The sequence below is a fragment of the Alosa pseudoharengus genome, unplaced genomic scaffold (genome assembly GCF_046254945.1).
Source record: "Alosa pseudoharengus isolate Yale_2024_CS ecotype anadromous, Long Island Sound unplaced genomic scaffold, YU_APseudo_1.1 YU_APseudo_1.1_scf_9, whole genome shotgun sequence".
NCBI lineage: Eukaryota > Metazoa > Chordata > Actinopteri > Clupeiformes > Clupeidae > Alosa > Alosa pseudoharengus.
Window position 1 is genome coordinate 24,320,663 of NW_027468881.1, and position 144,179 is coordinate 24,464,841.

Genomic DNA, 144,179 nt, shown 5'->3' on the forward strand with positions numbered 1-144,179 from the left:
GAACTTTGACCCTAACTTGTAAAAGCTTAACGTGTTCCTGTATATTAATGAAATGTTACACGGCTGAAATCTGCCTCTGGGCCCTGAGCTTTAACTGACAGGTCACAACATTTGCCTTCCCAAGGGCCGGGGTGAGTTTGTCCTGGTAGACCCCCTCGTCGTGACAAACCGTGTGAAATGGGAAGTCTTCACAGTGATAAAATGTACTGTGCTGTTTTGTACAAATAGAGTTTGGCTGTAGAATGATGACTTGCAAATCTGCAGATGTTGACAGAAGTCTGTTTAGTATGAAAAATCACATATAGTTTTGTGGTGGACAGCATTTTCACTCCTTTGACTCAAACCCTTTAGCTTTTAATAAATCACAGCTCAGAAATCCAACACCACGTCAGTTCATTATCAGCATGTCACATGTGATACAGTAATATCAAAGACTTTGCCACAGATACAACTTTGTATAACCCAGTGGATGTGTGGTCTTTCTTGCCCAAAACAATACTGTTACATTAATCTGAAGTCTCTGACATAATGAGAACAAAAGCTGAGGTAGCCATGTTCTTTTTCTGCTCTGTCTCACACACCATGTCCAAAATGCCATGTCCTCAGCTGACAAAGAAAGGTAAACTGCGTTGACAGTGTTTTATGTAAATTAAGAGCTTTAAAATCCCTTAACTCTGCAGACCCAACAAACACCCCTGATCTGTCACCAGTCACATTTTAAGCAAACCACAACATTACAGTGTCAGTAACTATGATATCAATTACACTTTGTTGGCTTTAAACATTCACAGGTTCTGTCGGTTGATACGCATCACCTGTTCAAGCGACGACATACATATCACCCCAACTCAAAGCCTCTGATTACTACCCCCTCCAGGCTGAGTATGACTAAAAGGGTCTTTGGTGCATGAATTCATTTTGAATCTGATTCCTGGGACGAGGAAGGCTGGGTTATGTAAGAGGGGAGTAGTGTGGGGATCCGGGAACAGGTGTTGGGATGTCCAATAGAGCGCACGCTTAGACCCGTATTAAAAGAAGAGGGCTGGTGAAAACGCCTCACTGGAGTGTGTGAGCCATGCGTACGTGGCACACATTCCAGCAGCTCCTGCCTCATATAGGTGGGAAGAGGGTGTGCTCTCAGTGTGAGTGTGTGTGTGTGTGTGAGTGTGTGTGTGTGTGTGAATGGGGCATGTGCACATGTCTCTGCGTGTGTGTATGTGTGCGTGTATGTGTGTATGTGTGTGTGTGTGTGTGTGTGTGTGTGAATGGGACATGTGCATATGTCTGTGTATGTGTGTGTGTGAATGGGTCATGCGCATATGTGTGTGTGTGTGTGTGAATGTGAGGGGTGTGCGTGTATGTGTCTGTGTGTGTGCGTGTGTGTGTGAAGGGGGTATGTGTGTTTTTGTGAGTGTGTAAGGGAGGTATGAATGGGTATGATGTGAGTGACTAGGTGTCTGTGTATGCCAATTTGTGTGGTAAGTGTAGGGTGCAGGATAAGAATAATAGGGTCTGTGTATATGCATATTGAGGTGATGACTGTGTGTGTGTGTGACAGTATGTGGGAGTGTATGAACATCTGAAATGAGAGGGTCTGTGTGTGTGTGTCTGTGTCAGATTGTGTGGCTGTATGTTGTGTGAGTGAGGGTCTCTCTGTGTGAGTGTGTGTGGGGTATATGGAGGGTTATGGGTGAGTCAAAGGCTGTGTGAGTGTAGACACACGTGTTTTTAGTATGCGCATGTGTGTGGGTTGTGAGTGTGTGCTGTGTGTGTGTTTATGTCAGTTGTGTGTGCATAGCTGTCTGTGTGTAGCTATATGTGTGTGCATGTGTGTATGTGTGTGTGTTTGTATGTATGTGTGCATGTGTGTGTGTCATGCATGTGTGTGAGTATGTGTGCATATGTGCGTGCGTGCGTGCATGTGCATCTAAGGCTATGAATGTGAGGCTATTTACAAGAAAAACATCCCCCCTCTCCCTGTGACGCCATCCGTGCTCTGTCACCTTTGACAGGCCGCCGACAATGAGTCGGCAAGTTTGCTTTGCTTTTTCCTCCCATAGAGGTGCAACAGCTGTTTAAGCACAACCCTTTTCTGTTCTCCAAACAAGAGCAGAGAAGAAAGGCCTGACATAGAGAGAGAGAGAGAGAGAGAGAGGAGGAATATGAAAGGACTGTGTGGAGGAGGAGGGAGAGCGTGGTACATCTGTCTTCTGAGGGAAATCTGTCGACACTTTAGCGTTAGCCTCAAGGAGCCCCAGAATAGACGGCCGTGCTAATGCCGCGGCTCATTAAAGATGGATGCCGCGCCGCGTGATTTTAGGAGCCGATAAAGAGGGCCACGTTTTTTTCTTTTTTTTTTCCCAAAAACTCCCTCTCTCTCTTTCTCTCTCTCTCTCTCCTTCTCTGTCTCTCTCTCCTTCTCTGTCTCTCTCTCTTGCATGCACTGAACACTTCATTTCATCTCCATCTTGATTGTCTATCATCTGTTGCTTTGTTTGCTTTGCTCAAAGGGAGGCTCAGCAGGCTGCGGTGAGTTTCGAGGTGAAGACAACACTCCCATCATTTAGGAATCCACACACACACACACTGTACATGTCCCACCTCACTCATACACACACACACACATACACACACACAAATGCATGTACACTGACACGCGCATCAACTGCGTGTTGCACACAAGCATATTTACAGTACACACACACACAAGCAGACACTCACAACTACATTAACAGTGAGGAGAGGAACAGAGCATATTTGATTATTTAAGGATGAAAGGCATTTTCTTAAAGAGTTTTGTTCTGTGTGTGTCTCTCTCTCCCCCTTAGCACCCTCCATGTGCATGAAAAATGTGCTATATAAATAAACACTTACTTATTTACCCTGTTTCTCTCGCTCTCTCACTCTGTGTGTGTGTGCATGTATGACTGCACTCCATTTAAAGTATGTCCAGTGCATCTTGCAACCATCCTAAGCACTGCGAGTGGTCATTTTCAGGAAACCGTATTCCAGCTGTCTGATCAACCTACCACCTCACCACACACACACACACAACTTTGTGATCAATCTACTGTATCATCTCACCACACACACACACACACACACACACACACACACACACACGCACGCACGTGCGCACGCACGCACCCACACACACACTCATTCATTCACCTTTTATTTTCATTCTCGGGTGTACAATTGAGGGCAGCCCTCATTTTCAATGTAGCCGAGATACAACATAAAATAATAACATAATTCATATAATTACAGCAACCACTAAGATCACAACCATAATACAAAAATAAATAAAATAAAATAAATGATAAACAATCAGATAAAACAGTTACAGACTGGTACAGGGAGGTTTGTTACTAATGATTTGAATTGCCCATACAAAACTAAAGAGTTTAGCTTAAAGGTGTGTTGAATTGAGTTCCAAGTGGTGGGGGCATCCAAACAAAAAGCTCAGAGCGAACATAGGAAACTTTGAGACACACACACACACACACACACACACACACACACACACACACACACACACACACACACACACACACACACACACACAAGCTTTGATGACACTACACAATAAATAAACATAGTGCAAACAAGTAAATGCATCAATAGATAAATAGAGAGGTACTCTAAGTGATGTATTAGCTAACTGGAGGCTCCCAGGCAAGATCACTGTGGTGGCGCCAGAGCTGAGGATATATTAAAAGCCACCCAATAAATAAATAAAGAAGTAAATAAACACATTTGAAGATGAATTCATTAATACATAAATAAAATATAGATATATAGATATTACTGTTATTCTATTCTATCTGAGTAGTACTTCTTGCTGCACGAACAATATGTGGCACTGTACCTTTATTGTACCTTCATTGTTTTGGATAAAAGCATCAGTTAAATGAGATGAGATACATACATTGCTCAAGCCTCTCTCTGAGCTGCTAAATGAGATGAGATGCATAGATTGCTCAAACCTCTCTCTGAGCTGCTGAATGAGATGAGATACATACATTGCTCAAGCTTCTCTCTGAGCTGCTAAATGAGATGAGATACATACATTGCTCAAGCTTCTCTCTGAGCTGCTAAATGAGATATATACGGTCCCTCTCTCTGAGCTGCTAAATGAGATGAGATACATACTGTACATTGCTCAAGCTTCTTTCTGAGCTGCTAAATGAGATGAGATATATACATTGCTCAAGCTTCTCTCTGAGCTGCCAAATGAGATTAGATACATATTGCTCAAGGCTCTCTCTGAGCTGCTAAATGAGATGAGATACATACATTACTCAAGGCTCTCTGAGCTGCTAAATGAGATGGAATGCAAACATTGCTCAAGCCTTACTCTGAGCTGCTAAATGAGATGAGATACTGTACACATTGCTCAAGGCTCTCTCTGAGCTGCTAAATGAGATGAGATACATACATTGCTCTAGCTTCTCTCTGAGCTGCTAAATGAGATGAGATATACATTGCTCAAGGCTCTCTCTGAGCTGCTAAATGAGATGAAATGCAAACATTGCTCAAGCCTCACTCTGAGCTGCTAAATGAGATGAGATACATACATTGCTCTAGCCTCTTTCTAAGCTGCTGAATGAGATGAGATACATACATTGCTCAAGCTTCTCTCTGAGCTGCTAAATGAGATGAGATACATACATTGCTCAAGCCTCTCTCTGAGCTGCTAAATGAGATACATACATTGCTCTAGCCTCTCTCTGAGCTGCTAAATGAGATGAGATACATACATTGCTCTAGCCTTTCTCTGAGCTGCTAAATGAGATGAGATACTGTACACATTGCTCAAGGCTCTCTCTGAACTGCTAAATGAGATGAGATACATACATTGCTCTAGCCTCTTTCTGAGCTGCTGAATGAGATGAGATACATACATTGCTCAAGCTTCTCTCTGAGCTGCTATGAGATGAGATACATACATTGCTCAAGCCTCTCTCTGAGCTGCTAAATGATATACATACATTGCTCTAGCCTCTCTCTGAGCTGCTAAATGAGATGAGATACATACATTGCTCTAGCCTTTCTCTGAGCTGCTAAATGAGATGAGATACTGTACACATTGCTCAAGCCTCTCTCTGAGCTGCTAAATGAGATGAGATACATACATTGCTCTAGCCTCTCTCTGAGCTGCTAAATGAGATATATACATTGCTCTAGCCTCTCTCTGAGCTGCTAAATGAGATGAGATACATACATTGCTCTAGCCTTTCTCTGAGCTGCTAAATGAGATGAGATACATACGGTCCCTCTCTCTGAGCTTCTGGCTCCCACAGGCTTGTGCCATCTCAATCTTAGGCTCAGTGGTGCTCTAACAGGCTGGAGGCACTTGGCTGGGCTCTCACCTGTCTGCTGCTGAGTTCCCCTCTCTTGTCCCTGCTGTGTGTGTGTGTGTGTGTGTATGTGCATGTAGTTGCGTGTGTGTGTACGTGTGTGTGATCCCCCTCTCCTGTGCCAGGTAGGCTGGCTGATGAGGAGGAAAACCTGGAGGTCTGTGGGGGGTGTAGCTGAGGCTCTGCCCGGCGCTGGTGGGGTGTGATCCCTCTGATAGCAGCCATCCATCTGCCCGCCAGGGCTGTCAAGACCACTGGGGCCCGACTAATTACCCGCACACATCTATCTCTCTGATCCCTCGCTTCTCTCTCTCTCCCTCTTTCACTTATTCTATCCATCTACAGTACACACGTAAAGTCACTTGTTCTCTCATTCTCACTCACCCACTCTCTTTTCTCCTCTCTCTCCATCAATCACTATCAGAGTCTCTATCACTTTCTCCGTCTCTGCTCACTCTTTCATCCACGCAAACATCCATGATCATACACTGACTCTGTATCTCCTTCTCTCTCTCTCTCTCTCTCTATTTCACTTTGCCCATTTTATTTTTTAATGTATTTTTATTTCACCTTAATTTTACAAGGAACACCTTGCAGAGATATATATACAAAAAAATAAAACTGTTTCTCTACAAAAGGGGCCTGGTCAAGATAGCAGCTGTACAGACTCACATCATATACTCAATCTTTGTCACTTTCTCTCTCTTTGTCTCTCTCTATTTCTTTCTGCTCTCTTACTCTCTCACTTGCTCTTTCCATCCATGCACACACACTATCTCTCCTTTCTCAATCACTTTCTCTTTCCCCACTCATCCGTCTCTGTCTCTCATACTCACCCTCTTTTTCTCTCTTATATTATCTTCTCTCATGTTTTGACCTTCTCTGTCTGTGTTTATATCACAGAACTAAATATATTATGCTTATGGTATGCACTACATTTATTATGAATGTTATGTTTTTGAAATGCCCAATGTGTAATACACGTAATTCACGCAAATGTGATTATGTTGGAATTTCAATTGAATGTGCAGAATGCTTTTAAGAGCCTAAGGAACTTTAATAGCGCAAGGTCTTTATTCACTGTCATAGCCTACATGCTACATGCCATCTATCACTGGTTGCGCAACAACTGTTAACTGTTGCATACATAATCCATCATTTGATTAATGAACATGTACAGAGGGTGTAATAGTTGGATGGCGCTATGGACGGTTTACAAAAGAAATCTGCTGTGTGGTTTTTTGAGGTACTGTAACATGGAGGGAGAGAGAGAGTTAGAGAGACAGTAAGAAAAAACACAGACTGACATACAGTGAGGGAGAGCTCCACAAAGTAAGTTGCATGCTCGGGTGATGAGCTCATGGGCGTTATTGTTGTTGAGGAGCCAGCCTGGTCGGTATGCCACACCATATGTTGGGCTGTCAAACCGCACACTGGGGTGGCCTGAAGGTGTGCCCCTCCGCCCGGGGGTTAAGCCATATAAAATTACCTGACAGCAACACAGCGCCAAGCAACCTTCCTCTCTGCTTATGAAAATGTATGGAATTTTTGTCACGTTATCTCATTAAATGAGTCAAGGACACGTGTGTGTGAGTGTGTCTGTCTGATGTTAATCATCTTGAGTTATCCTCTTGTGGTCGGCACATTATCAGATGTGTGACACAATCTCTGTCACATTAGCAAATACATAACAGTGTTTGTAGAGTCGCTGTGGCGCTTGGACAACGCAGTGAGTCACACATGTGCAAATGGCAGTGGCATGAAGAAGTGCTGTGGGCAATAATCAGCACCTTGTTTGATGTGTGGAGTGAGCTAGTGCATGCTGGTGATGATGAGTATACTCGATCTTAGGTTTGCATTTTCCACATGAAGAGAACATTCCTATGTGCAGAGGACACCAGAACGTCTGTTTCTCTCAAAACATCCATGGGCTTCCTGATGACAGCCAGGATCCCACCCACACTCTTATGGTGTGTACATAACCCACACGTACACACATATCCATATACAGTGCATGCTCAAACACACACACACGTGTGCACACACACACACACACAAAGGTATTCACCGTCAAACACAGACTTCAGATACGCACACACTCACTTACACCCACACCTTATAGCTTAGTGTACTTTGCTATTACACAACACTTTCAGGAGCCTCCGGTGGCGCAGAAGCATGAAGGCATCGGATCACCACGGCAACGCAGCTGGGCCTTGAAGATTCCCATCTCCTGCACGCATTCCGCTGTATGGGGTTCGTGTCCCTATCTCTGCGCAGCTTATATGTTGATATAGGATGCCTCTAGCCTGGCTAGCGCCACCACTTCTCAATGAGACGTGGTCTGGGAACCAAGCGTTAATTTTCTCGTATTTTAAAAAAATGCCCAGATCCGTTTATTGGGTGCCACGGATGTCTATCAAATTCGTCTGTGCATAGCTCATCATCGTCTTGCTTTCCCCCTTGTTCTGTGATTGGTCCCCTATCTCAGGCGAAAATTTGCTCCATGGTCTCCAGGCTGCCTTAGCAGCGTGAATCAAATCGCGCGCAAGGCAGCATGGGAACACCCAGGCTAGGTTGCCTCTTCCCTGCCCTCAAGCTCTCTCTGCTGCCACAACAGCCGTCACTCAGTCAGCGCTCTTTAGGAGGATCACACCACACTGAACGTAGCTGCCAACTCTTGCTGCTACTGTGCATTGCTGTTGCTGTTCAAGTATGATTGCCTAGCTAGACGGATTGGGTGTTGCAATCACCTCCATTGAAGTTCATGCTTATAGTGACTGCGGACACTTTTATCCAAAGTGAGGTTGAGTCATGGAATCAATCCCGGGTTGACCGACTGTCAGGCCCCATAGACTGTATATATATACTGCTGAACCGCTGTCAGAAATTCTGGGCCTTTGAGCTGGGCCGAGGAGCAGTTGCTCAGCTGGTTGCTAAGCTAAATCCACTCCACTAATAGCATTTCTGTTATCTCCAAGCATGGCAACGCATCATTTCTCTAGTCGACGTTTCTGGAAAAAAAATCATCTTCAGCAAGCACATGCAAACTTTGTTGTGTAGTGGTACTTCCATTCTCATCCCTTAATTTGGCAGACATTTTAGTACAACACAATAGCCTACACAAGATTTCTTGGTTTGGCCTGAACACTTGTAAGCAGCTCTAAGTCTCAGACATTGAAGGAGTAAATGATTGTTGGGAACAGTGTCTACTCTACCAGGGTTGTGCAAAATTCAAATTGCAATTCTGCTTCCTGTTTGCTACTTCAATTGAAATGCAAGTTAAATTCAAGAATTGAATTGAAATTTAACAGCCAGTTTCAATTCAATTTTGGAATTTTGCACAACCCTGTACTCTACAGGACTGCAGGGGGAACCTCACAACATAGTACATCCTGTGATAGAGGGGAGAGAGAAAGCTGTTAAGTAGTTACCCTGTAGGGCAAGGGTCTCAAGGGCTAAAATACATTAATATTTTGACATCAGGTTGCGGGCCGGGAGTTTGAGACCTCTGCTGTGAGGAATGGTATGTTACTTTCTGGTTTGTCATGAGGATCAATAACATGGAAACGCTGCTTCATGATTAATTTATACCAGTAAAAGCTTCTGGTATTTATAACCAGTGATTCACACACAAGCATTAATACCCCGGTGATTTCAGCTGAGAAAACATGGGGTCTGGTGACAACTATAGAGGTAGGAGGTTAGGCCCTTTGATGTGTTTCTCTGATCTTGTTAATGCAGCTGGTTGACACTGGCTGTTGACATTTACGGCCTAAATGATGAGATGTGAAACACTGAAGGTCTTCTTTGTTGTTGGAAATATTCTTTTCTACACTATCTAGGCTATGGTGTGCTTCATCTATTATTTGCCGTACAGGTAAGCAGTGATTATGGGCTACTGTGCAGCACCTACCAGTTTAGCTAAGCATCACCTTGTATTTCAAATCAGATGACAGTGCGGTGACAGAAATCTGGCATTCAATTTGCCCGTTGTCTAAGGATTAGGCCGGAGTAAGTCGGCATGGACGTTAGCCATTCGTCACAGTTCACACCACATGATGCCTATCTGCGCAGCCCCGGTGCAGTAGGCTTAGGCTATGCGGCGTTTCCAGTGCTTGTATTAATAGCGCCCGACGTCCCTCGTCCCTGCTGCATGCCTTACTGTGCCATATTTAAAAACAGGACAGGTCTTTGCTGGTGGAATATTTATAGCAATGCATTAAGCAGTGCGGAATCAAGGGTTTTAAGTGTACCGCCGCCTCTGTCGCTCCCCTGTCCAGGCCTGTCCAAATATGCCCGGCCTCGGGCTGTTTGCAAAGCTGCCGCGTCGCGGGGGCTACGCTATGCCAGAGAGAGAGAGAGAGGCTGAGATCAAACAGGTGAACATACTCTATACAGGGCTCTACATCAAGCTAGCACTAAAGAGACATGACATATCATAACGATACTACATGAACAAAGAGGGGAGTGTGGCAGACATGTGCACCTCACGTGTCTGAAGACTGGATTGTCACTGTAGAGTTGTGTGCGTGTTTCTACTTCAGGAACCTAATGAGGGTCGTTCTTGTAGTAATCAGAGTTCTCATATGTCAACAGGGATGTCACTAGAGAGCTACTGTTGGTATGAACAAGACACTTTGCTTTTTAGTATTTGCCTTACATAACTATAGCATAAAACCTCATAGTAAACTAGAGCTGGAGGGAAAAAAGGCACGCTTAAGTTGAACATTTTATCCATTATCGACTGACAGGTACATAGGTGGTACAGGTGACAAGGGCATAGTACCAGTTAGCAAGAGGCTATAATTTGAGAGTTAATACATCACACTTCCATCAGTCTGACTCTAAAACTGCATATTACACATAGAACCAAGAGTGCTTAGAACTCTCTCAGTGGTTTTGGTTATGAAGTCCGCCTGTGTAATGAAGCAGCAGATAAGCTCTGGGGTCTGTCTTTGTGTTAACAGGCTGCTCCTGCCCGTACCCACCCCTCTCTAAAAGCCCCTGGGGCAGCTGGAGGACAGATAGGGGCACTTCAAACATGTCCGCAGACTAAACAGCACAAGACGGAGGCTCACCACAGGCTCGTCTTCCATTGTACACACTGCTTGGGGGGAATTGTCACAGACAACATATCGTGCCATGGGAGGACAGTTTGGATGATGTATTAGCCGAGCAAGATTTGTCGTCTGATCATGTATTAGCGTGTGTGCCATATTTGATTTTCCTTTAGGTGACTTTCACCATGACTGTTAAGATTCTGGAAATAAAAAGATCAACATGTAACCAACCCGGCCCTTCTTAAGATGCTTCTTCAGACAGATTTGACAATGAGCTGAGCACATTCCTTTAACTATAGCACCTCCTGCTGGAGACACCAGGTCTAACCAGCAACAGCAACATGACCTTGGACTGGACCGCATGTACTTACATTGAAGTCTGTACTTAGACGCTTTTTTGAAGTATAAAGAAAACGTAGCCATATACTTTTAGCATAAGGCGTGTATAACCCGTTTTCTCTAATTATGCAGTCTGAATGTATTTTGGGCACATGCTGAGCGGAATGCAACAAGACCAAACATAGACCCAATAATCATCTTGTCCAGTGGCTTATGCACCTTGCATGAGCTGAAGTGATCAAATGAGTCATTGGCTCGAAATATGAACCAAGAGAATAGAACAAAGTCATTGGTTCTAAATATGAAGTGGTTTCAAAAGCAGGACATTAACTTTATTTTTTTTCTTAAAAAAACTTAAACACATTTTCCAAAAACAGCAAATTCCTATAAAATACAGGACAGAAAATAGAGCTTTCTGTTACTATTTCCAATTTAAGATTTTAAGTAACTTGAAATGCGAAATGCAAACATTAACAAATCATATCTCCTTGTGAAAATGTTTTACATATTTACAAGCCAGATCTTTATCCTTTGATATTCAAATGACATCTAGTATCATTACAATTTCAGTACATTGCTATATCATCACAATTACTGCTTTCATAAGAAATATTATTTCTTTGAAACAAAAGGTGTGATTTTACTCTTGACACGCAAGCCATGAGGTAAGAGAAACACAACATCAAGAGGAGAGAGATGAATCTGGGACAGAAACAGCCTTAAAAAGGCAAAACACACACAGGGGTTCAAAACCATCCAAAACAAAACTGAGAAAAAAAGCCAAAAACTAAACAAACCAACTGGTACACATTGTTACAAAACAAACAAACAAAAAAAAAATCACTAAAATACACTGGATAAACCTATGTGCTTAATTACATATTAGAGGTAAAAAAAAAAGAAAATGTAGTTTTAGGTGATACAGAAGATGCATAACAAAAAGAAGCTCAAGCTTCCTGGCTGTTAGCCAAGCAGGTTTGACACCATAACCTACACACTTCTAAATAACAGTGCCTTCACGATCTTATGCCCACTCGTTCGACAGGTCAGACCTGTCCGACAGCACTACACAAAATGACTGTTTTAAGAGATGAATAAACACCTAATAGCAGTGCATGTACAGCAAATGTATAGCATGGTATTCTTATGGAAGGTGTGGAGTTAACATTACGCTGAATGAGAGACCGCCTTCCCGTGGTGCATGTCAGATGGAGTCTATGAAGTATTTCAACATGCACGGACACCTATACTTTACATTGTGTATAATTATTAGGTGTGTGCTTTTGTGTAGGGGATGCCTGGGTGTGTCCCTGTGTGTTCAGATATATAAAAAAAGGAGACAGGGTAGAAAAAAACACAGCAAACCAATAAAGCAGATAATTAAGGATGATGGGGTAAACACTAAGAGATCAATGTGAAGAAAGGATTTTAGAACATCCCTGAGAATTCCAGATTTGATTTGGAACTACTAGGTACATCGGAACATTTTTAACATTGTTCCCTCCACTACAGAAATAGCTGTCAAACATATCGACTTTAATAAGCTTAAAGGTTATACTTTTCCCTCTGATGAAACCTTCAAATGGATGGGAACTGACCAAAGGATATCAAGGGTTGCATGAGCACTCGGATAATTTGTTTAGGACACCGTCCAACATCTTATGACTATATACACACAAGACGTGCTAGGTATTTATGGATTAAAAAATAACAAAGGTTTTTAGTACAAGGAAGCTAGTGGGTCTAATGCTGGTATTAATTAGATCTTTAAATTATATTCTAGCATTACTTACAAACATTTTACAGTACCAACGAGATTCAATTGAACAGTCTTAGTTTTTATGCAGATCCTATTTGTCTTCATTGGTTTTTATTATGTGTGGTTGAACATTTAATTGAGCGCGAGGTGGAATGACTATCAAAATTACACCACAAATTAAAAATTCTCCTAAGCAAAAGCTGCTAAAGTCTTGATTAATACTGGAAAGGAAAGCAACCAGCAGAGAAGACCATCAGTGGAAGAAATAGGCTAATATTATGGGTTGTGTTGTTACTGAGGTCATGGGAGTCTGGAAATCCAGTTATCAAGACAACCAATACCAGGACAATATCAGGGCGACCATGCCCATATTCTGAAAACGTAAATGGCCATTATGTTTATGTTTAGGTCAGTAAAAATGTTTGCTACAGTGAGCCGAATCTATAATACACTGCTAACAGTATGCGAGTTCAACTTTGAAAAAAGGACCGTTCCTGCATTACTTTCTGTTATGGTATATATTGTACGTGGCATTGAGCCATTGTAAGAACATGATCGTAATGTGAGGTGTGATTCTACATGGGACACGGATATGCACATGCTACACAAAGCAAAATAATAAAAAAAAAAAAAAGCTAAAAATCTGACAATATTGTAGGTCCAAGCACTTTTACACAGCCCTTATTGTCCCAATAATAAATGAAACATTAGGGTTGGAATGGGAAAAATGAATGAAACATTAGGAACAATATTGCTTTCCAAAGCAGGGGACCAATTCAGTATTACTTATTTTCTGTGTGAGTTCATATTGGCTTTCTGGTCATGGTTGAAAATAAACCTTTGAGTTTGGGAATTCAACGATGCTTACTCAAAAAAAAGGGGGGGCATTCCTGAGCCTTTCTTCTACTAACAACTGGTGAATAGATCCAAACGCCTCTCTGCAATGCCAGGTCATTTGTTGTTTTACAACAATCTTGTGTGGTGAGACTTTCATAAACAACTGTAATAGTGAAGTATTTTATGTACCTTTTTTGTGGCATAGTCGTCACAAGCATTGCATCTTATGCCTCTCATTTTGTGCTAACTTACGTCACCTGATGGTGAAATGAAACCCTGACTGACATAAAATCCCTGCTATTCATCAGTTCTCCTCTCCCTCCCCTCCCTCATCAACATCAACATTCTCCTCACCCTCTTCCTCTCGGTCTCGGACCTCATCAGCCCCAGAGTCATGTGACTCGTCCATTTCCTCTACGTCTACTTCCTCTTCCTCCTTCTCCTCATAGGAGGACTCTCCGACATCAGCATTGCTGTCTTCCGACCCTGTAGAGCAAAAGAAATCACAACAAACAAACAAACAAACAAACAAACAAACAAACACAACCACACCGTCAGGATCAGAACATATTTACCCTCAACCCATTTAGCATGTTTCTATTACAGGCTAATTGGCAGCATTACAGCATTGCCTCTCCTCACTGAGTAATCTGTTATTAGCACTACATGAAGCTTTCACCTGAGACCACAATCTTGGCTTTCAAAGAATACGAACATTTTGGTCACACGTATCTCTGCAGGGGCACGATGCGGCTACCAACCTGCAACTCGACCACCCTCATCCTCATCTTCGTCGTCGTCGTCCTCGTCCTCGTCCTCCTCAGTCTGTCTTTCCTCCCGGCGAGACTCTTGGCTACTCTCGTCGGGCTCGTCGTCATCTTCCGAGTCAGAGATCACAACACACTCGTCTCCGTTGTTGCTGGCCGGCGGCTTCGGGGCACTGGAGGGGAACAGCGACAGGGACTTGGCTGCATGGATATGACCAGTTCGAACCAAAGTTCGGAGTTCGAACCAAAGATTCACGACGAGATGAGCTGCGATGTGCTAAAACCTTGCAACTGCGACTAGACATGGTGAATGCTTTGCGGCGGCTTGCAACAGCTGGCAACAACGTGCAACATTTAATTCACACCACTGCAACTCTTTCTGCAATGGTTTTGTCTCATTGCGAATCTTTGGTGCGAATTGGGCCTAAGGAGCTGGGCTAGCATGCAGTAGCCAGAAGGTTACATTAAGGTTACACTGTAGGTTAATTTCTCGACTGCCACCTTTGTGCCCTTGAGCAAAGCACTTAACCCCCGAGTTGCTCTGGAGATACTGGCCCTTGTAATAATAGACATATGTGTGACTAATTGTGTATTTTCTTGATGTCAAAGATACTGTAGATACTGTAGAATATTCGCCCAAAGTATGCTATGTGCAACCTATGTGGGAAGTCTCTGACGCAGAAAGTGACCTAAACGCCACCCTGTGGTGATCCTTATCTACATGGGGCATTACCATTAACCCCACGATTCCAATATGAGTGACGGATGCTTTAATCTGTCCGTTACCAAACATTTCTCCAGTTCTCGCTAAGACGGTGGCAGAAAAGGACCACTTCAACTTTTCCTAACTCTCAATATTTGGGGCAAACACACTCTTATAGACATGTTCTCACCTGCCGTTCTCCCTGGGTTCCCACAGCGGAGTTAGGTAGTACCGGAGAGGATTTCTGTACAGGTCATCCTTCAAGATCTAGACGGAAAAGGAGGACAAAAGAAACAAAATAAAAATGCTGACATATGGGGAAAATTGACGATTGACCGTGATTGATTTATTTTGATAGCACACTCATAAGAGCACTACGATATCATCTGACAAAATGGCAGCATGTACCTGTGACACTAGGGTGACACTTTTGTCAGATGATATCGTAGGGCTCTTATGAGTGTGCACTCTCTCAAAATAAATAAGTTGTGTGCAGTTCAGATACAGAGAGACCATACATGAGCTACTCTCAGGAAGGACTCGCATGCAGAGGGCCAAAAAAACAAACACATACACATATATAGAGTATAATTGATCTTAGTCCACTCTCTTGCATTCATACAGTAGCCTAAGTGCTTACTGAAAAATAGGTGCATGAGAACACGCAGGCGGACAGGAGTGTGCTCGAAAGTATCGTCACTTATTCTAAAACATAGGCTACAAAACGCATAGGCCTACATAGACAACGTCGGTTGGCTACATTATTTCTAACCACTAAAGATAGTAGGTCTAATATAGTATTTCAATGCATGACCAGTATGAATCAAGGCAGATAAACCAGTCATCCTATGTAGGCTATCAAAACTTGTGTTGTTGTCAATTCATCCAGTTCATTCATCTCTTTCTGAACGTCTTTCCAATTAACGCTAACACCAGATGAGGATATAATTTTACAATAGTAGGCCTATCATTGTTATCAGATATTAACTCCTAAGGTCATTTTTTGGCATCAACACAGAGTTGACTATAGCCTATCCCATCCTTTGGAGATTAAACACGTTCAGCGCGACTCATAAGTGAATATGTAATGTCATATGTTTTGCTCAAAATCGTATTGCTATGGATTAACAAAATAACAGCCTGATCGGATGTGATATGGTATTTAAAACAGGTCTGAAAAGCTACAACCATACTTTGAAATTGAATTGCTTGGAAGAGCAGAAGAAATGCTACATATTATTCTTTGTAAAAATATTCAGATCAGATGTGCAACAATAGGCCTATTGTATTGTAAATGCTACTGTAAATAAGATCAGACCTTATCTGACACAAGATTCCACACAACTTCTTGTACAGGCCATGGTTATCTCCAAGCTGGAATATTGTAATTCACTGTTAGCTGGCCTACCTCCTTGTGTAGTAAGATCGTTACAACTGATTCTGAATGCTACAGCACGCCTGGTCTTCAATAAGCCAAAGAGGACTCTCCACTGGCTCCCTATAATGGCCAGAATTAAATTTACATCTCTCACTTTGGCCTATAGGACACTGACTGGATCTGCTCCCTGCTATCTTAATACAATGATCAAGATGTATATCCCCAACCGCCCATTGCAGTCTTCTGATGAGCGTCTGTTGTGTTGACCAGCCACAAACGCTAGGTCAAATTCAAGACTCTTTTCTTCAGTGGTTCCTTGTTGGTGGCATAAGTTGCCCAGTGCTCTCCTTTCCTGTGATAGTTTTGGGTCTTTCAAGAGTGGTCTAAAGGCATATCTGTTTAACATGCACTTAGTTTATTAAGTTTTTCTTATGAGTTATGGTTTGTATATTATAGTATTTATTTATTTTCATTAGGCTATTGATTGAATTGACATTGTTGTTTATTATTGCTGTTCTCCTTAGTGTAGTCTTACCAACTTTTTAAATTGTTTACTGTTAAATGTAACTATTCCATTTTTTTCCATTTAAATGTAACTATTCCATTTAAATTCCATTTATTGCTCAACACTGCTATTGGTCGGCTTTAACCAAATATTTTATTAATTAACCTAGCCTAGGCTTGCTCTGGCCACAGTGTGCATGCACTGGCGGCAGAATACGCTGCCAGACTTGCAGCCTTAGTGATTTAGATGATGCTTTTATCCAAAGTGACTTACAAAAAAGGGAAACAATCAAGGTACAATGCGACAAGGAAATGTTAGTGCAGTAATAAGTACTACTTGCATAGTGTCTGTTCTAGTCAAGTGGTAAGTGTTAGAATTAGCATGTCTAGTTGTTGGTAGTGCTATGAGAGAGAGGTATTCTCTGAAAAGCTGGGTCTTCAGGAGTTTTTTTGAGACTTTTTAATATCGCTTTTTTCGACTCCTCCGAGCACCCAAATGGCTTTACAATGTCATGGCTCACATTCACCCATTCACACACACACACACCCATGGCGGAGGCTGCCATGCAAGGCGCCAACCTGCTCATTAGGAACACTGGGGTTCAATGTCTGGAAGGACAACCTTCCAGTTGCTGGATGACTCCTCTACCTCCTAAGCCACTGCAGCCCACATTTGCCTCTGCTTGCCAAATTTGAAATTTGAACGAACCTCTGGCTTCAGGCTCAACATACCACATCTCACTCTGTAGTATACCCCTCAGGTGTGTTGAAGTCCTACCTGAGCGATGTCGTCCCTGCCAGGACAGCTGTGGTCACTGAACCAGCTGAAGAAGCTCTGGTAGCCGCCCCGTGTGGAGCGCCTCTGCTCTGCGGAGCCTGTAAGGTTCTGCCCACGGTGCCACAGGATGGGGTTGGACATGGACACCGGCGAACCTGACAGATTAGACCACAGCTCAGGGTCATGGGTTCGAATCTCACAAAGCACAGGAAGTAGTTTGTATTCATTATTTGATTAGATAGTAGTGTAGAAAGCCTGATATTTCTACACTCTCTATATCTGCTTAGTTACGTAAACAAAGGCATGAAATATTATGGGCAAAATCCAAACAGTTCCTTCAGTTATTGTATACAATAAGCATCAAGGGACCCATGACAATTACAGAGGACATGAAATAGACACAGATTAAACTTGCCTCCCATTCCAAGGTGGAGTTCCTTCATGATGACGGTGTTCTGAAAGTAAGGGTTGCGTCGAAAGTGGAAGCGGATCCTGTACCCAAGCTTATTATGTTTGAATGACTCAATCTAAGAAAATAAGCACACACAGAGACAACAAACTGAAATAAATACTCTATGTTTGTTACTACTAGTACTACTACTATGTTTGAAAACAGATGGTGAACTGGTGGTGGTCAATTGGAAATGGTCTCTGCATGGTTGTCTGAAAGTGATCCAATCAAGGGTGGATATGGGTGTATATACCTACTTCCAGATTGGTCATGTAGCTGAGTGCATCCTCATCATTTTCGTCTATGTGTGGAGACAGGTATGGATGATTCAGAAGCTACAGTCTGAGTCAAGGAGAGACACTTTTGTACAATACAATCAACACACTACACAATTATGGAATTGTTGACACTTGATATCCATTCATGTGAATTTACAAATGATGCCGAAATTAACTGAGAAAAATGGTGAAGAACTTATTGTTTGTATCCACTGAAATAATTTGTTAGACTTGATTGTATCCACTACTGATGCAAAGGATACGGCGGTAACCCAGAAGCCAGGGATGGTGTGGGTGATCGCGCTGCGCTGGTCCAGGTGAGGGCGTCGCTGCCGTTCCAGTTTGAGTTCGAGGCGCTGGTAGAGACGCGCGCCTTTCTTCTCCAGCGTGTTCAGCTGTGTCTGCACCTGGGCAAGATGTGCGATGGACTGCCGAATCTCCGGTGCCATTTTCACAGACACTATGGCACATTCGTCTTCGTCATTATCCGACGCGAGCGAAGAGCTTGGGGTGGACGATGACCCTGGTAAAGAGTCGTCTTCATCGCCATCCCCTGCGTCCTCTTCGTCATCCCGAGTGAGAAGCGACGAGGAGCTGTCTGCAGGAGCCGCCTCCGGTTGTTGGCCCAGCTTGGATATGTCCTTAGAACTGGTGGCTTGCTTAGACGAGCACGGCATTTCCTCGCCACGTTTATCCTTATTTCCACCGGTTAGACTGGCCAGTGCCTCTGCTGCGGCGATCGCCGCTGAATCTGACCGCTTCTCCGACGTTGAGGGCCGACATTCTTTATCGCCGTAATACGATGCTGCTTCAGCAGCCTCTCCACCTGGTTCACACTTGTCACTGTTGCTTCCCGCTTGTTCCGCGCTACTGGAATCAACGTCGCCTTTCCTGCTCAAGTCCTGAGTGTCAGCAGCAGTCTCAACCTGCCCTCTCGTCCCTGACCCACAACGGGGAGAGTCGTCCTCTCTTGACTTGCTATCCCCACCATTATCTTGTGCGTCTGCCTTTTGGGCTGTAGATTCAATTTTCTCTGAAACGTCAACTTTATCCCCAGAACAGTCATCCACTTTGCACCGCTTAGAGTGGGGGGAGCTACCCTGATCAGTGCTAGAGCTTCGTTTCTTGGTGGATTCAGACAGCTTACCGCTGTCTACTTGCTTGCTCATTTTATCGTTCCAAGCAATAGAACCACAATTCGTATATTTCTGCAATGTAGCTGTGCTACTTGGGTATCGTGCGTTTTCAAGAAATTACAGTGAAATTGCTGGCTAAGTTGGTAGTAGTCAACATTGTTCCATGTTCAGTTATCCGTATTTGCGTAGCTAAATTTTAGCGGCCTAGCAGTGTAGCTGCTAGCCTATCTGTACAGTACTTTGCGAGCTGCATGGTACTTCAATGGTATTTTACGCAAAACCTCTGGTAATGTAGCCTATATAAAATTGTACACACAATTACACTAGTACCTCGACTACATCCGTGACAACGTAGGATTGCTGTTATCCACTCCCTTGAAATTGTTTATAATTTGTCCTTCCGCTCGCCATTACTGGACTCGAGGTTGCTTTTACGAACCAGAAAAACAATTTTTCTCATTGGCTGCAACCCACCGCGCGGAAATTTCTTGTCCAATCACATGCAGGGGTAGTGGCTATGTACAAGGCTCTTGACTTCCACGTTGCGTTCAAAATACGCATTAATGGATTTCTCATTCATACCACCCCATATTTATGTAGACCTGACCTACCTAATAGGAATACGATGTGTGCAAGATTTAAAGATCCTGAGGTCACTGTAACAAACCCTTTTTTCCTAGAACGATACAGGGTGTTAATTTTCCACTAGCCTATAGTGTTGAACTGCAAATAATAGCAAGACACACATTTTAAGTCTTTATTAATGAATAATTTCACTTTTATTATGCATAAAATATATGAGCACACAATATGGTGTTACAATTCCATGTGGAGAAGTCAATAACAGATTAGGAAATTAGTTTTTTTTTTCATGATGCTTTTTTTTATCAGCCTACTGATAATCAGTGCACATTCAGGATATGAGAAAAGCACAAATAAAGTAGTTAAGAAATCCACACTGCGTTAATATAATTTCAGCAATATTATTAACATAAACTGAGGTATCTGTGTTTTCAAACAGCTGAAAGGCTGTCTCTCTCTCTCTCTCTCTCTCTCTCTCTCTTTCTGTGTGTGTGTGTGTGTGTCTGCGACCCACATGATTTCATCACTGAGCGTAAAAGAAATAGGGTGTCACCAAGTTGAAATCCTGGTTCCTAAACAAGAATAAAGAATGACATCACAACACATTAAAACAAACAATGTGAAACCTTTTAAGAAAATCTATAAAAGGAGTAACAATAAATTCTGAAACTGTGTGGCATTTTTTTGAAAATGATAAATAAGTCCTCAAGATACTTCCTACTACAACCAATCAACACTTGTAAATGTAGGCACTCCCATCCTCTAGTAATGGTATTGACAGATGCCGTAATAATTCCTAGCTAAGGTCTCCTCTGCACTGTAGCTTGAATGTGATTCTCTTGCTGTAAGTCACTTTGGATAAAAGTGTCTGATAAATGAATAAATGTAAAGTGCGGCCAGTGGTGTTTGGGACATCCACTTGTTCACTACAGCAACCACAGTATAGTATACAAGTATATTAACTACAGTGTTTCCAAAACCTTTTTTCTCTTGCGGCACACTATTTATTATGAGATAATCTCGAAGCACACTACCATGATATTAAACATACACAAGTCACAACATACTTTTACACAGCGCTCCGTTTGGGAAGCACTGATAGTATACACTATCAGTATACATAGTCCATCATAGTATACATCAGGCATGTATATATGTGTTTATTTAACCCCTGAATATGTGCCTAGACACTATACAGGGGCTCTAATCTATACCCTACCCTATCCTCTACCATGTGTGAGGATGTGTGGTTATACCTGATCTATATGAGTAGTCCCCTACCGCACGTGAGGATATGTGCGGTTATACCTGATCTATATGAGTAGTCCCCTACCACACGTGAGGACATGTGTGGTTATACCTGATCTATATGAGTAGTCCCCTACCACACGTGAGGACATGTGTGGTTATACCTAATCTATACGAGTCCCCTATCATGTGTAAAGTAATGTGTGGTGATACTTGATCTATACGAGTCCCCTATGATGTGTGAAGAAGTGAGGTCATTTTACCTGTGAATCTTCTGTCCCTTTCTCCTCATGAACTCCGCATCATCCACAGTCCACACAGAGCCCTTCACTCCCTCCACACGCACAAAGCACTTGTGCAGGCTGAGGTTGTGCCGCACGGCATTCTGGGAAAGACACGCATACACAGAGAGGGACATTACACTCAGACCATATTTATATAGTATGAAGAAAGACCATCCACTTCTTACATTTAGTATTCTCTTATTCAAAGTGGTTTATTTGTGTATGTGTGTGTGTGTGTGTGTGCGTGTGTGTACAGTATGTGTGTGTGTGTGTGTGTGTGTGTGTGTGTGTGTGTGTTTAACATCATCTCTCCTGCTGTACCTTCCATGTGGCGGTGTTATATCTGAAGTAATGAAACATATTTGTGAACCACTGGTAGATCTCATTAAGGGCCAGTTGCTTCTCTGGAGAGTCCAGTATGGCCTTAGAACACGGGGAAGCATCAGAGAGCATTTTTTACTTTAGATCCATGGAGAACGGACAGAAGAATTAACTTATCTAAAATTCGCAAACATTACAGCATTTGAAAAAACTTAGAGCAACGTTTGGAACTGCCCAATTTATGTGACATTTATTACACGATGAGCCCAAAAAACAAGTGTTCTGTCTGTTCAACACCTGTGTAATCATAACTTGTTCAGATAGCCTATTAGAAATTATTAATTGAATTTATTAATTTATTTTATTTGTATTAATTATTTTTAATATTATAATATGAATGTATAAGTATAAGTAATAATGTATGTGTGTTGAGAAAAAATGTCAGCCCTAAATGCATTATTCTTTGAATTTCAAAAACAATAAATAAATAAGTTTTGCAAAAAATAAAAATTGTGCTCAATAAAATGTAATGATGTAACTCACACATCTGATCATGGCGGCATACGTGTAAGGAGGTCTGATGTTGTTGTTCTTGTAGCAGTCAATGGTGGACATAACCCCTGCAGTGGTTAATGGGGAAATTAGTATAATTATTTGTGGAAGCATCGTGGGTGATCACAAATATGGGAATGTTGGAAATTGAATGTTCTAAAGAATATCTGGGTCAAAGAGTATAGAAGTTAGGCCCAGAGCCCAGGCCTACTTCTATACTTTTTGTCTGGGTTCACTCAGAGCCTTATAGATAGACAAAAGTGTGAGAGAAATAGAATGAGAGACAGACACAGGGAGCTGTGTATATGTGTGTGTGTGTGTGTGTGTGTGTGTGTGTGTGTGTGTGTGTGTGTGTCTCAAGTTTTTCTCTCTAGGGCTCTGGGTTCACTGAATTCAACATGGAATTTTAGAACCTTACATTGTTTGCGGAACAGAATCTTCTGTTATAATGTTCAAAACTCCCTGGAGTGGATCTGAATCAAGGGGCAGATGAATTATTAACTTTTGTTCACTGTGAGAGGGGGCATTGGGCCTCGGTGGAGGTTTGTTCTTTTTCTACTAGGTTTTTTTAGGGCTCATATGGGACACTGATTGAAATGTAGCTCAGCTGTGATGTCGTTTAGCATTTGGCACCTCACCCGGCATGAACTGTGAGGCAGGGATGTGCAGGTAGCTGGTGGACAGCAGATCACTGGGCGTCACCATGGCACCCTGAATGCCCCCGTTTGGGAGCATGAACTGGGGAACCCTCAGAGGGTCCCCAAGGTTCCTCTCCACCCCCTCATTCTGCACAGCAAATGGGAAACAGGGCAAAAGCAGGTCAAACAGCAGCATATTGAATCTCTGACATTATTTATTATCTCTTATTTGTTACATTATCTCCAAAAATGAAGCAGATAGAAGGTTGTGTGAAATCTGTAGCAGTAGCAGTGGACGATAAAAAATAAATGAAAAAAGGGTCATGAAGGTCGCATGTTGAGTGTAGCACTATTTAGAAAATTGATTTATGGTTATGCTTAATGGAATTCAATGTGGGACATTTTGTCGGCCATTTTCAGATGTTTGTTTGAATGTTTTTTTGGCTTGATTGGTTTGTCTCATTCTGCGGGTATTGTGAGTGGCTGTGCACAGATTGTTGTATTGTACAAGCTGATGTATTACTTTAATTGCACAAAGCAATTGGACAAAGTCAGAAAATGAATTTGTGTAAAACATGTGTCCACATGCATGTGCTGTAGCTGCAGTACCTCAGCAGTGTCTCCATGGTCAGACAGATGCAGATGGAACTGCATTTCCTGCAGTTTCTTTCTCTCTAAAGCCAGCTGTCAAACACCAACATAATTTTGAGTCAATAATTATCATCTTCACTGCAGTGCACCTTGCAAAATGCTTCATAAGCACAGAAAGGAGGGGTATCTGATTGGCTGAAACCAACCCCAGATTGCATCTTACACATAATGGGTAATGCATTATTCAGAAAGCATAGACCAGAAATATATGACATTTTTGTAGGGACATACAGGCAGGATTTTCACTTTTCCACTAAGTCCTTTATGGAAACCCCATACCATACACATTTTTTTCCCTTAAGGACATATAGAGTACCGAAGTGTGACGTTTCGATTCCATGACGCCAGTGTCACTGTTTGTTTAGATCCAGTGAAATTGCTGCATTGACAACGCTACCTCATGGCTTCGGTACTCTGTTGCCCTTGCCTAGATTTGGTCAGGTCATGTTAGTGCACAATGTATTTGGGGTTAATTTTGGAATTAGATTTTGGATATGGATTAGATATGGATTTTGGTTAAGGCCTTTTTGGATAATATATATAATTTAGTAATTAAATGTTTTTAAATTTTACTTAGGAAGACATCATATTTATTTTATTACACTGTAACAAAGGTGTTTTTTTGATAGATTGGCACTATTAAAATTTAACCCACTTGGTGTGTCACTCACTTGCTTGTCCATGTACTGAACCCGCTCTCTCTGGTCCCTCCACTCTGCCAAGCTCTTGTCCCCGGTACCATGCTCAGGGCAGAGATGTCTGTGACAAACGAAACACAAAATAACCTCCAGAACACAGACAGGATCCATACGTATTTTCTTACATTTGTATTCCTTATTTTTTATTGTATTATTGACTCATGTCTGCAGACTGACATACAAGTTCTGAACGATGATTTTTTTCTATATGTGTTATTACTGATTTCTGATGCCATACCTTGAGAAATAGGAAGGTTCCTCAAGTTTCTGATTGCAACCTGGCCATCTACAGGACTTTACAAACAGAGAGTTCTCAGAGGCTGCCTCAGAACCACTGCTGAGGGGAGAGGGAGAGAGAGAGAAACAGAGAGAGAGATAGAGAGAGAAAGAAAAACAGAGGGAGTGAGGTTTGCTGAATTTTACTTAGGTGACTCAAACTTAAGTAGGCTAATCTTATTTTCACTCAGCTCTATATATATTGTTCCACTGGAATTCACTTTGCATTACAATTTACCTTTACAGTTAGATACAACAACAGCAACAACACAAGTATGAGATACAGATCAGATCATAACAGATTCAAATTGCACCATTGATTTGTTTCCAAAGATATATGTCGAGAGAATGTGCTTCTGAAGCTGTTTGTGATGTTCACAGGATATTTTTCTCTGTGATATCTGCCAGGAAATGTCAGACTAACAGAAAACATGAATGGATCCGTGATTTTAAAATGAAGTTTGATGGTCATGCAAATTCCGGGAGTTGTCTGGGAGAAATAACAAAACGGAAGGGCGTCTGGAGACCTTGAAATATGGGGGAAACATGGGAAAAACGGGAGTGTTGGCAGTTGTCGTGGGGAACTATAATGTAGCTTTATCAAAATGTGCTTGTGCACTATATGTTTCTTGTATTGTTTGCATGTGTGTTCAAACAGCACTAATTTATTGCAAGACCTATTTACTGCAGTCTATTAATCACTGTAACCTATGCAGGTTATTGTCTGTCCTGGTGCCACAGTCTGTTATTTATTTAATGTGTCTGGTTGTTGTGTAATAAAATTGTATTTTTGAGTACATCAGCCCCAATACAGTTCCTTTATTGGACAGCCTGCACAGAGATTGGGAAAGGGTAGCATAGGGTTTATTGAGCATAAATTGTGTGCTATTGCGCACCCTGTAGGTCACACATATGTTATCATTCTATTCACCTGGTGAGGCTTCGCTCAGGACTTCCTTGTGTGCTGCCTGCTGCCTTTATGTCAGAGGGAGGACCTTTATTTTGACAAGATGGGTCTGGCCAGTGAGGTGAGCTCTGGTTTGATCTGGCTTGACAATTAACATCTGGACGTTCCGTGGACAGAGACAGATCTGAATGAGGGAAAAGAATAACAGATTTGCATTGAGAATGTGTATATTTTCTATTTGACATTTACAGTATCCATTCAGTTAGCAGCCATATTTATAGACTGTACTATGGCCTACTGTACACTGAACTGTATACAACTAGCAAACAATAGGGCAAATCAGATTTTGTGGTCTCCTGTGTATTGATGGGATTTTAGCATCAGTTGAGATAGCAGAAAACTGTAGAAAGCACGAAAGCAACATTTGAAATGAGATCTCATCTGTTTCTCCTAAGGGACCCTAATCTGAGATATAGTCCTCATCTCGTCTCAGCTCAAGTTCAATTAAATTTTAACTTAAGAACTTAAAATACTCTTTTCTTGTCTTGCCTTATTTATCCTTAGGGAGAAACAGGTGAGATCTCTAAGAGATTTACTTCTCACAAGACAAAAATAATAGTTTTTCTGAGACAAGAAATTTTCCTTTGGGAACTAAAGATATGTGACCTAGGACATGTGTTAATATGATTGATGGATACTGAGATTTTGTTTCAGTAGGTACTGCGTGTTATAGAAAGCCCTTCCTTTGTTCTTAGTTAAAACAATAAATGGTTTTGACTGTCTCATTTTGTTGTGTTTGAAAGGAACAGTATGAATGTAAAATACTGACATTACATTACAATACACATAGTCGTAGTACCAATAGCATCATCCGAAATAGTAGTAGTAAAGTTGTTCATTTCTCAGTCAACCTTTGCCCTAATTTACCTGCTTAGATTGGAACAGGATTCTACATTGATATTAACAGGACCAATAACATATAGGATGTGGTGTAGGATGGCAGAGGTGGTATTAGAGTGTAGCAGACCTTGGGGCAGCAGCTGGTGTCCTTTCCGCAGAACTGTAGGTCTGAGTGGCCTCAGCTGAAGGGGCTGCTTATGGACTTTGATGCTGACACTCTTACAATGTCAAGGGAAACAGCACATAATCAGGCCAGAGCCATCAACAAAGGAAACAGATGTTTAAGCAACAGCCAGCACCACAGAGTCAGTCAGATGTGCAGATAACAGCCATTATAACAGAATTACTGAAATGTTTAGGGAACAACTACAGAACCAGTCAAATGTTCAGACAGCAGTCAGTCATAGTCTGGGTTTGAATGACTTGCAAAGTAGGCTACCTGTGATACATGAGCAGACTGAGCATGTGCGGGCGTGAACATGGATCCTCTTGACCTGGCCCCACCTGAGAACTGTACATATGAAGATGTGAAACACACAAAAACTATTAATCAAGAAGTCGTTCTATTGTCAACAATTAAATCAATCACCAACTATTTTGGTTATTGATTCGAGTAATTATTTAAAGGGACACCAGGCAACGTTTTCGTGTTAATTACTCATCTTCGTAAGTCGGTATATGGTTAAATGACTCGTTACAGGGCGAATGAAGACTCTCTCGCCCGCCCCTACTGCCTTTAGGAAGAATATCCCGCTTGCAAGTTCAGTGTGTCCTACGCGCCGACCAAAGCAGGCAGGCTAACGAAACGCTAGAGATTGTTGCAAACGTGTGTATAATGGCAGAGCCGGCGAAGAAGCAACGAAAACCCTTGACAGAAGACGCAAAGAAAAGGAAAAGAGCTTTAGACCGAGCGAGGGGGATTTCTTTAAGGTAAAAAATCTGAAATATCTGATTGCAGCTTATTAAAAAAGAACTCCTGTATACGTATTCCTCTATGATAGTAAAACTGAATATTTTTGGCATTCAGACAAATTAAGGAATTTGAGGACCACTTTTTGACATTCTTTAGATCAAACAACTAATTGATTAATCGAGAAAATCAACAAAAATCGTTCGTTATTGATCTGTAAAATATCATATTGTATCCGGCACCCTGTTGTTTTACAATATTGATTGGGCGCAGACAGCGCATGTTGAGCCAGGTCTGTAGCATTTGTATGTAAGTTGCGTGAATAGTATGCTTATCCTGTATGAACTCATGTTTCTCTCTACCCTGCCTCCCCTTGTGAGTCGTTATTCTACAGGGTTTTTTCCTTCTGTTCAAAGGGAGTGTTTCTTTGCTTTCCACTTCAAGTTCAACCTGGGCTGTGAAAATCGCCTTGACTATATAGGCATATATATGGCACAATTGCATATGTGATTTCTCAACGATACACTGTAAACAACTGCAAAAACTTTCCCCAATTGGTGACGGATAAGGTCAATCTCCCTCTGATCTCTCAGAGGTGTCCTGGGTTGAACTGAGGCCTGTTACCTTCTCTAGTTGTGTTTTCTGGCTGTCACCTTCGTGGCCTTTACTGCCCTCTGCGTTGTCATTGCGTGGCATTCCTGTGGAGAAAAATCTGACATCATTTTTAGACCTCCGAATTGATGTTAGTTCCACATTATTCTTGTGGGTTGTGTTAGATTTGGTCAGGTCATGTTAGTGCACAATGTATTTGGGGTTAATTTTGGAATTAGATTTTGGATATGGATTAGATATGGATTTTGGTTAAGGCCTTTTTGGATAATATATATAATTTAGTAATTAAATGTTTTTAAATTTTACTTAGGAAGACATGATATTTATTTTATTACACTGTAACAAAGGTGCTTATGATAGATTGGCACTATTAAAATTGATCCCCAGATATTCCAATACCAATATGAAAATTCCTCACAGTGACAATCATGCTTATTTAGATGGCACAGTGGCAAGTGTTCAGATGGTTATCTTAAAAAAAAAAACACTGTAAAATAACAACAGACGTGTGCTTCAGGCACGCTCACTGGAAAACAAAGACATGTACTATACGTCAAAGAGTATTCAGTGACACCAATTCCCCCTGCGAGGGAGTTTCTGAAAGTGCTCCTTATCTCCTTATCCAGAGGTTATGGGTGAACAGAGCCTTGAAGAGCTATGGAGATTTAGGGGGTGGCTGCCTGCAGCTTGAGTGCACAGGTGCAACTCACAGCTGTGGTTTAGACATGAAGCATGTCTGGGAGCAAGGCGCTTTGTTTGTGTGCCACATTACATGTACTGCTGTGTGGATACAACTCAACTTAAGAGCAGAACCCCCAAACACCGAAGCCACACTGTGGGAGGTAACAAAACTACACACTCTGTCTCACACACACACACACACACACACACACACACACACACACACACACACACAGCAGGGCTGTAGAGGTCATACAATGGAAACTTAAAATATCAAAAAGCAAAGACTGTGCAAAGTTCCACAGTTCCAATGACACCCCCCACCCCCCACACACACACATATACAAAAAAATCTATCTATTCTGTGTATTACCTGCAAAAAAAGGGCATGCTTAACATGAGGCGTGAGGAGTTTTTGACATTTAGAGATAAACCACATCCCCATGTGATGTCACCTTCCATCAAAGTCAAAAGACTGGCATTAGCAGTTTCCGGCAAACAGAGCTGTGCAAATTTTCTTTTGGTTTTTGCGGCTGTTCAAAGGTGACTGAGGCCAAATGCTGTAAATATTGACTCTTGTTTGTTTTATATCTCCTTGGTTTGAACTTCAAGGGTTAACTAATAGCTATGAGACCTCAAATGAAACTGGTTTAATTTATGTTTAAATTATTAGAATGGTCTCCCTAGACTTTTATTGAGCTGCTTAGTACATTGTTTTCATATTTGTACTATTAATTGTACAATTAATTGTAATTAAAAAACAATTTCCCTACCGGAAACAGAAAACATTTAAGCTACTGATAATATTTGTAAAGAAATGGAAGGAGTAGAGGTGCATGGTGTTCCAATATGAGTGTTGCTATCTTTTGCTACCTGAATTGATTTGGTCTGATAGGTGCACAATGAATCCCAGATAACTCTTTCCTTTATGATTTGCATGTGGTTTGTGGCCATGACACAGTTCTGTATTGAATAATAACAGCTGTGATTGCATTTGTCGGTGACATTCTTTGTTTTACTAGAAACTGTGTACTTCCCTGGAGCCTGATGTGAAAAAAAACACATGTTGGTACACTGATTAGTGTAAAGTGTGCAGTGCATCTAAAAGAGATGAAAAGCACCATGCCTGCATGCTTCACCAAAAACACACAGTGTAATGTGATGTAATGTGGCATTCCAGGCATACAGTCGCAGTGACAGAGATGTCATCCCCCCTAGTAGTGTTAAAATACAAAATAACACCAACAGGGTGAATATCAGCACTTACACTCAAGTGTAATTCACTTGAAAGATGCAGAAGCCTAACACATTATACACATATGCACAAATGTCTATATTATTGCTGTTGTAATGTAGACGATCAAGGCATAATAACCGATCAAAATCAGGAAATGCACAAAAACACTTTACAGAGCACCAAAGACTAAAGTTGTTTTGGGGTGGATGCTTGATCGTGTATTGAGTCAGATATGATAATAAGGAAATATTTGACTCATTACACACATTACTATTTCTTATGCTCAGGGAATGTTTGGTTTCCTGGCCCTAGTCAGGGCAAATAATTCCTCTGAACCGAAAAACGAAGATTCATTTTTCAGTTTCAGTAACCTCACAATCTTACGCATGTTCACGGTTCAACTATAACCCAGACATGAGCACAATCATCCACCATCACCTTAACCAGAGCTGCCACTGACCTAGTAATGATACTTTTGATCATGAACAATAGGCAATTGTAGGCCTACTGGTGGCCCAGCTTTGTAGAAACATTTGCCTCTACCCCAGAAATATCCATCCCCTCCAAGCCCTTACCCCTCTTATGCCACTCATGTAGTTTACTAATGAGACAATTAGAAGCAAAAGTGTGCATGCTTTTTCACAGTAAGTAAAAGTAGTAAGTAAAAAAATGCCTGTACACACGACACACACACACTAACACATGCATGCACGCACACACACGTTCCATGCTTTGTATTCCACTACACTTTCACATCAAATCTTCACACACAGTTTGCTCTCAACACCTTCTAGAAAGACAGCAATGCAGGCAGTGCAGCATACTGCGTTTCAGAAACAATGCATGTCTGATTCTGCAGAGGTGGGTTAGAAAACAGAATCCAATTGATTCTGCATGGCACTAGCAAGCCAGTGACGTTCAGCCAAATCTGACTCACAGCTTCCATAAATTGTAGCAAAGTTACGCTTCACTAATGCAAGCTGGTAGTTTGCTTGATAAAAGCCAAGCCTCAGCAAGGTAATGCAAACCAACCTGCTTTATGCCTGTTGCTCGAACATTCATCACGACTTCTTCAGGACATTTACCTCTGTGTTAGACCTGGTGGTATCTCTGTTCTGTCATGCATACACAGGTAATTTTCAAATGTTTTTTAAGGACTTGTAAAGACTCTGAATATGCTATGAGTATGCTGCATGTGAAGTTATTGTACTATTTGCAAGCAGACAACCTCTTGAGGGAAAGTAAACATGCATAGTCAAACAACCAGACAACATTATGCTGTTAAAATGTTTCTAAGAACAGTATCTAGCTCAGTATCTGTATACCTCTACCATAATTTTATGAAATCAGATAAACAATAAAATGTTCAAATGAACTTGCGATTTTACATCAATTAATGAACAAGTAATAGCATTACAGATGAAATTGACCTGTTCAGTACGACTGTCAAAAGCGAAATCTAGATGTTTTTTCATCTGCCCATTCAGTGAGGCTGAGAAAGACCGAGAAATACTAAGGAATATCTGGTTGTCTAATTTCTAATCTAATATCTACTACGCTTTACCAAAAGAGCAACTTAGGCTACTTCATAACTTGTTCTGAAACAGCACATATATTCCATTTCGCTATCTTAGTCTTCCTTTCACACCCCCACGTGTGATATTTGTAATAGTATTGTCATGACTATTCCAAACCTACTTACCCAGACCAGAGCAGTCTCTCAAAAATATTGCAGTCTGTCATTAAATCACACTTTGTATTTCTATATGATGGAGGAGCGGGAGTGAAACTAAAAAACATAAGATCAGAAAGCATTCCTCACCCACTCTGTCTCTTCCTCTGTTCCTTCGGCAAGCAAAAACAAAAACAAAACAAAAAATTGGTGGTTCCACACGGTAGGTAGAGCAAAGCCAGTGACAGACTTAAAAGCAGTGTTTCACTTATTTTGAGGAAGAAGAAGGAGAAGAAACAGAAGAAGAAGAAGAAGAAGAAGAAGAAAAGAAGAGATGCACTGATAGCCTTCCTCTGAGTTACCTTCTTGTGCTCACCCCGATCAGAAGCTAACCACAGAAACATCTCCACATCATCTCTGTTAGTGTTTAATGTTTTCATCACAGTTATGTCCCATTTTACACATGATTATAAACTGGACTACATTCTCTGTGTTAAAATCACATTGCAATCTTATTATTTTCTTATTTCTGTTGGTCTGTTTGACTATAATATCATTTGAATGAGAAAAAAACATCTATTCACCAATTATCTTCTATAAACACGTGAATAACTTACAGCCTAGTATTGGTTACTACCAATACTAGGCTGTACTACCAATGTTTTTGCTTGAAGGATCTCACAAATCTTTCAAGATATTCACAAAGACTCACACATCATTATTCTAAAATTGTCATATACTTGTCTTTTTATTATGGCAGTAAGATAAATCAGCGGTATATCGATACTTCCCCAGCCTCGGAACTAACTTGATAGGACTTTATTTTACTTTATTTGAACCAGTGGGGGTTAGTGGGTCAAATGTCAACTATTTCTGTGCTTTTCATGACTGACACACACAGGATTTATTCGCTCAGGGTTACAGGGAGCGAAATAAGAGGGAATTCGATTCTATCAGTCTCAGACAATCTCAATATCAACATCAAACAAAACAGTTTCAATGAGTGTCATCTAATGCCACACGTCTGTTTATTCAGTCATGGTAATAACATAATTGACACATCCTTGAATAACAAAACTGTTTTTCAGAATGGAACTGTAGTGTAGTGTATTTTCCTTTATGCTGCCACGTGAAAGTTGTAGCCTATCCTAGATACAAGCAGTAAACTCTAGCCTGCCTCAAATGTGCCACAGATAAGAATCAGAATCAGCTTTATTGGCCAGGTTTACGTAAACAAACACGGAATTTGACTCTGGTTAATCTTTGCTCTCAAAGTACAACACTCACTTAATACTCACATATAAGAATAAAGAATAAAAAAAACATAAAAGAATACAAAGCAGAACAAGATTAAGGCCATGTCCTGCTTAGACTCCACTGCTGCATTGCATCAGTGGAGCTGTATGCTATGTACAATCACGCACAAAACCTATTGAAAATTAAAGCACCAATAAAAACAACAGTGAATGTTTAGGAGAATGTGGAGAAGGTTGTTCCTTGTAACACTAGACCTGTTTAAGTGTTGTTTTTTATTATTATTATTTTTTATCTTAACCAGAAAGTGTGGTAAGGGAAACCAGACCAAAAGTAGGCCCCCTGTCTGTGGCTTTGGCTCTTAAAAGGAATGTGTTGTCCCTATCTGGACACAGAGATGTGTTAAAAAGACAACTAAAGTTGTGTTGATTCAACGCAAGTTGTGCTATTTTCAACAGATTTTGTGCAACAAATGTATAAAGGTTGCAAGTTGCGTTGTTTTCGACACATTCATTTTAAAAATGGTTGAATAGGCTTCTGTCTCCTCGGGATAATAAATAATACATAATAATAATAATGCATTTTATTTATAAAGCACCTTTCAAGACACAAGGTCACTTCACAGGATAATGTCTGAGGATCTTTTTACCATGCGGCCTTATGTGTTGGAGAAGACTTAACAGGAGAGTCGGGTGAATGCAAGCGCACAATGGCTGATGGACAAATGTTCAAGGATTCAGAAGCTGTATCCAAATAGGTGTAACCACTTATGCTAGCATCTCAAATAATAATAATAACTGTATACATCTTTGCACTGTCCAGTCCTTTAAAAACGACCCAATGTTGAAAAACAAGAGAGTGAACTGAACGAAACTGATAATAACATGATAGTAACATAATTCATCCACAACTGTTACAACCTCCACATTTTTCTATGATGAATTGAAGGAAAAGGGAAAATAGGTTGATCAAAACTAATAGTGAAGGATTATCAGAAGAATTTGATCTCTAGAAGGCTTATACCCAAATATAGAGTCTACTCCGTAAGCCCTCACAGTGCATGCTCTCTCTAACATATCACCCCAATTGTTTGACGTTCTCGTTTGTTCTGAGATTTATTATTATAAATAAATGTGGCGGTTTTGGCTTTAGTTTTAAATTAGTTGGCCTTTTGCAATTAAGTTTATGTAGCCTATATGGCATCAAAGCTGCTAATGGAGACCATTACAATAGGATGCATTTCACGAATAATTACCTTTCGCTTCATATGTCGTTAGATACATTTTAACGACAACTTGCTTGTGTAAGAACTAGTCATATATTATCATTGTTATTGTTATTATTATTATTCATAATCATAATAATAATTATAATAATAATAAATAGTAATTTATAATAATATAGTAATGATGGTTACATAGGCCTATATTATATGTTTTATATATATCCATATTCTTGGATATCTTCAGCTAAAAGGTAAACTTACCTGAATGTGTGGTCTCTCTGAGGTGCTGTACAGTGTAATTCACATCAGAGGGCCTTTATATGCAGAAAAAAGCCACTCCCTCTTTACTTTACAACTTTGCACACATACAACCAATTAAATTTATGAATGCTTTATGTAGTAACTTAACAGAGCTGTGCTCTGACCTTTGCCAATGGATGCCCTTGGACAAAATTAAGTGTATTTAAGAATTAAAGAGTTTTCTTTACTGTTTATCCTTTCAGTATGGGATACTACCTAGAGGTGGCAACTTGCAGCTTACAAAGATTCTGCAGCAAAAAATCATAATTTGTCAGCTAAATGTGCTGTGTCTTGTCACGCTATATCATTTCAATTTTTTTTGTGGAATGTGAAACTTGCGGACAATCCTGCATGACTAACAGTACTAAACTCATGTAGAGAAACAGAAGTCAGAGCATGTTGATTAATCATAGCTTCCTGTGGTTCCAAACATGTAAAACCCAGTGGGAAAATGTGGGAGAGAAGATGCTGAGCAGGTACTCAAAAGAGACCGCAAAGGAAACAAAGCGAGAGTGTTTCTCCTGAGCTGTCAGAAGCTGAGAAGAGAAATTAAATACTGTAACATTCTCACACGGAACCATACCTCTGTGTGGTGTTTTACCGAGAGATGCAGCATCAGATTTTCAGGCAAGGCATATGCGGTATGTGTCTTGAAGGATAGTGGTTTCCAGGAAGCAGGCCACAATAAGACAGACTCTGCAGTTTATCTCCTGAACAACTCTGATGGGAAAGGAGGGGTTGTGGGGGAACCCTCTATTGTCTTAATTTAATATGGAGTAAGATTACACAGAGGTATAACCCTGGCAGCATCCAAATAGACCAGACGTTCAACTGTTCAACAGAGCTTAGGCTTGGAGACAGTTTTTGATAATGGTGGAGGACCTTGTGATGCTTTTTGTCATAAGCAAACTTGGTATGTCTCTCTGTTGTCCCTGGATCCCTACATACATTTACTTCATATTACTTCATGAATTGATGAATTGATCTTTTTAATAGTGAATTTTGCAGTGTATTGTGATGATGAAAGTGATAAAAGCGAACACACTACCAACAACCATAATACTGAAAATACATTAGTAAGCATTACAACAGCAACGATTGGGTCAAAAATCCTGATAATGTTTATTTTTCTTTCATATATAACTTTGGACATATGGATATCCCCCGATAATCCGTGGAAAGAAATTCTGGAGAAAAGCTTGAGATGCTTAGAGGAAAACCCTGTTACGTCTTTGGAAAGTCCGTTGCGGGGGGTATGTGACGCGGGGCCCTGACCTCACACAAAAACACAGCGTCTTACGGCATCTCAGAGACCTGCCATGTTTCTCAAGATAGCTCCTCTCTACTCTTTAAGAAGAAAAACAACAGAACTGTAAAAAGGTCACTTGGTTTTTTTTCTGGTTTTATTTGGTACAAACTGTACAGTGCTTGTTTAAAACCATGAGACACACAGGGCCTTGTTTCCTCTTTGAGTTTCACCTCAATAATAGTTTTGTGGCTTTTGGCTTCCGTGATAAGGATACATGTTAAACGTGATATTGGTCGGTTTTTGGGCTTTTTTTTGCTGTGCACGTTTCTGTGCATGCGAATGTGTGTGTATGTATGTGTGTGTGTGTGTGTGTGTGAGAGAGAGATAGAGAGAGAGAGTGTATGCAAGAAATGCAGGTGTATGTGTGTGGGAGGGAGTGCAGGTGTGTATGTGTGGTTGTGTGTGTGTGTGTGTGTTAATATTCTGTGGGTTTTCAGATGATTATCAGTACATCAGCTGTGAAAGGATAAAGGTGTAATGTGCTGGAGCTTTCTGCACAGTTCTGCTTCTAAACAACAATAACAAAAAAATACACATTTCATATAAATGATATTGACAAAAAGGTCAATAAAATGCTTTGATTATGCATTTTAAATAATAAAGAATTGACAAAACAAAAAGTACAACCAAATATCCTCTCCGGTAGGGTCTAAATAAAAACATGAACAGAAGATGCATGGGTAGGAACATGGACATACCTATAAAGAATTCAAGGTAAATAACATCTAAAAGAGTATAGTGCACTCAAAGCTCTTAGTCATCTATTTAGAACTGAAAAAAAAAACGATATAACTAAACTATGGTAAATAACTGTCTTACAACATCTAGTTGGAGCCATTGTTTTGTTTCCACATGCTAACGGAAATACTTTTGATAAAGTTCAAAATGCAAAGTGTGTGTTAATCAGCAGGTTTATCAAATGTCTGAGGTGCTCGTTTTCCATTCCTTATCCTTTTCCTCCTTTTGTATTTTTCCACGAGGCCAAAGCCTATACAAAGGGCCCGCTTTCTAGGATATCTCAGTAATTTGGAAATAACCTCAGCCCAGCAGATGTCAATCGCACAGACAAGCAGCTGCTGCGTGTAGGCTATGCCTTCTTGTTACACCACTGTCTACGAGTTACACACTGATACTACCACCTAGTGGTTTAAAGCCGTGCGTGGCGCGGCAGGCTATCACTAGGAGAGTTAACTGCACCATGAAAGTGAGTCACCAAGACGACTGTAACACGAACATCCTAAGCAACGGAGCTTTAAAAGACTATTTTAGTGCCATTTCATAATGATCGTGATGGCAGTCAACCCATAGCCTAGGCTAGCCTACTGTTTTCACATTATGTTCACACAGATGTAATTTTGTGACGCAACAAATGAACCATGCTGTGCCGTCAATTTAATGACAAACAAATGTCAGTCAGTCTCCAAGTCCGGGGCGAGTCTGAAGTATCGAAGACCCGGTAGGCTACAGGGCCTACCTACCACCCACATCAGTGACAGATTTTCTACTCGGACTGGTGCTACTGTCACGTTGCCATCTTTTTTGTCGGGGGAACTAAAATCACTTCTGGCTTTTAAAAGGGGGCGTGTGCTGTTTAGAGACAGAAAGGGGGGGTGTACCAACACCAACACAGCGATTCCTCTTTTTAACCGCGGTCAAATCATGGACACATAATTCAGTCTATAAATAGAAACGTATTCTTGTCGATCCAAGCCGAACATCTGCTATGCACGCAATGCACAGTAAAGTATCGGAATCATTGGGAAATACCGAAGGAGAATTCGCCTTCAGCGCTGCTGTTAGTTCTCCACTGGCGCCGTGCAAGAAGACACGTCCTACTCAGGTCTACAGTGGGCCGAAAAGGGTGGATGGTTTAAGTTGAAGCCTACAGTAGGTAAAAGAGTTGCATTAGAGTGGTTGCAACAAGGGACATGGCTTATATCAGCTGTTAGTCGAAACATGACAAGATGTCACAAAACAATAATTTCTTAGCCATCCCGGATCAAAGAGATCTCTTCGTCCCGGTGGGGAATGGAGGATCTGAGAAGCGCAGCAATTCTCCCGTGGATGACGAGGACGAGGAACCCGAGGATGACATTCGACTCATACCCAGGTCCTCTCCCGTGCCCAGGAAGCGCGGCCCGTCCATTGCTGACGAGACGGCGGAGTATATGCGAATTCGACTGGCTTTAAAACGCCGAGTGTCATTCGCCGATGCCACAGGTGGAGATCTCGTGGATGTGAAAGAATTTGCTGCTTTTGATTCAGACGACGAAGACACCGCCGAAAGATGGGAGGCAGAGGAAGCTCGTTATCGCGCCGCTGTACGCGAACCGACCTACCACCTGCATCCAGAGTTTCAGGGGTTATCTGGCGATGAATTGATGGCAGCTGTGCGCGCCCATAAAGTAGAAGTGGAACCTGTGTCTTTTGATCCTGACGAGCCACTGGCATTCTCCGGAAAAATTCGTGTTCTCAATATTTCGTTCCAGAAGTCAGTGTATGTGCGCTCTACCATGGACGGTTGGGGCACCTTCTTTGATTATCCGGCAGATTATTTGGAAAGCTCTAACGATGGAGAATCCGATCTGTTCTCATTTAAATTGTCATTTGCTCCACCTTACCTTTTCCACGGCGCGCGAATTGATTTTGTAGTGCGTTATGAAACGTCAAATGGAGAGTTCTGGGCTAACAACTCCGGCAAGAATTACTCGGTTACACTTCTCGTTACATTTGAAGACCGTGCAGCTCACGCCTCTGGCATGGATTTGCATAGCATACGGGGTATATTAAAGCCGCCAAGACCTGGGTAAGTATATTGAGTAGCCGGCACCAGTTAACCTAGTGTAGTTATAGCGGAACATGTTATGTTGTGTTGTTATGCTCTCGCTCTCTGTCACACACACACATACTCTGTTGAGTGGAGAATTGAATAAAGACAACCGCCTCTTCCTTAATTAGCCTTAATATATCCCCAGTGACATTATTATAAGTGCCTTTGCTGCTCTTTTAAAGGAGCATGAGCCTGGCCTGGCACTAACTGTAGTCCACTGCTTCGTGTTTTCAGACATCAAACGAAACAACCGAACAGCAAACGAAAGGTAAAGCAAGTCATAGCACATAGTCAGAGATGGCAAACGTCACTAGTTTCACGTCAGTCAGTCATTCCACATGCAGAACATCCAGGGTCTGGCCTTTAGTCGACAGTGCACACACCCCTCAGTATGGCAACTATCCAGGAGTGTGAGAGGAGCTTGAAAATAGGACAAGGCAGGTGTCACTTTTAGCCTGATTTACCCCTGACCTTTCTGCTGCAAGTGGTGGGAGAGAGAGGAGTGGGAGACTGGGCTGGCTGACTTCCTGCCCTGACTGCTAGAGTAGGCTAGTGTCTTTGACGAGGGCTGAGTGATGATCATTTTCCTCCGCTGTACAGCGACAAACCCCCCACCCCATCCCCAACACACACACACTACCCTTTCAAACCACATCATCATTCAGTGCTTTTAATGTGAAAGGGCAATACAGAGTGTTGGGGGCCCAAACTGATCCATACATGACAAGCCATAAAGGTTAGCAGTGTTTTAAAGCGTATCTTACATAGTCTGAACACTCGAAGGTAGATTCCAGTGTTGTAGTTCAAAGGATGAGGGTGTAGCACCTCCACATGTCATGCCTTTATGAGCGAACTTGCTCTGGGTATGTTTAAGACTGCTAAGTGTTACATTGTCAGATGTACAATTGGCAGCTATAATTTTATTTCTCTCTGCATTTGATCTTACTTGTGCATTGATCATATGTCAGGTTAACATTTCATACGACAAGCATAGACAAGATGTGCTTAGTGTCCTATCTTACTCATGCAGTTTTATTTATTTTATCATTGTCATGCATCTGCTGCAATACCACAAGCAGATGCTGTGCAATACGACAGCATTTCTTTGGAGTGATGACAAAAGAGGACCAACTAAGATGCTCTGCATTGTGGAAGTGTGGCCCTGCAGATTTACAGTGTGCTAATACGATAGCACCTCGCAAACCACATAGGTGACCACGAGCAAGAGTGTGAGGCCAACAGAGAAGCCAAGTGTCCTAGCAAAGGGTCCTAATTAGGGCAGGTTGTGTCTGGTCAGGTAGATCTACGTGATTTGTCATCTGCATGAGGTCACGTGTCAGAGGAAAAGGGTGAAGGTCTTGAGGGGGTGTGGCAGGTGGAGGGCGGGGTAAGGTGGGGCTGGGACGGCTAGAGGGCTCGGAAGGGGGTTGGGGGACGTTTAGGACAGTCCCCAGAATCTCTGAGGTCCTACACTGGATCAGCTGAGATGGTATCACTGGAGGCAAATGCCACTAGGGTCATCGTGACTTTCCACTCTTAAAAGGAACGGCAACGGCAACAGGCATGTCTCTCATAGGACTTGGCCTTCTGAGGAAAAAGGTCACGTAAACATACACCGTAAATTAACACAACTTACTACCGAGTTGTGTAAGAGACCTGTTTCATCCTTGTGGCCATTATTTAGGAGGTGCATGTGAAAATAACAACTCCGAGCCAGTATTTCATCAGTGACTTTCCACCAGTTTATATCATGCAAATGTCCTTCCCCTCAATAACGATAAAATAGACAACACGTTACTACACTCCACTCCAAAGGCTAAAAGTATTTTTAGCTTCCAGTGAGAAGAGTTTCTCATCCTCACAGCCAGATTACAGCACAGCCTGTCTGGGAGCTTCACTACACATTAATCTCACCATCTTTCAGTAAAGAATCCCTGTAGAGTACATCCCACATGGACTCCCATAGGCCCCATCTGTGGCTAAATGTGCCTGCTGTTGACCAAATTAGGCCTGTACATTCTGATGTTTACATATCACAAATCATACATCATACATTCATCTAATTGTTTGAGTCGGTTGTGTGGCATCGAATGCGATCTTTTAAAATGACCCTCTCTTCCTCCTCCAGAATGGACTATGACTACTCTCAGGACTACGATGACGAAGGTACACGTGGAAAGGCCCGATTTAGCTATTTCGACATAGTGCTGAGAGCTGCTGTCAGCAAAGTATATGGACACTTAAAGGTTAAAAGCTTGAAACTGTAGCGTAAGAAACACCTAGGATTCATACTTGCCATGTATATTACTCTATAAATTAGATTAAATTACATTGGATTCAACTTTATTGTTATTGTGCAGATACAAGTACAACTACAAGTACAAAGACAACAAAATGCAATTTGCGTCTAACCAGAAGTGCAAAAAAGCAGAAAAGTGCAATGTGATATACAAAGTATAGACATGTGGTGCATAGACAGTACAATATATTTACTGCAGTATAGACAGTAGTGTACAGTTGGTTTGAAGATGGTTCACAGTAATACAAATTAAATATAAATATATGTGCAGTGTACAGTATTAGCAGTTACCTTATACAAACAGAATAAATATGGCTATGTAGTATGAACAATGTATGAACAACATGTACAGATATGTGCAGTGTAGTAGCAGTAACATTATAATAAGAGTAGTAAGAATAATATAGATATATGCAGTGTATTAGAATATATTATAAGAAAAACAGAATAAATATGGATATTCAGTATTAACCGTATAGACAGATATATGCAGTATGTACAGCTATGTGCGATGTGGTAACAGTACAATTGCTGTGCAGAGACAGTAATATTATAAGAGAAGTAAGAATAAGTGAATGTGCAGGATGAATAGTATGAAGAGCAATCTGTGGTAAAGAGCTTGCCTGTACATTTTGTACTAAAATGGCATGATGTCTTTCAACATGCAAGGTAGCTCTTAGAAAGTATATTTTTATTTTGCTGTGTATGAGAACCCTTACAGTAATTATGTGTTGACAAACGGTGCTTGTATAAACTATAAATAAACATGAATGCATTTTTACAGACCTATTTTAATCGGTAACAGCTAGTTAGATTAACTGGCATGGCATTGCATGCTGTTGAAGCAACGTGTTAATTGGCTGGAATTATGTGGCCAGAGCGAAGACAATAACATTTTTATGAGTACACACATGGAACAAACAGTTACAGGACAGGGCCATGAGGAGCAATTAGGCTAACAGTTTTATTAGACATGTGGATTTCACCTTTCATACTGGACATGATTGGACAGCAGTTGAATCAAATAGATGTTCTAAGAACTTAGAACTATGTGTCTGGAACTCTCTTGGGCATGGTAATCAACACCTAGGGGCCTAATTTGAATGATAGGCAAAGTGCAAAGTCTTAAGTCTAAAATAACCAAGGAAAGTGTGTCAATTTGCGAATTTCCACATGTCACATGATAACTACAGTATTCATGGGTTTCATCAGGTCCCTTGCCACAGGTGTATTAATCAAGCACCATGCAGTCTGCATTCATAAACTAGGTGCTTGATTTTATACACCTGTGGGAAGGGACCTGATGAGACGCATGAGTACTGTAGTACAATAGTTCATGCACGAGAACTCTGCTTGTTGATGATTTGATGATTTGTTTGTTGTTTTGAAAGTAGCTGTGGTAAACGGCAGTAGCAACACCTGCAAACATGAAACATTTGCAGTTGGAGGAATGTGTAAATTTATACAGCAAAGGTAAATACATTGTTTCCTGACTGCCAATGCGGTTTATTATCAGTTTGTAAAGGTTAGACGAAGTAGGAAGTAACGTTACGAATCCCTGATCAATGTAATTGGTTAGGCCGGGTCAATGATTTCAAAGTTAACGCAAAGTCTACACCCATTACATTTTCCACATTTTGAAAACATTTCCCAATGGAGAGAACCCAGACAGTCTTCATGAAGTGAAATGAAGTAGTGAGTCTGGTGAAACCAACCAGTGAAATGGCACATCAGCAGGAGGGTGTGGGCTCATGTGTTTTGGTATTAGGAACTGAAATGCTAACCTGACCCTCGCCAGATGAATTTCGCTCCGCCTAGCTCCATTCATCCATCTGGAACCGATCCATTGGAATGGTGTTTCAGAAGACTGGGCCTAATCAAAAAATGCTTGCATATGATTGAAAAAGCCACTTGTCCGTCATCTATTGACGTGCTACTTCAACCACTCACATCGAAGCCAACCCGTGACGCTGATAACAGTCTCACGGTCGCTTCTCCACTACGTCACATCTATGAAACTCCCGCCCTGCGTCCTGATTGATAAAGTCGGTTGCAGAAATCACTCTCAATGGAAGAGGTCCCAGATGGATGTGAGTGAAGCTAGGCGGAGTTAAGCGGAACGAAATTCATCTGGCAAAGGGTCAGGTTACTGAAATGCGACAATTTTTTCATCAAAAATGCAGTGCTGAATCAAGTGCTCATTTAAAGTCTTTACCACAGTGCACAGTCTTGTTTGAGACGCATACAGTGTACTTGAAGCTGCATAGTATGATGAAATCATGTTCAGATGTTCAGGTAGTTCAGATTAGAAACACTTTTATATTTTCAGAATAGGTCTTGGAAGTACTTTGCTTTTAGTTTAGAAGAGGTATTAAGCTGAAGCATAATTACTGTGCTAGTGGAGTGACTTGGGGATTGAGTGAGAAATGGGTATTTTGTTTCATGGTGGCTTCATCAGAGTCGACTTCCTCTTGAGTCATACGATGGTTTCCTGTTCTCCTGTTTTAACATAGGGGCTAGTAGGGAGCCAGAGGACCAGCCACGTCCGGTGCACCCTGTGATCGTTCATCCTGAGATGGACATAGATGTGAGTAGGCCTGCCACAGTACTACTTAGGCACTTCATCCATAAAGAGAACACTCTAGAATGCATTCTTAAATATTATTCTATTCATTACATTTTAATCAAACTATTTCTAATAAATATTCTAAAGTGGAATACTGTTGATGTCCTAGAACACAATTAGAATTATATTGATCTAGGTAGGCCTAGAAGATCACAATATTTACTTCACATTAGGTAGATATTTAGTAATATAGTGAATAATAGTGAAATTGAAAGGCTTTACTAAATTTGTATTTCAGCACTTATTCCTAAAGAGACAATGATTGGTTGTCCAATTTTTTGATGGACACTTTAGCACACAGACTGTTTCTACAGTTGTCTGCAATTGTGTAACTCTTATTTAAATATATAGATTTTTAAATATATAAAACTGCTCTTGGGCTTAACTAAAGACATCTTAAGATGTCAAACAGTGTTTTATGTCAAAAGTGCTGACAAATTCTGCAATACTCAATGTTGATTAAGCAACATCGTTAATTTCACATGACTTGCAACAGAAACAAACAACAGCATTGACAACACTTGTACAAAAAATTACAAACAAATACAAAATACATGCAAGGACACAGATGCAGAAATATGCATAATAATAAATATAAGTACAGAAATTAAACACATTCATTGTTATTCTAATTATAATTCAGAAACATGATGTTGTCAAATTTACCTAATGAAAAATACTATTTGCTTATTGCTGGCAGAATTAACCCTTATGATGTGTATGTATGTATACATGTTTGTGCATCTATTAGTTCATGTACATGCGACTCTATGTATGTGTTTCTATTAATTAAATGTTAATATGTTTGTGCTGTACATATAAGCTGTGTGTCTGTTAAAGTTAAAGATGTTATAAACACAAATATCCACTGTTTTTGGGTCATTATGTTGGCTTCATTTATAAAGAAAATGAAAACATCATTAAAATCATTCAAAATGATTAATTCAAATCAGCTTTGCTGCTAATCTCTCATGTCATTTAGTTAAAATGTAATGCCAAGATTAAAGGTTTTAGTCCACTTCTACAAACTGCAATTTAAACAACAATTCCAGATGCTGCAGATATAAATTTGAAACTTGTTATATTTAATATGCCATATTATATAATTCATGAAATAGTTCTAATGAAATTCTTTTTACATTGCTAATAATGTTCCTCCTAATGGTTATGTTGTTTATTTCCTGTTTCACCTCAATGGCTGTTTTTCTGTTGAACACAGCTTATTGAAGCTTCCGCAAGACATTAGGTAATGTGCACAGAGCTTGCTAATTGTCTGTCATTAGTTCGTCAACTGTCTGTCACCTGCATGCACTGAATATGCCATCCCCCTATTTACCTCATGCATCTCCCAGATGTATTAATAACGTGACAGAAAAAACAGAGGATAGCCTTTTACAGCCTGATTCATCTAAAAATCATCCTTCTTAATCCTGACCCTGTGAAGCCACATTACTGCATGATTTGGTCTTCCTGCTTGAACACACTGGATTAGCTGATAATGTTTTATTGGCTAAGTGGAGTGTGTTCAGATTCTTCTGTTTCTATCCTACCCGAAAGGTAAAAAAAATAATAAATAAAAACAACAGTGACGACAGGAACAGGATTGAAGAATGTTCATGAAAAAGATCTAAATAATGTAAATGAATACTTTCATACGCTTTCAGTGATCTTCTGGAACTAGGGCACTGGACTGTGCTTACATTCATGGAAACCATATCTGTTCTTAAAACACATTACAATCATACATATTAATATTAATCATTAAACTTTAAGCGTCTCATAATATGCCATTGTAGTTAATGATAGTAGTTTAGTGTCCAATTAAAGGTGCAGTCAGCGATCGTGCATGGCGTTGCATTTTTCTTATGTTTATGTTTATATTTACATTTCTTAGCAGATGCTTTTGTCCAAAACAACTTACATAATATTTTAATCAAGGACCAAACAAAACACACCAGAGAGGTAGATCACCCCTCCCTTCAGCATTCCCAGAGAAACTTCACACAGTGTTTTGATTTTGTTTGGAGAACAGGCTGCCCCTAATTTGTTTGTTTCCAGTTTTCGGAGCCTGGGCTGCCTACAGAGACCTTGTTTTACAGTGCAGGGGATGGGCAGCTAATGGATCATGAGGAGATGTTAGCTGAATGTGACAATCGCGTACGATTGCTGACTGTCTAACCAAATAAACGTTAATAGAATAAAACATAAACATGATGCATTCATTTCCATCTGTGTCATTATACAGGTACATGTTTTTATGGTGTATGGTGTATCTAGAACAAAAACTCTTAATTTCTCACATATCCAGAAGAGTTCTTCTAATTTATGTTTCTATTAGAGTACAAATACAGTCATGTACATGTAGATATTGTAACTGTAGATTACAAACTGCCTTTAAGGATGATTTGCAGAATAACATGTATAATCAGTTTCTGTTATGCTTGGCTACTTGATTTTTGTCAAGTGTGTTTGTGTTTTATGACACTACACAATGTATCAACAGGAAACATTGCTGCCTTGTATCCTGTATTCATTTTATTTCAAACATTTCAGTGTGTATGTCTGTGTATTGTTTTAATTTGACTTTGAATGTACATTAGATGTCAAAATGTAGATGTAAATGTATTGTATGTCTGTAGCAGCTTAATTGCCACACTAAATGACGCATGGTAGTGCACTTTCAGTTATTTGATGCATTGTGTTTAATCGATTTGAATGTAAAAAGCATGGGGATATATGTACATAGTGAAGAAACCCAGTACGCCAAGAATGCTCACTATATGTTGAGACTGGATAGAAGCTCCTTTATTTGGTCCTCATGGGAGACAGCCAATGGGAACTGGAGTAAATGGGAGAATACAAAACACTTCCTGGCGAATTTCCTTAACCACAGAAGCTGCAAATGTCCATGCACTTTAAGGGGAAGTCAACTAAGATGGTGGATCACCAAAACCTCTTATGTGGTCTTTTTGACATAAAGTATAAAAACAATCACCCCATACCACACAAATTCTATAGGGTGTTTGTTTTTTTATATAGACCTATATAATCTTTAAAAATCCTCATACATGTGTAGATGTCTTTAAAAAAAATGGTTTACTGAGCACCCCTGATGAGTCAGTTTACTGCATCAGCATGGTGTCTGAAGGCTCAGTACTAATTATTCGTTTCTTGTTTTCAAACGTAAGGGTTCCCACTGTTTTCGTGTCAGTGGCATGGTATTATTATTGATTTCATGTTTTTTTTTATTTTTTAAAAATAAAACTAAATATAAAGTCTGGTGTTATTTTGTACATTTCAAAATGGTTCTTGATTCTTATATCTACCAGATTTCATAGGAGCCATTTTTTCTGCTCTGCATGATTAAACTTAAATGATTGAATAAATGGTTATGAATAGCCACAAAACCCTTTTATTTAGATTTAGGAACCCTGATTATTGTCCTTAGCTGTGTTTGCTGTTGTTTGTATTGCCTGTCACTCTCTGCCTCTGTATTACAGGTGGGAGGTCAGGAGCAGGGATCTCTCTCCAGCACAGACCCTTCGCAAACAGCAACAACAACAACAACAACAACAATAACAGAAGGCACACCCTATTCTAGCACTACCACTGACCTGACTGCTCCAGCCATTGAGAGGAGCCTGTGCGATCAGCAGGACACCACATCCCAAGCCAGCACTTCCCTGCCACTGTCAGAACCAGAACTTGGATCAGACCTGAACCACCCACCGCAACCACAGCAAGAGAACCAAGAGAGTGAACCAGCGGTCCAGAAAGAAGTCAAAGATGTAACTTCAATCTCAGCATGCCACAGTGCTGTATCAGCCTTGGCAGAACACACTATTGCTGAAGACAACTTTGGATTGATGCCACCCTCAGAGACCAGACACACAGACCCTAAGCCTGAAGTAGCAACAGATATACCTCATCACTCAGACCCTCCTGACCAGGCTGCCCCGTGTCTGTTATTAGGTGATGAAATGGATGGGAATAAGCACAAAGACACAAGGCTTACATCTGCTGAAGAAATGGATGTGAACAAGGACAAAGAAACAAGGCTCACGTCTGCCGAAGAGATGGGGGATGATTTTGAGGAGCTCACAGCGTTAGCAGAGGAGGAGCCTGGAGAGATCGAGGAGAAGATTGACACCAGTGAGAGGTTTGAAGGGGCAGAGGAGGAGCCTGGAAAGATCGAGGAGAAGATTGACACCAGTGAGAGGTTTGAAGGGGCAGAGAGAAGCACCGTCACAGAGTTGGAGTCACCAACAAGCTCGGACATCCTTGATGAACATGCGCGGAATGGGAGCACAGAAGTCGTTGGAGTAGAAATTGCTCTGGAGGAAAACGCTGACCTTGAGGAGGTCCCTCGGGTGAGCCCGGGCCCACTGACGTCAACAGTCGAGTCCGGCAGTCAGTCGGAGATCTCTAGGGGCCGAGAGCTCAGACTGAAAGAAGAGTCTGCTCAAGCTGCAGGAGCGGACGTGTCTTCCTCAGCAGCGAGCCGTTTGCTGCCAACCCACCAAAGCCCTGTCCACCCAGGGCCAACAGGCGAAGACAGTATGACACTCTCTCTCTCTGATACCATCTCTGATGCTGACAAGTCACCAAAACCACCGCAGCACCCGAAGCCACGCGAGCCACCTGCATTAGAGGAATCAACTGCTTCCTTGGATTCCGAATTTACTAATCATGAAGATTTGGCAGTTACCTCCGATCTCAGACCAGTTGAACAGAAAAACTTTGCTGAAGAAATGGCCTTGCCGCAGTATTTCACCATTGACTCCCACACTACACCATCGACCAGAGATGCATCCCACGTCCCAGAGAAAGACAGTCTCGACGTCTCTGCTGGTACTGAGGAAAAGGAGTCCCCCGTTGAAGCCTCCTGTCCAGCCTGTCCAACCATCCTGACCCTGGAGGCCCCTGAAGATGCACTGGAGATGCCTGGAAACTCAGTGGGCACCCTGGACGGTCCTGTCAGCATCTGGAGCACTCTGAGACCTGCCATGTTTGGCATGAGTGTGGTCACCTGTTTCATCGCAGCCGTGCAAGAACCCAGTATCCTCCTCGTGCTGGGAGTCTATTTAGTTGTTCACTGTTTCTGATCCATCTTCCTTCCTTTCTTTTTTTTTGCTATTCTTGCTTTACTTTTATCTTCTTGAGTGCCTTATTGGTCAGTCCAAACCTATCACCAACATACATTGCAAAGTTTAAATTGACAAAATTCAGTTTCTTTCATTCATTTCAACCCCATAAGCATTGAGTAAAAAAATATTTTTGTTTTAAGTTTGTTTTTGCATTAATATTTCAGGTCCACATGACAAAGTAGCTAAATGTAGCAACCACCAGTCACTCATATCCAAAGTCACATCCTCAAATCTTAAATGGTGCACTCAATACTGTAACAACATTCATAACAACGGCAATCTAGTCTACTTGTAGGGTGAAGTAAATTATATTTACACTTTAACATTGATTTTCCTGGGATGTGTGTTTTCTGAGGGTTTTAAGCATGCTATATGATACGCAGTGGGTGCCATATTAAATTAATTATGATATTCATCCTCCAACTTCTGAAAAAAAGAACGGTGGCTAACATCTCTTTCTCAAGATACCTTTATGTAAAAGATCTACAATTATGGCTGGCTTTTATGTAAAAGAATTACAAATATGGCAGGCTTCCCACTGGCGATGAGTGGTAGGGCATCCTGTAGAAGGTTATTTGTGTCTGAAGTGAATAGTCTGTGACGTGCTGGAAACGTTGAAGAGGACGTTGAGACAACAATGATGGAAGTTTGGAAGTAACGTCTAAGATAAGACTTATTATCCCCATGTATGTTTATTTTCCCATAAGTAGTTCTATTATTGTGCATAGAAGAATGATTTAAGTCAAAGGCCAGCAATAAATGTCCTTTATAAAGATAATTTAAAGAGGATCGGCACAGGGTTGACATAATATGTGATTTGATAGATGGTTTGCCGAGATTAATGGTAAATTTCCTTTTGCGTGTGTGTGTGTGAGTGTGTGTGCTGTGTGGATTGTGTGATGAGTATTTCCTGTGTGTGTGTGTGTGTGTGTATGTTTTTTTGAATATGTGTTCCTGTATAAAATACTCTTCAGATATCATGTATTACATTTAGATATCACAGCATGGATAACATGTTTCTCGTCTTATAAGAAGTGTTTCATTTACACTAAAACTGTTGTATTCAGCCATTAACCAACAAAAAAAAGCACCGTTTTAACCATGTCTGAAACTGATGTGATCTGTCATATTCTTTGAGTGTCCCATTGAGTGTTGGGAGTGTATATGCAACAAAGCTAACACAAATCTCACTGTGGTATACATGTTGAATGTGGGACTACAAATTCACAATTAAACATGTTCAACAGCACCAAAGTGTGATTATGCATGCAATTGACCCCTGCACCCATCACACGTTTTTGGCTGTAGGAGTAGGCAGTAAGGAGTATCCTTTACATGTTTACATTTGCTTCAGACTTGCAGGCTAAGGCAGGAGTTTTTATGTGTGTGTGTGTGTGTGTGTTAGAGGAGACAGTTCTTGTGCTTGCACACATACTGGGCAGGAGTCATTTAAATGACCTATGGCACTGATATCGCTGGAAAGGTCACACATTGCATAGAAGTCAAGGCTTCATGTTACTGGGGAGCCAGGCCACCATTGTAAACTGAGACAGGTGTGAGGGGGCGACAATCCCTGGAGCACAGACCGTCTACCTCAGGCCCTGTGTGACTGATCCCTGTCAGTTTACTTTTCAGTATAGAAAGTTTTTTTTCACTGTTCTGAAGGTTATTTATTAGATTATGTAGAATAAAGACATAGATTTTTCATTGTTAACTGAGAGCATTTATACAATGTCACAGCAAATTATATACTGCTTTCTTTAGGACACTAGGAAAGGGTAGTAGGAAGACTGTCTTTAAGATGCTTTTGTGAAGACTATACAGATTATATAAACATTGTTGAAATCTTTGAATAGCACATTGTAAAACACACTAAAGATGACATACAATGGATGAAGAGTACTTCACCTTGTTCTATGATGTGAACACAGAAGGCATGCAATGTTGGTATATCATCAACATGCCCAGATACTATTTATAAGCTAATTCACAACCCTAGAATTTGTCCGGGGAATAATATGACCCATTTCAGCAGATATCTAGAGCCCCCTCATGCTTATCTGGCACCCACTTCAATAATTAGGTGAGCTTTACTGCTGATGGCCTTTCTATTCTGGTCTTTCCATTCTATGCTATCCTTAATTCAACAATCTGAGATGCAGTGTCTTCAAAACATAATGTACTACAAACACGTTTTTAAAACTACATACTACAGTTTTATAATTTATCGATTATATATAAATCCATAAGTGTTCCCCTAACAGTATGAGTCGATCTTGGGAGTAGGTCTACCTTCTCAACATCCGTGCTAATGTTATTTTGGACACTGGGTGTGGATGTAACCCTAAGATGTTGTGCAGTGTATCTAATCCTTAAATAAAAGCAGATTTATTTTAATCTAGCAGGGTAAAGTGGTCCCCTGTGACATGGTCCAGAAAAAGACATCTCTCTGTCCAGTTGTTTAGGCTATGGGATCCAAATTATATAATTTAGGAAACTGCTGTCATATTGTGACAGATTTACTACTGTGAGGGGAGAAGTAACTTATTGGTACCTTGTGTACATGTACAAGCATGAAACCTACATAACTGTATGGAGGAAAGCATAGACTCATTGGTTTCTGTATATAATTTTTTTTATTCTGTATAATATTTTTTCAGATGCTAAAACTGTATAAACCATTGAAATATAAACAAGTTGAAACAGTCCTGAGGGTGTATAGGAATAATAACTCCAGATTAGGGAAGTTTGAAGCGTATCTCCAGAAAGCATATTATGGCATTAAATGGAGAAACTGAGTGACCTTCATGACCACAGCTGATCCAGTGATGATTCTCTCCCTGTGTTAACTGCACCATGTGCTTTTGGTATTTAAACTGATCATGACCGTTTATCAGGGTTCCTACACATTTTCCATTTCAAAATTCCATACTTTTTCCATACTTAAATTTCCAAACTTCTCGGTAGATTTTTCTGACCATATTCTCGACATTGCGGCCACTTCTGGTTTGGGATAACTCAGTGAAAACAAAGGTATGGACAACTGAAGTGAATTAAAAAATGACACTTAATATTCGACCATTTAGCTTGGTCATTTTTAGTTGTATCTTAGTTGTATCTTGACGATGGGGACTGACAGTTAAGCTACACAACAGTAGGAATGGTTCATTATGACCTGAGTGAAGTGATAAGTACTGCAAATGCAATAGTCTGGAAACACAAATATTTCTCCATACCCTTGTTTCTTTTTTCCATACTTATCCAGACCTGGAAATTACTAAAATCAAATTCCATACTTTTCCAGGTTTTCCATACTGCGTAGGAACCCTGGTTTATCCATTAATTCTGCTCCAATTGACCGTGGTCCATGAAACATTTACAGATTTGCCCTCAGTCCACTGTCAAAGAAATGACTTTCTAAGAAAGTCTAAGAAAATGAAATGGCAAACTACAGAGATGACATAACATTCACATATAACGTTTTCTCACTGTTTGCGGATAACAGATTCCCTCTTTAAACATTCTATATAGTTTCTGTCTCCTTGCCAAATGGGAAGATTTAAATGAAGTGGGCTATTGCTCTATTTGGGGCTTTTTGGCAACTCTGTTGCTCCCTGAATAAACTGTTGAATGCCTCTCTAAACAAAGGCTTCTTTCTTTATCTCAGCAATGCAGTTGCTTCATGTCTGAGAGGCCTCTTATGTCTACTATGTGCAAATGTGATCTTTGAAGAGTCTACAAATCAGATGTTGCATACGTGGAAAATTAGTAAGTGTGGACATAAAAAAAAAAAAAAAACACCACCACAAACAAAAATCACTTAATTTGGATTTGCACAGAAAACTGTAATGGAAAATGAAAACGCTGGCATAGAAAAGGCTGAACATTCTCTCATTGCATTTTGTTACAACCATTCAGCCACATACTAAATATATCAGCTGCCTCTCAGCTGTGAAGCTCCTAACACAAAAACATGGTGACAGACATGAATTGCATATTGAGCACAGAGCCTACTATGTATACATCAGACACACAAAGGCAAATGATGATGCAAATGATTACAAGGGAAAAACGAACGGTCAGAACACTGACCGGACTGTATTGAGTCTTACAGAAATGTTGCAGATAATCCTAAGATAAACGCAACCCAGTGACTCTCACGTGACCACACTCTTAAAATGAATGTGTTGAAAATAACACAACTTGTGTTGTTTTTAACACATCACTATGTCCAGATAGGGACAGCACAGTTTGTGTTGTTTATAACACATTAGTTGCAGGGTTTAGCTTTCCCTCAAAATGAGAAATGACTAAACAAGCAAAACTGTCAAAACAAACCAACAAAAAAAAATCTCTCTAACCCTTAAAGGTGTAGGTTTTTGAACATTCTAAGTTCCGCAACAATTGAAGGTTCTAAAATTCTATGTTGAATTCAATGAACCCAGATATTCTTTAGAACGTTCATTTCCCAACATTCCCGTCACACCGGTGTGACGGTACTCCTTTAAGGGCTAAGCAATGCTGACAGTGATTTGCACAGTAACAGAAAATGAAAGCCATAGAAAATAACTCCCAGAACTCCCAACATGGACATGACAAATTGAGCAATGGTCCAGAATGAACCTCAGATAAAGTCATCACAGCAACTCTCTCAAGGCTACTGTTGAGCTTTAACACACGGATGACCAAATAAAGAAAGGGACTCTCACAGAGAAGCTTCTCCTTTAGGCCCCCTGGCTTAGTCGGTCCTCTAAATAAATTCGAGTCTCCGCTGAACCACAGTTCACTTCAGTATCTCAGACACACTGGTTAGGTGCACTGTGTGTGTGTGGGAGGATGTGAAAGGGTTATTGAGGCTGCTACGCAAGGTAGTCTGAAGATTGATTTGGGTTCAGATATTAACCCTTGCAGACTACTGCAAGTCATGGTTTGAGCAAGAAATCGCACATAAGTCTGATGTTTGCACAAAAAGGTCAACGTGACAATTTCAGGTTTCAGGAATCAGTAATGAATAATTGACCCAAATCACCTACACCACCAGGACAGAGGCGTCTGGGTCATACCACTTTCATTACACAGTAAAGGCTCTCAACCCACATGTAAACTTATCACACATAAGAAGCAAGACCGATCTGATGAGACTAACTGCTGCGTGACTTTGCTTCTAACACCAAAAAACACCGTCTGAAACTACAGAATATTTTTTTTGTTTCAGTAATGAAAAATGGGTGGACAGTTTGCAGCTGACCTACTTTCATAATTTACTTTATTTAAGGCTATCTGAAACACAACCGTGACGGGGGTTTTTTCGTGCTATTCACAGAGAGAAATTTTGCAAAGTCACATAGGGTTCCCATACATTTTTCACTGACAAAATTTCAAAACTTTTCCATGACTGTTTAAAGTACCCTTAACAGCAAATTTCCATGATCGGTCACAAACCTGCAAGTAAAAAAAATGTGTTCTTTATCCAGCAGTTAGGCCTAATTATTGAACAAAAAATAAACAACCACCTTAATTTATTTACTAAAAGGTTAGAAATCGTTAGACCATGTCAATAATAGGGGAAACACCATACCACTAGCATTTGTTCAATAAAACAGTACAGCAACACAAATTTCATTAGACCTACATACAACAAATGTGTTATATGACTTTTCCAAAACCATTCATTAATTTATCAAATTGATATATGACATTTCTAGGGCTGGAAAAATAAATCTTAAAATTCCATGACTTTTCCAGAATTTTCACAATCATGGGAACCGCGGCGATAATGTGAACTTGTAGACAATCTACTAAATCAGTTCATCTAAATGATCTATAAACAGCTTTGAAATAGAGAAACATTTTGCTCAATGATCAGATAAAAAAGTTATTAATTTAGAGAACATCTGCCAAAAAACCCTTTATAAAACTCTACTCTATAAAATAATGTTTCTGGGGTAACCTTTTATTTCACAGTACATTTTTTACAGAAAGGCTTTCCCATTCATCATCAAAATACATGATTTTTAAACAGGACAAAACAGCTAATTAGCTAAATTTAACTTTCAGTTGTAACAATATCAGACTACAACTGCCTCTGACCACACGTGCTCATCTCACTCACACAAAAACAAGAGAGTACTTCGATCGAGCCAGTTGTGTTTTCCTTTTTTTAGGCTTAAGGCAGTACATCTATCATTTACCGAAAATATTTCATCACATTTCTTTTTTTAAAGTACAGAATAAAAAAAGTATTAAACATTAAAAAGATCTTTAAAGAGTCAAATAAAAAAGAATAGAAAATAGCAAAAAAGAAAATGCATCTCAGTGATAAACAATCCCTACCAATCCCCCCCTAAATCACCACAAATAGCTCCCTATACACTGACCCTCCTGATTGCTGATAAAAATGAATTTACAGAAAATATTTTATAAACATTTAAATCACATTAGGTGTTAATGATGTCCCTTTAAAAAAAGAGGGGAAAACAGTACTGAAATAATATAATTGATGTCAAGTGTCATGCCAAAAAGCAAAAGGGGGAGGTGGGGGTTGAGAATGACATAAATAACAGCAAATCTATTTGTACCTAAAAAAGTGCTTTACATATTTACACAACGGTTTCCATGGGGGGTAAAAAATGTATATAAAATATGAACTACAGAGATCTTTTGTTCGAACAGAAGCATTATGGATGTAGTCCTTTGACATACTTGAGAAGACAACTTTTTCTCCAAAAAAAAGAAAAGAAAAGAAAGAAAGAAGGCACATACATACATGTCAGTTTAAGCTAATATGTCGTAAAGATCGTTGAATAAAAACATTCTTCATGCAATCATGTTCTCCACACAAATGGAATTGATGATGGTTTTGGTATCCAGTTCCGAGTTTTTTTTTTTTTTGGCATCACCAAACTAGAAGAGGTATTTCCGACAGGACTCCACTCCACACTTGCATTCCACGCGCATGCGTTTCTTAGGGGAGCCGGGGAGCCCGGTCACGTTGAAATTAGAGTCCATCTTTGTGCTCTCGGCATCCATTGGATCAACTGAAGGAGAGAACAGAGAGAGACCAATTAATTTCACACACTTCATCAGGGACTACATCTCAACAAAGCATATTTATTCTATCCATTCTGAGGTTGCTTTTATTTCAAAGGAACACACAACACATGTAAGCATACATGTTATGAGGCTACTTGCCGATTTAACTTATGATTGGAGGTGCGTATGTTTTTGTTTATTTAGGATGCCCACTAGCTGCTCATCAGTAAGCATGCTAGTCTTCCTGGCAAGTTACTGTACAGCAACATTCAAGTAATGGCATTTACCACAGACATATTGAACTCAGAAACAAAACTTACAACATTAAATTCATATACATGTTCTCACGTCATTAGAAAAGTTCCATTACAAAAGAATGAGTGCCTGATCAAACAGAATGTTACAGAACACTTACTCTGCATTTTGTAGTCGAAGGTGAGCTCCTCTCCGGCTTTGATGCTGCGCGTGGCGAAAAAGGCTATCCTAGGTAGCCTCTCGTCCAAGTTGTCAATGAAAACGTTGTAGACTTGAAGATTTGGATCGCACTGGAGAGGAGCATCCATAAATAAAAAAACATTTTCAAAAACAAAAACAAAATCACTTTAACTGATTCATTTCAAGTACCTACTAATAATACAGTTTATTTGAACTGCCGATTTACTGATATCAAAGGTGTATATTGGGCAGCCGTGGCCTACTGGTTAGCGCTTTGGACTTATAACCGGAGGGTTGCCGGTTCGAACCCTGACCAGTAGGCACGGCTGAAGTGCCCTTGAGCAAGGCACATAACCCCTCACTGCTCCCTGAGTAGCCTGCCTGCCTGCCTGCTGTTGTTGCAGGCAGCTCACTGCGCCAGGATTAGTGTGTGCTTCACCTCACTGTGTGCTCAATGAATAAATTTCACTGAGTAAATCACCTGTGACTGGCCCATCCAGATCAAAGCAGAAGTCCTATTGACAAAGGTCACAAGAATGATTTTGCTTTCATCTTCTAATTTGATATTAATGATGGCCAATTATACGCTGAACTTCAAAATTCAAAACTGAGAAAATTATTTTCCAGTGTATGCAGCTGTGTGTAATGTTACTATCTGACCAACAGATCACAGTTAGGGATGTAACGGTATGAAAATTTAACCTCACGGTTATAGTGACCAAAATGATCACGGTTTTCGGTATTATCACGGTATTTCTAAAAGTGTGTTCAATATGTTCAGAAAGCACTGATAGGCCTACACAAGCTGAAATAGTTTCAAAAAGTGTCCCGTTCACTTTTTTCTTCATGTTTAATGATTGCTATGTGTTTATAGCTTAACTTACCCTACCATAACTTGGAGTTTGCTATTTCTGTCTATTTGGATGCAATGAGTGAGACCAAAGTAAGCGTTCAAGATAAAACTTGAGTAGAATAGATTTAATGTGGACACGAACATAAAAAGACACAGTCTACATCATACAGTGCACATTTTGCGGTGAAAAAGCCTTTTAAAATCAGGTGTAGCCTAATCCGAATCGTAGTTAAAACCATCAATTAGACAACAGAATCAGTAGGGTACCAGTTTTGTTCCATTGTACCAGGCCTACTGTATGTCAAAAGCAGGCTCGGATGAAGCTGTGATTGTAAGTCATGAAAAGTAAAGTATAGTAAATGTTACTTAGCAGACACTTATATCATAAGTAACACAGACTCTCAGTGGTGCGTCTGTGACTCGAACCTGAACCGACCAATTGTCAGGTGGAAAGGTTTACCTCATGTACATCTTCACAGACGGGCATATGTCACTTACACTGTGGTTGACAAAGTGGGAGATGTTGCCATAGTGGGCTGCGTCTACAGTGTACTCATCGTCCACGTAGTCCAAGTCGAACAGGTATGTGGCTCCTTCTTTGTCATAGATTTGACCTCGCCTCTCCGCTTCCTCTGTTGTGATGATCTGGAATAGACCATAACACAATCAAAACTCAGTTATATGACAATAACAACAGGTCAGACGCCAAGGACATTTATCCTGTCACAACTAAGAAAATGAACAGAGTATTACAAGATTACATACCCCGGCGCTTTAAAGGAACACGGCAACATTTTAGTTTATTCGCCGTGTCCCATACCAATGTAAAATTAAACAGCGATTTTCTAAGCGTATACATACTTGGAACTATGTTCTTATTCAGGTGAAGCACTTGATTTGCATGCAGTACCTGAAAAGCTACAATTTTACTTCTGCAAATCCCAAGTTGCAGTGGTTCGCCCTGCATGCACTGGGAGACATATTATGAAAATTTAGCTTTTTGAGTGCTACCAAACATAACATTTTAGTCCTCTGAAAATGACTGAAAATTAAACCCTTCCTTTGTTTTATCCTTAATATATCTTCATGCTCATTGTAGGTGGAACATTTAAATATGGACACATTAGTAATGTATTTAAAAGGAAAAAACAATGATTGATACCAAATGGATACAACAAAACAAGATTGCAACACCCTCAATGTTCTTTTTGCACTTTTTTCCAAATCTATGGCCTTGTAGAAAATCAATGAGCATGCCATACACTCTTTTAAAGGTTCAATCATACTAAAACATGCTTGTCTTCCATCTTACAAAGTTTGGGCTGGCTATGAAAAATACTTTTCAAAGTATTTATGCCAAAACATTACTTCCCAGATAATCTCTAAAAGTAATTTTACAGGCCATGGTTTTGGGACCCATTCAAGATACAGTCACAGTTTGAACAAAATCTGAAATGGTGCAGCAACAACCTAACTAATGTGACCTGGAATGACCCACATGTATTGTGTCCACACAAAGAACCCTCTGTTAGGGGAAAAATGTCTATGGGCCCTATCATGACATTCTAAAGTGCATCGTCACTCGTCAAAAGTCTATTCAAATTTAGTAGGATGTCCAGTTCACATTGGGAGGGGTTTCGTTCTCAAAAGTGGAGCGCATGGTGTAACAAGGTGTTCCTAGGTCTTTTAATCAGTCATATGGGTGTGTTTGGGGCATAACATAATTTTAAACCAATGAGAATGACATCTGTCATTCCCTTTAACGGCGCAACGCGCGATATGTCAAATAAATGCATCGGTATTTTGGCATTCAACGGCGCATTTGAAGGAGGCTGCTTGCGAGACCGTATGGAATAGTCATTCTTAAACTATGCTTTACTAAAACCTAGCATAGTCTTCACGCATTTGCACTCGTCTATTATTTGAACTCATTGGCAAAGTGAAACTAACTTCACCAAGGAGTCAGTCAACGAGAAGACAGTTATATGCAGTTACTTTCACTATTGACTGACAATGGGTTACCATCGAAAACATAGGCTGGAAAAAGCAACACTTACCCTAATGTTGCTCAAATGACTGAATAAAACAACATTTATCCTGCAGAGGAGTTGCTTATATCTCGTGACAGTGCGTCTTCAGCTGTGCTTCATACCTGTCTCTCGCCTCTCCCCTAATCACTTTTAACCGTCATTACCAATTTGCAAATGATGGTGAATAACTACTCATCATGAGATGTACAGTATTTCGTAATATCTTTATTCTAATTATGTTTACCATTGTAATCGTGCAATTTGTAATGCTTTGCATGGACGTGCGCTGGTGTGCGTTCATGAATGATAGAAGGATGGTGCGTGCACCTGCCAATATGACTGTTGACATGCGCTCTTAAAATAGCATATGAACAACTCGCCATTGACTTCTGACCAGGTTTAGGTGGTGTATGATAGCGATTTTTAGACAATGCGCCAGGTCCCTCCCTAGGTTGTTAATTGCCACACCCCTGGGCGCAATGCTTAAAAAATAAAGGTGCAAAATAACGAATTCAACTTCGCGCCAGTGAATAACGAACTTTACGCCATGCGCTGGTGACCGAAAATACAGCCCTATGTCTAAATTGTTCTTCAGAGATCTTCTTTAGAAATAGGCCTACTACACAGAGAGAACCAGAGGCAGGTCCTTAAGAATTTCACATGGGGGACAACAAGGAACATTTTAAAGCTATCCCTACCCTTTACGTCCAAGATTTAATATAACTGTGTAACTGCCCAAACTAAACTATCTATTGCTCATCAAAAAGTGAAGAAACCATCGGACACAGAACAGACCCTCCCACCAGGACAGGGAAAACCCTCCTAATAAACAGACAGTTCTGGTCCTTGCTTATGATCATACTAACTCTTCTGTGATCACACAGCTGGGATTGCATTACATCTGTATTACTGTGTGCCAAAATAAATTGTGTTGCCCTACTTTGCTTAGCGGAAGAATGATGATTGTTATCAATAATTTGTTGCGTTCTCGGTTGCATTTATTTTATGAAACCTTGACAGGTATTGCTGTAAGTCCCTTTGTTTGAAAGCCTCTGTGAAATATATCAAGGTAAATGTTAATGTATTGAGCTTAACAACACTGTTGGCTGTTCTGAAATCACTGCGGGGGCTTTATGAACCATCCCATCCCCTGACCTACCTCTCCCACATACTCCATGACGAAGCTGTTCTTCCGTATGCGCTCCATGGTGCGAACGCCCCAGCCGCGACCGTTGTCCGTGCGAAAGATGCAGAGTGAGTAGCGAATGCCGCGCTGCACCACGCGGTTGGAGCACTCGGGCCCGCAGCGACAGCGCTTGTTACACTCGTAGATGGGCATGCCGGGCCGCAAGCGCACCTGGCCCAGCTCGTTGTACGCAAAGCGGTGCTGCGAGGCGCCGGCACAGCAGCCGTTCACCGGCTCCTCCAGACAGTTTGTGCACTCGCAGCCGAGCGCCACCTCGGTCAGCGAGATGCCCTCGCCCACCTTGTAGTCGTTGATGTAGGTGAAGTGGCGAGGCGGGCCCTCCAGGTCCACGTGGTTGCGCACAAAGATGCGCCCTCCACCGCGCTGCAGGTTGAGCGCCGTCAGCTTGCGCTCCCAGTGCCCCAGCGTAACGTGCAGCTTGGCGCGCTGCACCATGTAGGAGGCTGTGGCGGGGTCCAAGCGCCGGGGCACAGCACGCCGCTTCTGCCGCCGCATCTCTAGCATCAGGTCCTCCCAGAACCGGCTCAGGAGCTCCACGCACTTCAGGTTTTTGCGCGGCTCCCACGTGTTCATGGACTCTGGGAAGCCACGCCACTTCACGAGAAATAGCTCCTGCGAAACAAAAAAACTTGATGATGAAACATGGGGTGTATAGGTACACATATTCATACTTTACCATTTACCTGTAGGTACAGGATGTTAGGTTCAATATGTATACCAGATGGAGTCTTTAACAGTAATCAACAGTAGGCTTTTTCACTTGCATCAGCAATATTGTTGGTGAATTTTAGGCTAGCTGTACCTACAGGCAATGTTGGAGGCTAACGAGTTACAGTAATTTAATAATAATAATAATAATAATAATAATAATAATAATAATAATATAATAAGCTTTTGTATAGCACCTTTCATACACAGAATGCAGCTCAAAGTGCTTTACAGTTGGAGCATGCAACACAATAGAAAAGATTACCTTTTCAAGTTACCAAGTTACCTTTTGAACTATTCTTTGACTATATTGCCCTTCTATGCTTTTATTTGTTATTATTATTTTGTTTTGTTTATGTAAAGCACATTGAATGACCTCTGTGTATGAAATGCGCTATATAAATAAACCTGACTTGACTTGACAATAGAGAAGAATCAGTCATTCCTCTTCGTTGCTGTAGCCGTTTATGATCCAATCAGCAACATATCAGAAATACTAGTAGAATATAGTAGTAGTAGAATATACATAGGCTTTGCTAACAAATAACAAGGCCACGTTGATGCGGACTCTAAGCGGTTAGCCTTAGTATGATCTTAGTATGCGTTTTGATTGTATGCCTTTACATATACATAGACGTTTAAGAAACACAACGAACGGCAGCCTTAACCCCCTACAAGCATGCCATATGGCAACTGTGGCAAGGGAAAAACTCCCATATTCCAAGAAGAAACCTTGAGCAGAAACTAACTCAAAGCGATGGTTCGAAGTAATTTCACCCTAGGGTCCTTTGCACCATGACCCCGAGCGAAACACCCTCCCAGAACCTGTTTTCCCTTGGTTGAACCCTGGTCGGGTAGCACTGTCAGAAACTAATGACTGTCTGCAGGCGCTTATGGAACCTATAGAGTATCTCGTAAATTACCCCACTAATAATGCCCTGAATGGTACGAAACTTCTACAGTAGTACAACTATGTTCTTTACTCATAAAACGAGGCATTGAAAAGTTTGTAAGTACACCAGGAGTTTATTTAAATAACACTTGCCTGATGGATTCTACTCTCTGCTACTATCTACCGCTGCGTCGACGTTACTTCCGTGATTTGGGAAAAGCCCATAAAAGTCCTGGCAGGTAGCATGCATAAGGATGTAGATCCAGGAACAGGGCTCTACACTAACATTTTTTTTCCAGGAGCACTTGTGCGCCCAAGTTAAAAAATTTAGGAGCACAGACAAAAATTTGGGCGCAGAGTCAGTTCTGTACTTAACTTACACATAATATAACATTACACTGCATCTAACAGTTAAACATGCCAGTGCACCAATTGCGAATATTAAGAATGACTGACAACATTTAGGCTACAGGACACAGGATTTTAAAGATCAGTGCCTATTTTATTTTCAGTCTGTTCCATTTTCCTACATTTTGTTAATGTAAAATAATATAATACATTGCCATATTTGCATTTAGCCTGTATATCAAGTATCCTGCCAAATGTAGGCTAATTTATTTATTTGTGAATCCATCTGTAGCTAATCCAAGTATGCCCATGGTGACCTATCTGACTGCATACTGCCTAGTACTACTACTAGAACAGTCCATTTTCTCTTCCACAAAACCCAACATATATATATATTATACTTTTATTTTTTATTTGAAATATCTGCATTGATGGGGGCAGTAGGCAAACGTTAGACCTACTTTCGTTTTGCACTTCAGCTTGTATTCGGTGTAAACAAACAAGCATGTGTGGAAGCCTGGAGTTGTCAGTAGCGTTCTACCTTTGAATAAAATGGGAGTATTACGGGAGACTACTTTTGTGCCTGTTCGCTACAGCTATATTTTGCATATTGCAGCCAATACGTCAACTGGGCTAAAAGGCATGTTAGGTTACATTTCCTTCTCTCACTGCATTCTCAGAATCTCATCCTGTTCCTCCTATATCCGATGACTTCGGTGGATAGAAGAACTAATTTCTTCAATCTTTGCATCTTGGCTGGCTAGTCTAACTTTCCGCTTTTTCTGCGCGCTCTTGGATTTGATAGAAGCGACTACTAGCGAGTCACAACGTGAAACTGCTAACGTTGATGGGAGGTGTAGTTTTTATGCTGCATTTGCGACGTGATTCTATGGTTTGTACCAGTAATGTTTCTCGATGTTGCGGTGTATTTTGTAGACAAACATTGACATGGTTAGAAGTCATTCGCACCAGTGCGCCTAAATATTTTTTTGCACTCGCACGTGCGAATGAAATGGGCGCACTGTAGAGCCCTGAGGAATGCACTAATATTTTGTTCGTAGTACCAGTTTGCAACAATTATTAGTTAACACTAAGTTGTAATCACTTCGGAAAAAAAATATTAAAAACTGGATATACCAAAACTTTGATGTAATCGCTTCCTGCCAGGACTTTTACGGGCTTTTCCCAAATCACTGAAGTAACGTCGACGCAGCGGTAGATAGCAGCAGAGTAGAAGCTATCAGGCAAGTGTTATTTAAATAAACTCCTCAGTGTTTCCCATACATTGACTAATCTGTGGCGGGGCGCCACGGAATCAAAATCGGCCGCCACAGATTAATATTCTATGTTTAATTTAATTTAAATTAAATATAAGATCAAATCCTTGCATTGCCATTGAGCTGCGGATTTGAAGGATTGTTGTTGCCACATAGAAGCATTGCATAGAAGACGTCTGGCTAAATTGCTATTAAATCCGCTTAGCATTGTGACCATGCTGCGCAAATTTGTTCAAAACTGCTGCATTGAAGTTAACTGCTAAGGTGTTATCACAACATAGTAGGCTACATTGAAGAGACTAAACTAAGTTAAGTTATGCAATCAAGCAGTATCTCAAAGGTAACGTTAGAATACTGTTTGGATGTCGAATTTAGCATGCTTAGCCTACTTACAGCTGCTTGTCAATTTCGCTGAAGGCTCATTTTATTGACTCTGACTGACCCCCCCCCCCCCCCCCTTGTCCAAGTCAGCTACCGCCACAAATTGAATCCAATTCTGTGGGAAACACTGCTCCTGGTGTACTTACAAACTTTCCAATGCCTCGTTTTATGAGTAAAGAACATAGGTGTACTACTGTAGAAGTTTCGTACCATTCTGGGAATTATTAGTGGGGTAATTTACGAGATACTAAGTTGGTTCCATTAGCGCCTGCAGAAAGTCATTCGTTTCTGACAGCGCTACTCGACCAGGGTTCGACAAAGGGAAAACAGGTTCTGGGAGGGTGTTTGGCTCGGGGTCATGGTGCAAAGGACCCTAGAGTAAATTTCCGAACCATCGCTTTAATAGGGGGGCCCTTCTGCTTCTGGCTGGCTGCAGCTCTAACGGCAGCAGTCAAATGTAGAATAACTTAACAAGTAGTCTACAAGATAAGATGAGTTAACTAAAGGCTCTCTTATGTTTTCAGATCTTTTTTTAAAGATATTCACTGAACTCGCCTGCTTGATGTACAGAGGCAGGGTGTTCCATAGCTTTGGGGCATAATGGATAAAAGCAGCTTCTCCACTTTGTTTGTGGAGCACTTTGGGTACAATTAAAAGATTAGCATTAGAAGATCTAAGTTTCCTTTGTGGTTGATAAGTTATTAAAAGGTGGTATGCCATTCAGAGCTTTGTAAGTAATTAGCGTAACCTTAAAATCAATTCTATAGGAAACAGGGAGACAGTGCAGTTCAGCTTACAAAGGGGTGATGTGTTCTCTCTTCTTGGTCTTAGTTAAGTTTAGCAGCGAGTTCTGTATGAGTTCCAATTTCTTTATATGTTTTTTGTAGCCTGGTAAACCAGACCCTGGAATCTTTCAGATTAAGGGTCTGGCCACGAGTAATGAAAATGGCCCAATTCGAGGGGCGGCACCAAGCATGCATTTGAAACTCTCACTGCACGCAGTTGGATAACGCTACGACCAATCACAACAATTCACGGTGTGACGTATCCAGTTCTTGCAAAGGAACGATTTGAGGGCGATTTTCTGCTCCTCTTTTAGTTGAAAAGCCAAATCTAAATCCTTTATTGTAGCGGCCAAAGCCGTTTCAAACAACTGGTGTTCATCGGTAGCTATCTTGCAATGTTTTCTAGATGATTCCGGACGTCGCAGCACCGTCGTCATCAGTGCAGCTCGCCTTTGTCCCGCCTACACCGATTTGATTGGTCCCTCTCGCTCGAGAGGTAGAAGAAATTTGGATCATTGCTCGTGGCCAGAGTATCTTGCGGGCACAATTCAAATTGTGCTCTCGCGAGAACTCTGGATTTCCAGTAGTAGAGCGGCTACAGGAAAAATCGTGCAAATTATGATACAAGCGTGAAATTCGGCAGGTATGTGCTCAAGACCAATACAATCAAATCTACCTGATTGGCCACTTGAAATGGTGGCCATTTTCCAAGATGGCCGCCAAAAAAGACCCTAGAAATTGATTTATTGCTCAGAATTCACCAAAGATATTATGATACAAGCATGAAATTAGGCATGTATGTGCTCAAGACCAATACAATAAAATCTGCCTGATTTGCCATTTTTAATGGCGGCCATTTTCCAAAATGGCCCCCATGAAAAACTCTAAAAATTGGTTTGTTGTACAGAATTGACAAAGGAAATTATGATACAGCCATGAAATTTGGCCGGTATGTGCTTAAGACCAACACAATACATTCTAACTGATTTTCCAGTTTAAATGACGGCCATTTTCCAAGATGGCCGCCAAAAAATACCATAGAAATGGATTTGTTGCACAGAATTGATCAAGCAAGTTATTATACAAGCATGAATTTTGGCATGAATGTGCTAAAAAAACAATACAATCAAATCTACCTGACTCGCCACTTGAAATGGAAGCCATTTTACAATATGGCCGCCAAAAGACTGAATTTAGCCCAGAAGTGAGCAAGAAAATGATTATTTTCAAGTTTGTAATTTTGTGTGTTTGTGCTAAAGAGCAATATAATGAAATCCACCTCATTTGCAACTTGAAAATGTAATATGGCAGCCATTTTTAAAGATGGCCACCAAATAAGACACTAGAACTTCATTAATTGCAATTAATTTAGAAGATGTGGCCCAAATCAATGTTAACATTCACTACATTTCTGTTTCCTTCTATGATGAAGTCATTGGAAATTCAATTCATTCCTGTGTCAAGTCTTGCACAATCAAGTTTGATAGGCAATGCATTAAGAGAGTGGGAGTGGGATATCTTTTGCTAATAATGTATAGCCATCTTTATCTGTCTTTGCAGGATTCGTATCAGGAGACTTGTTCTTTTGTGTCCTGCTGACACAGACAGCACTTTGACCAGTCAGTCGTTGTCCATTGTTAATCTAAAAAATCAGATTGAGGTATGATCTTTTGATCACCTTTTGAATCCATGCATGGAACAGTTATTTAAATTTCAATTCGTTTTGGGCTGATTGGCAAAATGTGATTCAGAATTTAGTGTAGGTATTTTAACAGAAAGACGCACGTGTATAAAAATGCTATTTGTTTTTCAACAATGTAAGCCTGTTTTAACAAAGCTGTGCAAACACATACAGCAGGTGGAGAAGAAGAAAATGCCTTTGATGAGTGGTGTGGCAGTATATCAATATCAATGGCTGATTATTCTGACCATGTCACAAGTAAGATGTTATATTTCTTTACCCACCCTCACCTTGAGGATGGAAAAGGGCAATGTTGCTACAGTTAGTTGCTACAACTTTTTTTTTTTGACGTTGCGGTCAGTCAGGCCTTCAGAGTGGTTACACAGAACACTTATATGCTAGTATGCCTCATATATAATATTCCTGCCTGTTCTTACTGCCCTACTTTGTAGCCTACTCTCCTACCACAAATTACACTGTATATGCCGTTTTACATTTGAGTATAATCACTGTATCACTATCCATATCCTTACAATATTAAGACCAAAACTATCTGAATTAAACCAGCCACTGAGGTTATTCGGAATTAATTTTAGTCACTTACAGCGACATTGGACCACTGCTGATTGATTCACTCTGGTCGCCTTGTTCTCTAACTCTGGGGTAATTGTGGGGACAGTCGCAGAGAGCACAAATTATAGTGAGCGGCACATTATTACCATATTATTACCGTTAGTACCATTAGCACGTTATTAGTGTTTTTAAACGCCCATATCGAGAAAATCATAAATTACCGTTATTAGCATATTATTACCACAATGGTATCGCATCACGCACCACCCTCCATTGACATCAAGAATTGTCATTATTAGCATGTTATCACCATGTTATCAGTGTGTTATAAGGGGCTTATTTGTCGTTAATAACTGTTACCGCTGTTATTTGCATGTAAAACCAAAAGCGACCTATGCGACCGGAAAGACGGAAGTCATTATTTGTCTATGGAGGGTCGGCGAATAAAGCGACCAAAGTGAATTCGCCTGGAGCGAACCAATCTGGACGACCAGAGCGATTAAGCGATTTAGCAATTAAAAGTCAGCTAATATGATGGTAATGAGCGGTTCGGCAAAAAACAATTGGAATGCTCTTATCTTCGAATGTCCCAGGCTGACAAGCCAGAGCCGTTATGTGATTAGCTAAATCAAACATCCAGAGCGAAAAAAGCGAATTCATGACAAAGGTTCTTCAACGACCTTGGCTACTTTGTAGCTGAGGTTGTTTCTGGTGTACACGCATCTTTTATTTAACAGCAACATCGAGAAAACCATGAATTGCCGTTATTAGCATATTAGTGTCATTATATTATTAGCATGTCATAACCATTTTATTTGTTTGGGGGGGTGGCATCACGCAACACCCTCCATTGACATTAAGAACTGACATTATTAGCATGTTATCACCATGCTATTTGTGTGTCATAAGTGGCTTATTTGTCATTGTGGAACATTTTTAATATCTGTATCACTTCATCATCTATGGAAACATATTTAAGGAGAGTGAACAATTATTTACACCACATTTGCAATTTGCACATTTGAACTTTGCAAATTTCTCGGGTCTTTTTGGACGCCATCTTGGAAAATGGCCAGCATTTCAAGTAGCAAATCAAGTGGATTTGATTGTATTGGTCTTGATCACATCCATGCCAAATTTCATGCGTCCATCATAATTTGCTTTGACAATTCTGTGCAATAAATCAATTTCTAGGGTCTTTTTTGGCAGCCATCTTGGAAAATGGCCACCATTTCAAGTGGCCAATCAGGTAGATTTCATTGTATTGCTCTTGAGCACATACATGTTGAGTTTCGTGCTTGTATCATAATTTGCTAGGTCAATTCTATGCAATAAATCAATTTCTGGGGTCTGTTTTGGCGGCCATCTTGGAAAATGGCCGCCATTTCAAGTGGCCAGTCAGGTAGATTTGATTGTATTGGTCTTAAGCACATACATGTCGAATTTCATGCTTGTATCATAATTTGCTAGGTCAATTCTATGCAATAAATCAATTTCTGGAGTCTTTTTTGGCGGCCATCTTGGAAAATGGCCACTATTTCAAGTAATTTGCATGATTCTTGCCAAATTGGCCTTGTAGCCGCTCTACTACAGGGTATGTTTTTTGGGGAGACCCGTAAAAAGTCCATTGCAGTAGTCTAACCTGCAATGCATGGATTAGGTTATCTAACCGGCTAGTGATAAAGGCATGGATTAGTATTTCTGCATAATTACTTTTTTGGATAACGCAAAAGTAAGATAACGCATTACAATTGAATAGGGGTGTCACGATTCTCCAAATCCTCGATTCAATGTAATTTTCGATTTTAAAGTCACGATTCGATTTTTGATCTTCTTGAAATATTACTATTAATGCATTCCTTATATTTTATTTACTCTTTTTGGCCTTTTCCTTTTCTTTTTCGGGGGGGGGGGCTTTTATTTTGAAACCGCTTTGAAACCGTTCCAACCGCGAGGTTGTAATGTAAACAGAACTAACTTTAGGCTAAAACAGAGACATGAACATAGTAAAATGAAACAACACAGAATGTTAATTTGATTGTTTCAGCACACTCCGAAGAGACCCAAGGTTAGTGTTCATGGAATATGTACTTATAAATGTGCATTTTAAGCCTTAAAGTAACTTTGGAATCTTTTGGACTTTTGTAATCTTTTCACTTGCTAAGTTGAGTAGGCTAAGTTAGTTTTAATTGACGTGAATGAACGAATACTTCCACACCGGTGTTTTCAAAGTAGCAAGAGGGGCTTTGATTTCGGTAGGTTGATGTGTAGGCCTATATTTTAACTGGCTGCAGCCTAAAATTAGAGGAGTGTTGACGCTGCAGTTCAGCACGTGCATGTGTGTTTGTGCGTCTTGGCATACATGCTGGACGTGACATTGAGGGTGTGGCTGCATCGTCGATTCTATTTTTAAGTTCGAAGTTCGAGATTGAGATGTAATTTCGATCGATTTCGAAATAAAATCGAAATCGTGACACCCTTAAAGTCCAGAGTGCTAACCAGTGGCCCCGGCTGCCACAACAACAATATTGCCGGCAACACATGGCAACTAATGAGAACAGACAACTAGCAACTTTGTTATCAAAATCACTGCTAGATAGCTAAATCCCATTCAATCTCAATGGAGCAATGGTAGCTAACAGTTTACTGGAAAAAAACTGTCTTCTTAACAACCTCAGCACATAAAAATAGATAGAGTAAAATATAGAGTTTTTTTAAGCATTTGATGGTTAATCTTGAGAAAACACTCCTGAACTTCCATTTTCACAATGAAATAGAAATGCTAACCATACTTTTAAAAAGCCTAACAAAGGCCAAGACCAAGTAGGTGTGTTCTGTGACCTTAAACACAGAATGATAATAAATACTCTGTTGCAACTACCTTTGCTTTCTGTTTGATTTACAACTACATATGGCAGTAAAGCATAAAGTGCAGTAAGAGAAAGATATGTTCGCTGGCTATGCTTGTGATAGTCTCACAACTTGGAAATACATTTTTAAGCAAGTCGAGCAGATAATTTAAACTAATCAATGGCAATAAGTTAACTGTTCATCACAAAAACAGTTCACCTGTGGCGGTGGAGTCATTCCATTCTTTAGCTTTTCTGTTGGGACTACCCTTTTGTAGCTGCATAGATATTCCACTTCATATTCAGTCAGGTTGTTCTTGCTAATTCCCAGATCTTTGCACGTCACTCCCTCCACACGGCAGAGGGACTCCAGCTCGTCTGTGGTGGCCTTGCAGGGGACTCTGCACTCTGCGGTCACAAGAAAAGTCAGGACGTTTTAGTAAGGTTAACATATTGAGTAAATGTAAGAAAAGACAAATGACGCTGACAACCTGTTGTAAGAACAAAATACGGTGTGTATGAAACCATGCTGCTGTGAACTTTGAGCACGCAGTCTTTGTAAGGGGCCAGAGTAAATGCACAAGCATACATCCAGAGTGAGTCGGACTACGTTTCCTGCAGCAGATTTTTTAGCAAGACACTGGAGCAAGCACAAACATTAAAGCAAGTGGTCCACCCCAGTGAATCCAAACTTTTACAAAGTTCTTCTTTGTAAAACTATTTCCGATGGCGCTACCGAAACGTTACTTGAGCTAACGTTATTTGTGTTTTACGACCCTGAAACTTATAAAGCGCTTTAACTAAGTTTCAGACCAGGTCTGTTAGAATCAATCGACGTGGCGGGTGTTAACATAATGCTCTTAATATTTATCGTTTTCACAATATAAGGAGAGCACATTAGAGCTAACGTTAGGCTGAATCTGAGGTGATTTAACAGACACAGACATTACGTTACCGTTAGCTAAATTATTCATGATCACGTTAAGTTAATCCACAACCACTGTTACAGAAGAACGCTTTCAAACAAGAAGCACTGCATTCAATTAATTGTTAGCTTTGCTGAATAACGTTTCTCAACTCCAAGTAATGTTAACGTTAACGTTTTTGCATGTCTTATCTATATCTGCACCAGTAAAATAACAATGGATGCCAGCTTACGTTGAGCTAAGAACACGGCTTGCTATGTAGCTAGCTAAAGTTTGGATATCTTTCCTGCTATCCACATCAACAGAGCTAATCACCAAGCTAACATCAAATGGAAACATTATTCCTTGTGTGATCGGTCCTATGTAATGTGAAACTAACAACGTTTCTGACAACAGCACAATCAGTAGGCCTATCATGTCATTTCGGTGGATTCTCCTCGAAGACATAGTTAGCGGTTCTGCCGGCTAACTTGCTAGGTAGCTAGCTACATAAGTTAAAACTTGGCGCTAATCGAGAGCTGTAATAAGGAATGACAACAATCAAAGGAGGTTCTTGTTGCAGTTACATCGTATACGTTTCACTACACACTCCCATACAGGCACAATTACTCCTTGTGTTGTCTTGGCTTTGATGACTAGCTATGTAATGCTGTGGTACTTTTTATTTCGTTCTTTTTTTAAAACTTGAAAGAGTAGTCTTACCTTTCAAATTTTCCGCCATGGTTCCTACCACCGCCAAAAACGACGAAGTAGTCGCCGTCAATCATTGGATAGGAAGTCGTTCGAGGGATAGTCTGAACAACCAATAGGAATTGACTTTGGAATGCTACGTACAAGGATTTGCACTACTTTATAACTCCAATAGGGGCGCCGTTTTGGTTCCACTTGAAGCACATTTTGGTGCTACAAAATGCCTTTGAGCTTCAATAGTAAATTCAGATTCAATCAGCAAAGAATGAAGAAACCGCCAAAGACCTGATATATGTCATTTATTAACGTTATTTCGCAACAATGCATATCATAAATACAACAGAGAGTGGTTTTGTAGTGTAAGCCGGCATGACTTTTACAGTAAACACACAAAAGAGATAACATCATCTAAGAGGTCCCATTTTGATATGTTTCTATCTCATTTATATTAGTTTTTATTTTTTTTAACTTTACATTAGGCACTGCAATGCAGTGCCACATAGTGTCGTGCAAACATTTTCAGACCAACATTGACAGCAGACAAAAATGCCCACTGAAATAAGGACATGTATGGGACTTCCCTGCCAGTATAAGTCAGTCAGTCAGTATTTTCTAAGCAACTGTGATAATAACGCACTTACAAACAAACAGGTAGCAATACACCTCTTATTATTTTCCAACCCCCCCAACCCTTTTTGTCAGACAAAGGCGATTTTCTCTTCGATGGCTTGTGAGCCTGGAAGAGACGAGCGAGTCTTTTACCCAGTGAGGTAAAGGTCTAATTGCACATGATGGGAATGGACAGAGGGACAAACGGACGGACAGACCTGTGCGCAAGCTGTAGTGGCTAGCGCGTGGAAGCATGGCGTTGGTTGCTGTGGTTACTTCTGCTCCCGCCTCCAGATGATGACCATGCCGGTGGCGTCCGAGGAAGCGAGGAGGGACTCGTCGCAGTTGAAGCTGACGTCCAGCACGGGGCCACTGTGGCCCTGAAGCTTGTTGACGATGGCCTTGGTGTTGCGCTCCACGTCAAAGAAGTACACGCACGCGTCCTCGCTGCCCGTGACTGGGGGAAAAGAGAGAGAGAGAGACACGGTCGAGGTGAAGATCAAGGTGAGAACATCAAAGAGCTTGCTATCATTTCCTAATAAATTGCTCTCACCCTCAAAACAATAAACAACATACACAAGATCCTTTCAAAATGTTTTAAAGGGACACCAGGCAACGTTTTCATGTTAATTACTCATCTTCGTAAGTCGGTATATGGTTAAATGACTCATTACAGGGCGAATGAAGACTCTCTCGCCCGCCCCTACTGCCTGTAGGAAGAATATCCCGCTTGCAAGTTCAGTGTATCGTACCCGCCGACCGAAGCAGGATCAGTTTACATCCTGCATCCACAGCACAGAGGCAGGCTAACGAAACGCTAGCAATTGTTGCAAACGTGTGTATAATGGCAGAGCCGACGAAGAAGCAGCGAAAACCATTGACGGAAGATGCAAAGAAAAGGAAAAGAGCTTCAGACCGAGCGAGGGGGAGTTTCGTAGAGAAAAAGCATCAGGCTTGCCTGGTGTCCCTTTAAATATAGAACAGGCTCGAAAAGAGAATAATATTCTGCCTTGGGCTGAAAATTCGGCAAGGTCACACAAATGATGCTGCGAAGTGGTGACACATGGATGGATGCTTTCAACAAGCCTAATATATGTTCCGTCATGGCGTGGCATGTCATCCAGCTCGACTGCAAGCATCTGGTTATGTGATATTTTGGGGACTCAGTCACACAAATCCTCTGCAGTAAACTGGGGTATGTGGTTTTTAGATTAAAATAATACTATGACAGAAGACTATGACAGCACAGTTCAGTCATATAAATGCATCAAGTTTTCTTTTCAGATTCAGTCCAAACCCGCATCTATCCCATGTGTCTCTACAACTGTTCAATGCTTCACTTAAGGGAAGAGGAGGAATAGACTTCTCCGCATAGTCTGTCTGCCTCTTCACCACCTCCATGTCTTGAACTGTCTGTCCACTAGCCACTTTTTACCACTGTCTTCTGCCTCACTGTTTGCGTGCTATATTAGCACATATGCACAACCCCTCCCTCCATGCCAAAGCCGAACTGTGACCACACTTATACCTTCCTTAATATAGTTATATACATATAGATATATAGACTTTATTTTTGCACTGTTGCACTGTTTGACTTACTCATTTGCACCATCACCATGACACTCATTCACACAGAGCACCTTACCTTACCTTATGCACAGAGAATCACAGGCTCAGTCCCTGCCTCAGTCATTGCAAGCGCATCTTGTTTGATTAATCACCCACTATGTGGATACTGTTTTTTTAGAATTGTGTTATTTAGTATAATTTGTATTTTAGTATATTTAGTATTTAGTATATATTTATCTTCTACTGTCCTTATTGCTTAGTTGTGTTTTTTATATTATATACTTTCTGCTGTTAGTGAATGTGTGTGTGTGTTGTTTGTATGCTACTGTGACCTTGAATTTCCCCTGGGGATCAATAAAGTATCTATCTATCTATCTATCTATCTATCTATCTAACTGATACTAGTACTAAACCGATACAAACTATTATACAGTGAATGAGCTGGATGGGCCCCAGGTGTGTTAAAATCCACTCTGTTCATGTTGTTGAACAACTATATTGTTCTGTTCATGTTCTTGAACAACTATATTGTTGTACCAGACGGGCTCCCCGTCCAATGCAATACAAAAACCCTGTTGTCACTTTGGTTCATTCTTTCCCCATCTGACAATGTTGACTATCACATCTACCCAGAAAATAAACCCTGTGGAGCATTGGGTATTAGTGACAGCCAGGTGCATTGTGGGAAGCAATAAAGTACCTATGCAGGCCCCCTGCCTAAAGGACATGAGTGGGCAAAAGATGCTGTGGAGGGGCTGAGAGCCGTGCTGGATAGGGAAGCTCCTCTTCAGCTGCAGAGTGCCCTCGTTGTCCACCACCCTGTTAGAGGACACACACACACACACACACACACACACACACACACACACACACACACACACACACACACACACACACACACACACACACACACACACACACACACACACACACACACACACACACACACACACACACACACACACACACACACACACACACACACACACACAAAAACACAAACACACACACACGATTAGCCCCATAAGATGCTATTCGCAACATTCTGAGAGAAAGTAGTCAAAGATCTTTTAACATACTAACAGCTCAATTAGTTTAGTTCAAACAACTTCATTCATATAAGAATCATTTCTGATTCAAACCAGCCATGCCACTCATAGTCATTTAAAAAGAAAATCATCTTAATTCTGTTCTCAAACATTCTTCACATTCTGGAAGGCTCTTCAAAGCTATTTTTGGATCCATTAGATGTAATTATAAAGAAGCCTGAGGGGGTCTTTTGATGTGAAGTGGAGCAATGACAGGAGCACTAAAGCTCTTCAATGCTTTCAAAAGAAAAAAAAGAAAGATTACTGAGAACAGCCAATGTTTCAGAATCTTTTAAGTTCTGAAACAAGACAGTGGAATCCTTGAAGAATTCCACACAGCTGCTTTCATCTCTATAAGAAAACCCCGCTGACCTGTAGAGGAGCAGCTTGTTGACGCAAGCATTGACCAGCAGAGAGGGGTCCCTGGCCTCACGGCTGATCCAGGAGCGGGCCGAGATACTGGAGATGGGGCTTCCCTCTGTCACCACCAGACGCTTCGCTTTGGTCAGTTTGCCTGAGGAAGACGCACACAGGGCACTGGGTCAAATAGACAGCTCCTCATAGAACCCCTCCACATCAAATCACCTCAATTAAGTTTTAATGCCACATTTAAATTAGTCATCACACTATAATCAATCAATATTACAAGTGTTTGTATTACAAGCTGTTAGCTGTTATGTCATAACAGAAGTATTGCAATGTTTGTTTAATGTAATTATAGAACTATTACAATGTTAGTCTTATGCAATTGCAGAAAACCAAGAATCATCTATTCGTGATTCTCCAGCAGTCATGATGACACCGTACCTGTGGCCATGTCGAACAGGAAGGAGAATATGCTTCCTCTGTCGTCTCCGGCCCACAGGATCTTTCCTGGTGCGTCGAAGGAGAGGGACATGACTCTGCCCGTCAGTTTACTGGAGCCTCCCTTCACCTTCTTCCCTGTGGAGATGTTCACCACCTGCAACAGGTGCTTACTGTTTCCCACCTACACACACACACACACACACATACATACACACACACATTTAATATACTAGACCATATTATGCCTAAAAAAACGCAAAAAACTAACTGTGCATTCAAATAGTGGGACTGAATGTGAGTCAAAAACAATACAAAGTAGTAGTAGTCGTAGTAGTAGTCATAGTAATAGTAGCCTCTGGCCTAAACGTGGCCTAAACGAGTAGTTGCAGTAGTAGTAGGAGCATCAAAAGCATTAACTTTTAATTGTAATAAGAGGCTCTTGGTCTAAAGAAGTAGTTGTAGTGGTAGTATTTATACTACTACAACTCTCTACTGTAGGAAGAAGCTCCTTGACTTTGGAGCTATGGCTTACCGTAGTAGTAATCATAGTATTAGTTACTGGCTTTACTGGCCTACCGTAGTAGTAATCATAGTATTAGTTACTGGCTTCCAATAGTTAGTAATCATAGTATTAGTCACTGGCTTACAGTAGTAATGGTAGTCTTACTTACTGATTTGCAGTAGTTAGTAATGATAGAGTTAATTATTGGCTTACAGTAGTTAGTAGTGGTAGTCTTACTGGTTTACAGTAGTAGTAATGGTAATGTTAATTATTGGCTTACAATAGTAGTAATCGTGTTATGAGTTAATGAGTTAATGTCTGGGGTGGGCAGACTCACCACCGTGAGGTTGTTGTTCATGGGCTGGAAGGTGCAGCAAAGCAGCTCACTGGCCTCAGGGTCGCTCACTTCCCGAATGCAGCGCCCATCCTCTGTATTCCAGATCCGCAGAGTACCGTCCTGAGACGTCGACACGATGATGTCATTGCTAAGCGACCAGGCAAAGTCAGTGACCGGCCCCGCGTGGCCCCGAAGCGTCACCTTGACCGCCGGAGGAGGTGGGGACAGTGTCATGATTGACAGGGTCCCATCCAATGAGCAGCATGCCAGTAGATGCTTGTCGTCATTGGCAAACTGTAGTCTTGGAACTACATGGAACCCATAAATCAGACAGGAGAGAGAGAGAAGACCAGGAAAGCAGTTAAAACCACAAATGGCTATAACGTTAGTGGAACTACATAGCCTCATTGACACCAGACCCTTCTCAATTGAGGTCTGGAAAAGGTTAATTGACTTACGACTTCCAGCAGGAGCGTAACTAGCAGTGAAATTAAACTTAAATTGGTGCATTAAACTCTTACAAAATGGTTTCAGAAGTGTAGCAATTTTGTAAACGAAGGTTTTAAACACAGTTGTTTACTCAATTCCAAAGAAATACACGTCCATGCCGGATTAGTGACTGTATTTGCGTGCCCGTGTTTTAGAGACAATGGAAATGGACTTCAATGGCCCCTTGGCCAGACGGACCTGCAGAGCAAATCCCAAAATTGCCGAAAGTTCTTATGAATATTCCTAGGAACTACACATTTCACCCGCTACTTTCCAAAGTCATGAGGCATGAGGCTGATTGGTACACTACCCCATGACATTTTAAAATCATTTTGATATGCTTTCTATGGCATTTCATCCATTTTAATGTTTTTTTTCTCTCCCTAAGAGAAAACACAGCTATGACAGCTCATGAGTCATCCTCTGCCTCACAGTTATTAATGTTGAACACGATTTTGCTGACCACTACTTCACTGACTTGGTTCACCTTCACCAGCTGTCGAGGTCCACTGACAGGCTCTGAATCAGCTGAATGCCTGACAGACGGATGCTGACGTCCCACCGTTGCGCCCTCAATGACCACAAAAACACTGCATTTGGTGTATGCGGCACAGCTGCCTCCGACCTCTGCCAGCTAGGAATGTGCCATATCATAACTGCGCAGGATTTACCTGTAGAATTCCTGCCCATGATAAGAATTTGTCATATCGCGATATTAATGAAGGCCTATAGTTGATGGCATGTTTGAATATGCACCCAAAACGTGGGGCAACTCACAATGAAAAAACAAGCATGGCACAGGGCAGAGTTCAAACTGTAGGCGAGGAAGAAAACTTCATTGCTGACGATGGTCAAGGTTTCACTTTTTTGTGTCTGCATAGCATCACATGTCTATGAGCTGGCCAAAAAGACAGCAGTGACTGGGACTAGTCTCTTCTGATCATTTACACGGTCATCGCAAAACAATACTGTGATATAGTTTTAAGTCTATATGGCCCATCCTTACTGCTAGGCTGGCCACTCACCAGCCGAGTCGACGTGCTGGTCGAAGATGTGGTGCATGCCAGCGAAGGCGTAGTTCTCACTCAGCGTGGTGTCCCCTGCCATGGCACGGCTAGCCTCCGCCACTGAGGTGGGCACGAGGCTGCCAGGGGGCCTAGGACCAAAGAAAGACCAAAGTTTACAGAATAATATTAACAAATACTATATACATCGTATAGTTCGGTGTGAAATTGACCTTAGCTGTACTGAAAGATGTTGCCGAGTACTCACATGTGTCCAATAGGCACCTTCGCTCACCCCCTAGCATTCCAAATTACGCCGTTTTTAGCCGAGTAGCTGTGGGGGCATAGCGTAGCCTATGCAACTAAATCGCTATTTTTACACCATTAAAAAGGTTCCAAGTAACTCCACACTGCATTGGTAGACTTCTGAGGGTCTTGGAACCTTTTTAATTGTGTAAAAATAGCGATTTAGCTGCATAGGCTACGCTATGCCCCCACAGCTACTTGGCTAAAAACGGCGTAATTCGGAATGCTAGGGGGTGAGCGAAGGTGCCTATTGGACACATGTAAGTACTCGGCAACATCTTTCAGTACAGCTAAGGTCAATTTCACACCGAACTTCTCCTTTAAGTTTTGTTCCTGTGCCGCAATTGGTTGAGCAACTGCTGGAACAAGGTGTGGTACTAACAACACCAAGATCAAGGGATTGAGTCCCTCACATATAGGAAACTGATGAAAATGTATAATTGTTATGAATTAAATTATCTGGTGATTAATAACCAGGTTTTGTAATAATAACCTGTGTTCATGTAAACACCATAACCTGAATATGATAAAAACTGGGATACGCCTCATAACCAGGACACTGAAGAGCATGTAAACACAGTCATAAATTCATAAATTAAACAGCCTGGTCAGGTCCTATCCCTGATGTGTTGTTGTTGTAGGGGCGTTACCTCTCGTCGTAGACGGCGCGGTTCATCTGTGCCTGCAGCTGGTAGGAGCCTCTGCTCACAGAGCGCCTGTGGCCCCGAGCTCCCTGTGCCCTAGGGTCCTCCTCAAAGTCCTGAGAGGAAGACGGGTGGATGGAGGGATAGAGAGACAGAAGGATAACAGATTGAGAGAGACAGAGATAGAGAGAGAGAGAGAGAGAGAGAGAGAGAGAGACTAACTCTCATGCAGTAAAGCATGCTTAATTACAACTTCATTACACATAGCAGTCCCAAGCCATGCAACGCAGACCAACAGAACTAAAAATTATACAATAATGAACAGAAATGAAAACGGCAACTTAAGAAGGCACTATCAATACAATCATGCACTTATGATAATGAACCTTCTCGCTTTAACATGAGGCTGATTGGCATTGAAAGTGCCTCTGCCTCAACAAACTTTCTCAATGTTTAATTTTTCCACTATGACCGTAATAACCGTTTCCTTTTGTAATTTTGCTATGTCTGTTTAGTATCTCCTGCAGTGCTAACTGTTATTCAAATACGTTTTAATATATTTCTTTCTTAAATGTTTCTCTCAACCTTCCACTTTCTTTATCTCTCTTTACTCTATTCATCTCAGTCTTTCTATGGCTCTCTTTTGGCTTGTTCTATACATTCATGCCTACCACCCCACAGTCCTAATACGTCTCTGAGTCTTGAGTCTGAGACTATGAAGACTGAGTCTCATTAAGCCTACACATCTGTATCTGATCTGTAGTAGCTTATCATGACAATCCCTCAAATTTCACTTTCATATTTCACTCTTCCCATCTCTCTTTTGTTTTTCACTCTTCCTCCTCATCCTCTCTAATCTCTCGTTGGAGAACATTGGTTATTCTAGCCTTTTATGCTCAGATCCCTACCTCACTTATGCCCCCCTGAAGCTCTGAAGCTAACTGGCTGCTGTTAAAACCTGCTGAGACCCTTACTTTCTCAATGTCTCCCTTCTCCCTTAGTAGTTTTTCACCTTCTTTTTGACTTGTCACCTTCATCCTTCTCATCTTCCCATCTCTCTCCCTCTCTGTGAGCTCACTGTTGTAGATTTCTGCGATGGCTGTTCATAGTGGTCTGATCAGATGTCAACTTATTTCTCTTCAATATTTTGCCCGTCTCCCATCCCTCCTCTCCTAATCAATCTCTTTCTCTCTCTTTCTCTCTGTGTGGGCCTAACCTCCATGCGGTCCAGCGTGGTGCGGGAGCTGCGCACGCTGCTAGCCCTGAAGCTGCTCTGCTCGGACAGAGGCCCATAGCGCAGGGCCAGCAGCTGGCTGCGTACGCGCAGATACTGCTTGCGCAGCCCCGGCTCAAAGCCGCACTTGGCGTTCTCGCGCAGCAGCTGGCTGCGACGGCGGATGTACTGCGTGCGGAACTGGGGGAACGTAGGCGTGCGGTAAGCATTGTACCTGCAGAAACAGTGGCACAAACCATACAGGGAAAAAGGTCAAAATGAAACACACGGACACACACAACCAAAACACACAGTACAAAACTAAACAGCAGCCCAGTGAAATCCAGCACCCAGGAAACAAATGCAACTTTAAGTGTGTCATGATGGGCGTAGGTATTGCAAATTATACTGTCGATCCGAGCAAGTATAATTTCTGAGACTCACCTTGCGTCGACTGCCAAGACCTGCTGCCAAACTGCAGCCATTCCACACAAGGTAGCGGGGTAGCCTAAGGCAGATGTGGCGTCAGGAAACTTAAAGACAGAGAGAAAGAGGACAAAGTTGTTTATCTCGCATACAACTCCTACAAACCATACTCCTACAAACCTTAATCAAAACAGCCGTCCAGTTAATCAACACAGGAAGTGACAGCAGTCATAACACATTTCTCCCAGGAATATGCTAACATTAATTCAATTCTATGGAGACTGGCAGTTACAGTAATGAGCAACTAGGCGTGCAAAACGATTGAACAATCCAAATAGCTAAAAAAAAATGAACAAAAATCAGCGACGACAACAACCTCAAACGTGGCCGATATCATCAAGCCCTCGGAGGAAATTAGCTAGCTGCATGCTAAGTAGACAGCTATCCAACTACTGTTAGCCAGAATTGTGGCAGGTGTGTTTCGGCCATTCATTTGATTGATAACAGCTATGTATACAGGTAATTGAGACAATATAACGCCAGTAACGTGTTATTAGCTCGTGTAACACTGACAAAGATGATAGACTAGCAACGACAGGCAAATTTTTCAAACCTGGATCACAGCGGGGGCAGCATGCTAGCAAGATGCAATGTTTTGAGGAAAAATCCCTAGCAATGCTAGGGAAGACGCCAGATATATTGCTAGCTTATTAGTTAGCAAGGTAGACAGTTTCAATGGACTCGAAACAATAACAGTGGGTTTTCCACCATATCTATAGTTTCCCCACAGAATATAGATGATCATAAAGATAAATAATATTTTAAGTCCCTCATCTACCTTACATGTCTACGGTATGAGTCATTTTTCAACCCACCTTCTTTCCAGTACCTTTCACCGATGCATTTTGCTCTGGACACTGACAGACCGTAGACGGGTCATGTGACATTATTCCACCCACCCCACTGCGCTGCCAACGTTATCAGATCTATAATACATAAGGATTAGAATAAATCAGCCGAAATGCATACGTTTACTTCCACTAATCAGTTATAATTGGCAGATGCCGCAGTGTTACTATTTTGTGAACACATTTAAGGTTTAAGGTATTACAGGGTGTGTTCGTAATCCTGTCGAGGGACACAGATGCGGTGGAAAATATAATTCATCTTGGTGACAGCAGTGTTTGCCTGAAAGGCCTCAATATGGAAATCTGTGTGGTAATATAGCCCTAGCCTACATTGTGTAGAGTTGTATCACTGTGGACCAACTGCAACATTGTGAACTGAGATAAACAACTTGATCATTTTTAATAGGCTATTTAAAATAAATAAATAAATAAAACAATGTAAAAATACTCAAGACACTAAGAAGGGCTTCCATCTCCTCTTAACCATCTCCATCTCCTCTTAACATTGGTTAAAGACTGGAGCCACACACACTAAGAGCAATATTTAGAAAACAGGAAATAGGCCTTTTTGTAGACCCAGATACAAAGTGGACTATCTCCTAACTCTGGGTACATTTTTAAGCAATGTTCTCTAATGACCCCTTGACCTTCATGAGATCACAGTCCCTGCATTCATGAAGGCCTTTCCTTTGATTGTGCACTAAATTACCATCCAAGTCTAAAATGTTCTTATCCAAACTAATATCATATGCAATGTTACTTTGAGAAGATTACACTAATTCTGTCAATCAGAACACTGAGGTGGACAACTGTAGGATGTTTACCGTGTACAGTACATTATAAAACAAAAGGCCGCAGAAACATACATTAGGCTTTTTCAGTGTAGTTAGTGTTGCAAGACTCACTCAACATATCAATACAAACACTGTATGTTAGATCTAATAAATATGTCAGCCTACATACAGTATATATGATGTAATATAATGCAGAGTGTATAGCCTACAGAGCTTCATTACATGCTAATTAAAAGCCTATATGTTCTATACATGTATGTGGAGCGCTGTACATATGTGTTATATTTGTCACCTTTCATATTCATAAAGACAGTATAGGAGCGAAGCATCCACACGTCTGGGGAGACAATGGTGGGATTATCTCATGGGCACAGGCGTCTGCTTTTCACCTGACCTCAGCAAAGCCTGATGGGATGGCGGGCTCGCTCCGCAGCTGACAGGGCTCTTTGCTTGTTAGCGTGCTCTTTCGCGAAGGGGCCCCAATGGCCGCCGCATTGACCAGCGTGAGCCATAAATGTGGGATGGGAACGACGGAGGTCACTGCATTTTCAAAAAGAGTGCAAAGACTTTGGAGTACAGCCAAAATGCCAGGAACAAAAGGTATACAAGGAAATCTCTAAACTTTTATTCATAATTTATTTTTTTATACAAATTATGGAGTCCATATATAATACTTGTATTGCTTTTATAATCAATTTGAGGATATAAAGTCACTGTTTTATCTACTTTTGGTCATAAGGATAGCTAAAGACTGAGGGAGGATGTACAGAAAATATAATTTCCTCTGAGAGGTCTACATTAACAAGCTTAGGTTGATGTCATGGGGACATAGCATCCAGTTATTACTCTACAGCAAATCTCATGTTTGGTATTTTAGGGAGAGCTTTTCTAATGAAAATGTCTGAAATATCTTATATGTCCTCTAGGTAATAAATCGGACAAGAAATCAGCCACCAAGGTGAGACCGAGTTTCATTTTGAGATTAAATAAATACCATCCATTCCAAATAGAATTGTGCATGATAAAGAGATCTTTGACATTCCATACTACACCTCAGTTACATATAAACAGTCTACTGACCCTCTATGCCTGTTTCCTCACAACAGCAGCCTCAGAGTCCTAAGGAGCAACCGAAGAAAGTTGATCAGAAAGGAGATGACAACAAAAAGCAAGGAGGTAAGCATTGACCACTGAACAGCCATCAGACATGACACAGATGCAGGGTGACGAGATGACATCTAGATTAAGATCTATGATCTACATCAGCCAGTGTGAAAACATGACTGTACCTTTTGGTACAAAAATCTGTCTAGGGATGCATGCAAGATTGGAGTAAATATCTCCAGTCTGAGGACACTAAAGGTCAAAACTATGTGTCTTGTCCACCGGTTTGATTGATTTAAAATTAAGTCAGACAGGTGGAATTCTATGGAATATTTAATTAGGCCTACTGTCAAGTGAAATGAACAAATTAGTTACTGACATGAACAAAAACAAACATTGTTCAGTTTTAGAGCTTGCCTACACTTTGCTACCTAGAGACAGATCTGAATCACGTACAGTCAGTGACTCAATCATCACCTGTTGGAGGCATTCTCTCAGTTCCACACTTTTTTCTGCTTGAGAGAAAAATCTCCTTGTACGTTCCTATTGTCACCCACGTAATTAATGCTTAAAGATGGCCCAACCATTTATTAACGCTGCAGTAACAGCAAACTAAATAGTAACTCACAGTTTTAGGAACATAGACTAGTTCACATTGCAGTGTGGACCTTGTTCATGCTATACCACTAAATGCTCAATAATAATCAAATGATTCTAATAGTTGTAAAATAACTTATTAATAACAGCAGTGGAGTAGCTGAGCATCAGTTTGTGTTTCCAGTTAAGTTATCTGTCTGTGTGGCTTTCTCTCGCAGGACAGCCGAAGGGAGAGAAGCAATAACTTCCAAGCCTTTGTGAAGATGGCTCTAGAGACACTTCTGGGTTCCTGTCGCCGTAAACATGGCGGCCCCCGAGGAAGGCAAGGCTGAGATCACTAAACCACACCCCTCCCCACCCACCATCCCACCCTTCTAGCCAATCAATGGCGGCTCATCTCGTCATGTCATCATGGAGATGACCTGAAGCCTCCGGTCAGTGTCTACCTCAGTGTCTGCCAGATCCAAACGTCTTCCATCTTCCCCCTCCTGCTGTCTTCACCTATTGGCTACTCAGGATTATGACATGCTGCTGAGGAGCTTCTTTGATGAGCCAATGACATGAGATTTTGCTCACAACCCTCTTCCAGCCCCACCCCTTTATAACTGACTCCGCCCCTTTTCAGTGACTATCTTAAGGTCCTTACCTATCTTGTAAATAAACAAAATAGATAAATGAATAAAGACAATAATATATTGGATACAACAGGGTCATGAAGGATTAATCAAAGAGTGTGTTATGTTATGTTTTAACAATTTACAGTACATTGTAAAAATATCAATCACTCACATATATGAAAACATATACTCACATTTCCTTCACAATATTCATATTAGGCTTTTATGAAACTTAGTCTCAGGTTCACCTCTCTGATGCCCGACAGAAATGTAGAAATACTCAAACATAACAAATGAGTCTCAGAAGTACAATTTCTTCTGGTTAAAAATTTAATAAAAGCATCACACATTTTCATATATTTCATTTTCTCACTTGCACACTCACATACATACAGTACAGAGTAAAAGTGAAACTAAAGGATAATGTGTTGGGAAAACTAAAGAAAAGACGAATATGAAATTAGGTCAGAAAGTAACAAAAGTACAAAATAGGATAAGTTATAAAGACCAACAATGTACATTAATTGTAGGGTATCAACTCAATGACTTGATTATTCCAGTTGGCACATACAGTACATTGTTCAAACAACATATTCAAGTTTCCATTTTCAGTGTAAACTAGCTGTTCTATTAATCAAATTATTACAAAGTTGTACCCCAGTCGAGATGCAAATCAAAACATGTTTTCAAAAACAAGTCATTAAAATTGAACTAACAAAGGATAACATGAATATAAGCAGAGGCAAATATAGCAACCGAAGGAACGCCCTTGTTGAAAGTTAAGAGGGTCAGGAGAAGAACAGTGACTCCTGAACAGATCTAGGGCCGATGATGGGCAAATCCGTCTTCTGCAGCACTGGTGTTCAATCCTGCCCCTTCTGCTCCATTTGTATCACGTCATCCAATCTGCTGTGCACGTATCCCATCTTCCCCTGTTCTTCCTGTATGTATGTGTCTACCTCAACAGTGACACTCTTCCAGAGAGTGTACACAAAATGATCTACCATTTTAACAATCTGTGACAGTTGTTCAATGATGCTTTTGGGAAACGCAGCCCAAGAATGGCACTGATACTGAACAAACATAATCTATCTAATCAAAGCATAGTTACACTGAATATAATTATAACGCATTGACCTTAACCAGAATACTTGGAACCAGGACGTACGGGAAACACTTAGTGCAGGGAGGGAGCTCTAAGAGTAAGTGTGCTACAGGATGCACGGGCTGAAGCACTAATGCTACTTTTCTGGAAAACAAATGTGATTGCAAAACGACTGTAACTAAATGAAAACTATGCACTGCAAACTGCAAACTGTACACAGCAACGTACTCAAGGGATAGGATAGTTCTGAGCAAAGTCTCAGTTCAGTTCAGTCTCAGTTCACACTGACACACCACCAGACCATGTTCTGCCATGTGTGTTCACTGACCGCTTGCTACCATGCTGAGAGTGATTTGATTGCTAGTCGCAGAGTGTGATATGTTTTAATAATCAACTAGTAGATGTCTCTGAACACATGCAATGCTTGGTGGATGAGCTGGTAAACTCAGTCCACTGGCTACAACACTAATGTGTGCAAGCTAGGGCTCTGAGCTACCTGTGTCATCCAGCTAAAATGGCCCTAAACTTGACAACGAGGCTTCTATTTATAGCGTCTTTGGCACGGCTGAATGGAATGGCCTGGTGCTGTGTGTGTATGCTTAAGGCAAGGAAAGACAACTCAGCCTCTCTCGAAAGCAACACTGCACACAGCTGGCCTCCAATGCAGCCTCACTCTATTGACTAACCACTGGAACGCATTAGTCTAAAGATATCCCTCACTGCCAGTCTAGTTTAGTTTTCTCACACAGGAGCACTGACCAGGGGCCACTTGTAGCCCAGTTCTGCATTGGCACAGCCAGGTTGGGTCCAGGTCAGCTCTCGACTAAACGGTTATCTGAGTCATCAGCATCACTTGTTCGCAGTTGGAAACCTGCACACGTGGGAGCTCTCAGGCAAGCTAGTACTTTCCACAGGAAAACAAACACCTCTCACAGACAGATGGGTGTGGCTGTGCCAAGTCTAGCTGAGAAAGCATAAACTGAAACCACTTGTCACTTATCACAGGGAATGCTGGTTTTCCTCCTATTCAAAGAATTAAAAGTACAGTTATTCTTCACGTGAAATACGTCATCTTCCCCCCACATCTGTTTGTGCTCACTGTAAACTAGATGACCAGTGTTCTTGTAACAAGCACAGTAAATACAGGTAACGAATGAGAATAATATAAATGAGCATACAGAAAATGAGAATAATAAAAAAGTAACCCACGCTCGGCGATAACTGGAGTCTGCTGTGCTGTTGATCCAGGTTTTCAGAGGCGGTGCAAATCTTCCTGGTTCAGACATGTGCAATAGGAATAAGGGCCAGGAGTGTTTGAGCAGCAACAGAGTGCATCAGTAGTTGTTGACAGGATGTATGTATGTGTGTGTGTGTGTGTGTGTGTGTGTGTGGGTGGGTGAGGTGGGGGTCTCTATTTGCTCTGTTTGTGTGTTATATAGTCCAGAAGTATCTCACAGTGCAGTCACAGAGTTCAGTGTCCTATATAGGGCTGCCTCACTGAGACAGGATTGGATTGAAGTAGGCCTTTCGCCCTGATGTGATTTATTGCTTTCCATTTCCTCTCTCTTCTCTTCTCTTCTCTTTTCTGCTCTTGTCTTCTCGTCGGTTCTCCTGTTCTCATGTCCAGAATGATAGTATTCTTCCTCTGTCCTCCCCCGTCTCTAAACTGTTAGAGGATCATACGGTAGAGCACCCAGCTACCGAAGGTGACCCAGTGACTCGACCAGCTCAGCTCTGTCCACTTTCTGATGGTGTGATTGGCTATGCTGTCCTGGAAGAGACAACCAAGCAACATGGTCAGGGGGAGCTGTCAGGTGCAGACCAATGACGGTAGAAAAGTGAACATTACATTGCATTTATCACATTTATTCATTTGAATCCACCAAGGAACTGAAAAAATGGATTGTTGATAATGATTGGTTAAAAGCTGGTCAAATCGCCAGTTGGCAGACCACAGTGACTGCAGACTGCAGTTTGTAGGAGGGTAATGCCAGATTGGGTAGTAGGCAAGAAAATATCTGGCCGTGAATTACATTAGTGGCCTACATAGGGACTACAGGTGGAAATTAGCAATTGTTGCTATAACCTGGCCAAACACATATTCTCTTGTATCACAAGATTAATGCTTATTTGTGCATTGTCCCTGTTTTAAATAAATACATTTCCAATTCCAATAATTAATCACTAGAAGAATGCTGCCATTGGTGACACTGATCCCTAGCCCCCAAAAGTTCAATCAAAAAGCTTGTGTGTGGGTGGAGAAAAAAAGCCATACCGCTTTATTCTCTTTCTGACTAGATATTTTTTTCTGACTAGATATTTTTTTCTCTCTCTTAGCTTTTGTTCAAACCTGGCCTAGGGCCTATTGCCTGGTCTAGCAAAAACTTTCCTTGTGGCTGAATGTCATGGGCTGTTTGGAAGATTGTACAAATGTGTTACAATTGTTGTTTTCTTACCTCGTTCTCCTCCATGTCATCTGAGTTTGAGTCAAACACAGAGCCCAGATAAACCAGATGCAAGAGGGTCAGTCCACTGAAGACCAGGTTTATGAGGTACACCCACAAAGCCTGAAGAGCAATTGGAGAAGGGGAATTAGCATTTTATCCAGAAGGAGTGGAGAACCGTAACACTAAAAAATACACTATATTGTTATTAAAGCTGTAAAGATACATCACCTTTTTGTGTGCGTGACTGCAATCTGGCTGACATCGCCTGGACAAGATGCACGCATTTAAGATAGTGGCTAGTCTTTTCCTCAACACTGGAAATGCGATGCAAAACATTAGCAGTATGCCTATGAAAGGAACACACTGTGGCCAAAAACACTGCATGAATTCAGCATAAAATAGGACAAAAAGCCCTGTGGTCTAAAATAGAAAACAATGAATCATTCCAGCCTGGTGCTGCTGCTGCACTGCACCGTGTGAAGAAGACACTACTCTATGTTCTCGTTTAAAAAGCATCCACTGCGAATTATCCAGGCAGCGGGGTCTTACCATGCTCCACATACGTAATGAAGCCCAGAGATAAGAGAGCGGCCCCTAGATGGAAGCTCAGGCCCTGTCAGAGAGATAGGAAACAAAGACTGAGAGATTGTACAAAGAGAGCTAATGCCAGCACGCTCAAGCTGGAGCTGAAATGATAGGGCACAGGCTGGCTGTGTGCAATGACAAAGCTACGGACCAGCTGCAAATAAAGGAACTGATATTATGCATGTGTTTCACTTTGTAAGGTTAGTTCCTTAGGGATTTAGTCAGAGGAAACCACTGTGATTTCACCTAGACCAATACAAATCACAAGGTCAGGCAAACTTGGATTTCGTTGCATAGATAACCTTTTGCCTCAAGGTCTCTTAGACGACTCTAAGAGGGCTATTTTGCTGAAGCAGTATAGGCCTCGCAGATGTGCCTTTATTAAGGGATGCGCTGCAGGTTGCAAGTCCATCTCAGCTAATCGTCCCTGAAGGCCATTGCCATCTGTTTTATATAAATTATTAACATGCCAAAGTGCATCAAGAACAAATGTGCAGGATGACCTTATGCCTAAGTATAGGACATTTAAGTTGTGGTAATGGAAACACAGACTGTACTTACGTGAAGCAGTGCACTGGCTGTGTAGGTTGTAAGGATGGCAGTGAAACTGCCGAATTTGAGAGCACTTTTAAAAACATCTGTGTGGGAGACAGAGAGACATAGGAAATACAGACGAGTAAGATGAGTAAGTCACATGAAACTGCTCTAGATCACACGGCAAACTACATATTAAGTCAAACATGTTTGCACTGTTCTGACCCCATAACTGATCGGATATGGAAACCAATAAGATGTGTAGGAGAAACAGTGTCTGAATACAGATTGCCCTGGTTCACAATTTGACATCCAAGCCTACACACTGTCTACTAATCTTATTCCAAATGAGCGATCACTTAATTGGGCGGCATTTAGTGTTGAAAATGTATTTACTGCTCTTCGCCCGAGGATATCAACTGCTACCATATGGGGCATGGCCGACTGGGTTCAAGGCAAATAATTTAACACAGTAAAGCTCAGTAAGATATTGCTATACTGCTGTACTGTCATCAAAGATGAGAGAATCTTAGAGTAAATGTGCACACTGGAATAGTATGATATTAAATAATTCATGAAGAAGAATCCCTGCACAACACTAGCATTATTGAACATTCATTTACATTATAGGGAGCACAAAGCAAGTCTGCCACAAAAGGAGGGTACAGGTTGAGAAGCGAAGCGACAAGGTACAGGTAAGGTACTGTAAGTGAACCTGGATGTTCCAAGTTAGATAGTACTGGATAGAGCTATAAGGTAAAGAACTTGACCAGAGAGGCAGGCATTTTGGGGTCAAACTAAGGACACAGGCACAGCCCTAACAATTCAGATGTAGGAAAAGTAGAACATCCACTGGAGACCCATCAAGACACGTTAAAACAAGACACTTAAAACAAATACCCAACTCACACAATTACTGTGTAAATGCTTGACTGTTCCTATAAACACACAGAGACGGTGAGAAAAAAGGGGCCAGTACTTAGCCCATTTGACAAGATGTCGCCACTGTGTAAACCAACCTCCTCTGGAACAGGGGCGCGTTTCCCAAAACCAGGTTAGCAACTATGGTTTTGGGAAACGCACCCCAGCATAGTCCACAGGGAAGACAAAAACAGAAAGACGTTTTACCCTGCCAATTAAGGTATCATTAACATCAACAAAGCTGGACTGGACACTGTGAAATGGGCTTATTGGACGAGTTCTTGCTGTAATGGGGAAGCTGCTAATAGGGAAACTATTCTCAGAGACTACTGTAGGCCAGAGAGACTGGAGACTGAGAGCTTGGTTTAGTCTGTGTGGAGAGCAAGCAGAGTCATCACCAACACTCACATGTATTCAGCCATTGAGACATGGGCTGGTTCCAAGAGGTCACCACTTCCACCATGGACCTGGGAAACTCCACGTTTAGAGGTTTTGCCACTGTCAAGTCCCTGGAGGACAACAAACCATTGGTGGAGGTTAATGTAGGTCAAAGGTGAAGCGTGTCGTTTTTGCTGTCTAAACCAAAAATATCTGTAGACTTACAGGGAGACCACACCGGGCCACGTAACTGAAGCATTCCGTTCGCCTAGTGTCTGCTGCAACAATTAGCTTCCACTTTAATCAATGGAACTGGCTACACCAGATGAGATAGCAGCACATACATTCCAAACAATTAGACCAGTCTTCTAAAACTATGTTTACGCTATGTGAATGGAGCGCTTAAGTTGCGGACCTGGCGTAGCCTCTCAGTTACAATAACAATGCAGCAATCTATCAAATTCATATTGTGGTATAAAGAAGCGGCAACACTGACCACTTAAGGTTCTCCTTCTCTTCTGTGAAGCCAGAGCCCGCCAAAGTGGTGGTGGTTTCACTGAGGTAACTCACAAAGAAGTTGCTGAAATGGAAGGAGAGGGTATTCTCATACCCCAGCAGCCACCTACAGAGGATGAAAGAGAGTGTGGGTTTAGGAGATGAAAAACAAGCTGAAACAAGCAGCTCTGGGCAGCTGTGCTTAGGTGCACACTTTTCCCTCTTGGATCGAGAAAAGCTTACCTTGCAAGAGTCCCTCTGCGAAGCGATGAGGCGAAAGAAAAATTAATAATTAAACTCTGATGCATAATAAATACACATACATTCCCTCACTCCATGCACATTCATTGTATGCAAATTTAATACATCATTCCATAACTCCATAGACAAAGGACATTGTGAATAAGAGTGTCAATGTTGAAAATGTATGAAATTAAATGTGAAGTATTTAATTAGGTGGTAGTTACCTGTTCTTTCGTCTCTTCTTGCTTTGGAGCGATGACCAAATAGAGCCGGCAGAGAAGAAAAGCAGAGTGGATTTAATCATCATCATCTTACATCATTTGATGACCATACACGATGGGAATTACACACTCACCAAAAGCAAGCTACACAAAGCAAAGCAAGCACACCACTGCTTACCGGAGCAGTCTGTCGGTGTAGATGGGAATGAAGTAGGGGAAAAGGTAGGGAGCTACACAGTTGGAGACGAGCAGGCAGAACAGACTCTTGGCCCAGCTGGTGAAGGCCTTCAGGAGCCACCTGAAACTCTGTAGGGAAGGAGAGACCACGTCAGCATACATTTAGAGAGCCAAAACAACATGATCATCAGTCAGAAGGTATAGACCCCTTCAATTTTTTGTAAACATCCAGAGCCTAGGTTGGGTGCGCGCACAGCATGGGGTCAGAGTAACGGTGCAGCTAATAGACCGGCATGTTGAGCTGTCAAGGTATGCACTGTCATTGTCACCCCAGGACTGCGAACTGTACTTTGATAAATTAGTCTTAGGCAATGGCGATTGTCTGCCTGATCCTGAGCTGATAACAGAATGGGTAGACGGCGTTATCAAGTGGCCAGAGATTCATTGGCCCACCATAAACGGCTATCTGGTTGACAAGCCCAGTGTGAAAAAGTAGAACAAGTAGCCATTTTTCTTGATGTTTTCTTGATGTTTCAGTTAATTCCCATACACACAATTCAATGGGATGTAAAGCTTTCTGACCCCGATAAGCATGCGTCCTTCCAAACCAACCGGGCTCGCAGATCATTCATCCCTACCAGTATTACACTGTTGAATAAGTTGGGAAGGGAAAATAATTTGATCCTCTCTCTGTGATAATACTGCACTCTGGTATTATATTAAAGTGCCACTGATGATATTGCACTTTACTATTGATACTGGTACTAATGATACTGGTACTATTTTATAATGTAGAGATACGTGGTGTTGTGTATTGTTTTTGTGTGGGGTTATGGGAGGGCTTAGTGGTCCTGTTGTTGTCTGTTGTATGTTGTCTGTCTATCTGACGAGCTGTAAGGTGCAAGATGAATTTCCGATCAATCAATGAATATCTATCAATCTATGATGACCAGACAGGCGCACATGAGAATACTGGAAACATTTTACTAAATGATAGCAATTGATTCAGACTACACCATGGTTTATAATTGCACTGCACTTTGGATAGTGCAATCTGACACACTTTGGATATGCCAAGTTATAGTGCTTATAGCCTACTTATTGATGGCTAACTCAACACAATGCAAATTACCGGTATTTCAGAAGATGAACACAAGATCAAAGATTAGACTTGAGATTCTGTAACTTTAGCTACATATAGTGCTGCTAAACTACGGTCATTTCTGTGTTTCCATCTACTCACTGACAGCATTGTTATAAAACAGGCTATGCAATAGAGACAGTGTTACGTTGATCTTGAGACATTTCCACATCTTCTACCCTAGTCTTTGTTTTAAGTTTGTAGGTGTACTTACCAGCTGGCGGCTTTCAACCGCCTCTTTGTAGCTATTGTAGCTGATCCAGGGTCCGAAGATGACTGTGCCCACAAAGTAGATGTAGCCCATGAACTCCACTGGAGAGGGGACACTTTCCACTACCCCCCTGTCCAGGTCAAAAGCCAATGAGATGGCCTTCATGGCCACCACCATCTGGGACACTGAATGGATTTTCCAAAACAGAGATATGAAAACAGAGACATGAAACATAACAGAGTATGAGTTACAGGAGACAAAGAAATGTGCAAACCAGCAGATAAGAGTATTTTGGGGCTTCTTCAGCAGAATTGACTGGATATGATATCCTATGATGTTATTGAACTACGCTTTCATATGAATTTAAAAGGAGAACAGCGAAGCAGACACTGACTCCAAGGTGACTGACCTCTCATTTTATGCCAGGTGGTGGTGTCCATCATATGTGCCTCACTGAAACAAAACAAACAAAATAACAAAAACAAACAAAACAAAACATTAAATTAAAAAATTAACAGTCAAATTTAGAAGTACAGTTACTCTTTAATACAATATACATCTACATTAATTCATTTGGACACTTTTATCCAGAGCGACTTACAGCAATATAATAACATTTAAGCTACAGAGCTACAGCTACACAATAAAGTATGTAAATATTTAAGCTACAGTGCAGAGGAGGCCTTAGTTGGGATTTAGTACTGCATCTGTCAATTCTAGTACAATACTGTACATACTACTACGCAATACATACTTTTCATTGAGATGGCTAAATAGCACACTATTAATGGCATTACTGTGTGGCAGGTATTAGGCCGAACAAATTAGAGTTTAAAGGACCTTAGGAAGAATCCCTCTGATTTATCCCCTGAAGTGTTATTTGCCATTAGGTTTAACAATACTCTCCACAAGTTAGCAGCACAAAGGGCCTTTTTGGTCAGCAAAGGAGTATGTCTGCCTTTTCATTCCATTACTTTAGAAGCTAGGTAAGCAGAGTGGATCAATTCGAAAAAGAATTTAACATCTAATTCAGCATATTTTTAACACGCTATAGAGATGATATGTACATGGACCAGGGCATAGATCTGTGGACCGGTCTCCTATAGCTTACCCTAACAGCAGGTAGATGAGCACAGTGATGCAGAGGAACGTTCCACGGATGGTGGAGTGGCGGCAGAGGAAGAGGATGAGGTAGCACAGCAGACTAAGCAGAACCACCCACACCATGTGCAGTTCGAAGAACAGGTAAAGAACGTAGAACCCGCCGCCCACGGTGCTCAGGTGTTTCATGTAGGAGGGAAGCACTGTCCACATGGAAAGAGACAGACAGTAAAGTAAATTACAGACCCTGTTAAAGGTAATACATTTATAATGAAAACAAGAGGGAGTGGTGTAGCCTATCCATAATAACACCAGCAACACCAATCAATCACATGTCTGGTAAGGTTTCCGAGTGCTATAGGTAGCCTAATGCTTAAATGTCTGGTGTAGGGTAAGACTGCACAGCAAGGAAAATGTTGTTTGGTTGTACTATTGGCAGTGTTCTTTGAATTGTCTATATTAAAGCAGTCAGTCAGGTAATGCTCAAATGCTGTGTATTGGTCTGGATCATTAGGTGACACTCAAATACCTTGTGTTGTGTGGGTTAAGACAGTCAAGGAATACTCAAATGCCAAATGATGTTCAAATGAGTTAGGTTTGTCAGATAATGCTGAACCACTGTTAAATCAGGTAACCCAAAGTCAGGTAACCCAAAAAATTATGTGGGTTGATGTAGTCAGACTGAACTGCCATGTGTGGGTTACGTCTCTCAGGTAGCCTAATGCTGAAATGCTGTGTGTGGGTGAAGATTATTAGGTAGGTAGTGTAATGCTAAAATGCTGTGTATGTTTGGGTTGGTGTTGTCAGGTACTGCTGAAATGCTGTGTGTGTTTGGGCTGGTGTTGCAGGTACTGCTGAAATGCTGTGTATGTTTGGGTTGGTGTTGTCAGGTAATGCCTTACTGAGCCTCCAGAGGAAGCGGCAGGTCAGGCAGATGAGGAGGAGCTGCCAGGTCTGCTCCAGGCCCTGCTGGACCGTAGGGAGCAGGCATCCCCCTGGCAGCTCCGCAAAGAAATCCTGGTGGCTGGGTGCCGCTGGCATCGTGACTCTACAAGGGACATTTGAGGGGAAATGGCATTGTGTTAAAATCATTAGTGCACACTACTGTATGCCATCACTGTCACATGATCAATATGAACTCTGAGGAAACATTTGGGAAATTCTGAATTCTCCCGAATTCTCCCTTAAGTATAATTGAGATGATTGCAATTATATGTCAAGCCCTCATATACCCTACATGGTGTGAATAAGGAATCACATATGAATCTCATAGATATGCTATATAATAATCATATCTCTTACGAATCAAAATAGTGACATAAATCTTACGATGCATCTTGAGAATGAAAGGGTCATATCAATCACTGAATTTGACTGGTTAAGCAACCCACAGCATACACACTCGGGTCAAGAACGCATGCATATCTCGCCGCAACAGGAACTGGAAATGCTGCTCTACTTGAGAAACTGCTTTAATTTAAACTAAGTAATAAAATCTTGCCACATGAGCAACAAGGATGTCTATACATGAGCACTAACGATAGGCTATACATCTCTAGTAGCTCAAATTAGCTCGGGGACTTAGGCTATACAATCATCCGCAATGCAGCTGGTAGCCAATAAAATGTATTTTTCTCCTTAAACAATGAATGGTTTTGCTCTCCACGGACGACACAAAACCTAATTCTTCAGCTAGCCAGCCATGCAGCCGACTTTGCTGGATTGTATTAATCCGATCTGACTGGACCGGCAACATCCCAGCTCTCGACTGTTCTACACTGCCGGCTGATGCCAACCGCAGCACGGATGTAATCGTATTGTGCTCCAACGGAATGTACTCACGCACTGAAGTGTGTAGGCTATTGCAAAATATCCTTTGCAGCCGCCGTGTCTTCACTTCAAACGAGAAACTAAATTCCGATCAGTTGGCGTTTGGATTCTCCTCCGCTTCATGGGCGATGTGTAGGATGCAGATGATGCTGAAAATGTGGCCGACCCCTATTGTTGCCATCAGCAGCGACGACAGCTGACTGCGACTGCCCGTCACGCAGTGGGCAACTGAATGGAGACCACGTAAGCCAATCACTTTAGTCGCTTGTAAGGAATAAGCCAATGAAAACGTATGCTCATTGAAAAAAACGAGGGCATCGATTAACCGCTGGGTCGAGCGGGGTTTTCTTGTGAATTTTATGCGAATTCTCCTCAATTGGCAGCAGGAGGCTGGAAACACACTGCCTTTATGCAAACTGAAATTCAGTATTGCCCAAGCAGGACCAATATAAATTACTTAAATTATGGGGGTCACAATGTCTGCATCTTTCACTCAAAGATTTAGTCAACCGTCAGCAGAATATGGATTACTACATTTAAAGGAAACTCACCATCAAGTATTAGAGCCATTTCATAATTAATTTTATTAGTAGATGATGTCTACACATAGCAGATGCATGGGCTATGACCAAACAAGTGTGTAATGCATAACATTCAAGCAACAAATGGCATTCACAAACAAGTATGGCAATGGTCTGTCATGTTGATAATATTCATGAATAATGAGTAAGATACAAAAAAGTAAAATAGCGTCTTCAATTCAGACAAAAGGAGAAAAAAGGCTGATTTCAGAACAGAAATTTCACACCATGTCATTCGAAGACCGTTTAATAGCTTGAGGCACACTTTTTGAGGTAGTTTTCTAGGAAAGCCCATGTTCCATCACAAGTCAGTAGAGAAATCTATAACACAGAGCCCAATTCAAAGGAAATCATCAACGTAGATTTCTGTTAGTTTTAGAATTGACATATGAGTAATGGTAAAGACAGCCTTTACAAAAGGCTATACGGGGGGGAAACACTACAAAATCACTGGCCTGGAATGATAAAGTGTAGATGTACAGCACACACACAGACAGTAGGCATGACTTGCTCAAAGTTTCATCTGGGAATTTAAATTCAAATGGAAAGCCACTCGTGTGCAATATGCCCAAATACATTGCTAACCTATACCTACAATTCCTGATTAACCAGCAGCAATTCAAAGTGATATTCAGTTGTATTTCATACAGTGGAAATAGCATAACAAAAGAGAAAAGAAAATCATGATTAGTCAATCATATCATAAAGAATCTGAGAGACCTGATCATCGCCTTAATAAAAACATTTTCTTGCACGGCCGACTCTGCCGCCATCCAAAAAATACAAAGCACAACTTTTGGTGTTGGATTTAATCTTCCCTGCAGCTCAACAGCACCAAGGACTTGCATTACAGCACTACTTCAATATCATACGCAACTCTCTGCCTGGCATGCAGTTTTCTGTCGTCTTTCCTCCTGTAGAGGGCCGGCTGGTCGTAGTACGTGTCAGACTTATGTTTCTTTTCCGGAGGGGAGTAGAGCGGGTGTGCGGCAATGTTTCTGCTGACATCAATCAAGGACTGCTTCTTTTTCATCTTCCTCTTTTTCTTCTTCTCTGTTAGTATCTGCTCAATCCTCGTCATCACATTGCTGGAAGAAGGCGCTTCGTCCTCGTCGATTGTGTGCTCGAACTCGTGCGACTCGAGCATGACGGGCATGGGCATAGGCATGGGCGTGGTCATGGTGGGTGGCGACGGTGGCGCATGGGGAGCGATGGAAGGCAGGGTGGAGGGCAGCCGGAGCTTCTCCATGTTGTACTCGTGTTCCTGGCAGAAGAGCACGCCGCACTCCTGGCAGCGGTACATTTCCTCCTTCTCATGGATGGTCATGTGCCGCTTGAGGTTGTGGTGTGTGGTGAAGGAGCGCTCGCAGCGCTCGCAGGGGAAGGGACGCTCGCCCGTGTGCACCCGCTGGTGCTCGTGGTGGTGGCTGCGGCTCAGGAAGCGCTTGCCGCAGATGGAGCACTCGTAGGGACGGTCGCGGTCGTGGAACTGCCGGTGCTTGGCCAGCTGCACGATGGAGAAAAAGGTCTCACCGCACACGTCACAAGTGTACTCGCCAGAGAAACGCGGCCGCTGCAGTGACCCGGATTCGGAGGAAGACAGTAGGGCTCCGTCAGACTCGCCACTGTTCAGGTGAGACGCCGACATGGCCGCAGCATGGTGCAGGCTCCACAGGGCCTCCTCTCTCGCCTCCTCACTGGCCAGCGCCTCCTCTTCAATGCCATCAAGTTCATCCAAGGCATCCATAACTCCCCAGTGGTGGTGTAGCCTGCAAGACAAACCAGAACACATTTGAAATGTGTGCTTGGAAGACTAACATAAAACCAAACCAGTAATCACCAAACCAATATGACGTCAAGTTTGGTAATAATTTTAACGAGGAAATTCCATGTAACTTGCTTACAAATATACATTTGTGCACTAATGCATAGAATGCGTGTATACGAGATGTTCAGTAGGAACGGATGCAGGTTGCAAACATGCAAACTGTAATACGACACAGCCTATCTATAGAACACGTTAATAGCCTCTTAAGCTACAGCATGAATTACATGATTATGACAAAATATCAAAACGTCTCTGCACCTTCGTACTAGAGATCAGCCAGTGTTGGTTGAACAATTACGGCCTCATCTCTTCGTTCAAAAATCAAAGAAGAAAATGCTGAAAAGAAGCACGTGCCTCCAACCACCATAAAACCCCAACATTTCACACCAGTGAGGACAGTACATTATTTGTAAGCAGAGATCGTTAAGTTGAAATTAGCCTGTCTTGATGCACGCAGGCTAGTAGCTAGTTTATTGACCCACGCTAACATTTGAGCCATGCAAAGTTATCCTAGCAATGTGCATACTGAACCAAGGTCCATAATGCAGGTTCAACTAACGTTACTTACAAACTGTCATTCCGTTTGCATGTAATACACCATAAGATGTTTCAGCAAACGCATACAGGGACGCAAAATCAGCTATCAACGATAAAGAAAAGACAACACAAACAACAGACAAACCTTCAAGTTAGCCAACCGCTAATACCACAACAGTAACATTAGCAGCTAGCCCTGTGGATTCTTGGCTACTGTCCAGCGCGCGGTTTCTTTTACGAACACGCATGTGACGTAATACACCACCATCAATGCCATCCTTAAAAACAATAACCCTGATTGAAACATACCTCCGAGATATACAAGCAAACGGCGTACACAATTCTTACTTTTCAGTCGGTGAATACATCAATGCTTGTCGGGTTGGTTTTTGGGCTAGAACACAAACTTCCGGCAATCCGGACTAAGAAAAGTTGTGCCTCTCCTTGGGCCCCCCTGTACCTTGCTCCCCATGCCCAAGGTTCCTTGTGGAACAAAAACTTCCCGCCCAGGAAGTCAACTGATTCACCGTTAAGTGCAAGAGAGCTAATTCCAGTTGTAACTTAACAAATGTCTACACATCTCCCTGCAATAAAATGTATTGTATGTTGATGTATGTCACCAAAGGTGACTAGACCTCTACAAAAATCTATCAACTTTAACCCGTTCACAATTGTTTGAAAAGTGCTGCTGAGTCCGCTACGCCAGGTGTCGCTCCTGCTCTTTCTTCCACAAGTAACTGAGCAGAGAGCGCTGCCAACCTTGATTATCGTCAGAGACGGGCTCTGTTATGATTCTTTCACTACAGAACATCTCAGATGCGATATAGTGATAGCTACGTGAATAAGAAACGGTGAATGTAAATATGCAATGCCCCCCCCCCCTCCATTTTGGATGCCATATATGAACTTTCATTGACATTGTGCAGAGTGATGCTATCTTGGTATTTCAAAACCTGCTTTGCATCCCTAGCGCTCTCTCTCCAGTCTATAATCTAGCCTATATTCCATCAACAATCTCAAACACACACACACACACAACACAATACAAACACAATTGAGGTAAACTGTTGATAAAATGTTTTAAAACACAATAGCATAAATGTGTCAACAGACATAAATGTGTCTAATAGTCATGTCACCCCTTACAAATTACTAGACAAAAACAAGTAAACAAATACAAACCAATAGAACAATCAAACAAGTAAACAAATACAAACAAATAGAACAATCAAACCAACTATTATCGTGTGCAATATGCTCAAATACATTGCTAACTTCATACACCTTATTCCTGATGATTGATGTGTTCCACAGTAACATTACCACTTACCTGGGCTCCAGCCCAGGGGCCTCGACCAATGAGGGGCCTCCTAATAATAATAATGATAATCAATAATATTAAACGACCGTGTCCGTATTCGCGGCGTCAGTCATTAGCCTACTCTGGAGCTAGCCTAATTGAGCACATCGCACTGCTCTACAATGACATCCATGCAGAGGCCCCCTTTGTCATCTCTTCTAAAGTGTAACAAAATGTAACAAAACTTAATAAATTCCAATGGGTGTGTAGAGGAGCTAGAGGAGAGGCTGGGAGCACAGTGGCAGTGGACAGCCGGAGCTTCTCGGGGTTGTACTTGTGTTTCCTGCACTCCTGGCAGCGGTACTTCTCCTCTCTCGCGTGGATGGCCATGTGGCGCATGAGGTTGTGTTTTGAGGACATGGTGAGGCTGCAGAACTCACAAGCAAGCAAACCGCACACCACTGTGCACGTGCAAGTGATTGCTGAGGTTACTGCTGGAAAAGAATCGCTTCCTGCAAATGGGGCACTGAAAGAGGCGGCCGGGGTCGTGGAACTGATGGTGCTTGGTCAGCCTTATGATGGAAAGGAATATCTCGCCACACTCCCCGCAGGTGTAATGGTTTGAGGAGCGGGGCCGTGGCAGTCGCCTGGACACAGAGGAGAGCGGTTGGGCTCCATCAGGCTTGCCACTGGTCATCAGGTGAGATGCCGATATGGCAGCAGCATGGTGCAGGCTCCACAGGGCCTCCTCCTTCGCCTTCTCTCTTGCCAGCACCTCCTTATCAAGGGCATCCAAGTTCATCCATGGCATCCACGGCTCCTCAGTGGGGGTGTATAGTCTGCAAGACAAATAAAAAAATGTGTGCATTAAATTAAACTGTGTGCTTCATGTAACCACCACACTATCATGTACAACTATCATGTACAACTAGATGTACCGCAGAGCGGTACAAAATATGACCGCCACCCAGTCCAGCACATTTTTTCCAGAAAAACAAGTCACGCTTGTCAAATTGTGTTCATTTCCTACTTTGTTCCTTTTTTGTGTGTTTGTAATTGAGTGTCTGCAGAGTGTGTGGTTGTTTTTGTGTATATGTGTATGTAGATGTGTTTGTATGTGTGGGTGCATGTGTGTGTGTGTGTGTGTATGTTTGTTTATGTGTTTGTGTGCGTGTTTGTGCGTGTCGTGTGTGTGCATGTATGTGTGTGTGCATGTGTAGTGTGTGTGTGTGTTTTTGTGTGTGTGTGTGTGTGTGTGTGTGTGTGTGCGCGCATGTGTGTGTGTCTTTATGTATGTGTACATAAATAAAGCAAATCAGGGAACCACCTACTCTTTGCGATAAGTGCCATGGGATCTTTAACAACCATGGTGATTCAGGACCTCAATTTAACATTCATGCAAAGGAAAACATCTCCTGCAGTACAGTGTCCCTGTCACTGCAATAGGACATTGGGATTTTATACAACCCCACCCCCATCTTGCCTGTTCATAATTCTGAGAAATTCTTGAATTGTGTGCATGTGTGCGTGTACGTGTTTATGTTTGTGTGTGTGTGTGTGTGTGTGTGTATGTGTGTGTGTGTGTGTGCGTGCACGTGCTTGTGGGTGTGCCTGTCTGTGTGCCTGTGTGTGTGCATGTGCATGCATGCGTACATATGTCTACTGTGTGTGTATGTGTCATACGTATGATTACTGTGAATGTATGTGTGTGTGTGTGAATATCTGTTTATGCACATGTGTACATATGGAATGGGTTAACATGACCCCTGGAGGCAAACTGACGCAAAAAATTGGTCATCCTAGGCCCTACGGTTCTCAAGATATTCACAGAAAACTGTTGGTGTACGGTCACTAAATGTACACATAAATTAATTTATTGTATGGCCCCCCATGAATGAAATAAGTGGTAATGGGATGGGTTGACATGGCCCCTTATGGCCCCCAATTCCACGAAACTTGGCGTGCCTTCAGAGGGTGTCATAATGATCCTACACTTCCAATTTCGTGCAGTTTTGACCATGTTAGTTCACAGACACCTCATTTTTACTTTTTTGTTTTTCACTAGGTGGCGCTATACATGAAATGAGTGGTTATGGAATGGGTTGACATGGCCCCTTAAGATCAACATACAAAAAAAAGGTGGTCTTCCTAAACCCTACGGTTCTCGAGATATTCACAAAAAACTGTGTCTGCCCTACCCTCCTTTCGGGGGGTTCAGTCCAGCGGGGGGGCTACAGATCAAAACGAAAAATGATGGTTCCATGCTATCCATGTGGGGCTACATGCCCACCAAGTTTCGTGTACCCCGGTCTTTCAGTGTCCCGGGAATAAAAGAAGAAAAAAATCTGACTAAACCTATATGACTGCCACTTCGCTGCGCGGCGGTCATAATAAGGACATTCCCTTTTTGCTCATTAACAAACCAACATTCAAAGCTTACAGAAAAGAATGTTGCAAAGCTTACAGAAAAGAAAGAATATGCAAAGCTCAACTCAAAAACATGCAAAAAGCTATAAAACAGACACAACAGCTGAATCCAACATTACTGTCAGGCCTACTACCATACAATCAAATAATAGCTTCAACATGCAGCATGAATGATGAAGCTATCTGGCACTCAATCCCCACATTTTACACAAGTTTTATTACAAGACAAAACAGCAATAATGACATTTGACCTTCTTTATCTAGCAATAAACCCATGGTCATTTGGATCAAACCCAACAATGTACAGCAAAAACGTTGAGGTATCAATTTACTTATTAAAACAGCATAACTCTCAAAAAGAATTTAAAGTTTTTGCCTGGAATTGCACTGTGCCTATTTACAAGGGCATTGTTCCCACCTCTTGGGCCTACCATCAAATGTTGGACCTCTATAGAAAGCTGAGAACCTCAAATGTGTGATAAATGTGTGATGTACTCACAAAGAGTAACAGAGGCTAGAATATAGTTTTTTTCTTTCTGCCGGATTACAAGCATCTCTGAACTGACCACATTTCAGCCCTCTAGGTCTCTTGATATCCCTTAGAAACACAACTGAGCCCTAGCACCAGGTCTTGTGAAGTTGTGTGCAAAAGTAGATCAATATAGAATGAAAATATGAGTTCTTTAGACTATTATTTGCCAAGGTATGCCCATGCGTTTTGTAAAATGCCTATGGATACTCCCCATAGGACTTTTTGTTATCCAAAATGCATACTGACAATCAAATGCTTACTGCACATGAACCCCTTTATGTAGAAGCATAATCCTGGTCTCAAATGAAAGGTAATACTTTGAGGTTTCATGCTTGTATTTGGATTATACTTCAGGGGTTCTGATATGGAATGACTACACTAAATATTGAATGATTACAAAAATTTCTCTATTTTTGCATTTACTTTGTTGGTTCAATGAGTGTGTATAAGATAGACTATACATCTGTACAACTAATATTGGATAACACAACATGAAGATTCAATTTCTATGGAAATAGTGAATATTGTGAATATTTCAGTACCCAATATGATGCATCTACTTATTGTGCTGCAGCTACAAAAGTTGTTATTTTTGGATTCCCAAGAGTCAAAGCTTTGAAATGGTGTATAACATTACTATGCTACATAGCAATATGGTGCATACAATTGATTTAGAATGTTGGGGGGAGGTGGGGGAGGGGGTTAACCGTCCCGCCGGCGGGACACTGAAAGTTATGTGGTTTTAATATCATATGCTGATGAAGCACAATCACCTATTTACGAGACATGTAAAATGATGCACAATGTCAAGTCAAGACAAAGAATGCAATTTTTGACAGCACTTCAGCACTTTAAGCTAGCCAATAATATCGATCAATGTTAAAATACCACAACAGTCACATTATCTCATGGCTTCTTGGCAGCTACAGGCCAACGCAGGGTTTCTTTTCCGTAACACATACAAGTGCGTTTCTGAAACACAATACTTTTGGTTAATACAGCTGAGATAAGAGCAAAGGCGTGAAACTCCTACTTTTCAGGTTCGGGGCTAAAGCTAAAAACAAAACTTCCCAGACAATAGAAACTTGTGCATCTCAGGACAAGAGCCCCTGTCCCTAGATTTCCATGCCAATGGTTCCTTTTGTGTAAGTTTCCTCCAATATTTTCAAGTGGTTGGTATGATGATAACTCTGATGTGAGATTTTATATTTTATATATTCTACATTTAATTTACATGGAACATGTAGCCTAACTGTCAGATTCACAGAAAGCTGGTGATTTGAAGAGAATGCTTATCCCATCAGGTGTCGCTATTGCTCTTTGTGCGTTTCAAAGTGACGACGCAGAATGGTCATTGTGGGATTCACACATCGGATGTTAAAAGCACCTTTAATAGGACGTGAGTTTAGAGATTTATGTGACTCTACCCTATCTACCTGTGAAATTAAAAAGGCTGTTATGGCAATGAAAAAGGGTAAGTCGCCAGGTATAGATGGACTCACCACAGAGTTTTTTGTACATTTCTGGGATTTGCTTGAAAAACCTCTCTGTGCCTTGATTAATAAATGTATTTCAGATAAAGAAATGACAGACACTATGAAACAAGGCATCATAACACTTATTCCCAAACCGGGTAAAGATAGTTTAATGATTGATAATTGGAGACCAATCAGCCTTCTTACTATTGAGTATAAGATAATAGCAAGTGCTTATGCAAACAGATTAAAACAAGGTCTAGACTTTATTATACATGAAACACAAACTGGGTTTATGAAAAATTTACACATTAGTAACAACATTAGACTTATTCTTGATTTACTAGATTATGCTCACTTAGTTGGAATAGATAGTCAAATACTTTTCCTGGATTTTTATAAAGCATTTGATACCGTTGAACACAATTTTCTTTTTGAAACACTCTGAGTTTTTGGTTTTGGCGACAGTTTTATTAATGTGTTACAAATGTTTTATAATAATATAACTAGTGTAGTTATTCTTGGAAATAACACTTCACAAAGATTCAGTATCAGTCGTGGAGTGCGACAGGGGTGTCCATTTTCTCCTTTTTTATTGATGGTTGTTGAGTTACTCTCTATAAGAATACGTGAAGAAAACAGTATCTCAGGGATTGACATTTTTGGTAAACAGTTGAAAATTTCTCAATTGGCTGATGACACCACCTTATTTTTGAAATATAAGGATCCTAAAGTCATTGCTTTAGTGGAAGATTTTTCAAAGGCCTCTGGTTTAAGTATTAATTTGAACAAATGTGATTTGCTACCCTTACACAGAATGACAGAGACTTCTATCTGTATCATAGCTGTGCGGTCTGTAGTGAAGTATTTGGGTATACATATCACTAATAACAATATTGAAAGGCAAAATCTTAATTTTTCCTCCAGGTTATGAAAAAAATGAAACTGAATAGTTGGTTAATAAGAGATGTGTCCATTTTTGGACAAGTTTTTTTGTCCAAAGCTGAAGGGTTATCACGTTTTCTTTATCCCTCTCTCTGTCTTTTTGTTAATGATTTTGTTTGTAAAGAGATAAATAAGCTATTCTTTCATTTCATTTGGAAGAACAGAACAGCTAAACTCAAAAAAGGGATAATCACTAACTGTAAAGGAGAGGGTGGAATTGAGGCAGTGAACTTTATTGACCTGAATTATTCCTTTAAAGTGAACTGGATTAAGAGGCTTTTGTGTAGTCCTCTCTCTATTTGGAACTTTATTCCGCATAATGTCTTTAGCATGGTTGGTGGTATACATTTCCTGCTACAATGTGATTACTCGATACCCAAACTTCCAATTAAGTTGTCCAAATTTCACCAACAAGCACTGCTATCTTGGAAAATCTGCTACCTGCACAATTTCTCCCCACATTGTGCCTTTCTTTGGAATAACTGTAAGATCATCAGCAAGAACAAATCTATCTCTCTTTAAAACTGGTATGAAAAGGGTATCAATCATATTGACTCATATAGATGCAATGACTTTTTTTCAACTTTTCTGGGTGAATGTGTTTGAATGTGAGATTGTTCTGTTAAGCTTAACAATTAGCCCATTTCACAAGATGGGGCCGCTGTGTAAATCAACTTCCTGTGGAAGAGCACTGTCCCATAGACAGCAAAAGAAAAGTCCACAGGAAAGACAGAAACAGGAAGACGTTTTACCCTGCCAATTAAGGTATCATTAACATCAATGAGGCCGGACACCTGGACACTGTGAAATTGATTCCAAAAATAATTCCGTGGAAATGCATGGATTCCAGTTTCTTCCAGTAGCAGCAACTGGAATCCATGCATTTCCACGGAATTATTTTTGGAATCTGATCCCTTATCATACCTGTTCATTCTTACTCGTTGCTCGACTTATCGTGACTAAATTCAAGATGGCTGCAAACGCTAAACTTCGTGAAGATACTGTCTGTATAAATCGTCTTGTAAGTAAACTACCAGTGCTTTTTCAAAGTTCTCAGTGTCTCGTTTTAAATGTCAGGGCCCTCGGAAGTCTACCAATGAAGTGTGCAGATACATTGAGCCTCGTAAATGGTGTAAAACAGTGATTTATTTGCATGGCTAGCCCGATGCCGAAGCACCACCATTGAAAAAGCTGTTGGTAGCATCGGCTAACTAGCGCCAGATTTTGGAGTGCAGGGGACAAGCCGAGATGGGCTATGAGACATACGTTCACACTCAGTATCATGTTTCAACACACTTTAGGTCAATATCACACCGGAATTCTCCTTTAAGCAAACAGAGAGATTATTGCTGAGGTATCCTGAAACAGGGAGAGGAACTGCAGAGGACCAAACCTGCTTGTTTTGAGGTCTGCAGAGGACCAAACCACTAACCATGATGCAAAAGCACCAGAGTTGCTGGTATGGCAGTCAAAGTGCATACTCAATTGTCCTGACAGGCAGCACTCATATCCACACAATTCAATATGGCGCGCAGTCAGCCTCATGTAGCCTGTTAGGCCGGACAGTGGCTGCCTCAGGCATGGGTCCGACCCTGACCCTAGTCAGACTCTACACAGCTTTGCTCCCACAAAGCCTAATCCCTGTGAGATCCTTTTCCGTTCTGGGCGTTGCAATATATTACACTCTAACACGCTACATGCATGACACGGCAATTCCAGGAATTCCAGAGTTCAATTCCACAAAAATCTGGCTTGGCAGTAGGCCTACTCACCTTTATCTTTGTAGCCTACTGTTTCTCAGCACACATGCACTCACTCTCACACACACAACTGTACATCACTATGCATCGAAATTGATCATTGCCAACAGCATATCATAACATTTAATATAGTGAAAGGGTTGGGAACACAAAAATGGCGGCATGCTTCACTCAGACTACAATGCTACTTTTACACCAATTCTTTTGTTATAGCACACCTACCTAACCACACCACTTTTTTAAAGTTTTTTGTGTAGTGCAATAGACTATGGCTCACCAATTTGAAAAGAAAATCCTTTTTCAGCTACAAAGGCTGTATTTCCTCCCACGCTTGTACAAGTAGACAATGCCCGTCATTTATTGGGCATATGTTATTCTCGGGACAGGCTTAGGCCTAGTCCACACGTACCAAACCGATCTTTTTTCCCTCCGTCTTCCCTGGAACCGTATCAAGAATATTTGCGTCCAAACGGATCCATCTCAACACGACTCAACACGTTACTTCATACCCCAGGCCTATAGGTGGCACTGTTTCTTTACAGAAATTGACCAAATATTTTACTGTCTATGACCAAAACTTGCAAAACTTGCGCTTTACAAACAGACAGAATAGGCTACGACGAAATGGCTAAAGCAAGGAAACCAGAATTGTTTGTGTGGACTGATGGTGAACTGTCAACTGTAGTCAACTGTAAAACTAATAAACTTTATTTTACGGTTTGTGAAGGGTGCAGTCCGTCCTTTATTTGGCTAACGCAGGTAGGCCTACTAATCACCTTTACTTTCTTTGGTTGTAGGATAGTCCGTGATTCACATTAGTTTTGGCTATCACCGCAATTAGGCTACTAAACGCAAGGCTTACCCAAGTTCTAGGCTATTCTGTCGCCACATTTAGGCTATAATATTGCTATAAAACCTTCGTTAGTAACAGTCAATACTTTTGCCTGCATCAAATCGTGCATTCGCATTCAGTGTGCTACCATCGGCTTAACGTAAGTTCTAAGCGTCTTTGTATGCTTATATCTGATTTCACTCGACTGTGAATGCATGTATGTTGTAAGACATGTAAAATAAATGATTGACACTGGCACTACGCACAAATTAATTTAGCCTAAACTTACACCGCACTTTCCTAATAACTTAAGTTCTCTCGCGTCACTGACAGTAGCTAGAATGCATAAAAAAAACACCGGGAAAAACAGTGTTCAGTCCACCAAGTCATAAGCTATCGGCGCTGCGCAGCACCAGTTGTGATATTTATCTTACGGAGTGTGATCGTAGGTAATGTCATGTATGAAAACTAGTATTGTTAGCCTAGGCAATAGGCTACTATAAGTGCAAGTCCAGGGCAGCAGGTGTGGCGATGACATCATCGATATGCAAGCAGGATGTGCGGTTTCGCTGTCTAAACGAATTCAAACGGGCTACGGTTTCAGATTTCTCCACTCTGGGACCAGGTTTCAGAAAAGTGCGGTTTCGGGCAGTGCGTTTACAGGATTCGTTTGGACGCTCGGCCAAGACGAAGCAAAACCTCTGCGTTTAACCTAAAAAGTGTCTCCGTGTGGACGGGCCCTTAAGCCCAGGAAAAGAAGCCAAATAAAATTATTCAACAGTGAAAGCCACAGGAGCTAAATTATATTAAATTATGCTCAAGTTATTTTTTAATTCAGTTGGTAACGCAATGGAACACTGAGGGACAAAACAATTACCAAACAGTTGAGTGAATTAGTGTGTGTGTGTGTGTGTGTGAGAGAGAGAGAGAGAGAAAGAGAGAGAGTGTGTGTGTGTTCATGTATTTTTCCCCATGTATTTTTTGAGTACATTTCTCTGTCTGCCCCGTCCTTTCTCTCTCTATGTGTGTGTGTGTGTGTGTGTGTGTGTGTGTGTGTGTGTGTGTGTTTGTGTGCCAGCATCTGTGTGTGCTCCTGAAAGACATTTTGTTTTCCTCTGTTTCCCATCCTTGGAGAAACAAGTTGGCACTGTGGCTTGCCCTCTCTCCTCCCTCTTTCCTCTCCTCCCCTCTCTCTCCTCTCTTCCCTCTCTCCTGTTCTCTCAAGGTGACACACTTCCATCTGCCCTCTCTCCCTCTCTCTCTCTCCCTTATCTCTCCACTTCTCTCTCTCCCTCTCTCTCTACTTCTCTCTCTCCACTTCTCTCTCCCTCTCTCTCTACTTCTCTCTCTCCACTTCTCTCTTTCCCTCACTCTCTCCACTTCTCTCTTTCCCTTACTCTCTCCACTTCTCTCTCTCCCTCACTCTCTCCACTTCTCTTTCTCCCATTCTCTCCACTTCTCTCTCTCCCTCTCTCCTTCCATGTTCTTTTCTACCCCTCCATTTCCTCTCTCTTCTGCTATTGGTATTCCAGTACCTTTTACTAAAAGGTTTCTACTGGAAGCAGAATCCCTTATTCACATGCTGCTGTGTCTCCATGGAAAGCCTGAATTTGTGTCAGTCTGCTGGGTATACATCCTCATCCTCTCTTGTGGAGTTGCTTGTAGGGATTGCTAGGCTCTGAAATACAGTATATTGTGTATTTGTGTGTGTGTGTGTGTGTGTGTGTGTGTGTGTGTGTGTGTGTCTCTGTCTCTATGTGCAGACAATAAACACATTTTGTATGAGCCAACCCTGAAGCTAGGCGGCGGAGCGGCTGCCAAAATATGTTTCGTTAAATGACCCCACCAGTTTGCTGCGATGGTGGATGTGACCCCCCCCCCACCCCACAAACACCCCACGCATCCCCTCTAGTGTGTTCTCATGGTTGCTCCTCTCCACTCTTCATCTCCCAGCACACACATCCCTCTTTTAATTACCCCCTTCCCCCACCCCCTCCTCCCCTGCATCTCTAGGGGTAGGACAGAGAGGCAGAAAGAGGGATGAGGGAGACGGAGATATAGAGGGACGAGAAGGAGAGAATGAAATGCTTATTTCTCTAATGTGTGTTTGATGTGTGTTCTTTTATAACTACCTTTCCTTTCAATAATACTAGAAAACAGCCATAACTGTGTTTCATTTCATTAAGAAAACAGCCATAACTGTGATACATTGCATTAATACTAGAAAATAACTGCCTTTTATACATACCAAATAAATGCCATGCTGTGCTGTATTAGTCTTGCTGCTGTAATTATTATGCATGAAAGCATCACTCTGAGTCTGCTCTCATCTCCTTGGGTTAGGACTGGGCGTGGTGTGTTTGGTTCTCTGAGAGAAACAGCATACTGTTATCGCATAAACTCAAGTATTCAGACTGTATATCATTCCTTCGTTATATTTTAGACTCAGTCTCATAGACTGTATCCCGTAAAATCTTTATAGAAATGTAAGATTTCATGGAATTGTCTGTTGTTTAACAAAGTCATAAATATCGTTGTGTGATTTCTGTATCCCTTTGGTCAATCAATCACTAATAATCAATAACCTCTTTCTGTGTCACCTCCAAATATAAGCTGCATTTAATTGATCACAAAAACCTATTTCTATTCGACAGTGTGCCACGGCTTGAGCCGAAGGTGACCATCTTGCATGTCGTGGTCGTTGTAGGCTTGACCTCAAGCTTTTCATCCTCTCTATGGTGTTTTTGTTGTGTGTTGCAGGATAAGCTTCTTAACCTGTATCATATAGTGCTCCGTAAGCTTGCAGATGGCCTTCATATACTGTGCTCTGTGATTATTACCGGTAAGCTGTTTACCCTGAGTATGATGTTGTGTGTGTGTTGGTTGACTCGGAACCTGCTCATCTCCTGAATAGGACTCTGCGATGGGTGTGTCTCTAGCTGCTCAGGGCAGTTTTTCTGTACACCAGAGTGTGCTATTTGTACACTGGATCTCTACCTATATCTCTGAGTTATTAGTGATGCAGTATCCTGTCTAAACTTAATTTTAATTTGCTCATTTCCCACAGTATTATGTTCTCTGTAAACTGGAGTTGGACCATGTCCAATGCCCTTAGTGTTTTGCCTAAACTGGACTGGTTACCAGTGTGTTCTAAATAGAGACTGAATTAGCCTTCTAATATACCGGTAGTGTTCTGTGTCCATTGCATGTGAATCTACTCCTCTGTCTTCCTGCTGTGTTGTGTATTAGCTAGCTGGGCGCGCTGTGTGGCTGGCGTGGCTGGAGTGTGTGTGTGTGTGTGTGTGTGTGTGTGTGTGTGTGTGTGTGTGTGTGTGTGTGTGTGTGTGTGTGTGTGTGTGTGTGTGTGTGATAATCAGTAGCGTGTCGCACTCTGGAGAGGGATTGAGCACTGTACCCCATCAGTCAGATGGACACCAGGAGGTTGAGCCTGTAGAACGCAATTACACATTCATTACAGCTGTGCTCTCACTCTCTCTCTTTTTCTTCCCTCACTCTCCCTCTCTCGCCCCCACCCACTCTCTCCCTCACTCTCTTTGTCATGTCCACTCTCTCTTTTTTATTTCTCTTCTGCAATCCTTTAATTCTTTTTCTCCCCCCACTCTTCCTCACCCTCATTTCTCTCCCTCTGTCCCTTTTTCACTTCCTCTCTCGCTCCTTCTCTTTCTTATTCTCTCTATCTGTATCTAACTGGCCCCATGCTACACTCTACTCTGCAGTGCAGAAGCCCACCCACCCTATTTCTTCTCTCTTATTGTCTTCCTCTTATGCTATCTGTCTTTTCCCCTTGGTCTCTTTCCCTCTCTCTTTCTCTTTCTCTCTTTGTCCACCTCTTTCTCTCTCTTCTTCTACTCCTCACTTTCTCCAACCTCTCCCCGCTCCCCTCTATCTGCCTCTATCCGCATACAACTCCCTCTCAGCTTTTCTCTCAGAATCAGAATACACAATGTACACATCAACAGATACAAGAAATCTGGACATATTCTCTCTCTCTCTCTCTCTCTCTCTCTCTCTCTCTCTCAGACTGCAACCTCTTGTTCCCCAGCAGGCTGACTCTCCCCTCCACTCTCTCCATCGTTTTCTATTAGATGGATCTAAAGGCAGTGAGATAAGAGAAGAGATGGTAATCTCATGAGCAAACTAGAAAACAGGACAGAAACTACAGAACTCACAGTTGTCTGGTTTTGTTTTGTAAAAAGGGGATTGTTTTATGTTTCAGGAAAAGAGAGAGAGAGAGAGAGAGAGGAAGTAGACAGAGAGAGGAGGAGGATAGTGGAGACACACTGCTGAGGTAGGCAGGGGGCCTGCATGTGTGTGTGTGTGTGTGTGTGTGTGTGTGTGTGTGTGTGTGTGTGTGTGTGTGTGTGTGCGTGCCTGCATGTGTACGTGCGTGTATGTGTGTGTGTGTGTGTGTGTGTGTGTGTGTGCGCGTGCATGTGTACGTGTGTGTGTTTGTGTGTGTGTGTGTGTGTGTGTGTGTGTGTGTGTGAGTGGAGAGAGTGACTGACTAATGATATATTGATCTGACACCGCCTGAGGGCACTCTGTTCTTAGGCCGAGTGGGTCTTGTGTTTTTGCACACAAGGGCTTTTCATTCAAATCTGTGTGTGTGCACTACATCAGCCTGCCAAATTATGAGCATTATGGAAATCTGTCAGCAGGAACATGTAGGTGTAATTTCAATGAGTGTTTGTGTGTGTGTGTGTGTGTGTGTGTGTGTGTGTGTGTGTGTGTGTGTGTGTGTGCATGTTTATCTGTCTGCATGTTGCGTTTTGGATGCATGTGGGTATAGCACAGAGAATGATTATAGTTATGTGCACACAGAGGAATTGCACACAAAGCCCATTTGTGTGTGTGTGTGTGTGTGTCCATGTGTGTTTGTGTGCATATGTGTGTTTGGATGGATGTGAATACTGGTGTGTGTGTGTATCTGTGTGTGAATGCTAGTGTGTTTGTGTGCAGCTAGTATACCTTGGGGAATTTCATGTACAAATTTGTGAAGTAGCTGTGTGTGAGTGTGTGTGTCTTGTTTTTGTGTGTGTGTATGTGTGTGTTGTGTGTATGTGTGTTTGTTAAAAGTGAAGGACTGTTTACTTTAGCTGTTATAACTCATTTGTAAGTGTAATGCGCTCTCTCTCCATCAGCCACCAGCTCAGGCTCAGAGATTCTCAGCTCGACCCCTCGGGGGCCTGACAACCTGCTTGAATGGAAATCTAATTATTCAGCCTTGTTCTTGTTTCTGAGACACACACACACTCCCACACACACTCGCACACACACATACCCACATACAAACACACCCACACACATACAGTACGCACACACACACACACACACACACACACACACACTCCCACATATGCATGCACACACACACACACAGAGAGAGAGAGAGAGAGAGAGAGAGAGAGAGAGAGAGAGAGAGAGAGGCAGAGAACCTCCTAGTTTACATTCAGTCACTGTCAACAGTTTTTAGTCATCCAGGGGCAGCATTAATCTACTGTCAAAACTCAGAAAACTCCTCCATGATTTGAGCTCATTGGCAGTCCACAGCCTGCTCAGGCTGCCGCTCTTCAGAGGCCTTTTGTTCATTCACAGCCTCCACTTTCATCAGTGTCAACCGCAGACGCTCACATAGCCTACCTGCAAACAAATCCCCCAGTCTCCACCCTGATGTTCCCGTCTGTGCCTGGACGTTGTACTGTGAGCTTTCCTTTATGAGCACAAGGTGCTAGCATCTCAGAGTCGTGTCATTGTGTAATGGCAGTGGTGTTTGATCATTTAGAATGAGACTCCAACTCAAGACCTGAGGTGCGTTCAAATTCGCAAACATACTGGTAGGTGAACGTTTGCGAATGTTTGCAAACAGTCTTCCGTTAGCCTTGAGTTTTCAGCGAATGTTTGCGAACAATCGCAAACAGTCTGAGGAGGTAGTTCTCTGCAAACATACAGTGGAACTGGACGTGAGTTTGACGCAGGCAACAATCCAATTACCGTTACATTGGAATGTTAACACCAAATCGTTGAAATGTAACTGTTAAAACATGTTCACCACGAATGTTTGCCACTGTTTGCCAAATTTGAACGCACCTCTGTTCAGACTAAAGATTTGCAGCTGCAGCTACAGTACTTCAAACCAAGCAATAAAAAATAAATTCTAAAACCAGGCTGCGTTCTTCTGAAGGTGTAGGGATTTTATTATTTAAAAAAAGATTTCGCGGGGAGCACTGTGGTGCAACTGGCTACAGCGCCCATACCACATTCGAGGGTTTGAGTCCAACCCGGGTCATTTCACTTATCCCACCCCATCTCTCTCCCCATTTGCTTCCTGTCTTAACTGTCCTATCGGATTAAAAGGCATAAAAGTCCCCCAAGAATTAAAAAAGGACTTTGCTTCTTAACTGGAAGGCTACATTTTCAAGCTCTGAAAGTCAGACTCCACGCTAAAAGTCAAGGTCATAAATGTATCATAAAAGTCAAGGTCTGTGGCTGGCCACAGCAGATTGCGGTGGCTCTCCAGAGGCCCCGGGGCCATTAAACAGAAATGACTCGGCCGTAACGCTGCCACCGCCCGCTCGCCTATCGATTGCATATAAATCGAGAGTGGCGCTGGCTTAGCAGGGCGCCCCCAGCAGTCTCCGCCATTTGTCTCGGGAGCCTTGGGGATGGATTGAATAAAGAATGATGCTGGCCAGACGTCTGCCGCGTGTAGAATTAGAATGCGTTAGCATTAGCAACATGCAGGCTATCGCTTTGTACCCCCTCTGATAAGGCTGTGGGTGCAGAATGGACGCAAACACTATCACATCGGCATGTGGTCGCTTGGGCACTTCTTCCTCCCTCTCTTTCCCTCCTTCCCTCTCTCTCTCATTCTCTTCTCATCCCTTTCTCTCCTTTCCTCTTCTCTCTGTCTATCCCCTTCTGTTTTTCTCTCTCTCTTTCTCTCTGTTCACTCTCTCTCTGAATGTCAACAACTTGCTGAGTTAAGAAGAGAGAGAATGTTTGTGTGTGTGTGTGCGTGTGTGTGTGTGTGTGTGTGTGCATGTGCTTATGTGTGTGTGTATGCGGCGCGCATGCTAGGTGTGTGTGTATGTGTGTGTGTGTGTGTGAGTGTGACAGAGTGAGAGCTGTAATGTATTCATGTGGTGTATTTAATCAACTGGCAAAAAGATCCTGGAGCTCAGAATATTCTATTACTTTCCTGGGGAGTGGGTGACTGAGTGTGTGTGTGTGTGTGTGTGTGTGTGTGTGTGTGTGTGTGTGTGTGTGTGTGTGTGTGTGTGTGTCTAAAGCAAAGGAAGTATATATCATATTGACTGAATAAAATGACATTATGAAGATGAAATATCACAATTCAAGATAAAGGAAACGGCTATCTAAATGTTATTTTACGATGAAAGTGAAGTTCACCACAGCTATTTGAATGCTGCTTTTACAGTGAGTTAAGGTGAAAAACATATGGCATCACTATCACTTCATGAAGCTATCATTAGATTATGCATTTATCAGTCATTTTTTATTTCAAAAGAGCTCATTGTGATTCCAAATGAACACCCAGCTGACTGCCATTTTGTTCTTTGTTCTGACTGTGGTCCATCTCTTTCTCTGTACTCTCCTCTCTTCCCCACCCTTCTCTCATCCTTTCACATTTCCTTCCATCTCTCTATCTCTCTATCCACTATTCCACCACCCCCTCCCTGGCCTCACTCTTTCCAATCCTCCCCCCTGCATCTCTTTATTCTGTCCTTTCTCTGTCTGTCCTTCTCTTTCTCTTCCCTCCGTTCCCCCTCTGTGCTTGGGCATATCACAGGATTGTGGATGCGTTGGGAATGGGGAATCTGGAATAGCCCTGGTCTGGGAATTGGGAATACTGAGTTGTTATGATCACAGGGTGGGGGAGCTGTTTTGGGGGTGGCTGTTTCTAATGTAATTGGCTCTGTGGGCATGACAGGCTATTAAGTGCTGCCAGAGCAGCAACATGACCCAGACAACAGACACTTTACATCCCAATGACACACTCAAACAATTCAATTTTAAACCAATCCCTAATACCCAAACTCCTTTCTCTCACTCACCCCCTTTTACCACTCTGTGAAACCTTATTTCAGAGTCCTTCAGATAAACAGTGTCAACTCCTCTGTGCATGGTGGGTGTAAAAAAAAAAAAAATCCCTGTCACTTTCTGCCTCTTTCCTGTTTGAATGGTTCAGTTGCAGAGTCTGTTCCATTATGTGGATTTTTCATGTAAAAGCTCTGGATGTGTATTAGAGTGTCTCTCGTCTGTTGCTAATATAGAAACAGAGCCCATTACTAGACTAAAAACCTGCTGCCTCAGTCGAGGGATATGAGGAAGGTTTGCTAGCAAGGTGGCTAAAACTCATGGGCTCTGTTGTATATCTTCTAAGACATGAGTTTGAGTTAATTATATTATCCTAATTTGTATTTGGTCAGATTCTAATAATTGTTTTTCCTCTCCCTTTCCGTTCTATGTGTTAGCTGAAAACAGCTCCGGGTGTTGCATTCTGGGTGTCGTGGTTCCATAAGAAACCAAGCCATAAACAATTATAGCCAATCAGCACATTGCCTCCAGAGTTCTCTTGGGAGAGGTGTAATTTGTTTGATTGTTGAGCTGAAAAACAAATCGACAAACTCCTGCCAGAATAGTCGGCTGTATGTTGAAGTACACACACACGCACACACACACACACACACACACACACACACACTCCTCAGCTCTGTACCTGCTGGTCTCAGTTCCTCCGGCTCCTCAGCAGACAGGCTGAGTCTCAGTGTGCGTGCTGCCTTTGCCTCGCTCAACACATCAGAACTCACCCATGATCACTGATTATTAATCACACCACGCAACCCATCACTGCCAATGGACCTGCGGTTGTCATATCAATATCCCTCACTACCACAGGGGCTCACCCACATACCTGTCTCTGTTTCATTGCCTTCACTTTACTTTTGTTCTCTATCTCTCTGATTATCTCTCTCTCTGTCTATCTGATTCTCTTTTTCTCTTTCTCTCTGTGGGCCAGATGTACTAACGCTTTTGCGCCCACTTCAGGCGTATTTGTTTCGTGCGTGTAAAATCATTGCGAGGAATGTACAAACAGGCCGCAATGATGTAAAAGCGCAAACTCCCTGTCGCGGGAGCTGAAAAGGGCACATTGCGTTTTTCGTGTCATGCATATGCATTCATGGGAGGATCCAGGGGAAAGTGGGAGTTTAATGTAAAAAGATGGGAGGGGAAGCGTAAATAGCGCCTAATTATGTATTCCGCTGTATGTACAAAGACTACTCCTGAAAGCACACGTCTATTCTGCGCCTAAATACTTCCGCCTTGTAAAAGCAGGTGTTAATCCAAATTGCAGTTCAATGCATCAATAAGAGAACCTTTCAAAGACAACAGAATCGCTATTTAGAGCACCAGTTTTGGAAGTATTTGTACTATCAAAAGCAACCTTAACTTTCGTTGGCCTTTCGAATGTCTTACTTTCACTTTCACGTCATTCACTTAAACTTTCCTACTGTACTTGCTAGATTTGACCAATTTTCCATAGCCTATACGTGGACAAGTAGTTTGAGTAAAATCTTCATTATATCCCTGCTTGTTGACATCTTGTATGGTATTATGGTATTATGGTATTATTTCATGATCGCTAAACGTTTGATTGTTTTTAATGTTGTCATCAGTTAACTTCATTCAACTGCGCTTGTATGTAGGCTCTGCCGTTCAGTTGTGGACGTTCGTAAATTGCGTTTATGGGTGGAGAAAGGCAGAGAAAGGCGCAGTTTACACTAGTTTGATAAATACGACGGAAACGTGGGTCTGACAGCGTTAGCAATCTGCGGTTTGTCCATGACGCTGATAACGCTATGTTTGCAAATGTACGTACATCTGGCCCTGTCTGTCTGATTCTCTCTCTCTGTCAGTCTTTGCCTGAAGGCCAAGCGGTGTAGATGATATATTAAAATAATGAAAAATTAAGCAGGAGCCAAATTGCTGATGACTCTGGTCCACCTCTGGCATGGGTGTGGTGTCTAGACCTGGTATGGATGTTCATCAGCTCGAGGAATCTATTAGGCATTGGTTTTGTACTAGTTTTGCTTTTTGTCTAGTGTTAGTATTATACTGTCCATTGCCAGAATAGCCATTTCAGTGTGTGACTTGCATGTTTCTACATACAGTACATGGAACTGCCTGTTTGAAGAGAAACAAGGGAGCGATAACATCATTCAGGACTAGATGTTATGGTTGTTTATGCTGGTTGAAGAGTAATACTCTTCAAGAGCCCCAGTCACTGAATCAAATGGTAGACTGGAACACACATTTGTTCCCACGTATTCCATGTTGAACACATGAAAAGAAGTGAATGTATCCATCTGAGGTTCAGACTTGATGTCAGGAAAAATGATGGACATGTAGCACAGTGTACTGCAAATGAATTAAAACATGTAATTATCTCCTTTCCTTTGTCCTTTAAATCCCTTATAAACTGTGCCAACTGTCTTACAGGGGTCTTTTTTTTACTTTCTTGGAGTTCAAACCCCTCATCTCAGGGCATTGCTTTCCTCTTGTGACCACAGTTTCCTTATGGAGACCTGGGTCCTGTTTCCTTCCTCATGTTGTATTTTGATTAAATTGCACATGGATGTACACAATAGCTTTGATGTATTGGTAACGACCAGTATTTTTCACGTCGGTTCGGTACCTTGTCATGGTAAGCATACGCATTCACAGAAACATTGTTCTTTTGTGTCCATGCTCCTTTGCTCTGTTATAGCTTACTCTCTCCAGATCGCCTGCTTGTTCCCCTATGAGCGCATGCAAGGTAATGCCACCATAGATTTCCTAAAGATAAACATCTGGCTTACCGTAGATTTCTGCCTACATTAGAGACCAAACAAAGTGGGCAGTTGCGCTGTCCAAGGGAGAGAGAGCTCCTCTGAGAGGGAATTTAATGGTAGCTGTGTAGGAGTGGAAAGGGACTCCTCAGAGAGGGTCTCTAAACCTGCGGCTAACCTGCAGCTAACCTGCTCAACACCCAGTCTTTCATATAGGCTATCCCCCCTCGGCACCCAATCAATAAGAGACTCCTGCCCAGATCCCCTGGCCTCCAGTGGGCCTCAGTTACATGGCTATCCAGGGTAATTGACTGGAGATGGAGCTCCACTCTTTGATATCAAACCACCCCTTTTCAATACCAATTAACCTCTGTTTCCAATAGCAGCCTCTTCCCAGGTACCTCATAGACAGGGATCACATGAGGAGGACCACAAAGGGAAGAGAGAGAGAGGGAGGGAGAGAGAAGGTATGTGAAAGACAGAGATGTTCAAATGGATCGTTTTATTTTAATATGTATATCTAAAAAATCGGCCTATTAAGCTCTTATTTGTTTCTTGATCCAGAAGTATGATTGGAGTGGCTGTGATAAAGTGGCAGATCAACAGTTTGGATTCACATGAAGATACTCATGAAAGGCACACACATTTATTGCGCACACACACACACACACACACACACACACACACACACACACACACACACACACACACACACATCTCAACCCTTTAGTTCACATCAGAAATGCTATGGCAGTCCCTCAGCTTCACTCCTCTTCACCGGTCTGTTTCCCTCCTCGCTTCACTCTGCTCTACTCCCTTCTCCACCTGTCACTTTTCTTTTCTTTTCATAAGATCTTTCTGCAATCCATCAGCCTCCTTCATCCCTCCATCTCTCCCCTCTTCCAAAGCCCTCCTCCAGCTCTTAGCTGCTCCCACTCACACACAGAATTTAAACCAGCCAGGAGGGGGGCGGCTTCACAGACATCACTGCCACCTATTCCCCTACTATTCCCTCTTTCTCTCTCTCTTTCTTTCTCTCTCTCTCTCTCTCCCTCCCTCCCTCTACCTTTTCTTAGGATAGTCTCTTCTCGCTCTCTGCTTCTCGCTCTCCGCCTGTCTCCCTCTCTTTCTGTCTCTCTTTTTCTCCCTCTACCTCTTCTTAGGATAGTCCTCTCTCACTCTCTCCTTCTCTCTCTCTGCCTGCCTGTCTTCCTTCCTGTTTTTCTATCTCTCTTATCTCTTAAGGATAAAAGTCTTCTCTCCCTCTGCCCATATCTCCCTCGCTCTCTCTAACTCTCTCTCTCTTCCTCGGATAAAACTCCCTCCTCCCTCTCTGTCTCGAGCCTCATGGCGCTGCCCTTTCCCAATGTCACCAGCTGGACTCCACTTTAGGGGGAGAGTGGAACTCATGAAAAAATAACTTGCTAAGTGTTGTGCCGTTCCCAGGGCGGCTGCCTCTGTGCAGATCTTTAGTGGTTAATAACTGGGTAGTCTCTGGAGGCCCACCCGAGCACCGACCCCCATCTCAAGGTTAATAAGGAAATGGAGCTGCAGGTTGCTGCCTTACACTAATGGGGATGAATAACAGTGTGTGCCGTGAACCGTAATGAGCTTTTCAAAAGAATCTATATTCTGAAATATAAAAAAATGTAGAAATAAATTATATATAAATCTGATCTGATTTTTTTGTGATGATAGGTGAATCCAACCAGAACTAAAATTAATCCTTATTGTTTTTTCCTGTGTCATTCTTTCTTTTCTGGTTGCTTTCTTTATTTTTTTCCCTTTTGCCCTATTGTCTGTGACTCATTCCCATGTCTTTTTCTCTGTCTATTTCTACTCTCTCTCATTCTATCAGTTCCTTGTCTCTCTCTCCCTCTCTTTCTCTCTCTGTCTTTCCCTCACTCTCTCTATCACTCTCTCTCTGTAATTGGCTCCATTGGTTGCTTTTAGGGGAGTGCAGTGGTCTCTTGAGACAGAGAGGTGCTGGACTGCTGACCTTCCCTCCAGAGAAATCTTGCTTATTGCCATTGACCTAAACAGCTCAACACAGAAAAATTGCCCTAATCACCTTTGGCTGATACACAAGTATAGTTTAATACAGAACATGAGAAGAGTACATGCACATACACACACACACACACATACAAGCACACACACACTTCCATGCACAAACACATACGCATAGACACATACACAGACATGCATGTTAATATGTGCACATACAGAAATGCATTCATGCGTGTTCATACACAGATGTAAACAGATCTATAGAGGTATACACTAATGTATGCAAGCCCAGATCAAGTCTTACATGCATGTACACACATGCACATCACTCAGACATGTGTTCTGTTTAGTGCACCTGCAGAACAGAGGCCCTACTACTGGGCTGCATATTGGAATTAAATACACATGCACGCAATCTAACACATACCCCCGCACACATACACACACACACTTGAATTGAGTATGCGCCTGACTGTTCTCTGTGAGGTGTATTATTTACCAATGGCTTCTGCCTGTACGGGTAAATAAATAATGAGAACATTGTTAAAATTCTGCTGGTATTTCGCCTCACACCCACCCATTCTTCCTGGCCCTGCCCCTGGCTTAAAGCAGCTGTTATACGCGGTGACAGCAACACTCGTTCTCCTCTGGTTTTTTGGTGTAATTATTTTTTTAGTGTTTGCAATGCTCCTCCTTTGATCTGTTCTTCCTTTATCAATGTTTTTTGTTCACCTCCTTTCTTTTGTCATATCTCTCTCTCTCTCTCTTACTGACTCCATTGTAGTTTTTTTCGGCCTATCTGCCACTTGGCTCTGTCTTCACCCTTTTTTTATTTCCAACTCATGCATTAATCATTTTCTCTCAATTAAGGTTATAGAGACAAAGACGAGGATCTTACAGGCTCTCCTTAATTCGGCTGTGCTACCAATCCTTGTTTAAACTTTCTCTGTCTCACACACACACACACACACACACACACACACACACACACACACACACACACACACACACACACACATACACAGAGTTGCATCTTCCCCATCCCTTCTCTTTAAGCACCCACCCCTCCCAACCCCTCTGTCTGTCTGGTTTATGAAGGAGTTTTCATAGCTGTCACCTTCCCAGGGAGTCTACACACACACACACACACACACACACACATAAACACACACACATAAACACACACACACACACACACACACACACACACACACACACACACGCAGAGGTTGTAAAGAGCAGCCTTAATTAGAAAAGGAGGCATACAGCAGATCTCTATGTGGTCCTCTCTCGATCGGTCACCTTCCAGCCTGAGTCTGTGCTGTGCTTCCTCCGGGGTGTATGAAAGAGCAGTGCTCTGGCTGAAATAATGATCTAACACTTGCAGCATTTGCTGCTCTTATGCTTTGCCCCATGTCTGATAGCACGTTTTATCCTACAGTCTTTGGTTTTGTCATGCAACACTGTTTCATGTTGTTTGTCCACAAATACAAACAACATAAAACAATACAAAAAATACAATATGGTTCTTATGGCTCTGACAAATCAATTCGTTCATTTAATTATCTCCATATATGATTTGTTGCATTTATGTTCACCATGATTATGCATATTTACATTTCTGAAATAAAGCGAATGTGGGTGGGAAAGGTTGTTTGCCACATACTGGCATCGGAACGGTGGATTAAGCAAAGCAAAACACAAATACTAAAGGAATTCTAACGGCTTTAACTCAGAGGATCCCTGCGATTGGTCGATGCTATAATTGCAATATGTGCCGTAAAAACAACCAGTTTTGGCCACATGTTGCCATTTTTGGCGTGATGGATAGGACTGCCTGGTTGCTCCGGTAACATGCCTCGCCCGCTCGCTCGCTCGTTCACAGGGTGGCAGAGGATGCCAGAGCCCCGGCTGGCATGTAGGCTGGCAGTGTGCTGTGGAGGGACATCTGGTCATGGAGATGGTAATTAAGCACTCACCGGCATTCGCCATGCAGAAACAACACTCTCCTTTCCCAGACTGGACAGAGAGAAATGGCAAGCACAGAGAGGCAGGACAGACCATAAAGCACTCATTAACCAAGCGTCTCAATGTGTCTTTTTTTAAGCCTGTAAGTAGGCCTTTGTATGTTCATCCAGTGATCATTAATTGAGGACATTTTAAAAAAGCATGCTTCACTGAATGCATTACAACAGTTACTTCTAGAGTCTGGAAAAGATCTAGACCTAATAAGGCATGTTTCGGGAACATATTACAAGACGTGGGTCCTGATACACACAGCATCTACATGTAGTGGCATGTGCAAGATGACCATAAAACGAACCATCTGAGGCCAGAACAGATCAGAGGTGCGTTGAAATTCGCAAACATAGGCGGACGTTTGTCAACAGGTTTCTGTTTAGCTTTAGTTTCTGGCAAATGTTTGAGAACCCTCGCAAACATGTTTGCCACAAACTGTTTGGCAAATTTGAACACACTTTAGAAGTTCATAAAACTGAAGACCAGGAAATAACAGCTCAGTAATCAGGTAGAGAAGCATCAGGAGATTCATGGTGCATACATGGTAAATTCTACCACGGTGACAAACACTTCCCTCACTTTACGGTGCTTGATATTGAGAGTAATGTTTTGCATTGCCAAGGCAATTTGTTGCCATGGTTTGCAATCCCTTTGTTTGAGTATAGTGTATATTTCATGGTGTGTGTATGGGCTTTTTATGTAAAAACACACTTAATCAAATAATCTCCTTATTCTTACAAAATGTATGTATGTATGCTAACATATTCCGTCTGGATGCAGGGCAATATTTTACTCTGTGGAAAGGCCATAAGCAGGGAGACAGTAATCTATAAACACTGGAGCCCCGTCTTCCTGGCCATGTGCTTGCTAAAGATTGTGCACTAAGAGGAGCTTTGCACCCATATTGCATTGCTTTTTTAAAGACCAAATTCAAAAATACCTCAGCTCACGGACATGGCATTTGTAAACAACATGTGTATTGGATCAACTGCAGCAAGGGCTGTTTCTTATCTTGTGCCACTGAAAAGCTGATTCATCATGGTCACAGGTAGAGCAATGGCCAAATATGGGTTTTACAGTAAGCATGGACCCCTCCTTAAATAGCACTGCCAAATTGCAATGCAGTCAGTGTGACATTCACAAAATCATTGCTGAACATTTACTTTGCGTGTACCTTTTGTGCATTTGGTGATAATTGGCAGGTAGATTCGAAGTAGGAAGTGTAAAGTGCTTTGAGTAATCTCTATTGAAATGGAAAGTGCTGTATAAATGCAGTCCATTAAATTTAGACAGACTTTATTTCAAAACTGGCTCGGGGATTAAAATGCTTTTTGCTTTACCTCTGCCTCTCTCTAGCCTCTGTTGAACCTTCGACTACTGCTCGGATCTAGGATTTTTCATCACAGTCACCACACGTGTATCTGAATAACAAACCATCTGACTGCTGTGAAATGTGTGTGTGTGTCTGATTTCTCATAGATAATTATCAGAAAATAAGTCCCGACAGAACCCCAACGCACAGCAGATCTCCGAACATTGGGAAGGCCCATTCATTTTCCTAGACCTAAATAAACATGGTCATTTAACATGGGCCTAAATAAACATATTTATCCGGAGCCGCTAGCCTGCAGCCGTGCAGTCAGAGGGGGGTGACATGGGTGCTTTGTCTGGGCTGGCGGTCACAGAGAGGACAGCACAGGATGGAACTCTGGCCAGAGGCTTCTCAATACTACAGGGATACTCAACATACACACACACACACACACACTTGGGCATTCACACAAATATACACAACCATGTGCCTGTAAATGTACAAACTCACATGTCTCATACCCCCACACACACACACACACACACACAAACAATCAAACAAACGTGCAGACATACAGTACACACAGACAAACGAGTATGACCATCCAGCCAGCATGTAATCCTGTTGAAGTGTTTCAGACCAGTGGGCCAGTTGGATGCTGGATGCCCCTCTGTGTGTGCTCTTGTGAGTGTATGTTTTTGTCATGAATTTGGCTGTTTGCATACATAGCTGTGTAACTGTGTCTGTGTGTGCGTTTGTGTGTGTGTGTGTGTGTATGTGTTTTGTTTGTATGTGAGTTTGTGTGTACATGTGTATATGGGTGGCACAGGCTTGTGAATAGGCTTGAATGCACGTGTGTGTGTGTGTGTGTGTGTGTGTGTGTGTGTGTGTGTGTGTGTGCATGTGTGTGTGTGTGTACACTAATCGTGCAGGATGACCTGACAGTGAAGAGAAACACTGTTCTTCTCCCTCCTGCTGGTGTGAGTAATGACTGACCTTAACAAGACAGACAGGGTCAGTGTGTGTGTGTGTGTGTGAGTGAATATGTTCATGTGTGTGTCTGTGTTTGCGTGTGCATGTGTGTGAGTATGTACATATGCACGTGTGCTTGTTTGTTTGTGTGTGTGTGTGTGTGTGTTTGTGTGTGTGTGTGTGAGTGAATATGTTCATGTGTGTGTCTGTGTGTGTGTGTGCATGTGTGTGAGTATGTACATATGCATGTGTGTCTGTTTGTGTCTGTGTGTGTGTGTGTGTCCCAGTCCCACTGTACCTTTCCCAGAAAGAGGGAAACACATACCTCTTTATTATGCATATCACCAGCGTCAGAAATGTGTTTTGCAGGTGTGTGCAACAGAATAATTATTATGAACGGCGAAGTCACGCTGCCTGCTCACTGAAGTGCTAACTGTGTGTATATTGGCTTTCCGCTTAAGTAAGCTGAATGAAATGGCCTTCCCAGGCTGAACACAGGCTCCTCTGCTGGCTTAATTACTGTGGGCCGTGCATTACAATACCAAACCTTCTATGACTTTGTGTGGTAATGAGTGAGACAGACACTCTGTGCATTTTAAATTTCATTTTCTTTTCTCTCTTAGAAAGTGTGTGTGTTTGTGTGTGTGTGTGTGTGTGTGTGTGTGTCAGTCACTGCTTCTGATTAAAGCTGTTATGGGTCACTGGTTGACCTTTGCTCTGTTTGCACACCCCCCACCCCCATGAAAATATATAAACAAAAAAAAATTAAATAAAAAATTAAATGAATGTGTTTTGAGTTAATGAGAGACATGCATGCATGAAAAGACTTCACAGTTAAATGCGCATCAGAGGGCTTCTTTGTAAGCCATCTTGCACATATTGACGTAGAGCTTAATGGGGATCAGAGAAGAAACACTTCCAGGACTTAACTTCCATCCATCATCTGTTCTGCTGTGTCTATGTTGCCCATTTGAACTAAAATCTTGGAGGTCATCAGTTTTCCTGGGCAACAGCGTAGCTTCCTTCTGCCATTCCCATATCCTGCCTCCAGCAACCTCTCCACCAGCCAACCACTCTCCCCGTCAGCTCCTCTCATCCAATCACAGTTAATTACATTACAAGCCCTGGCTCTTCTCCAGCTTTTAAAAATTCATTGCAGCGTAACACCTGTTATTGGGATTCTCAGTCTCCCACTCTCTCTCTCTCTGACTCCCTCTCTCTCTCCCTCCCCCTCTCTCTCTCTCTGACTCCCTCTCTCTCTCCCTCCCTCTCTCTCTCTCTCTCTCTCTGACTCCCTCTCTCTCTCTCTCCCTCTCTCTCTATCTGGCACCTCTGCTCTACTCATTTTTTTCTCGATCTCCCCCCTGCTTCCATCCTGTCAAGTCCATTCTTTTCAAATTCATGTGAGCCCCCCGTACCCCTCCTCACACACACACACACACACACACACACACACACACACATGCACACAAACACTCCACTCCCACTCCTCTATTCTGCTCTGTCATTTTATAGTGTGACTTATCTCCCTGGCATCAAATCTCTCTTTCCTATCCTATCCCAGCAGGTCCCATGGCTTCTGAGCAGCCCTCCAAAAAGCCTGCCTGCCACCCTCCAGCAACAGCATGAGTGGAACCCCATCCACATCCCCCCCCCCACACACACACCCTCCAGCAACAGTGTGAGTGGGGCCCATACCCCCCCACACACACCTGCACCCCCCCCCCCCCACACACACACACACCCTCCAGCAACAGTGTGAGTGGGCCCCCATGTATTCCTTACACAACGCTGTGAGCACACTGCACACGTCTCCACATTTCCTCAATGCCTGTGCCCATGCCCATGCACAGAGCAGAGCTGAGTAGAGCTGTTCCTGCATGATGTGTGAGTGTGTGTGTGTGTGTGTGTGTGTGTGGGGAGTGGGGGGGGGGTGTAAAAGCGATTTTAAGGGTGCCCCGTGGGGAGTGTGTTACGTGTCTCCACTGCTAAGGTTTGGCTTTGTGCATCTGTACTGAAGGCACAGACCCCCACTGCTGCTGTAACACGGTCTTTTCACGGCCCCTCACTGCTGCGTTTTACACCCTGTATTAGGAAAAGGGAACTGGGGACATGATGTTTTTATAACCTGATTCATTAGAGAGAGAGAGAGAGAGAGAGAGAGAGAGAGAGAGAGAGAGAGGTGGATGTGGATGGGGAAGAGAGGGAGAAAAGAGAGAGGGAAGAGTGATTGAGAAGGAATGGTAAATGGGGAAAAAGGACAGAGACAAAAAGAGAAGAGCTGCATGGTGACAGGTTGAGAGAGAGAGAAAAAAAGGAGAGTAAAGATGAAAGCAGGAGGGTTGATAAATGAGAAGGAGAGTGGTTAATAGAAAGAAATTAGAGAGAAAGAGAGAGAGAGAGAGAGAGAGAGAGAGGCTTAACACACCTTTATTGAACCAATATCAAGTGTTCAAACACTACCAAATAAAAAAATAGAGAAAGAGAGAGGGAGAGGAAAAAAAGAACGAAAGAAAAAAAGAGGGAAAGAGGAAGAGTGGCCATGTAAATGAGGGGAGGGAGAGGAGATGGAAGAGAGAAGCAAAAGAAGTGCAGAGTAGGGAGTGGTACATGAGGTGGTAGTACCAATATGAAGCAGGGTCTGTGTGTGTGGGAGGGAGGGAGGGAGCTCTAACCCCGTCCACGTAATCACAAAGAGGGAGAGAGAGAGGGGTGTGTGTGTGTATGTGAGAGAGAGAGGGGTGTGTGTGTGTGTGTGTGTATGTGAGAGAGAGAGAGGGGGGGGAGAAGTGTGTGTGTGAGAGAGAGAGAGGGGTGTGTGTGTGTGTGTGTGTGTGAGAGAGAGAGGGGTGTGTGTGTGTGTGTGTGTGTGTGTGAGAGAGAGAGGGGGGGGGGGGGGGAGAAGTGTGTGTGTGTGAGAGAGAGAGAGGAGGGGGAGAAAAGAGGGACATGTTGAGGCATGAATGAAAGAGAAGAAAGAAAGGACAGTGAGGAAGAGAAAGAGAGGTGTGGACCAGAAAGAGAGACAGGGAGAGAGAAAGAGTGAGAGAGGGTGGGTGAAACAGAGAGGGTGTGAGCAAGACTGAGAGAGAGAGGAGAGAGAGAGAGAGAGAGCTGTGACTGGAGGGGGGATGTGGGCTTGTGTTGCATCCTGAAGAGTTTAGCCGGCGCACAGACAGGTTCCCTGTGCCGCGCTCAGATCAGCATCCCTCCTCAGCTGGCCCTGCGCGCATGTGTGTGTGTGTGTGTGTGTGGAAATGCCTTTGTATTTTTCCGCCGCAGTGGGGGGGAGCACATTCAGCGTCGCGCAGGACGGGAGCACGATTCAGCGTCGCGCTTGAGGAGAGAGCAGCCAGGAAGATCCTCCAGTCAGCAGTCGCCAGCGGGGCGATTTCTATCATTTTCTCCTTCGCAGGATACTGATCTACCAGTCAGACTGAACCAAGATGCCACTTTACTCCTCACCCATGAGGAGCTTATTCTGAGCCACACACACGTTTCCCACCCAGATAATCAACGCTGTAGGAATGTTCTTTTCTTTTTTGGGAGGAAACAAAACAACAACACAAGGGGTGGATTTACTTCTCTCAGGAGACATATAGCAGAAAAAAGACAGAAGAGGATAGAAAAAGAAAAGATGGCACACTTCTCTTTTTCTCCTTTACTCTTCTAACTCTTACTCACTCTCTTTTTGGACTCTGTAAACAGTAGAAGAGTGTTTTTATAGCTCTTGCTGAAGCTAGATACCGCTGGTTCTTTTTGTCTTCAAAGGACTATATAACAGAGAGATAGAGAAAGAAAGAAAGAGAGAGAAAGCGAGAGAGAGAGGGAGAGAGAGAGAGAACCAAGGAACCTCTGACACTTACAATTAGGGTTTCTATTGATCTTCTCACTGTATCGTTATTCATCCAGGGCTGTTTGCATGCACTGCCCCTCCTCCCTTCATACCTCTCCTCTCTTTATCTCCCTCTTTCTCTGTTTTCTGGGCACGCCTCTGCTCTGAGGTGTTCTGCTAGTGCTTAGGTAACAGTCTTTCACAGTTATTGATTTTTATGCTGTTGGCACGCTGTCTGGAAGTGTAGAGGGGTGTAATCCATGTATGCTTGCATTGTATGTGTGAGAGTGGGAAGCGTGGAAACATTTATCCCATCTGTGTGTAGGTTCCCTCTCGCGCTCTGCCCTCTGTGTCACCTGCTGTGTCTGTCTGGCACGTTAGGGCAGCTTCGCGGCGTAACATGTGCTCTCTGCTCCTCTCCGGACAGTCAGGAGTATGTCTGCTGTCTTTGAAGAGAACCATATAGGGGCCATCCTCGAGTCTGGTTGCTGAATCAGTCCCTGATTTAAAAAAAAAAAAAGCAGTTCTAAAAGGCGTTGAATGAGGATTAAGCCAACACCTGTTTGCTGAGGTGTAGAGAAGTGCTGGGGTTACATGCTGCTTAGTCTAAATTGTTGGGACTGCCTGCTTTAACAAAGGGATTCGCAGAGAGGGAGAGAAAAGAAGGGAAGAAAGAAAGAAAGAAAGCAAGAACAGAAGAAAGACAGGAAGGAAGGCTTAAACATTGCGTACCAGAACAGAGCTAAATGTGATTTGTGGACAACAGTTCATGAAAAAGAAAGAAAAGAGAGAGTGAGGGGGAAAGAGAGAAAGGGAGAGAGGGTGTGGTGAAGGACTGCAGGGTTGACTGAGGAGTTTGTGTTGCCTTGCTGAGCGCATCTTACCGTAGTGAAAGGAAATCCACGACTGACAGCTGTGTACAAACATACTCATCTCAACACAACAAAAGCCATCTGCCTCAGAACTTAACGCGCAGTAAGATTACGAAGCACTGGTATGACTCAGAAGATAGCACCAGACATAAAGTCTTTGCCAAGACTAGACACATTTAAGCACAAAATGTTGTTACTTTTCTCATAATTAAATTTTGAGGATCACTGAGCAATCTGGAGGTGTTATTGATCTATTATTGAAAATGGCATTGATTTTTACACCTGACAGAGCCTGCAGTATCCCTGTCACTGTTTAAGGGGCATGAAATTTAATTAAGATTAATCCAAGGCTCTTTATGTTCCGCACAAATAGCTTCAAATAAATGATGCCCCAAACAGTAAGAGCTTTTTTGGCAGAATTAGTTTGTGATTGCAAGACATATTCATATCCAGACGTGTGCTTTCCAGTGTGTGTGTTGTCCCATGTCTTATTCCAGAGCTAGTGCTTCATGCCGGGCTGACTTTTAACCCATTGCCATGATTTACAGATCACTCAGTTTTGTTTGTGTGTGTGTGTTTATGTGACAGTTCATATTCAGTTGTAAACATATTTACATGCGTAGACAGAAACCCATTTGTCTTTGGCATCTTAACCAGCCGGACTGCTGACAGAAACATATAGGCTGTCACGAAACGCAACCAGGCTTATAGGATATAGGAGACGAGAGGAAAGGAAGGGAGAGGAGAGGAGAGGAGAGGAGAGGAGGGGAAAGGAGGGGAGAGAAAAGGAGTAGGGGAGGGGAAAGGGGAGGGGAGTGTCTCCCCTCTGGGCTGCCTGTTGTTCTTGCATCTCACATATGTGTGTGCAGGTGTGCATGGCATTGTGATTTCCTGCTCAGTGCCTCCTAAACAGACAGCCTTCTGGAGCACACAAGGAGGACTATCTCTACAGCTTTCACAGAAAGGATCTCTATGAAAGCTGAAAAGCACAATGGCCTCACTTGGAAATTCGAAGCGGCAAAACAAGCATGAGTACTTTTTCTAAGGGTGTACAAGAAGCGGAGCACAAAAAAAGCACATTTTCTCTTGAAATCAGACAGAAAATCTCCCCCTCCCTCCCCACCCCCCTGAAAACCTGAAAAGCAGCAAACGAGGAGTGATGTTTAGGAAGTCTGTGGGCAGAGAGAACCAGGAACCAACCAGACGAGGGAAGGGTTCCTTTGATATCCACAGCGCTCCAAGCATCGTGGGCCGCACGCACCTTTGAAGCTTCCCCGGTGAGTGTGGCCGCTTGGCTGGGTGGATTAAACGTGGCAGTTGGAGTGTGAGGAGAGGAGTGGAGGAGAGGAGAGGAGTGGCGTAGCGTGGGCGAGGAGAGAGCTCTTTAGTGATCAGCGGGGAACATCGCCCCTACTTAGCCTGAGAAACAGCGACACAGAAGCTGACAAGAGATGGGTGGAAAAGCACACTGATGTACAATACAGATTCAGAGAGACTTGTAGAGACTGTAAGTGCGGAGGTTGAGAAGAATCAAACAGGCTTCAGTAAAACAGACTCCGGTAAGAACAACAAGCTGGAGAGCAGATGATCACGAGAGACTGCTGGAAACAAAGTAAAGCACACTGAAATAAAAGCAAGTACAACACACACTGAATAAAAAAAACAAGCAGAGGAATCCTCCAAAGGCTCTCATGGTACTGACACTTGTCACGTAAAGCCTTGCACACAGCATCATCAGTGTTGGAGGTACCTGCTGTTACTATGGTGAAACTGGCACACGTGGATGATTGACAGATTTTTTTGGAACTTGTGTTGTTCAACATCAAATCCGTGGAAGGGTGTTGACTCATCATGGACCTCATTCTGAATACCTGATACTATTCCTTGACCTTAAACTGAGTACCAGTACCATTCTTTGTCCTGCTTTTCACTCCTTTGCAAGAGTAACAGCCATTTTGTAATTAGCACAAGCTGAAGCTATTTCAAGCACATCCCTCAAAGCACAACATCCAGTGTGTATTTACTTCGCCATGGAAACAGAAACAGATGGATACATGTTGACCATGCACCCTTAGTTTGTTTCCTCCAAACAGCCTCATGGACCAATGGAACATTTCTGAATAGAACTGCTATGGAAGATTCCGAGAAGGTGGACTGTGAACCCCTTGGTCCTCCATTGAAACAAGAGCCTCTGAACATTAAAGATGGCTAACCTATAGCCCTATTGAACAACTGAAAGTTGAATGTTTCACTGGATTTTTTTAACTGTTGACTGTTGACAACTGTTGAAAGTTTTTTGACTGTTAATTTTTTTTTATCTGCATTTTGAACTGGGCTGCTTTGAATGCCTCATCGCCCCCCTGTGTGTCCAGTTCTGTCTGAGTCAAGGGTGGACACAGAGACAGGAGCTTTGGCCGTCTGGATTCATTTGGACTGGAAGAGACTGAACTGTCGTCGCCATGGGGTGCAACATGTGCGTGATGCAGAAACCCGAAGAGCAATATCGGGTCATGTTCCAGGTAAGAGACTGCCCTCTCTTCTCCAATCTCTCTGTCTCTCTCTCTCCAAACACACACACACACACACACACACACACACACACATTCTCTCTTCACCTGTCTAGCTGTGAGTGCTCTTGCTTTTCTCTCCGCTGTCACGCCTGTGTCTATTCCCTTCCTCCCTGTCTTCCTCTGCCTGACACAACAGGTCCTGACGGGGCAGCGGAAGAGTATTACTGCCAAGGAGTAGTGTATTATCGAGGTCGTTACTGTCTCTGACTGTTGACTTGTTGTCGTTCCTCGAGTCGAGCTAGTGTCAGGCGAATAGGCAGCTCAGTTCTGCCTCGCCACTCAATTACAGTAAGAGGCCCTCCTCTCCAGCAGCTCTGGGGTATCAAGCTGTGAGCCTGTTTAAAGCCACCCACTATCCACCACCCACCGCCTACCACACACACACATACACACAATGCCAGACTGTCAGTGGCAATCATCCGCACTTACAGAAAAATGTTGCCACTTACAGAAAAAATTATATATTATTGCCACAACAGACTTTAGATATTGGACTTAATAGTATTATTGCCACAATCAGCGAGTTTTTTTTTAGATAATCTCTTTGGATATCAGTTTGATCAATGATTCATTTTGCTGCTATTACCTTCTTTGGTGGCTGCCTGTACATAATGCATGCTTGAGTCTGAGCTCCTTCTCAACATTCAAGAATGAACAACAGTTCAATTTGAATACTAGTCTACTAGAATACCTTGTACAGGTAGTCACATCCCTCACACATTAAACACATATGGTGGTGTCTCATAAGGATCCTGTTCATGTTTCACATCACTTGTAATGACATTTTGAGTCTCTTAAGAGGTGCAAACACAGTCCATGGCTATATCCACACTGTTCCGTTTTTGTTTAATCCAAAATAACTTTTGTGTCGTTTCTCTGCCTCTTGTCCTCATTACTCCGGCAATTTCGAGCTCTAGAAGCATAAAGATTTGAAAACGCTTGGGCCCGTTTGGGGTTCCATTTGATAACACAAGCTTTGCATTTTTGTGTGGACGAGGGAATCTGAAAATATCTAAAAACGATGAAGTAGAAGTCCATGTTCCCTTCCTGATTGGACTTTATCAGACTATTTTCTTCCCTGATTTGTTGCGCTTGTATCACGTAATGGCCATGTGCCCCTTTCCAGAAGAAAACAATAAGAAATCACCGGTCACTCTTTACAACACTTGGACTTCCACTACTAGCTTGCTAGCGGTAAATACAACATGGAGAATGAAATACAAGCTTTGCTGTTGTGGTCAAAAATCCCAGGCACACTCAGGTGTGATAAAACACTGCAGGTTTATTCACAACGCCGGGGGCAAGTTACCAGCAACAGCACGTTCCAGTAACAAACCCAAAGTTCTCTAGGGCAAGGCCCCATCTAATACATGCTAATTACATCTTAGCAATACAAATCACATGGGTCCTTCTTGAAAAATAAAATGGTCTTTTTCAAAACTCCTCATACATGCAAAAATACAATTCATGGATACTTCTTGGACATAGTAATGTGATCCTCACAACAAGTCATGTGGCTAGTCCAAGGAAGTAAGACAATAGGTCAATACGATACATATACACCCTTCAGCATTTCCTTGTCAAGGTATGCTCCCTCACTCCTAATGTCCCTAAACTGACAAAAGGGGTTGCATGACCTTTATTAGAAAGTCGTGACATGGAAATAGGCCTGCACGATAAATCGTTATAAAACGCTTTTTATGCAGACTACAACTGTCGCGGTGTAGCCTAGACAATTTGGTTCAAAATTGTATAGCCTACTTATCACAACGTTGTCAGTCGCGTTGTCAATCGCAAACGCTAATTTATTCAAACGTCTCTCTAACCAACTATATGACTTAATTGGCAAAGGACGTAGAGAAAGCACCAGTTTGATAAATGAACCAGTAGTGGCCTAGAGTAGATTACTGCAAAAAACATTGGGTACTAGTGACGAGAATCAGCCAACCTCTCAAACCGAACTAAATGGCCAGGTGAATGTTAATTCTCTAAAAGGCAAGCAGTTCAAGAGTGTGCTAAGAAATCATTCTGTTTTTGATACTGTACTTAAATTGACAATTGACAAGCTCCATTTCTCTAGACTGAAGCTTTAGCTGCAGTATGTTGATTAACATGTTTTAGTTATGTAAAGACATGTTCAAGGAGTTCAGATAGAGCCTGGATCAGGACCATATTTAGTTCAATGTGTTATATGTAGTATTTTTGGTAGCCTACTGTGGTCAGCATTTTATTTATTCATTGAAGCCTCTATGTTTAGAGGCTTGTGGTGATAATGCACCACAATGTTTTGTCATGGTTCATGTGTGCAATAAATATTACACTTTGAGGGGGGGGGGGGGAATCGTGGCAGAGAATCGTGATATCAATTCTAGGCTAAAAAATCGTGATTCATATTTTTCCCCCGAATTGTGCAGGCCTACATGGAAAGAGCAAATGACAGACAAAGCATAGTTGATGCATAGAATCGAATATACAGAAAAGCATACACATAATATATGAAAATGTAATGTTAATCATCTCTGTGTAATACATGTAGATTAGTATTCACTTCTAATGCATATTAGTAATCACTTCTATTGCATACGATTTTGTTAGTGATTGAAAATGTCTACCACACAGTCTTTGGTAGAATCTGCAGTTACATTCTGCATTTTGAAATTGTGTAAATTGCTTTTAGATCTCATTAACAAGTGACCCTTTGTCCTCCTAATGAATAAGTTTTATTTCAGTGTAAGTTTATTTTCCTTTTTCAAATGTATGTTAAGTTCTAATTGAATTAGTATATATTATTTGATTGTTATATTATTATGTCTTATTTGCATTTTCATTTATGTTGATATTGTACAGCACTTTGTAACTTTGTTTTGAAAAGTGCTATATAAATAAAGATTGTTATTATTATTATTATTATTATTATTATTATGCAGGGTTTAGTTTTAATGGTGTGTATAAACTATTAACTTGTAATAACATGCTTATAATGCAAGGAAATTACCTATCACCTGATTTTTTAAAATCTTCATTCTTCAGTAAAGTTATTGAGCCTTGGATTTGCATCCTTGATCGATTCCTCGGCCAGACAAAGAGTGACTGTACAAGTATTAATCATAGTCATTGAACTAATTACCAAACCCATTGAACCCCTCTGCGTTCTTCAGCCGTTAGCGTGTAGAATCATGAGAGTGTGACCAATGTAATTACCAAGATAATGGTGATGGACTACTGAAAAAGGCTGTCTGGTACCAAATTTGTTACAAATGTTTCACTCGAAGCATGGGAAGAGCAAGTGAGCAGAAGGCAATGGATGTAGGCACATGCATTATTGATTGGGCAAGAATGCTGGCAATCAGTCATTCTCATGTGTTTGTGCACATGTGTACCTTTTCAGGAGAAGTAATTTGTCACATCAGACCTAATTGGCTTGTTGATAAGTGCTTTCTGGTGGCTTTGCATTTTAATAGTCTGACTTCAGTCTCAACACGAAGCAAGATGTCCCTTAAGAGATGTTGAGACAACAGAGTAGAGGATGCTGACTTGTGTGTGTATGTGTTTCCTTTCAGATAGATGCTGTGATAAAATAGTAAAACACTGTATGCTGTAGTGCTCGGGCATGCGTTTCCTTTTGGGTTGCTTTGAGTTTTGGAGGACATAGAATAATCTGAAGTGGGAAGGGGGATGGTGTGTAGGAAAGAGTGATTGATTAAGAAAGAGGAAGGAAAACTGAAACGTCAGCAGTTTTGTGTGTGTGTGTGTGTGTGTGTGTGTCAGAGTGGGTGAATGTGTGTGTTTGTGTGTGTGTGTGTGTGTGTGTGTGTGTGTGTGTATGTGCCGGTCACATATTTGCCTGCTAATACTCAGCAGCCCTATAATGTAGCCATTTACATGCATGATGAGCTCTTCTGCATCCCCAGACCGACATGACTGCATGCGTAGATGTAGCCTAGGTTTCTAACGGTGAGAGTTTGCATGCATGACAATAACCACTTCTGGTCCAGCCGGACTATGTGCGTATGTAAATGTGTGGGTCTGAGCATAACTCAAAGTCAGGGGAGCAAACAGAAGAGGTGTGTAAAAAATATAGAGGGTGTGGAATGCAGAGACTAAAGATATACAGTATGAAGATATGAAGGGATGAAGGGAGAAACAAAAGAGATGGAGGAGAAGAGGGGAATCAAGGGAGTCCAAAGAGAAAGAGAGCAAGATGAGGAACTCAGGGGGAGTGACAGAGGATGAGATATTGAAAGAATGAGAGAGAGAGGGGAAGAGATAGAAAAAAGGAAATGGGAACAGTAGAGAGGAAGTAAGAAAATAAAACAGGGAGAGAGAGAGGGACAGCAGGAGAGGAGCGTGAAAAAAAGAAAGAGAGGAAGAGAGAGGGAGGTGTAAAAGGTGGGGCTAGCGGAGAGACGTGGCGCGGAGAGGGTGGGAGACAGCAGTTTTTCTGCGGGTTGGCCTCCGATGACAGCCATAATTGATTTCTGCGCTTCACAGAGCAGGGATGAATAGGGAGGGGGCTTGAATGACTTGTATGAGCTTGGAGCAGGCTGTCTAGGGCCGTGCCCGACTGTAAATTTGCTTGAGCCCAGCCTCAGTGGAGCAGGGACAGGAGGGGATGTGTGGGGATTCTGTCTCTGGAACACTGACCAGGAGAGCTGGTGCTGATGCTGCCTGTCTCAGCTCTCTGGCTCCCCGACACGACACCCAGTTAAAAAGAACAAACGAAACCAATGAAACGGTTTACCCTGGTGCTGCTGGATACAATTGTGACTGCAGGTGGACTTTATCACAGTCTGAGCAAGACGCTTGGGAACCCTGGGTTGCTTTATTGCCTAGAGATGCTCTAGTTTCACTGATGCTTTTTTTTTAACAGCAGCAGGGAAATCTATGTCTGATTTTAAAAATACCTTAACTTCCCTGCTTGTTGTCATGTGGAAGCTCACAACTTATTAACAAAGTATTAAAAAGGATAACAGACCCCTGTTATCTGTTATCCTTGGTTGTTATTTTCTCCCTGCTCCCTTGGGAAGTACCATGCTCCCTTTGGGAAGTGTTCACCATAAACTGAGATTTTTCTTGAACATAAAAAGTAAGACAGTTAGAGTTTGTAAAATGCCACCATAAACGGAGAGAAAAACCTTCAGAGTCGCTGAAAGAAAATGAGTTCAAACATCAGACAGAACATAACAGGGATGTGTCACAACATAAAACTGTGTCAGTGCAGTTTCCCTCAAAAACTGTTTGTGACAGAAAGATAGAATGAGAGAGACAGTGAGAAAGAGAGAGAGAGAGAGCAAGATAATAAAACAGAGAGAGAGAGAGGGAGAAAGAGAGAGTGAGAGAATAAAACAAGAGAGATGGAAAAAGAGAAATAAGGAGAGAGGGAGGAATAGAAAACAGTAGCGGGAGAGCGAGATGAATGAAATGAAACAGACAAGAAGTGAGGAGGAGTAGACAGAGAGGAAGTGAGTAACTCTGAGGGACTCGGAGGGGGCTCTGCTGTATCGCTCTGATTGTGTCTGCTGTAGCCCCTCATTAGGCTCGCCACACTTCCCCAATTCCAGCATTCGCCATTTCCAAATCATATGCATCAAAACAAGCCTTTTGAATTACAGCCTTTACGCGCATTGTCAAAATGATGCGCAAGTCATTTGGTTGGTCTAGCAAGCAGTTTTATTCATCCCGGTGTTATTTAGGAAACACTAAGCATTTAGTCTTCCAGAAACTCCATTTTCTCTTGGGCTGTGGGTAAACTTTTGTCATGCGCAAACAATTATACATCCCATCTTTGTTTTTAAGCTGTCTCATAGATCAGTAAGTGACACAAACTCTGCTTGTACTCTGCTTGAGACTTCAAGGTTTGTGAGGTTTGAGCAAGGCATTTAACCCCGAGTTTCTCTGAGGAGACTGGCCGATATAATTGACCTATGTAAGTCGCTTCGGATAAAAGCGTCTGCTAAAATGAATAAAAATAAACCGTTAAAAGCTCACCATGCACCTACCGCTGGTGAACTGTCCAATGCTCATTACATACACAGCATTAGAGCTGTATTCTTACTCGTACATTTACAGTGACAAATAAAAAAGGATGCACAGTGTTACAGTTATCTGTTGTAAATGTAGCCATCCCAAAATTATCTTATTGCTATGTTTTGGGGATTCCATTTTTCTCTTCCTCTGCACCTAAAATTCTCCTCCAGCATAATACACATCTCAGGGGATACAATCGCCATGGAAACAGTAGTCTTTAGGACAGGGTAATGTGCAGCCTCGCTCTCTCTTTGACAAGCAGACATGAGCAGACATGAAGTACACACACACACACACACACACACACACACACAGGCACACTGAAATTCACACCCATGTTGCACACACATGTACAGATGTTCTCACATGTAGCAGACATCTATCTGTCGACATGCTGTCCAACCACTTCTGGGTCCAGAAATGAACCGGGTACCACAAGCCCTTATGCTCTCTATCTCTCGCTGTCTCTTTCTCTCTCTGTGTCTGTCTCTCTCTCTCTCTCCAGCTCACACCACAGGTTTTCTTTGCCACTCTGAGGATTCCCCTGACACCCTCTCTCACACCCCTCCCCTCTCCATTAATAATATCATGCCTACTCACTCAGTGCTCCATCAAATCAACACTCTACACTCCAGTCCAAAGACACACACACACACACGCTTGCACAAATACACACACATACATAGACACACATACCCTCCTTCGCACCCAACCCCTTCACCCCTCCCAACTGTGCATTACTGTGGATGGGCTTGATATCCCACAGAGATTAGCTCTTAATGGGGCCACAAGGCTTCCCCGGGGACACTGCAGCAGAGAGACAGAGAGAGCGAGAGCGTGCTGGTCGCTAATTTAGGAATTTATCTTGGGAAAGGTGCAAGAGTTTACTCTGTGATGGTTCGATTTGTCTAGCTCTATGTGTTTATAAACGGCTCTCTCCAGAGACCATGGATGTGTGTGTTTGCTGTACATGTTTGTGTGTGTGTGTTTGTGTGACACGTGTGTGTGTGTGCCACTGAAAGAGGCCGGGGGTGTATGTTTTTGAGTTTGTGAGCATGTCCGAGTTTATTGCTTGCGGTAGGCATGTTGCTTTGTGATGATTTGACAGGGTCAGACATCAGAGTGAGGGATTGAGAAAAGGGGGGGGGGGGCGCTTCTAGAGAAACACTGGTGGCAGTTTGAAGCAATAGTGTACCTGCCTACCTCCAACCATCTAGGCAAGTGTCAACACTTGAATGGACTCTGGAATGGTCTTCTTTTGTTTTGCCACTTTATTCTCCCAGTTCTGTTGAAGTTAACTTTTACACAAAGCAATACTAATTTCTCTTACATCAGAAACATATTCACTTCACTCGCCTCTGCTGTGCTGTCTGATGACATTATCGTATCCTAACCGTTTACCTTTTGGACATAATATGAATCAGAATAATGTTACAAATATTTATAAAATAAAATTATGATGAAATTGCAATATATTTCCCTTAAAGGACTTAAACCTAGGCCTGTTCCATAAAATTTGAAATTCTGAAATAATACTCGTACTCCACAACACAAGAGTCTGTGGAAGACAGAGACAGAAGAATGAGCTAAAAGGTGAAATCAGTCGTGTGTGTGTGTGTGTAATTATATGCATATTTGTGCGCTGGTGTGACATTTTCTGTGTGGGTGTGTGAGAGGAGGAGGGTGTGGAGGGGAGGGTGGTATATGTATCAGAGAGACAGAAAGAGAGAAATAATAATTGTGTGAGTGTGTGTGTGTGTGTGTGTGTGTGTGTGTGTGTGTGTGTGTGTGTCTTCCTGTCTGTCTATGGCTGGAGAGAGAAAGCAAAAAGCGTAGGGGGAGGGAGACAGACAACTATCACTGATGGATCTCTAGATAGAGCTCCCAGACATAAAACAAATATGGAAATGCCGGTTAAATGAATAATGTCAGATCTGAGAAATTATGTAACGTTAAAAGCTCGTCTCATTCATCCTCGTCTGCTTCCCTGTACATACGTTACGATAAAGCAACAGAGGGCTTCTGCTTTGTTGTTGATGAGATTGTAAAACCGTCCCACTGCTGTACTCTCAGCCATGTGGATATTTCCCTGGAATATCAAACAGCCGGCGGCAGGGAATCGGGATAAGTCAACGGTCTGAGCTGATTGATTTTTTAAGAGCCAACGATTACACCCTTCAGAACATGGGAGATAGGAGATGGGAATGATTCATGACGCACAGGTCACCGACAAGTTAATACCAGACTCTACATACAATATCTTATAATAGGCCTACAACAACGCCTGACAAGGATGTATTCCTTTGGACAACATATACAGCCTAGAAAGGCTAAACGTAGGCTACCTTTAGTTTGTTAAATGTAAAGCCTAGCTTAATATTACCTTTCTTGCCCATCTGAAATAACTCCTAGCTTTGCTCCTTCCCTCCTTTCTGTTTTTGTTGTTTTCAAAAACCTGTTATATCCCCGAAACTTTCCCCCCACGGACCACAGACCATCCAACGCATTCAAAAGTAACGCATTCTATTAGCTATTCCAGGCGTCATGTTTAATAAGCTGCCCTTTTTTTGATGAACACATACAGAGTTTATAAATGATATCCTTTAATTTCATGTTTCCATATCATTATGACCTGATTCGAAATTGTGTATTTATTCATGAATTAATCACAAAAGATTTAAAATGTTAATTTTACACCTGTCCGCCATAGCCCTTTTCATCTCGCGTACCCCCTAGAAGCAGCTCGCGTACCACCGGGGGTACGCGTCCCACAGTTTGGGAATCCCTGATGTATGGTATTATTTCATGATTGCTAGACGTTTGATTCTTTTTAATGTTGTCATCAGTTAACAATTCAGTTGTGGACGTTCGTAAATTGCGTTTATGGGCGGAGAAAGGCAGAGAAAGGCGCAGTTTACACTAAGGATTGAACGATTGATAAATACAGCGGAAACTTGGGTCTGACATCGTTCATTCCGAATTCTGCGGTGTGTCCATGACGCTGATAACGCTACGTTCGCAAATGTACGTACATCTGGCCCTGAGAGCATTGCTCGGTTGAGTAATGCACAAAGCAGATACCCTCACCTACCTTCATGCTCTTTGTTAATGTAGCCTACAGTATATTCCCCATTCCCTGTTGAAAAGAAGGACAGAGAATTGCCTCCCAGGTGTATGCTTTTACATAAAAAGTGACAGTTTTGGGAGCCAGGAGGAGTGACCAAATAGCAAAGCGTAATGTGACGTATATAACTTACACAATGGAAGTACAAATGTCCCTCTCATGATTTTCAAAGCAACAATGGCGGGAGAATCGAATACACTTTTGTTGGCTGCTCTGCACATTTGTGTTACCCTAAAAAAAACACAAGCGAAGTTGCTATGCATCATATGGGACTATATGTTGATGCTTACAACATCTTCGGCTGGATCAGCTGTTTCTTCTGTTTTTACTGTAAATCTCCCAGTGGTGGTTCCACACATGTAGCATCATCAAAGTGCCCCATCCAGGTTCCCCTGTTCATCTTGAACCATTTATACTGGTAGGGTTCCGCCTCTGCGACTACCCTTGATGGCGGAGCAATTGGGGGGCAATTCTGACTAGGCATTCTGTCTCATTCCGAGTAAATCGGACAGGTAAGATGTAACAAAGACAAAGAAATAATAACGGAAACAAACGCCAGTGTAAAAAGGACTGATGAATACAATGTTACAGTTTTTTTTCAGTGGCTTTGGTGCACTTCTCAAATCATCATTAGTGCTCTCGCACAAACAGCAAGTCCACTTCTCAAAACAATTTGTGCAAATGTTAATGATGATTGGTGAAATGCCCAAAAGCAATGAGCATATCTGAAATGTAATGATCTATGTAACTCAAACCTTGGAATACTCTCCACAAGGATAAAATGTAATAGGATGTTTACTTTGTCATTAGCGACAGTGGATGTTGTTTTTGTTGGTTTTGATTAGATGTAGTGTGTATTTAGCTTATTCTTTATGCTGGCATAACTGGATCAACAGAATGGGATGGTGATTTCAGGTTAAGTGGGCAGGTAGGTTGGCTGGCGATCCGTTGAGTCAACATGGTTTAAGTGGAGTTGACAGGATCAACAGAGATGGTTGGAGTAGAATGCTAATAAGAGTATCACCCACACATGCAACAACAACATACACACACACACACACACACACACCCAGGCACACAGGCACCGATCCATATCCAGATAGTAAGGGAGAGAGTGAGAAACATGCCTAACCATACTCACACAGACACACACACACACACACACACACACACACACACACACACACACAAACACACACACGCACACACACACACACACACACATACACACACACAGACACACACACACACACACACACACACACACACAGTCCCCAGGTAAAAGGGGTGAGTATGGGGTTTCGACCAGGGTTGATGAGCTTAAATCAGATTCATTACCATGCATCTCACGCTCTCCCCCTGTAATGTGTAGCCCCACTCTGTGCAGTGGGGGTTGGTTGATCTTTGACCACAATTATATAGAGGGGACACTCATATGGAGCAAATGAAGAGATAGTAAGGAAATGATCAGGCATTTCAATTGCCTGAAAAATTGGTCTTCAATGTGCTCATACAGTACATGAGCAGTTCAGAAAAGTGCAACTAAGCATCAGGTGATAAAGTCAAGTCAAGTCAGTTTTATTTAGTATTTAACATGTACAAAGTGCAACCCAAAGCGCTCCACATACAAGACATTGACAAAAAACAAAAGACAATAAGACAAAAAATGCCAGACGGAGCGGCGTAGTCGCCAGCGTTGACACCACATGACAAAAACATTTAAGAAATAACAAACACAAAAGATGCCTGACGGAGTGGCGTAGTTGCCAGCGTGACACTAAGACATACAAGACAGACAACACAGCAAATTGAAAATAAATAAATAAAATAATAATAATCATGTTAAAATTAGTCCAATTTCCAACCGACTGAAAAAGTCCAAGGGCAATGATGACCCGCATAAAGCAATCACATATTACACTCTTGCTTATTTGTCTGTTTCTGTTCACTTTCATGTCTGCTGCATGGTGTCCTATGCAGAGAGAGCGGAGAGGGAGAGTCAAACAGGACACGTGAGTGAGACAGAGAAGGACTGATAGAAAAATGAGAGACAGACAGACAGACAGACAGAAAAGGAGATGTGAGAAATAGATAGAGCGAGATACTAATAGAAGGAATGAGAGAGACAGTTTTAGAGAGAAACATACAAGGAGATATACAGAGAGGGTGAGAGAGAGAGTGAGAGAGAAAGACAGAGAGAGTGAAAGAGATAAAGAGAGTGAGAGAGATATATAGAGAAAGAGAGGGAAACAGAGAGACAGAGAGAGATTTAGGGAAAGAGAGAAGAGAGAGACAGAGAGATTTAGGGAAAGATAGAGAAAGAGTGAGTGAGGGAGAGCCAGAGACACACACAGAGAGCACTGAGGGGAGGCTGAGAGAGCTTTTTTTTAATGCAAGTCACACACGCGGTGCCTTGACTCTGTCGGCTCTTAAATATATAGCACTGCTGCTGCAGGCGTGCTGTGGCGTGGAGCTCTGCTCTGCTGCTGTGCTGAGCTGCCTGGAGAGGATGGGTTGCTACGCGGACCCCAGTAATGGGCCATGGAGCTGGCAGTGCAGAGCGCAGCATGGCGGGGCGGGGCGGTGTGGTAGCGGTGTGGTGTGGTGTGGAGGAGAGTGGGGCGAGTGCTTGCCACTTGTGGGGGAGGCTGTTGTCACGCTATCTTTAAGAGGCAGATTACAGACCGAGGAGACCTGCAGGCTTGATTATACACATCCTGCTGTTGTTCCACCGTAGACTTCACCCCCCTGCGTCCCTTCTCTCTCTC

General features: G+C 41.9%; 8 protein-coding genes across 12 annotated transcripts in view; 2 read left to right on the forward strand and 6 right to left on the reverse strand.

Annotated features, from left to right (window-relative positions):
- Positions 1 to 10,953: 10,953 nt before the first annotated feature.
- tspy (testis specific protein Y-linked) lies at positions 10,954 to 19,800 on the reverse strand. The gene is made up of 7 exons (XM_076275599.1): positions 18,484 to 19,800; positions 18,200 to 18,277; positions 17,907 to 18,018; positions 17,492 to 17,646; positions 15,022 to 15,098; positions 14,123 to 14,301; positions 10,954 to 13,847 (listed from the first exon to the last, which is right to left on the reverse strand). The coding sequence occupies exons 1-7, from the start codon at positions 19,387 to 19,389 to the stop codon at positions 13,666 to 13,668; spliced, it is 1,689 nt and encodes a 562-aa protein (XP_076131714.1). The 5' UTR covers positions 19,390 to 19,800; the 3' UTR covers positions 10,954 to 13,665.
- Positions 19,801 to 20,117: 317 nt separating this feature from the next.
- foxp3a (forkhead box P3a) lies at positions 20,118 to 31,812 on the reverse strand. 2 transcript variants are annotated; one of them, XM_076275603.1, is made up of 13 exons: positions 31,676 to 31,812; positions 27,948 to 28,021; positions 26,853 to 26,924; positions 26,541 to 26,631; positions 25,538 to 25,697; positions 24,569 to 24,664; positions 24,304 to 24,391; positions 23,591 to 23,665; positions 22,982 to 23,129; positions 22,335 to 22,411; positions 21,792 to 21,893; positions 21,450 to 21,571; positions 20,118 to 20,510 (listed from the first exon to the last, which is right to left on the reverse strand). In XM_076275603.1, the coding sequence occupies exons 2-13, from the start codon at positions 28,017 to 28,019 to the stop codon at positions 20,462 to 20,464; spliced, it is 1,152 nt and encodes a 383-aa protein (XP_076131718.1). In that variant the 5' UTR covers positions 28,020 to 28,021; positions 31,676 to 31,812; the 3' UTR covers positions 20,118 to 20,461. The 2 variants fall into 2 exon arrangements, with proteins under 2 accessions (XP_076131718.1, XP_076131717.1); XM_076275602.1 differs by having other exon boundaries at positions 24,569 to 24,667.
- Positions 31,813 to 37,234: 5,422 nt separating this feature from the next.
- LOC143114254 (uncharacterized) lies at positions 37,235 to 51,064 on the forward strand. Its single transcript, XM_076275767.1, has 4 exons — positions 37,235 to 38,419; positions 40,572 to 40,609; positions 43,256 to 43,329; positions 46,869 to 51,064. The coding sequence occupies exons 1-4, from the start codon at positions 37,578 to 37,580 to the stop codon at positions 48,471 to 48,473; spliced, it is 2,559 nt and encodes an 852-aa protein (XP_076131882.1). The 5' UTR covers positions 37,235 to 37,577; the 3' UTR covers positions 48,474 to 51,064.
- A 3,388-nt stretch (positions 51,065 to 54,452) lies between these two features.
- suv39h1b (SUV39H1 histone lysine methyltransferase b) lies at positions 54,453 to 71,247 on the reverse strand. Its single transcript, XM_076275856.1, has 6 exons — positions 71,195 to 71,247; positions 69,787 to 69,974; positions 60,025 to 60,684; positions 57,334 to 57,480; positions 55,963 to 56,092; positions 54,453 to 55,552 (listed from the first exon to the last, which is right to left on the reverse strand). Exons 1-6 carry the CDS (start codon positions 71,211 to 71,213, stop codon positions 55,419 to 55,421), a joined length of 1,278 nt encoding a protein of 425 aa, XP_076131971.1. The 5' UTR covers positions 71,214 to 71,247; the 3' UTR covers positions 54,453 to 55,418.
- A 217-nt stretch (positions 71,248 to 71,464) lies between these two features.
- On the reverse strand, positions 71,465 to 81,101 carry wdr13 (WD repeat domain 13). 2 transcript variants are annotated; one of them, XM_076276099.1, is made up of 10 exons: positions 81,052 to 81,101; positions 80,195 to 80,283; positions 79,754 to 79,985; positions 78,544 to 78,653; positions 77,609 to 77,739; positions 76,095 to 76,402; positions 75,256 to 75,436; positions 74,821 to 74,962; positions 74,061 to 74,179; positions 71,465 to 72,248 (listed from the first exon to the last, which is right to left on the reverse strand). In XM_076276099.1, exons 2-10 carry the CDS (start codon positions 80,233 to 80,235, stop codon positions 72,064 to 72,066), a joined length of 1,449 nt encoding a protein of 482 aa, XP_076132214.1. In that variant the 5' UTR covers positions 80,236 to 80,283; positions 81,052 to 81,101; the 3' UTR covers positions 71,465 to 72,063. The 2 variants fall into 2 exon arrangements, with proteins under 2 accessions (XP_076132214.1, XP_076132216.1); XM_076276101.1 differs by lacking the exon at positions 81,052 to 81,101 and adding an exon at positions 80,790 to 80,973.
- A 3,290-nt stretch (positions 81,102 to 84,391) lies between these two features.
- LOC143114244 (protein-serine O-palmitoleoyltransferase porcupine-like) lies at positions 84,392 to 95,713 on the reverse strand. Its single transcript, XM_076275759.1, has 14 exons — positions 95,598 to 95,713; positions 94,658 to 94,803; positions 93,766 to 93,958; positions 93,064 to 93,107; positions 92,658 to 92,839; positions 91,304 to 91,431; positions 91,129 to 91,149; positions 90,663 to 90,788; positions 90,197 to 90,297; positions 88,895 to 88,971; positions 88,298 to 88,361; positions 87,977 to 88,062; positions 87,758 to 87,868; positions 84,392 to 87,072 (listed from the first exon to the last, which is right to left on the reverse strand). Exons 2-14 carry the CDS (start codon positions 94,794 to 94,796, stop codon positions 86,971 to 86,973), a joined length of 1,374 nt encoding a protein of 457 aa, XP_076131874.1. The 5' UTR covers positions 94,797 to 94,803; positions 95,598 to 95,713; the 3' UTR covers positions 84,392 to 86,970.
- A 437-nt stretch (positions 95,714 to 96,150) lies between these two features.
- On the reverse strand, positions 96,151 to 99,112 carry LOC143114213 (uncharacterized). Of its 3 annotated transcripts, none has more exons than XM_076275719.1 (2): positions 98,841 to 99,112; positions 96,151 to 97,935 (listed from the first exon to the last, which is right to left on the reverse strand). In XM_076275719.1, the coding sequence occupies exon 2, from the start codon at positions 97,911 to 97,913 to the stop codon at positions 97,014 to 97,016; it is 900 nt and encodes a 299-aa protein (XP_076131834.1). In that variant the 5' UTR covers positions 97,914 to 97,935; positions 98,841 to 99,112; the 3' UTR covers positions 96,151 to 97,013. The 3 variants fall into 3 exon arrangements, with proteins under 3 accessions (XP_076131834.1, XP_076131833.1, XP_076131835.1); XM_076275718.1 differs by having other exon boundaries at positions 98,880 to 99,111; XM_076275720.1 differs by lacking the exon at positions 98,841 to 99,112 and adding an exon at positions 98,677 to 98,827.
- A 33,037-nt stretch (positions 99,113 to 132,149) lies between these two features.
- LOC143114586 (PDZ domain-containing protein 4) overlaps positions 132,150 to 144,179 on the forward strand; it is a 30,983-nt gene continuing 18,953 nt past the window's right edge. The window contains 1 exon segment of the mRNA XM_076276261.1: positions 132,150 to 132,209. Coding sequence (XP_076132376.1) covers positions 132,150 to 132,209 — 60 coding nt within the window.

Bases quoted from the DNA above. Each gene is read 5' to 3' on its own strand.
- foxp3a (XM_076275602.1), bottom strand. From the start codon at position 28,019: ATGCCACGCAATGACAACGCAGAGGGCAGTAAAGGCCACGAAGGTGAC. The intron at 23,666-24,303 runs GTGAGTGACACA...GGTGTTTGACAG, and splicing joins TTCAGTACATGGACAAGCAA to CTGGCTTTAGAGAGAAAGAA. The intron at 20,511-21,449 runs GTAAAATGACCT...ATTCTTGTTTAG, and splicing joins AAGGGACAGAAGATTCACAG to GAACCAGGATTTCAACTTGG.
- tspy (XM_076275599.1), bottom strand. From the start codon at position 19,389: ATGAGCAAGCAAGTAGACAGCGGTAAGCTGTCTGAATCCACCAAGAAA. The intron at 15,099-17,491 runs GTAGGACTTCAA...TTTTCCGTCTAG, and splicing joins GCAGGGACGACATCGCTCAG to ATCTTGAAGGATGACCTGTA. The intron at 14,302-15,021 runs GTGAGAACATGT...GTTCCCCTCCAG, and splicing joins GAACCCAGGGAGAACGGCAG to TGCCCCGAAGCCGCCGGCCA.
- LOC143114254 (XM_076275767.1), top strand. From the start codon at position 37,578: ATGTCACAAAACAATAATTTCTTAGCCATCCCGGATCAAAGAGATCTC. The intron at 38,420-40,571 runs GTAAGTATATTG...TTCCTCCTCCAG, and splicing joins TTAAAGCCGCCAAGACCTGG to AATGGACTATGACTACTCTC. The intron at 40,610-43,255 runs GTACACGTGGAA...GTTTTAACATAG, and splicing joins TCAGGACTACGATGACGAAG to GGGCTAGTAGGGAGCCAGAG.
- suv39h1b (XM_076275856.1), bottom strand. The intron at 60,685-69,786 runs GTGAACTGTTTT...TTTGTTTCGCAG, and splicing joins GAATGACTCCACCGCCACAG to GAGCTATTTCTCGTGAAGTG. The intron at 57,481-60,024 runs GTAGGTCAGGGG...GGTCTATTCCAG, and splicing joins TCATGGAGTATGTGGGAGAG to ATCATCACAACAGAGGAAGC.
- LOC143114244 (XM_076275759.1), bottom strand. From the start codon at position 94,796: ATGCCAGCGGCACCCAGCCACCAGGATTTCTTTGCGGAGCTGCCAGGG. The intron at 90,298-90,662 runs GTCAGTGTTGCC...GTTGTCCTCCAG, and splicing joins GAGAAGGAGAACCTTAAGTG to GGACTTGACAGTGGCAAAAC. The intron at 87,869-87,976 runs GTGATGTATCTT...ATTGCTCTTCAG, and splicing joins GCAGTCACGCACACAAAAAG to GCTTTGTGGGTGTACCTCAT.
- LOC143114213 (XM_076275718.1), bottom strand. From the start codon at position 98,899: ATGTATTCACCGACTGAAAA. The intron at 97,936-98,879 runs GTAAGAATTGTG...TTTGTCTTGCAG, and splicing joins ATGTATTCACCGACTGAAAA to GCTACACCACCACTGGGGAG.
- wdr13 (XM_076276099.1), bottom strand. From the start codon at position 80,235: ATGGCTGCAGTTTGGCAGCAGGTCTTGGCAGTCGACGCAAG. The intron at 79,986-80,194 runs GTGAGTCTCAGA...CTGTTTCTGCAG, and splicing joins GTCTTGGCAGTCGACGCAAG to GTACAATGCTTACCGCACGC. The intron at 76,403-77,608 runs GTGAGTGGCCAG...GGTTCCATGTAG, and splicing joins CCAGCACGTCGACTCGGCTG to TTCCAAGACTACAGTTTGCC.